At 45.0% G+C, this 144179-nt stretch overlaps 1 protein-coding gene across 1 annotated transcript; it reads right to left on the bottom strand.

The window, feature by feature from the left end:
- Positions 1-41253: 41253 nt before the first annotated feature.
- Positions 41254-129374, bottom strand: RCOR1 (REST corepressor 1). Its single transcript, XM_074908691.1, has 12 exons — positions 128979-129374; positions 128822-128881; positions 85075-85158; positions 65537-65589; positions 61349-61510; positions 58684-58802; positions 55076-55154; positions 50780-50974; positions 49723-49800; positions 49011-49068; positions 48231-48460; positions 41254-45676 (listed from the first exon to the last, which is right to left on the bottom strand). The coding sequence occupies exons 1-12, from the start codon at positions 129163-129165 to the stop codon at positions 45635-45637; spliced, it is 1347 nt and encodes a 448-aa protein (XP_074764792.1). The 5' UTR covers positions 129166-129374; the 3' UTR covers positions 41254-45634.
- Positions 129375-144179: the final 14805 nt, after the last annotated feature.

Raw genomic sequence — 144179 nt, 5'->3', positions numbered from 1 at the left:
TCCCACTATTTACGGTTACAACAGCAGGTTGCATGGCCCTGCAAAGAGAAGAACAGTCGTGTCAAGGGAAGGGATGGGTTAAAAAGGAGGAGGAAATGACAAGACAAGCTCAAAAGAAACCTGGAGCAGCAGAAAAACAAGGAAGCTGTAACGTGCAGGGAAAATGGAAAGGAGGAGGAAAGCCAGCCAGCTAAAGGCAGCGGAGCAGCTGTGGGGAGGTGAGGAAGGCAGAGTGGCTGAAGAATGTGGAAGTCACAGAGCACAATACCATTTATGCTTTATGCAGAGATAATAGTAGATTCGAGTATAATTAACTTAAAAGTCAATACTGCCCTTTACATGATAGGAGCATAGATCTGCAGAGAAACAGGCTTCATTATTTTTCCTGCTTACAGAATGACCTACTGTCAGGGAAAGCCACTCTTTGGCTGGCTCTTGTAAGGTACTGGAGGTGACAACAACTGTCCATTTTGTCAAAAAGGGAAAAGGTTATTTTAAATGGGCCAGAGCAGATGTTGTTTTCTTTTGTTCCTCCAGAGGAAAAAAAAGACAAGAGCATACAAATGGAGAGTGAGAGGGAAGAGCTGCAGAGGCAGAAAACACTGTGGCTGTTGTGGTGCTGACTCTTCCTCTCCATCTCATTGTGAAAGAAAGGGCACAACTCATGCTCTTATCATTTCCTCTGAGATGATTTGTGCCAGCGTATGGCTGTTCAGAGCACTGCTCAGCCCTTCTGAGCACCCTTGCAGTACTCTAACAAAAATGCAATCTTGGCTGCCTAATCCAGACTTTGAAACAGGGGCACAAGCAGACAGAGGAGAGAAGAGGAAACAGGGAGAGGGAAGAAAGAAAATAAGAAGCCCAACCAGGTGGAAATTAAGATTTCAGTCAGATCCTTTCCTTCAGTTTCCCTGACTACATAATTTTTCTGAGAGTAAGTGGAAGAAACCCATCTTAGTAACTTAGTGGTTTCTGGGATTCAAGAAGAGTCTGGGCAGGGAAACCCTGATGATTAACAGCTTCCCCAGAAAACTGTTCTGGTGCCCACTGCAGACCCCAAATGGGCAGAAACCCCACTGACTCATCAGTTTATCCTTTATTAATGACCTGGTTTACCACATGAATTTAACAGAACCCTGAGTCTGTGACAGTACGCTTTTGCTCCAATCAATTTCATGTATTTTTAATATTTTCATTACTTTTAGTTTTTAAAAAATCTTGTGTGAAGGACCGAGTTCAACTCTGTGTAACCCCAAATACCTTAAAGGTGCTGATTTCCACATTTTCACTCTGCTTTGTTAAACCAAAATCAATCCTGCTTTAATTTCATGTAGTGGACTGTCACAACTGCTGTGGTTCAGGAGTTCCTGCACATCCTGAGCTCCCATCCCTGCTGTAGGGGTGCCAGGGAGGGTGGGCACAGCACTGCCCGGAAGCTGCTCAGCTGTTACATTCTAATCCGCTGCAGTGTGCAAGCTCCCAGAAAGTGGTCACTTCTTGGAAGATAAGCTCTCATGAGCGGGACTGGGCTGCAGCAGAGCCCCCATGGCCAGTGCTGGGAGGGGAGCAGGCACCACTCACATCCTGCTTCCACGCTTTCACAGAGACTCAGGCAGGGAGCCCACAAAGTTATTGCTCTGGCTGGCACCATGGCCATCCCCAGCCACTGTTCTCCCCCACATGTGGAGGGATAAGCAGCGCCATGCTCAGTACATGAGCAAATGTCTACTCCTGAAATGCCAGGGAAGGGATTGCAAGACTCCTGAGAAAAAAGCAGGCTGCTACTCCCAGATGCCCTGGACAGAAAGCAAACAGGCAGACCCTCCCTCTGCCAGCACGGCAGCAGTGGCCCCCCTGCATCACGGGTCCCCTCTGTGTCCCACAGCACAGCAGTCGAGGCACTAACACAGGAGAGAAACCAGCCCTGTCTCTGCCAGCCCCTGGAGAGGGTCTGAGCCATGGGGTGCTCTCAAGGCTGTTGTGGCTGTGCTGGACCAGAGCCTTGGCCCAGCACAAGGTGGGACAGGAGACATGTTGCAAAACAAAGGAATCCCTTTGCCTTGATTTGCAAGAGGTCACAGCTACTGATATGTTGGAAGTGAGTTGGATCCTGTCCTCTGTGGGAGATGCACAGGCACAGGCACACAAACTTCAGGTATCCAGTGAATTTTCATTTCAAAACCCAAGGTTCTTCTTTGGGTTAGGTTTTAGCTGCAGAGGGATTTTCAAGATTGTGATTTTCCATTTACTCCTGTGCAGATCTGCCCCTTGCTGCCTGTGTGTTCTCTCTGCACAGTGGCTGTAACAGCACCCAAGAAAGCTTCCACCACCTGTGCCTGGTATGTTAGGTACGTTTGTGGCATTTTGTTCATTCTGTTGCAGTGTGACAGACTTAGGGACCCAGCTGCTAATTCCTCTCTCCCTGCGTTTGAATGGGGCCAGTCCCATCTGAGCCATGGCAGCAGAAATGCTGTAAAAGTACAAATGTAAGGAAAAATGAGTTGTTAAAATATTGACCCTGAAGTACAGAGTGAAGTAAAGAGTCTCCCGAGAAAGCCTCCTTTGCCGTGTTTTATTAAAAATAACTTGGAGACGCCAGAGAGTCCACTATATGCCCAGACCCCAGTGAAAAGATGTGATTTTTATTCTTCTCTTGCTGCTGCTCCCTTTACTTCCCCATGAAGGAAAGAGGATAAAAACACCTCCCCAGGTTGGCAGGAGGGTCCTGTTCAGACCTGGGCCCAGGCTCCAGGTGAAGGAGCTGACAGCTGAAGGTGTTCCTGGGTCTGGTAGGGGAGAAGGGACAGGAGCAAAGAAAGCCGGACAGGCTTTCCACATCACACAGAGACCCACCTGCACGAAGTCACATGAAGGTCTGACATCTTAAGCTCCAGGACGTTTTATACATCTTAACTTTATGTCAACAAAATTGAAACAGAGCTAAACTGATATTCACCCCCACTCCTTGTAAACTTTCATAACATGAATTGGTTTGGTCTTTGCTTTTGTTTTGGGACCACCACTTTTTTAATAATACAGGCATTGCTTCAAGAGAAACCTTGGGAGCTGAAGGCCTGTTAAAGCTAAGGAACACAGGTAGCCAAAGAGCACACTGGCCCAACAATGAAGCCAGTAGTCCTTGAGAAAAATAAAACATTACTGAACTAGAATCTAATCTTAATACGTTTTTTTAATGCAGTTTTTTTAAGGTATGGAGCCTAAGAATTAAACGAGTGTTATCTAGAGGCTAAAGTGTACTGGTCTCTCTAGATTCTCCCTAAGCCCCCAGAGATGACATGTGTGATACTGGGAGTTTATCTGCAAACACTCACAGAAGGACACCAATTTATTTTAGTCCTCAGGGTCATTTCTTGCCCTTTGTGGAAATACCCATTTTAAGTCTCTTTGCTGTCAACCCCTCAGGCAGCTCTTAGTCCCATTCCCAGCACTTGGAGGATCTCTATGAGGAGTGTGATGACAGAAAAAACGGATTGAGGTCATCTAATCCATTTGGTTATCTAGTCCATTCAGGAGGATCAGCTTTATTTTACAGATGTTAAAACCTCAGGACTCTCCCAGACTGCAAGACATTTAGTTGCTAAGCCAGTGTGAGAGGACTGTAAAGCTTTCCTGGAGGATGACTCCTGCAGAGAAAATCTGTACCCCAAAGAGAGCTGCTAGAGCCAGATGTAGAAAGAATAAGGAACAAAACCAGACACAGTGAAGCATCCTGTAATTTCCCTGCCATTGCAACACCTATTGGGAATACAGCACCCACGCAAGTTAAGGCAGCTTTCCAGAGTTGTGGCATCCATGCTGCATGTTACATGAACCCTCAGGATCTCAATTGTTAGCTTCTCACCTTGCACCTGCACACCAACAAATGGGGACAGCCAGCAGCACGGTGACTCCTCAAGACCCAGTGTGGGCAACAGGGCAATGTGCATGAAAGCCTCCAAGCCTGCTCAGAAATGCATCTGTCAGCCCAAAGAGAACAAAAATCATGCAACTTTTTGAGAACTTCAGCTATATTAGGACACTGACACAAAGGAGGATTCATCTGCAGCTTAACTTTAGAAGGGTACTTTGGAGAAATGATGTAATACTGTGCTGTATTCAGGATGTTTGGGATGTTAAAGTGAGGTTTGGTCCATTCCTTTATTAAATAAAGGGGTCATTAGCATGTTTTCAAACTACTCAAGCATCAACACCATCTAAGACCTCAAGTGGGAGGTTGGTCTTCCTTTCTCACACATCAGCCAGTCAAACCCAGCCCTTAGCTGCAGTTGTTGAGGTGGAGAGCATGGCAGCTATCTAGTTCTTGGTCATCAGATTAAAATAACAGATTTCAAGACAAAGCCCAGGCATGATTTTCGCCACTGCTTTTCAAAATGGACAGCTGCTTCTAGGTCAGTAAAAGCACTTCTTTTTCTCTACCCACATTTTTTTTTCCTAGGTTCTTACCAAATCTTTTTAGCCCTTATATGCAAGAGTTGCAAGAATGATTTTTATTTAGGTGACAGATAAAATGAACATCCCTGGGAGAACTGGGGAGCCCATGCTCCTACAAACTTTGGCACATGCGTTTCTATGAGCCAGTGTTGCCTGAGACTTTGCAGACAATGTCTGGAGAAGCGAGAGACATGCTGCAAAGGAGCAGATTTCACCCTGGACATGTAGCGTTTCCAAGAAAAGGACATTCTGTTCTCCGCCACCTCTAAAAACAAAACTAATTCTGTCATCTCCATGTTTGTTTTGCTACATCTGATATTTTTAAATTGTTTATTAAATACAGTGGCGATTTAACTGAGTGTTTGTAATAGCATGAGATCTGTGCCATCGGCTTGAGCCAAGAGCCAGAAGGCATGCAGAAAAACTTCCCCCATCATGCTGCCGTTGCCAGGCCTCCACGGCTTTCAGAAAATCCCTTTCCCATCACCCAGTACTAAACCTCCTTAAAGTGATTCCACCAGCAACAATAACTGGGATGAAACTGCTGTGATAAGCCATCTCAGACTGTGAACTCATGCACAGAGGACCTTTCTTTAATTTCACCATAATTGCCAAAAATCATTTTCCAAATCCTATCGTAACCACAATATAGAAAGGGTTCATGTAAAAATCTTCTCTCCTTGCTGCATCTACCAAAGTCACAGGATTTGTGCTGCTGCAGTACTATTGCACTGGAAACTATTATAAGGAAAGCTCATTAAATTTCATTGCAGAAGTGACCAAATGAAATGTATACAGCAAAACAATTCCAAGGAAAAATCTTAAAAGATCCCATTTCAGGAAAATGAAAATGCAGGGTTTTCCATCTGGAAACCAAAGGGATGACTGTGTTTATGTAGTTATAACGCTAAAACAAATACCAAAAAATACAGAAATAAGCTTTGTAATAATAACATAAAGTAATTTTAAATTAAGTGACTGCTTACACAAAATACACTAGACAAAACCAATGTTAAAATTACAATATTAAGACATGAATCCACAAAAGGGGAATGCTAAATTAAATCAACTCTTTGCTTAATGCAATTCTTATAAAAATGACACTTTTCCAGCAAGATACCTTATTCCAAGCGCATTCTTTCTGTGTACCAGGCCATAGAGTAAGAATGAATAAGTGATTATTTACACAGTTTAAGTAATGCTCCACATCTCACATTCACAGATAAATATGTGGGACTCAAGGCATCCAGCAATACAAACAAGCTACCAGGACTGCATTTCACTACATCTGTCTCTCTTCCCATCACCCTCCACAGTCCAAAGTTACTTTTGCAGGGGAATTGGGGACATTTACACCGCCCTATCCCATGATTCCCCCAAAACCAAAACCAAACAACAAGCAACAGAAATTGTGTCACCTTTCTTTCCACTGCTGCCTTTCCCCACAGTGAAGACAGGTGGCTGCCTTACTCTGGGGGGCAGCGGAGTTAGTTTCTCATCCTCCTCTCCCACAGCAGAGGTTCAGACCTGACCTGGAAAGCCACATGGACACTGCGAGGCTTGAGGCCACCCATGGGAGATGCACCTCGACAGCACCAGGGGAGACCCTGAAGAGAGAAACAAGTAAGAAGGGTGAAACAAGGACCCCAAGTGCCATGGTTTCACTGAAAGGGAGTTGAAGAGCTGTAATGGATGACATCTCGTCCCTGTTGAGGGTTGAGCACTGGCCTGAGCTACCAGCACTAGAAGTGCTAAGCCACCACTGTAAAGTTCTACCTGGCCCTTGATGGAGCAGTGCCTGGCCAGGAGGCGAGGGAGCCTGACCTGAGCCAGAAGGGGATCCTGACCCCCACGGACAAAGGAGCTGGTCTCCAGGAGACCTGGGCATCAAAGCAATGGCAGAGAGGAAAGGGAGCAAAATTGGGACAGAAGTGACAAATGCATGCACCAGGTGCCACAGGAAACAAAACAGGAGTCAGTGGGAGAAATGTGATAGAGGAAAAGATGAAGGAGGCAAAAATTGAAGAAAAGGGAAAATGAAGGATAGTACTTACTCCATCTGAGGAGGAGGCACTGGCCCCTGGAAGACTCCCACTTAGACAAAGCCCTCCTTCTGTTTCCGAATTCCCCATATAGAAATGTGAACAAAAAAAACTTCCCTTGCGCTCCTGACAAAATAAATTGGCACATGCCCTATAACAAAAGCTACTGAAGCAAAGTCAGCATTGGCACAAGAACAAATGGGTCTGAGCTGGCCACAAATGCGTTTAAGGTGACAGTGAGAAGCATGGCTCTGGGGCAGCAAAGGGCAGGAGCTTAATTCAGTATGAAACAGAGCTTGATGCATTCATTAAAGGGATTATATAGTGCGATCGCCTGTGAAGACAGACTGGTTTCAACAGTCCCAAAGACCCCCACCTCTGTTCCCAGACCCCACTGTGCTGTCTGCAGCTCACTGTTGACAACCTCGCATGCTTTCATGGACCCAGCAGCACCACACTTCAAGAATAAAAGACAAAGGTGCAAAACAAATTTGGAAGCTATTAATGTAGCACCATAAATATTCATACTCTTACACGGATAAGACCAACATTTTCACTTAGGAATATAGGGCCAATCAAGGGCTGTAAGAGCACATACAGATCCGTCCCAAAATAATGCTTTCTGTGTATTTCAGGAATGAGCCTTAACTATACTTAGGGTAAGGAATTTGTCTTCATGTGATGAGCCTGACTTCATCATCTACAAAGGGAGAGGTCATGAGCAAACAGACACTCCTCTCATCTGCAGGGTCCAAATCACCAGTATATTTCATATATTTAAAGTAGTGATCTGGGACCTGTTGCTGTAGTGTCTGGGTGCCTCGTAGTCTGCCTAAAAATAAACAAATATCATTTACTCAAGTGGGTGACTCATAATCATGTACGAGCCCCTTCCAGAGCGAGCGGGTTGGCTGGTTAATTAACTTGAAGTCTGACTAACAGATGATCTTAATACTATCCTCAAACTACTATCAATCCACTTTAATTAACGTGTGTAAAAAGGCCAAAGTGCACAAAGCTAGTAAACTAATCTCCCGTTCCCTCTTACATCATGTGCTAGAAAAAATTCCCCGTTCTCACACCAGAATTCATCCCTATTGACAAGAAACACTTGCAGAGCTCTTTCCATCTCACATTCAAAATATGGGCAGAGGGGCAGTTTTTTATCATAGCACCATCAAAAGCCCTTCACCAAACCACGAACTCAGCATAAAACTCAATCCACTCTTCAGGTACTTGTCACAATGCTCATGTAGCCTGATGTTGATATTTCTGATAACTTAATCTCGCCCTTCATCCTTTCCACACTCCTAAAAAATGCACAGTCTATTGAGATGATACTTCTGAATCTTGGCCTCATGGAAATACATTTTTTAAATAATGTGAATATTTCAAAATAAAAATATTTTTGAATGAGTGGAACTCTTTGGAATCTGATAAGTGGTTTATTTCCTTGAATTTATTTTTTTTGTTTTTAAAAACTCCTGTCTACATATAGGTATATACATACACACGAGAAAATATATATCTCTCTATATATAAATGCACACACATACATAGAGATATATGGGACCTTATGGAACTCTTCCTGCCAAGCCAGACTCAGCCCAGGGGGAGCTTTGCTGGCAAGCACAGGAACCTTTGCTGTCCTTTGACTCAGTAACCGTCCTCTCACTGCCAGCAACATTAGTTTAGTTATCATTCAGAAATGCAGAAAAAAAGTGTGGGCTTAATTTCCTTAAAAAACCACCATACCCAATTGTTACAAGAAAAATAAAGTTCACTTTTTTTTAAAAAAAAGGACAAATCTTGTGGCATCTCTATGAAGTGTTACAACTGGCCACCTTTAAAAGACACTTGAAGTTTAAACCTGTGTCATACTCCACATGCTGGTTGCTTTCCACTCCAAGCAGCTCCTCTGGGCTGGAGAGGGAAGGAAGGGGGAACCCGACAGACATTCCTCATCTATAACCAGCAGCTATAATTGCACTTTCCTTTAGCTGGCTCTAGCATTTTCCAGGCTAAACCCCACCATTCTCATGCAGGGAAAACTCTTTGGAAGTCAATACAGAAGTGCTGCTCTGAAGTCAGTGAGAATTGACTTTTTCAGCCTGTCTGCAGGTGCTGGCCACAGTCGCTTTTTGACATCCCTGCATTATACTGGCTTTGTGTGTACAAATGAGTGAAGTTGCTCCCTGGTGACTGACTTGAAGAGACTTATTACTACCGACCACTGCAGGAACTCTCTCTTTGCTCAGGAGATAAAAATGTGTGTTTTGGAGCCAAAGAACCAGGCAGTCAGAGTAAAACACACTGAAGCCGATGAGAAAACTCCTACCAGCTTCAGTGGGACCATGAATTCACCCCTCCTCCTGGTGGCTAACGGGTATGTGCAGTTGTGCCTCTTGGCTTTGTGACTTCTTTACAGCTCGCACCCCGAGTGTATGCTCTGCAGCCCTGCAGCACACACAGACAGCAACATCAGGTGTAAGATCGGAGCTCACATCACAAAGTGATCTCGTATCAACATCAGTCCCAACATTTTTCTGTACAGAAATATACACTGGCCAGTGCCGTCTAATGAATGAGAAAACATCTAGTCTCATAACTGCTCCTATGGGCTCCATGAAGCTGAACTGATATGACTCTTTAGGGCTAATGCACATGCACAATACTTCTCTTGGCACTGCTACTTGAGTTTTCTATCAGCATTCCAAAACGTGTGAAAACAAAAATAATTCATGTTTTCACCTTACTTTATTGACTATTTCAGAGCAACGTTCACCAGTGCCTACACAATTATCTAAGTGAGATAATACAGCAAACACCTTTCGAGCCACAGGACTGCATCGGTGGATGAGCTGTGAATATTACTTGTACCATGAAAAACACTGTTAAAGTAAGTAGGGCTTTGTTCTGTTATCCTTCAAAACTTATTTTTTGTAAGAGTTATGAAAGTATGTGAAAACAAACAGAAAAATGTGCTGGAGAGGCAAACACAGCGCTTACCACAAAAGCCAGCTCATAGAAAAAAAAATTCCCAACATTGTTTTGTCCAGGTTTTGTTCCAGGGAAAATACCCTGAGTAGTGCAAATATGCAGTTCTCTGACCTGACCGGAGTCTGAACAAATGCAAGAAAATCTTCATGTTGCGTGTTTTTTTTCCTTTTATTTTAAGATGCTTGTGAATTTTATGGGATATTTTCAGCCTGATGTTGGGAAAGCAGTAGAAAATACAGAAAATTTCATGTGCTACACCTGACCCTTTTCTTTCCACTGAATGCTTTTCTGGATATATAATTGCAGTTTCCTTTTGAGCTTCCTTCTTACTCTAGAAAAGAACCACCCAGAGCTACAAGGGAAACACAGTGGCTGATTTTACATGAAAGTAGCATCAAAACCGATTATACAGAGCATAACCTCAAATTTATCCAGTGAACGACTAGAAAAATAGAGACATTTTCATTATTTTGAGTAAAGCTAGTGTGATGCTGAAATTGGTATCCTTTCAGCATTAGCAAAGGCTCCCAGTTTGCGCTGAGGGTCAGAGTGTTCTTTATCTCTACATAATGGGGTTTTCTCATTTAATGAAGGCACCTCTGCCACTGAGATGGGATTTTATTCTACTTCTCTTAAGGAAAATAGGAGATGAAATAAAAAATTAGAAAACCCCTGGCACATAAACAAAGGATGACTTTAAAAGACATTCAAACTACAAGGTTTATTTTTGTCTAAAATACATAATTTGTGCCAATGTACTGTGTTCTGTGACATTACACTGCAGTAAAGTGAATTCTGCCATGAAAAAAAAGGAAAATAGTTTATATTGTAACTTCTACCTTGGGTCATGTGTATTTGGTTTTTGAATTGACTTTTTTAATTAAAGTTCCTATGTAAAAAAAACCTTTAGTTTTTTGGGGTTTTTTTCTTAATTTTAGCATCTGAACAGGAATTCATCCCTTGTGCTTGGGTAAAAAATATTAAAAATATGTAAAAAATTTTAAAAGTGTAAAAAATATGTAAAAAAATACCTTTAGTTTTGGGGGTTTTTTTACTTAATTTCAGCATCTAAACAGAAATTCATCGCCCATGCCTAGGCGACTGCCCATACCAGCATCCTCAGGGTGAGCCATTCCCTTCAGTCCCCTAAGACCATGGGGGAAGAGCTCCCCGCTTTTCCCTCAGCTTCTCTCTGTTGCCAGGAGCTCAGAGGTGGTGTTCCCATGTGAGTACCTCATCCATTGCCCATCTGCCAAGCATTTCCTAAAGGATCCAGAGGACACGGACTTGGTCCCTCTCTCCTTTATATCCTGAAGCAAGGAGAGAAACAAGTTTTATCTTCAGAGCCTGCAGAAATGCACTCAGATAAATATGATTATGCTCCACCCATGTAGCACACACATGCTCTGGACTGTTTCAGCTCATGGAGATCAGACTTTGCTCCAAGCAGAAGCACTTACCAAGTGCTACACATTGATGACTGAAGCAGATCAGAAATAGGATCTAAAGTCCATAGAGAACTCAGAGTCCAGAAAGTTTTTCATGATACCAGTAACGGAGGGGCTTGGAACATCCTGTGTCATCTGGCTACAAAAAAATTACTATCCTACATCACTGCTGATAGTTAATAGCATCATTGGTATCCCTGATGGCAGGCAGACGGATTTCAAAAATCCCTTCCCAGCTCCGGTCCCTGTGATTCAGTAACCAGCTGATCCTGCAACACTCGTGCCAGCCCTGTAAGCCTCAGAGGCACGTCTGCTCCATGCCAGAAGTACATGTGTCTGCATGAGACTCAGGTCGCGCTGCCCTGCCTCACTCTTGTATCACATCCCTGAAATACGTGCTGAGCACCATCAGCACCAGTGCAAACTGTGTCAGTGACAATGCTGGTTTGCAAGCAGCAGTATATAAACTCAGGCTTTAAGAACAATCCCCAAGTGTCTCGGTACCTTGGCATAAACCATGTTTCGCGCTCTCACACCCATCCTCCTTCTGAGATGCAAGAAGAAAAGTACAGTCTGTCATCACCCCCATCTACCAACCTGTCATAATCCAAATTTGACTTCATTAGGGTCCTTCCCCAGGCATATCCACGTTGTTGTTACCTTTCCACTCAACGGACTTACCCACTAAGCAAACCGGCAGAGGCTTGTCCAGGTCCAGGCAGGCATCTCTCTGAAACTCGTTGCGCTGGGTTTGGTATAGGCAGCCAAACCAACCCTGATGAGTGCCAGGGACATCTTGGTGTTTGTCCCCTGATTATTCATGCTGCAGGCCATCAGTGCTGGTCAGCATCTTTAGGCTACACAAGGGGCTCTCTTGAAAGACTTGTCCATAGGGGACATCTGAAGAGCAGCTGCTTCACTGTTCACCCCTCACCTCCCAACATGCTGTGCCATCATGAGGTCCAACACAGATGTCAGAGAGCCTGTCTTGCCCCTTAAACAAACCCCTGAGTCTCAGCATCATGAAGCCCTACTTGGGATCTTCATCCAGTAAAACAGACAACTGCAATCAATCAAAGAAACAAGTAATACTGTGCACAGCAAGTTTTGCTTTCTACAAGCATCATCTTAAAGGTGAGGCTGGATTCTCCCCAGATACCCATGGAAAGATGAGTTCCTGCCCCTTCGCTGTCCTAGAAGTGATAACAGGTCTGTGTATTCACAGAACTGAAGGAGATTGATACTTCTGAGGTCCCCAAAATTTTGTCTAGTTTGGTCAAATGAGTTCAAAATCAGAGGACAGAGTGATAATATGAGCACATGATCTCACTTTCATAGTAACCGCACAGCCCAAGTGACACCCCCCTTTCCTGCAGCTCCCCGTCCCTCTGCAGGAACTGAGTGCAGGGCAGCAGGACATGTGCTGCCTAGAACATCTTACTGTGGGAAGTTCTCAACTCCTGCATGCTGAACAAGAGCACAGCACAGGAAAATGTGTCACACACCTCAAATGGGACACCTCTAAGTGGGTGAGTAACCATTGCTATTTTTTCCTGCTGGCCCACCAATGCCAGGGGGACTGTTCACAACTGAGATAAGGACTGCCATTCACTGCTACACAAGCAGTAACTTCCAGCAAAGTCTGGGGTGGTCTGATAGAGACAATCAGGCTTCAAACCACCACCATGGGACCGCCTGGAGCTCCTCTGACAAAGCCCTTGGTCTCTGTGGCTTAGCCATTCTCATGAAGATAAAACTACTCCCTCTGCCCTGCTTGCACTTGTCTGGCTCTCGCAGTTACTACAGAGGTTCAAAAAGCATGAGGGGGGCACACCCCAAAAACCTGGGGTTTGTTTCTTCTTTTTTCTTCGTAGCAGAAATGCATATAAATTTGCAAGTGGTTGGTTTGTGTTTTTAAAGGGGTATCTTGTCCTTCCTGAGTACCCTCACCTTCCCCAGCTACAGGTCACATCTCCCAGCAAATACCCTTATGGAAATACAGCTTATTGCAACGTCCTTCAGCTGGAATATCTCAGACTGGCTCTTGAGAGAGAGCAAATAATGCCAGCAAAGCCCTTTTCAAGTGATATGACTGCATCAGCACTAGGACATTTGCCAGCACCTCTATTTTTTGGCAAGAGAAAGGTAAAAAGCCACTGCTCTGACCAACGTAGCAAAGCTGGCAAAACAGAAGCATGGACCATGGCATCTCTGATAGCATCTGTCTCCTCTGTCCCGCATCTCCAGCCCCACTTTCTCCCACCACCACTTACACACACAGTTTCGAACCTGCCCAGAAAGGGAAGGGAGGGGATGTACTGCTTTCTCCTCATGCAGATAAAACCAAAATGTCTCATGTAAACAAGTCCATGGGGACCCGTGGGACATGCGGACCGTATGCTGCAAGTCAATTCATTCACTCAGTCACTCATCACCTCATTGAGCCCTTAACCCGACAGCTTTTCCTCAGATTTCCTCGCTAACTACAAAGCTTTTGTTTCAAAGGAAAATGCTTTGAATGATCTTTGTGCAAAAAAAAAGATACCGTGTCGGCGATGAGAGCTGCAGTGCTGCCGTTTGGTCTGTGGGGCACTGCTGAAAGAAGCAAACAGCCAAAAGCGTGGCTGCAGCCTGTTCGCTTTAATGAGTTCTGAACTTCATGGGGGAGCTGGGACCCTTTCATCAACAGCGTTATTAAGCAAAGCTCATTTGCTCTCCCACCTTCCGCCTGTGGAAAAAGAAGTTCAGTACTGAACTCTGTACTAATGCAACTGCAAAATTACAGTATAAAAAAGAGCTCCGAAAGGGGAAGCTGGGGAGCTGTTTTAGCAGCAGCTGTAGTCCAGCCTTGCTGCAGTGACCCAGGTGGGTTTCCCTGGGCGAGGGCACGCTGACAGCGTTACTGCTTTGATCGCGGTGCTTTGGCACAGCAGAGAGCGCAGGGAGACTTGGCACAGCCTGGATGCAACTTCCAGTGCCTCTGCAGGCTCACACCTTGGCTTTCATTTTAGCCAACAGTGCATGGTGCAGTCTGACAGTGCCTGGACAGATGCTGTGCCGTAGCTACACATGCACGCAAGCAAACTGAGCAACAGATAGGAACAACAAAGTATACGCAGCCACATCTCTGCTGACATGCAGGTGAATCCTGATGACAGACTAATCCTTCTTGTTAACATACCTAAATTTCTTCCTATGGTTTAGTAAGTTGATACTATTTCGGCAAAATACCACATTCAACACATAAGTTGGCACACACAACAAATTGAAAAAGCTTTGAATAATGTTGATCCAACTCCTAGCTGAAAGCTTACAGTTTACAAACAACACAACATGTAACAACACCCTGTATTGATTTCATTAAATAATAGCATTGGGTTGGGGGGAAATTGCTCTGAATAGCAGCTTTTAGAAAAATCACTTTAGAGTCCGTAGTATCTCATAAAACCATAGCACTGGCAATCGAGACCAAGGGGAGAAAGAGCTGAATCAGAGGCCCCCAGGGATGCAGTGCCACTCTCTGCTGCAAGGGTGTGGGAATCCTGCAGCAAATTTTACTAATTCTCCTCCAGCCCTGCAGTACCAGCATGTGACTGCAATCCCCCGGCCCCCGGGCTGCCGCTGACAGCCCCGCTCTGCCCTGCGTCCCCTGGAACTGCCGCTAAAATCCTTCACAGCAAAACACAGCATCAATCCCTCCAAGCAGCGCCTGTGCTCTGGGCGGTCACATTGTGCCGCAGAGTAAGATGTTGCTGGGGCAGCCAGGAACATTTTGGGTAGGGGCGAGAGCTGCACTGGCGGGATTTTACCAGGATAACTAGGACCAGGCTATCTCCAGGCAAAGTGGTCTGGGTGCAGGCATCGGTCACCTGCAAAATTTAATTTCTGCCAGATAAATGCACCCAACCTTTCCTCTGCTTCCCTTACCCCAAACAAGCCCTAATAGGGAAAAGGCTGCTTGGGGCACATCCAAGGGGCTTTTTCCAACACGATTCTCTCAAGCACCTACTGCACCTCATCACACCTCCAGCCGGCACAGCTCTGCGGGGTGAAACCAGAGCCTGCCCTCCAGCAAGATGTGAAGGAAAAAACCTCAGATTTGTCAAATTAGCTCCTGCTCAGAGCAGCATGGACTGCATTAGGATCTGGTGGGGCAGGCATTTAACCTCACCATTAAGGTTCCATCAGGCGAGGACACTGCCCCTGCCAGGGTGGAGCCCAGTTAATTGGGCTTGTGACCTCTCGGTTCCCCAGCTCCTCTCATTCAGAGCAGGCTCGTAAAAGCGCAGACATTGACAGCCAGAAGCATGCTATTAGTAGTAATAGTAGTGGCGCTGTTATTATTAGCTAGCCTTTTATTTATTTTTTAGGAAGTTATACTCCTGGACGGCAGACCTGTCTGTAATGCTTTTCTAAGTGGGGGGGTGGGAAGGGCAGACTCCCCGGCACCAAACCCATCATTAATCTATTTTAAAAACAAGATCGTGTTTTCCAAATACCACTGCATGACTTCTCCTATTCTGCCAACATATTTTTATGGTGGTTTGGGATTTTTAGGGGTTTTTTTGGTGGTGGGGGAGGAGATTAGTTACTGATAAGCATACTAGCCTTCTTCGCAGCAAGCCAGGAGGAGCCTGTGCCCTCACCCAGGGTGTGCTGAGTGAGTAAAGCCCTTCTGCACCGGCTGTGGATCGGGTCTCCAGGAAGCCCTCTCCACTGTTGCTGGCTCTAATCCATTAATCCATTCCAGGCAGAGGATCTCCACATTTCAATACGCAGTGATACTGGAGGCAACAGCGTCACCAGCCACGAATGCAGGAGGTTTGCTCAGGCGCGTGCCCCAGGAGCAAGGTTAATCCCCCCAAAAAGCTGGCATGACTGCAGCCCAGTGAAATGCAGGGCCAGATTCTCCACTGATGCTCTGAAAAGCTGAGCTTTAAGTGCTTGTCCCCGCTGGAACAGCTGCCTCTCCCACAACGCAGCGCCCCCGACTGCCCCACAAGGCTGGCCCTGCAGCCAAGGCGAGCTGGACCTCGCAGGAATGGCTCTGCCCAGTGCTTGTGGTAGGTCCCTGTGGACCCCAGCTGTGTTTGCCAGGTGCAAAGGTCCTATCTCGGTCACTGCTGTGATTAAAAATGAGGTTCAGCTACAGGCTCCACGTCAGAGCTGGTCTGAATGGTTTACAGTGCTTGAGAGTGGATCAGTGCTCCGAATCCAAATGGATTTGCCCCACACCTCAGTAAAGACTAGCTCGGGATCAAAGGCTGGTTCAGTCTCTAACTGCTGTTATTTGAGGGAGACGTGCACTGTCCCGACAGGAAGAAATGAGCTGGCTGCTTGGCAGCCTTTGCAGCAGGGACAGGCGAAGACCAGCTGCCTTGCTGTGAAGACAGCGAGGAAAGAAAAACACTAGCATTTTAGCTCATAGCTTTGGACCCCATTTGGGGAATTTCCAGCATGCAAGATGCTGTTTGCTTTCTTCTGGGGTCCCTGAGGAGCTTTTGGGCAATTACAAATGCATGCAGTAGAGCACAAAACCTGGCTTCTCCCTGAGATAGACAAGGCAGCCTGGTCCTGCACCAGGCCTTTCAGCAGCCTTGAGGAGCCATGCTCGCCGTGAGCCTCTGCACCTCCCCTACCTCCAGCCCGGCCACCCAAGCGAGAAGCAACAGAGGTGAGAGCACAGACCTACAGCTCAGGAAACAGTTCGCTTCCAGCACCACCTTCACCTCCCAATGATCCTATACAAGATCCCTTGCTCTGTACCTCAGTTTGCCTCTCTGTAAAATGGGCTTGCAGCCACCCTTCTCGTAAGCTCTCTGTCAGGTATGAAGAAGCACTGCGAATGCTATCACACAGGTGATGGCCTGGGGAGAGGGCAGGGGGAAGGGGGCAAGTAGATGTGCCAGCCATGTAGCAGAAACAGCAGACAGGGTCTCAGCACCTCTTTTTTTTCCAGTTTAGAAAACAGGAATCCTGGGCAAAGGAAAATAAATTAATCAACTCAGGTGACACGCCAGGTAGCTAGGAAAGTCATACAGCTGGGGAAACTGAGGCAGGGTCAAGCTTCAGCTGGGAATCAATTCACTGACACTGAAAAGCCTCTTCAGCAAAAAGTCTTGAGACTGGGACACTTCTGGCAGTGAGAAGTCCATGTGTTACTTCAGAAAGTCCCAGCTGCTGCAAGGAAAGGAGTCTTCCCCCTAGGAGAGAGCCAGGCCACCTGAGGAGAAGGTGAGTGTGCTGCAAAACAAATCTCACAGAGAAGCTACTGGGTGCTTTGCTCATCTACAGTGTTGTGCTTATTCATCTTTGTGCAATGTCCCCTCTGATTGCACGCGGCTGCATGCAGTACTGGAGAAGTTAGGAGAAATTCAATTATATTGATTTACAGAAGAAAGAGACAATAACAAATGTAATGGGTAGTTGTTATTCCATATTTTATCGTGAGCCATTAAGACTTTGGTTTCTAATATCCTCTACCTTTAGCATGAGAATGAAATTAAAACAATCATTTTCAGGATGAGGTGCTTCTCCACACAAAGCCCTGAGCTGCCAGCTAACCCAGCATCGACACACATAAATCAAGACCTCATCAAAATCTGGGTGCATTTGGGTACTTGCTGGAAAACAATTGAAGAAGGTTCCTCTCAGAAAAGGTGCTTCTTGGTATAAAATATGCCAAGCGGGTGTCCCACTGATTGTGCAAACCAGTTGTAGACTGGATAAATAATATACAGTAGGAAACTGAATCCAAAGAGGTTTCTGTTTAATGTCCATGTTTTGAAGATCCACTTGTAATTACTAGGTAGTGACCACAGTCTACACCAGGGAAATAGAAAACTCTAAGTATTCAGCTAAAGCAAGCAGAGAATTGTAACGGTCTGTAGCATGTTCCAGGTACCAATGACCTAAACCTGACTGATTTGGGAGGAGACTTGAAAAAAGACAGATTTTTGAGAGGGGAAACAAAATCAATCATCCAGCCTTGAGGTTACCTGCTAAGAAACCCCTGGCATCTCCCACTGCTGGATACACATGTCACTAATGGCAGCTTAATGTGTTGCTGCTCTGCTGCTGGGTGCATTGCTCCACTTCCACAAGGAATAAAGCCCTGAGCCTCTCCTAACCAGGCTTTCCTCCTCTGGTTCATGCTCTCAGTACCATGATGGCCCAGGTGGAAAACAAAGTGTAATCGATTCTCCAAACCTCTTCCCTTCATCAAGTAAAATCTGAAACCACCTCATTTATAGGTATGTTGCTAGTGGAGGAGTTTCCCTCCCCAGTATTCAGATTCTGCTGGGCACACACAACCAGGCAGCCACTCGTTCTAACATAGGCTGAAAACGCCTGCTCTTTATTATGAGCAAGGGCTAAAAAGCTGCTGAGGCACATTCCAGCATTGTGTGATATTGCTCTGAATAGAAAAACAGTAGGATAAAACTCTGGCTTCTTGAGGCAGAGCATTTTTATGTTAATTGTGGTTTAGGAGCCCTGCTCAGTAATTGAATGAACGACCATTTGTTTGCAGCATCTTACGCTACCGCTGCATGCAGTTTATGGCAATTTAACAGAGTATTTATAGCCCAGGTTAATAATTTCAGTGCAGTTTTTCTTAGTCCCTTGCTATCATTTGACACCTTGAATGGCTCCTCCCCACCCACTGCCCAGACCGAGCAGCGATGTGTCACCAAAACGGCAGCAATGCCTCCTTCAGCGTGCTCCTGCCTCGGCCAAGTGATGGGAGAAACTTTTACCCAGCTAAAGCATGTCTCCCTGTTCCAGAAATCAGTCTCGGAGCCACAGATCTCTCTCCCCGACCGTATCAAAGCTGAAGGCTTCCCAAGCCCCCACCTCAGAGACACCAGGGCAGCCTGTGTCCCCCCTGCACAGAGGCTGGTGGGATGCCAGCACGTCTCCCACAGGGCGTGAGGAAGACTGCAAACCCACCCAGCCTTCCTCCAGTGAGCAGACTGGGGCGCTGCTTTGGCTTGCAGCTGTCTGGCACTTCTCCAGGCAATGCTTGCTTGCTTTTTAAAAGCAAGCCACCCACAGCCCTCTCCCCGGTGAGGTGTGACGCGTGGCAGCGTCTGCCGAGCCCCTGCAGAAGGTGGTCTCCCAGCCCTTGCTTTCTGCACAAAGCCTGGAGGCACCTCATGGCCCAAAACCCATGATGCACAGAAAGCAGCTACCTGAGCCCTGGACACGCACCCTCCCCAGAGCTTCGCCCCTGCAGGAGGCCTCCAAAGCGCTTGTGGTTTCTCCCAGGAAACTCCTTTCCCTGAGGTGGGAAGAGCCCAGGGAGCAGCTCCCTCCACCAGGCTTTTCCCTCTGCCCCAGAGCACAGGTTTTGCACTGGTTTAGATGAATTGATGGATGGATGTTTCAGTGCCTCCACCTCCTCAAGGATGTACACCTCCTGCCCGGCAGGTCACTGTGGGCCTGCTCTGCCCCAGCCTGAGCCCAGGGTTTGTTCCATGGGTCTCTCCAGCACTTTCAGACCACCTTTGGGGAGAGGGGGCCTGAGGTTTGGGTGGAGGCCAGGCAGGTGGGAGGGGGCTCCAGGGCGTCCCCGGGGGCAGGGCCAGGGGGAAGCGGCAGCTGCGCACCTTCCCTGGGGAGCAGAGAGCTGACACGAGGTTCAGTACCAGTTTCAAAGGCACACTGTTCTCAGAATTAACCCTCTGACCTCACAGTACGCCCTGGGTCAGCCTGTTACCACTTTTCCTTGGCATTTCAGCACCTCAGGTCATCCTCCTTTACAACAGGGTTACAACGCACTAGTTGTGTGTTCAAGCAGGAGGAGGGAGCAAGACGAGCAATGGGGCTGGATGATTTGCCCTATCAGGATGGCTGAGGCTGGCAGGGACCTCCGAAGACTTGTGTGTCCACCCCCTGCCCAGGGCAGGGTCAGCCAGAGCAGATTGTTCTGTCAGGCTGCGTGTATCTCCACGGGTGGAGATGCTGTATCCTCTCTAGATGACCTGTTCCTGGGTTCAGCCACTGGTAACATCCAGGAGGCTGGGATTTAATCCCAGTCAACATCTGCAAATGTCATCACAAAGCTTGGGCAGAGCCGGTCACCTTCACCTTACCCCAGGTCTCCTTTTCTGTATAAAACTGGTACCCTCTGCAGGGTTCCTGGTCCAGCTCTGCTCCATGATGCCTGCAGGAGCCTCCACCACCTCAGAGGTGTGATCACAGCAGCACAGGAGACTCGGTCTCCCAGCTAGACCTTTCCCCCCCCTCTGAGTCCACCATCCATGTATTTGATAATTTACAGATTCAAATATTCTACCTTTTGCCATTTAACCTTTGTCAGCAAAGTTAATTTGCAGAGGCAGATTGTGAGCTCTGTGGGACAGAAACCACATTTTTCTAGTGTGTTGTACATAGTAACAGTTTCTATGTAATATTCCAGAGAAATAAGAGTCTTTATAGGACGGGCTAAATATAACAGCTCTAATGAAGTTACCTCTGGTCTTAAGCATAACGTGCTGCCTTCCAGCCTGCAGGGCTTCAGTGCATGCATTGTTCCGCTTCATCAAAAATAAGGGAGTAGGATGGCTGTTTTTCTGTCCTCAGGCAACTTTACCTGCCTCCTTTTTTGGCTGAGGAGCTACTTCAATATATCCTTCACTTTCTAACTATCACATGGTGACCCCTAGGAAATGTCACGGCCCTCTCTGGCCACATCCTCCCACCCAGGTGATTTCCCAGTTCTGTCCCACTACTCCTTGGCCTCCTTGACCTCACATCTGCCATTGCAAGAGCCCTCTAGCCCTGCCTTTCTTGGCATCTCCATCCCTCGACAATTCCCAGCACTACTCAAATCTCTTCAGAAAACAGGTCTGCCACCTTTTGCTATGTTCATTTTTTATTTCCCATTACTATCTCTAAAACTGATGAGATAAAGCTTATATGAAAGAAATCAAAATCATCCCCCACCTTTAGGATAAACAAAACTGAGTATTGCCTGGTTAGATAGGGAAGATTTGAAACTTCCCTCTAAAAGCTCACAGCATAGTAGTTTCAAAACCAAGGACCTTTAACAACCTCAGCTAATTATGCTTATGAATGGCTGCTCAGGTCGATTCCTACTTGTGAGTTATATGGCATCACAGACAGTGCAGCAACACGGACACCCAGGTTAAAAACGTGCACTATCACTTCCAGGGTTTCAGGCAGGAATGCCAGACAAGGGATTCCTACCTGGCCTGAAGAATGAATGCCTGGGATCACTGCACACTAACATGTAAAATTATGAAATGGATTTATTGGGACCATCTGCTCTGAGAGCTGCAGCATGAGGGCAGGGGAAGCTGCCTGCAGTAGCTTGTTGTTTCTAGCTGCTTATCTGGAACCTGAGTCACAGTTGGCTGGTGGTCCAGAACTGAGAAGCGAAAGACACCAAAATGAAATGTAGTCAGCTTGAGCACTGCTTCAGCATTTCACTAACGGGCCACCTTGCTTAAAATCACTTAAAACTTCTGTTATACATGCAGAGGGAGAGAGCACTCCAGAAGTTACAGGTACTCTACAGATGCACAAAAATAAACAGTGGCTTAGCTAAAATTGTGTACAGATGCAGGGAGAGGGGGGAATCCAGTATCCTTATTATGCATTTCAGTCTCACAAATAATAAGAATCTGATTTTCCTTTCCTACCTACTATCTGCATTCTCTTCCACTGCAGCAATGTTTGGAGAACCCACATAAGCAGAGTACCTGATGATGTGCCACTGCATGTACACTCGTTCTCTGTACCCAAAGGATGTGCTGGATGAACAAGAGGTGAAGTTCCTTTAAAATACCCATTTTGCATTCCTTGTGAAGGCCAGATCCAGCCAATAGTACTCTGTACCGCATGCATTGCAATAAGCTGTAGATCATAATTTGGCAGAAGACTTACCCGCAGACTGCCAAGCTGTCCCGGAGTTAGTAACAAGAGACCTTGCTGCCTCCGGCTAACCCTGACGGGCTCAGGACCTGTGGACTACTGTGCACCACCCTCCCCCATGAAGCAAGCACCACTTGATCCAGGTCATGAAGTCACTCCCATTACCAACTGTGACTGATACATCTGGCTGCATCTCAAGTCACAGCTGAAAGCCTCCTGGCTGGGGCTGTTTTGTGCAGGCCCCATGGGCTCCCTTTGAAAACGGTGACCAGGCAGGGTGGAGGCTAATGCCACTGGTCCGCTGACTGGCTCCTGGCTAGTGTTCCAGATAGCAGTGGAGGGTTATTTGCCTCAGGGGATCTCAGTTTGGGATGTTCAAATTCCAAGTAATAGACCAATTTACTGAGCTAGACCCAAAGCTCTGTGCTTGCCGTGGCCCAAGATGCTCTTTCAAACACCACACTGTCACCAGGAGCCAGCCACCTGCCAGCCCCAAGGTCTCCAGGTTGGGGCTGCAGCTTGACTCCAAAAAACCCCAAACACCCATGTGATGTTCCCATTTTCTGTTCTACCACTCTGAAACGCTGTGCTTTCTCAAGCAGCTGACTGCACTCAGCAGCAAGGGAAGGCAGCTCGGCAGCCGTGTCCATCCTGGCATCCGTGGCACAAGCCCAGCTGGAGAGTGTGGCCACACAGCTCGGGGGAAGAGCTGCACCAGCGGGACCACAGGAGAGGCAGGAGAGAGGATCTTCCTTCTGCTTTGTTCTCTGTTCTGTCTTTTCTTCTTTTATCACTTCCATTCCTGCTTTACCTTTTTCTGCTGTTTTCTTCCTCCTCTCTCCTTGGTCAACAACCCTCTCTTGGTTCCCACCACAGCCAGGTAGGTCCAGCCTCTGACATCTGCAGTCCCTAACACTGAACTAAGCTGTGCTTTTTCTCAGTCCTCCACCAAGGCTAGTCCCTAACCTCTGCACTTCCATTTCCCCACCAGTGCATGAGCTGTCTGGGTGAGGTTGGGTTTGGAGACTGCAGGCAGATGGCCGCAGTGGCAGAGGGCTTTGGCTGGGTCACCGGAGCAGAGCACTGTGGGTGCCTGAGCTTCAATGCCAAATCCATGAGGCCCTTGTGGGTGCACATGAGCACTGTGTCCCTCTGTCCAACTGTATCTGGACCCGCAGCTCTCCCCTCCCAAGCTGGCGTCTCTACTCACATTGTCACCACACGCTCTGCCTCCAGTGCCTGGTCAAATCAAACGGCATTCACAGTGATTCTGTTGAAGGTACATGTATCCTTCATTCCTGGTGCTTCACCATGCAACAGTGAGCAGATACTCTTCAGATTCAGTTTATCACAAGAATTTCTTCCATTAAATCACCAGACACCCCGTGATCGGTGCTGCTAACGCAGTGCAAGACTCAGCATTAATCCAACATGCAGTTACCAACAAATTCAGATTTGTTGCTAACAAATGTGACAAAACACTTGGCCACTGATGCATCTGTGACCTTGTCTCCAGCATCGTAAGGAATTACTCTTTTCCCTTTACCTGCTGACTTCTCTTCCATTTTCCAGGAGGTGAAACAATTAATCATGGCAGGGGGGGAAAGTGCTGCGCCTCACTCCTGGAGAGGGGAATAAAGGAGCTGCAGGACATTTCTAGCTCAAGTAAAAAGCATCAGGCTAACAGTCTGGCACCAAGTCATTCTATAGAAAAATTAGCAATGATACCTACTGCAACATGAACTGGAGCTGGCTGGATATTTGTCAGGGTTTTGGCATGTGTGGGTTGGAGTTGGTTGGGGTTTTTTGCTTTTATATAAATTAATTTAGAAATGGAATGCAGAGGTGCCTCTTTTATAGCAGTTCAGCTCAGAAAATGTTGATTTGCATTTTTTGTGAGGGTTTAGGTAATAATGCTCCTCTTGCTTTCACTGTAACAGCCCAGTCTAGACCATGGACACACCAGTTTGCTTTTGCTTTGCTTGTTTGCGAGGAATATTTTTTTTTCTTTTTTTTTTTTTTGTTTTCCACCTTTGTATTTCAGACCTCCTTTTTTCCTCTCCAGGCATCCTTATTGACAGAGTAATAAATATTACAATATCTTTTTCCTGTGAATTAAGAGGACTGCAACTATCTGTTCAAATGCTCAGACTAATCCATTATTTCACTGCATATAATATAGGGAAGGGGAAGAAAAAGCATCATAACCCACGATGGGTGATCAGGCAGGGGAACAAGCATGTACACAAAATGCTCCATAGCAGCTCTGGAATTTCACTATTCCTGTTTCTGAAAGCTTAATTTGTCATTTCAGTATTTTGTATACCAGAGGATTCAACTGCAGGCTTGAATTATTGCGTTCCCATCAGGGCCGCTCACAGAAATTGTCTAGGAGGTAAACCCCTATACCAGCATTGCAAGTATATTGTTTTCAGGCCAGGCAAGAATGGGTTTGCAGAAGAAGGGGCGTTTCAAAACTACAGTGCACCCGTACATCTGGAAACACAGAATCAGGTCTGAGGATCTTGAGTCAAGAGCAAACTTCTGGTCTTCTCAAGCACCTGACTATCTCAGGGTGCCACAGGCTTATCTCCTTTCTCAGAGGCAGTGTTGCCTTAGTTAGCCCCATGCTGCAGTTCGGGACCAGACACAGGAAAGCCACTCTAGATTTGCAGGCAAGATTTATATGATTGGTGTATTATGGCTGCAAAGCTCAATGCCCTAGGCAAAAGCAAGGCGATGGGACTTACTAAAAATCACTGCTTTTCCTCAAAAAAAGTAATCTCTTGCCTTTATCACAGTAAAGTTACCCACTAATACATGGAGCTCTGAGAGCACAGGCATCAAGTGAATAAAACAGACAGTGGTAAAGGAGAAACGCGATATGAAATTAAATAATGGATTATAACACTTGTCTCTTGCCGGCAACAATTTGGAAAATAAGAGACAGGAAGGTGCATTAGCACCAGAAATACCATCAAAAAAAGCTCGTGCAAGATTTTATTTTTATGAAGACATGCTCAATAGGAAGACAAGCAAAGCATGGCTCTAGAACAAATATAATTTTTCACAGTCAAAAAGATTAGTCTTGCTCAGTAGTCTACAGCTAAGTGGGAAGAGCTGGTTATTAGGAGACACTAGAAAGAAAACATTGCAGTCTTATAAAACAAAATTGGAGGGGTATTGCTTTCATATAAGGACGGAAGCTTCTGAGGTCTGAGATGGGATATTTACATCAAACACACAGCCTAGTGAAATGCCTAGTTTAAGGTTAGATTGTAAGGGCTATCAGAGACACAAAGCTGGAAAAGAGCCTGCTAAAAGGGCTCGGTAAGGATTCACTGTTTTTGTAGATCACAACTACAAATCCTGGCCAGAAAACCATAGTGGACTGAGCTGGCAAATCCCAGCCCCATGGACCAGGGATGTAGAACCAGAATTGCAAGACCCGAGAAAAGATTTGCAAAGCTCAGTGTATTTGCACAAAGGGTTTTCCATCCAGTGTGGAAGTATGCATGGGCTTCTGCAACTCTGCTGTGTTTACAAGGAGCCACAGAAACATACCTTGAAAGAAATCCCAAAGGTCTATCCCTGTAGGGAGCAGATGGCCTTAGTACAAAGGAGGAGGGGAATTGCTCATGGGGATTTCTCAAGAAGCCAAGGCACCAAGCAAGTGAAACTTCAGCATGAGCATGAAGGTCTTTTATAAATTGAACACTTCTGTGAGTGGGTAGATGGAGTTTCAATAAAAGGGTGGGAAAGAAAATATAATCATGCTTATTGCTGAACTAGGCTATCACAGTAGGAAAATAATTTTTATCATAGATAGAAGTAAACTAGGTGTCTCAGAGGCAAACAAAATATTGAAAAGTTTGTTTCAAGTAACAAGTTCCTATGCCAGGGCTGAAAACATCTGAAACTTCAGCATTTGGGTTCATCTCCCCCAACTTCCAGGATGTCCAGTATGGAAACCTGCATCTTCACAGCCCACCCAAAGTCCCTCATGGGTTAAGGAAGGGGAACGGGCACCTCTGAGATGCAATGCATCTCAGCTAGTTTAGAGATCTAGCTTAGAGGGAGATGAGTTGTATCCTAGAAGTAGGTATTTTTCTCCATCAGCTAAAAAGGGAGACTTTACCACACAGCTATCTACACATGAGCTGGCTGGTCACCATGACCTGAAACCCGGGTGGGATTCATTTTACCTTACTGAAAGAAAATTCATATCACAGGACAAGAGCTTGCAGAGGAGAAGACGAAAAAAAAAAAAAAAAGCATAACTAGAGGGAAAATAAAACAAAATAGAAGCCCAGTTCCCAGTAGCAGGTGAAGGCAATGCATAAAGTGATACCTCTAAAGTAAAATGAAAAAGAGATAGAATTAAAAAAACAAAAACAAAAACCTAAAATAATGTTTTTGAACATATTGAAGGAAGCCAAAATCGGAGGCCAAGGCTGGCACAGGCCTGCTTATGCTGGGAAAATATATATTGATTTTGGATAATTGTTCTTAGAATCCAAAAATAGCATTATTAAAGATTACAAACCAGTAACCATGTGGTATCCTGTGTAAAAGTCTATCTGCCAGTCATAGCATGACAACTATGGAAACAACAGATAACAAACCACAGCTTGAGTGTTACAAGTTTAAGTGTTTCACAAGGGAAAAAAAAATATTGGAAGAAACTCCTCTGAGCCCAAAGCGATTTGGCTCAGTCTGGGATCTCCAGCTTATTTACCTCGTGGGAAGCAATGCCTGCAGTCCCAGCCCAGAATCAAATGTATAATGAGATTTTATTCTGGGCGCAGGGGGCCAATTCCACCCTCCTTGTGTCTCCAAAGGGATTACTGGAGGGAACCAGACCTATCAATGAAACAGGAAGCCCTTCATCAGGTTCATTTGGAAAAAGGGGAGATGGCAGGATGGCAGCTCAGGTTCTCGAGGCTGCAGAGCAAGGCCAGCTGGGCTCATTGAGCCAGGGAGGGGACACTTGGGTGCACAGGAGCAAGAAGGCCAGTGCTGAGCACAACCGGGTCTCACTGAATTTCTTTTTCAATGCTATGCAAGTCAGTCCTTCCTTCCTTCCTTCCTTCCTTCCTTCCTTCCTTCCTTCCTTCCTTCCTTCCTTCCTTCCAACCAACCAACCAACCAACCAACCGCGGTGCTGCACCGCAGTGTCCCAGAGCAACCCAGTCAAAACAGTTTTGGGAACAGTAAGAGTGCAACCAGACAAGCAGACAATGCCTTTCTGCAGCTGGCAGGAACATTTTTTAATTTATGTCTCACACTAAGATGCACCCAAGTCATTATCCCAGTGGGGCAGCCGCCCCCTCCTACACATACTGCCTGTGTGAAGAAGCTGTTCCCAACCCCTGGACGTCTCCAGCCAGCGCTCTGGCCGTCCCTCCATGACTGAGCTACCTGGGGGAGCGGGCTGGTCCCGCGCACTGCCAAGGGGCTGAGCAGTCGCTGCCGGAGCTGCAGTTCCCTCTGGGTCTCCGGTGGCTCCTCTGTGTCCAGAGCACTGCAACCTCCGGGGTCTGCTGCAAGTTTGATGTTCATATTCAGAACTTGGAAATTTTAGCCCTTGGCAGAAGCACAAGAAAAGTTGGAGGAGGGAGAGGTGGATGGTGGAGAATTTGATGCTGTTCAGAGCGCAGTGAAAATCAGAGAAAGAAAAAATAATCCTGCAGAGGTAGAAAAGCTGATTTACAGCCGAGCTCATTTTTAGAGTGGCAGCCACCAACATCTGCTAATGGCAGTAAAAGTCCTCCCACTTTGGCTACATATCAGCTCCCGTATAAACTCATCCAAAGACTGACAGGCATTCTGGGTTGGCTCTTTCAGCAAGTTTTATTGCTTCAGCACTTGCGAAGGGAACAAATCTGTGTCCCTGGTGGCTAAAAGCCTCGCATAACCTGCAGCCTCACCTCTCACCGGGATTTAAAATCCCCTGCATTGCCCTTCCCACACTGACCTGCTGATGTTGCCCCAGGCTGCCGCCCCCCAGCCCAGCACCCACGTCCGCAGCATCCCCACAGAGCCCCTGCTTCCCTGCAGAGAACACCGCGGCAGCCAGCCCACCTTTTCAGCGACCAGGGGCTCCGTTCGGAGGAAGGCTCCAGCTAACCAAGCCCAGGGCAGGCATCACCCAGAGCTCACAGCACAGGGCAGGCCACCCAGGGTGCTTCCAGAAGCGCAGGGGAATAGCTACAACTTCTGCTAAAACTCCTCTGCAAAGTACTGAAGATGCTAATGGCTTTTCATTTTCCATGAATTTGCAAAAGCAGTATCCTGCAAAGCTGCAGATGATTGTTCATGCTTCCTCACCTAGTCTAACATTTATTATATTTTTCAAACAGACATTAGTATTAATTTAATCGTGATTTTTTTTTTTTCCTGAAGCAGGCTATAATTAAATGTCCTTTTCCCATGACATTTGCTAGGATATAGTGAGGCCAGGGCATTTTTAAAGACTTATTCAATATAACTAGCATTTTAATTAGTGTAAGTGCATGAAGTAAACATTTTAAAAAAACAGCCCAGTCACTTGAACTCATACACATGGGACAGTTTGATTTTTAATTGACTGCAATTTTTCTTTTTTCAAAGGAGAGGAAGTCTGACTGAGTGGTGGAAGTCCTAGCAAAGTATGCATGTTAAAGCATGCTGAATTTCTTTTAATTTTCTCCTCAAAGCTGTAATATATTTTTCTTTCCACAGCTGAAGCTTCATGTTGACACTTCATCTCCATGCTGCTGCCCTTACTTGGGGAGATTTTCATATAGGAAATTTCCTACTGAGCAACACTGTTTCACTGAACAAAGCTGCTTTTCTTTTGGTCCATCATATCAACATGCCTCAGCATGGATTGACAAAGGCATATGTAATATTTTCAATGGCTTACCCTTCCTGTTTAAAAGCAATCACAGAGGCATATGGTATTCTCATTCCTATTTTTCAGGGAATATTTAAAAAAAAAAAAAAAAAAGAGCAGCCTCCTTTGGGGTTTCACAGATCCCAGCTGCCTACTGAGGAGGTCACTAAAGCAAGAGTGCAGCATCTCACACAACAGACCCCTGACCTTCCTCAGGGTGCTGGGCAGAAAGAGGCAGTACTATGCAGCAGCAACAGTCATTGAGCCTTTAATAAGTTGTCTCAAACTACCATAGGAGACATTAAGGAAAGGGACATCTAATTACAGTTCTCTCTTGGAGGAAAAAAAAAGCAAGAATCATTTTAATCCATTTCCCACAGGTGTGGAAAAGGAAGAGCATCTTCCCCATGCCAGTTAAGTCTCCTTTCTGTACCACTGGTGATAAAGTGGAGGAGTGGTGGGAGAGGACACCAGCCCACGGACTGACAGCAGCTCCTGGAGAAGCAAAGTGGAAGGCTCAACTTTTCAACTCAATATTAAGACACTTGTTGTACAGCACTCGGAGAGGTTGTCCTGCTTTGAGAGAGCTCCCTGTATTCCAGCAAGCACCAGCTGGTTGCCCAGCTCCAGGGGTGGTGTGTCTGGAAGAGGGCTCCAACACTTCTGGGCTTGTTTCAGGAGCCACAGGAAGAAACAATGCACTGAAGGTGAAGAGACAGGCTTGGGAAAAAGGCAAAAGCGAGCTTTCCCTGCAGAAAGCAGCAGTATAGAGGCTTGCATGGTAAGAGGGGCACGTCCCTAAAGGGACAGCTCAAAACCACATGCAGGAGGCTCCTGACATGGCAGCAGCAGTGAGGAATGCAACACGCAGATACCTCACCCTCGATTAACCCAACCAGGCTGCAGTAAATTGAGCAGGTCTTTGGCCCTAATTACTCCCAAGACCTAGAGAAACATGGGGACAGTGCTTAAGAAGAAACCCAGTATTTGCACCACTATTTCTCTTCCCAATAATACTGTTGCAACACCAAAATGCAGTATGATTACACAAGCCAAGAGTATTTCTAAAAATGAAGGAAATACCAGTAAATGCCTACATATGAAATACAGCATTTATCTAACACTACCAATTGAACTAAACGCTGCACTGCTCGCTCTGCTGTTCCCAGAATAAGCACGATGCATCTCCAATTGATTTACCCTTATTACTCATTTTGTACCGGGGTTTGCAAATTCCTCTCCCAGCACAGAACACAATTTTTCTCCATTGCTGACGGACAGCAGCAGGCTGACTCCGATAAATTCCACTTGGTCAGAATTGAGTATCTCCATAATAATTTCTCCTAATCGACTGGCTGAAATATTGCCGGCACTGCATTAGCAGGAGGCAATTTCAGTAGCTGCATTTATCCTTCCTTTAGCCTCTTCCACAGATCCCAGAGCTTTCCCATTATTTCAGATGCTGAAGATGCTTTCCTCAACTTAGGTGTAAAGCAACCCTCTCCAGGAGGAGAGGAGATTTGAATGCCACCACCTCTGGGTGGAAAGTCACCTTTAGGAAGGCTCAACCCAGAACTATCATCCTCTTCTGAGGGGAAGTGAGCATCCCACTGCCCTTTTCCCACTTCAACCGATGGCGTTTGGCTTGAGCTGGAACCCAGCAGACCCCATAGTCAGAGTAAGATTTATGAGCAATTTAGCAACGTGTTTATTTTTGTGTAGTCAGTTGCTACACAGTGATGTGTCCTTAATGTGACTCTAGGCTCTCTTTTGGGGCTGACATTTCCTGCCCAACAAGTCTACCCAAGGGTTCTTATTAATTAATCCCCAGCCACACTCAATATTTGCTGATGGGACCCCTGACCGGGGGGAGCCACACTCACTTTTCCTGAGCACAGAGAACCCCATCTCCCCCTTTTATTTGATGGAACTTGTAACAAGTGGGTATCAGAGATAAACAGGGGAGGAGGAGGAAGACTACAACTTACACACCAAGGCTGACCTGCCCAGCATGCTAATGAGGCTCCTTGGTGTGCTGCCGCACTGCCAGCAGCAAACCATTTCCCCATCTGTCCCTACAGCAGCAGAGAGGCGGCAGGGAAGAGCACTCCGGGGAATGCAAACCCGTTAGCCGTGCCTCTTAGTTAAAAGCAGCATCTCGAAAGCTCCTCACTGCCGGAGGAAGGCGGCACACCCGGCCGTTGGGCCCATCGGTATCCTCAGGAAGGGACACAGGGACTGGAGCCTCCCTCGTGGCCTTCCCAGAGGAGACTAAACCCAGCTCCCTGCCCTACGGATCTGTTTTGCCTCGAGATCCTGGTGCCCCCCCAGACCTCCACAGGAAACCTCTTTTTTTTTTTTCTCAGTGGCTTCTTTTAACACCTGGGGCCTGGACTTTGCCAATTAGAGGGAACTGCAGACATTGCAGGATTGCTCTCATTTTGTATTTCATTTTTTCAGTTAGATTAATTCAGGGATCAGAAAATGAATGAGCTTAGCTCGAGTCCCACAAGCCTGCTTTTCCTCCAGGCAGCTAAACACACTGCTCTGCTTGCTAGACAAACATTTAATCACTTTCTGCACTCAGCATCCTCCGCCACGCTGGGAGATGGGCTCTTGCCAGGTTCCTCAAACAGGCAAAGCAACCACACGCGTAGGTTTATTTCCCAAGCAAGTTGTGGCCAATGCACAAGGACAGACACAAAGAGAGGAAATTGCCTTTCGTCAAAGAGAAACCTTGTAAATAGATTCAGGTTAAACAGGTTCCCTGACTTGCAGAGCATCTTCAATGCAACTATAAAACAGGAACCTATCAGATAACATACACATCAGACAATTTATGCCAGGAAATGTAGGGGAAGGGAGATTCACCTCCACATGTTACCAGTGCTAAATACTGTGGGTTTGAGTAGAGGGCATTTTAAGTCTGTAAAGTCTGCCTTTTCATGAGAATGGCAGAAAGATCATACTACTCGGTTTATCCAAAATAAGATTAAGATGTAGCTGCCTTCTCACCTGCAAGTACCAGGTTGTGAAGAAGTGTCTGATAATAGTCTTTAAGCTTGCAGAAGGAGATGCAATGAGATACCGCAAAAAGGAAAAAAAAAAAAAAAAAAAAAAAAGATGCTGGGCAAATCAAGGCAGCAAAGGTAACTTACAATTGAAGCAACTTGCTTAGGGACCTTGTGAATTCATCGTTGCTTGAAGTCAAACCTGGGCATCTTTCCAAAAGCTACGTTATAGCTCAAGAATAAATTACAGGTGTGACAGAGCTGATGTTCTGGAAGCACAGAGATATGATAAAGGCCGTGGCAACAGTCACATCAAGCAGAAGTCATTATGAATAAATTGGTATTCCTTACCGGATGGGAACTGCTGAAGTGTGTGGGAGAGGAAAGGGATAATTAGGGCAAGCTCCCACAATTGCCTGCATAGATGGCTTGTCCTCTTAAGACATCACCTCCCAAAGAAAACAGTATCCGCTTGGTTCAGGAGGCTGGATGAGGCCCTTGAGCTAAAACTGACAGTGCTGGACTTGGAGAAACAATCTTCACTCCAGTACCAAATCCTGAACATGTGCTCTGCACACACCATGGGCTCCCACTGCTGTCCTGCTAACCTGAGCAGATGTGGACTTGCTTTGTGGGAGCCTCTGAGCTGCTACTGCCCCCGGCAGAGCTAGGGGGGTTGAGCTGACATGCAACATGTGGAAATTACCATGGTACATCACAAGGCAGCTGTGGGTTTAAAACCCATCCCTGGAGAGAGGCACTAGAAGACTTAGAGAAGTCCCTGAGGAGCCACAGAAGAGCTGCAAGTACAGCCAGCCTGGGGGTCTGAATGGGGTCTTGGTACTGACATGTTTCAGGGCTATTAAAGTCTGAGTAGTGGGATAATCCACACAAAACCTGGCTGTGGGCCTTTCTGGCCTTCAAAACCTGCAAGAATTCATCCCACTTGATGATTTATCACTAGATGTGTGGGTCCTTCATGCATCCCAGCACAGTTTGTGCCTCCCCCTCAAACTGTACTCATCTAGACTTCACAGAGAAAACCCCCCAATAAATCATCTGTGATTCATAATTTATTCAAGCAGTTCCCAATCTAGGTATTGCTGGGGTTGACAACTGACAAGATTAATGGCTTTCCGGAGCCACTGCGAACACCTTCCCCATCCTCTCCTCCTGAGAGCTTTACCAACTCTGGCAAAGTACAGGCTGGAGGTGCCACCTGGCACTCCTGCACTGAACACAGGCTGTCAGGAAACTGTGTAGAAAGACAAACTCAAACTTTCACAGCAATAATGAACACGACGACACATCTGTCACTCAGCTCTGCTAATGATTAATTCCCTTTGCCACCTCATTTTCAGGACTTCGTCAAGAGCTAATTTCTAGTCCTACCACACAGCCTGGTCTGAAGCACCCACCTGTCCATCCCTCCCTGGCCAGAAGCTATCTCCTGCAAAAATAAATCCTGTCGGCTCAGGTCTCCTAGCTGCTCCCTGTCCCCGCAGCATAGCCTACCCTCAGTGCCTCCTTTCCACCCTGCAAGGAGTTGCACCACTTCCCTCCAGCCCCTCACCATTCCTGCCATCACCCTTCTACGTCCTTGTCTTCACCACTGGGCAAGGGGTGAAGTTTTTAACAGTAGATTTCAGTATCTTTGAATGGCCAGAATAATCCAGGCTTAGGCCAAGCTTCCCACAGAAAAGATCTTATTATAAAGTGGGTAGGAAGGAGGGAAGAAGAAATGCGAGGACACATCTATGCCCCTTCTTCCTGTAGGGTCCACAGTTTCTTCCCCAGGTTCTGCTGTAGGCAGTATTTAAGACAGCAGCACACACACGTTGCCCAGCTTCCAGACACAAACACGTGGCTTCCAAAGGCTTCTGCAAGCATTAATCAAACACTTCAGGACACACAGTTTTCACATGCTAATTTACTTAAATGACATGTTACTTTGTCTTCACAACAGAGACACCTAAACAGCTGAACAGAAATCACAAACTGAATCTCATAGGAATAATTAGTATACAAAAAATAAACCAAGCCAAGCTAGAGTCACCCAGGCAAGTGGCCCTTGGGTCTGCCTACGAAACAACTTATTTAGAATCAGAATAGTCACACACTGAAAAAATTTGGACAGTGTTCTCCAAAGCTCCAGCTATTCTAGGAAAACAACCTGCTATAAAAGGCTGTCATGAAAAATGAATCTTGTGATGTGCAGCCAGACCCAACATGAAAAACAGGACACACTGTTCATCCGCTACTCAGGAATGGTCTCAGAAGTGGGACCATGGCAGAGGTCCAAGCCCCAACTCCCCCACAGACTGTGACAGTGCTTCCACTACTCCCAGTGTAGGTTCAAGGCACCTTTTGTTGATCTCTAGGCACCCACACTAGTCTGTAGCTGGAGCACAGCTCAGCAATCTTGTTGATGCATATATAATACTAGACAACATCTACCACAAATCTCTTGTACAACGCCTTATTTGAGTGCTGACTAAAATGACATTCTGGGGCCTCCGGTAGCCACATATTGCAAGGATTAGGAAATGCCTTCTTCCTTAGGTACATAATTGCTCCACTACAACTGTTCAACATTAACTAAGGGTTTTAACTCCCAAACACTCACAGGTCAACAACTCAAGCCCTAACTGGGCATTATTCTAGGACTTACTTATCCATAGGAAGGACACATCCTAACACTTCCCATCTGCAGACATCAATGCTTTCACACTGACATTTCTACTCTCTATTCCTGAGCTCACAATTGAGTTAACATCAACTTAGTTTTGGCAGAAATTAGCAGAAAATAGTTTTGCTCCTCCTCCACGAGCATGTTAATGACTCTCAGCAGTGCTGTGAGCCCCCCCAAGTGACCAGCAGCTGTCTGAAGCCTTTAGTAGGTTCTGAATTTTTAAACAAAGATGTATTCTCCTGAGTATTTACAGGGCATTAAGTAAACATTAAACTTTTTAGTAAAATGAAACATTGAAAACCATCTCAATTACCCGGCTTTCATTTATACAGCACTGTGACCTCTCTGTCCCAGGAGGTTGTAGAAGCAAAACTGAGTTACTAAATTAAAAAATGTACCTTTACAAGAAAAACAGTGATGACTCCACTGCCTTTTGGCAATCTTCAAATGCAAGAACAGCAACAAAAATTATACAAACCCTCTTCGCTTCATTTTACAGTTTACTTCTTCTTTTCATACCAGAGCAAAAGCAAAACATTGCAGAAGAACAGAAAACTGGACCACATCCAAGTTTGAAGGCACTGCCCTCTTGTTAACACATATTACTTGTTAAACCCTTGAGATTAACCAGTTTGATCCAGGAAATGATCATGTCCAGTGGACAAAGAAGCAAAGAGTTTCCTGAATGCAATAGAACTCCCTCCTCTAAGTCCTCAAAACAGGTTCACCAACCAACAAGGAAGCAATTCAGAGGTGCTAGATGCTCTCTCAAGTCGATAGAGCATTGCTGAAACCTTGCTGCTTCTCACAGCGTGCTGACGTGTTCCTTCATTAGCAAGGCACATCTTTGCTTGTCAAGTTTCTGCTTGGCCCCAGACACTAATGAGAGGCTGACAAATAATCATTTAAAGCTGCATTTGCTATAAAGTTATAAAGTTATTTACTACCCACCTGGTGCAACTTTTACTGCAGACTATGTAAAAGCACCCAACAAGGCTTGGATTAGGCTCCCTACTATCTATTTAATGCCTGAAGCGGGTGCATCCCTGTGTGTGGGACTTGCAGTTTAAAGCATTAATACAAAAATATCTTGGGAAATTCAGTAGAAGTTAGGGAGTAATTTTTTAAAAATATGTATGTATGTATATAAAAATTAAGTTTTCTCCTGTTATTGTAACAGATTTTCTCTTCACCTCGAGACAAGTTGGCAGAAGAGGACTTAGTGTATTTCACACCATGGAGGCTCTAGACAGCGCATATTTGAGGGCACTGAAGATGCAAGTCAGTTCATATTTATTAAGGATCTTTTTTCTTGACACTAGATTCTGAACCACAAATATGGAGCCCAGTGCTCACTGCTAACAATGCATGAAAATAAAACCAGGAGGAAGAGAAGTTATCCATCTGTGCCTTGGGCTAAAGGCATTGTTTGTAACAAACTCTTGACTAGTTTATCTTCCTTGTGTGCATAGCAGAATTCTCTTAAATTATTTTTCTACTGCTAAATCCCACTGTGGTTCTGGGTCACTCATTGAAAGTCAAAAGCAAGAGGCTGCTTGTGATGGGAGCACAGACATGGGGTATTGTTTCCTTCCCAAGTACAGCACAGTGCTGAACCCAGGGCCTCCCGTGATTAGTTGCAGAAACTGGAATCTTTATACAAATACTTTTAAAGGAGAATTTGATTAAGCTTGAAAGTTATCTTCTCAGAATATTTGTACCAGTGAGACTTGATTGTGCAAGGAGGAGAGAACCAGCCATGCAGCAAAAGGGAATTAGCTTAAAGGAGAACATCCAATTAATTGCTTTTGGGCTTGGTTTTGGTTTTTTAAATAGTTGGTTTTAATTTATTTTTTTAAGGGAGAACATTAACAGCACCACAGACCAATCAGAGATGCAAAGCTACTTTTGACATCAGAAGAGCTGTCCCAAAAGTTGCACTGGAAAGGCTAATAATAATATTTAGAAGATGTAAAAGAATAACATTTTCAGCATTAGTGAATCATGACACTTCTCACCTGAGCTGCCTCTTCAAGAGACATGGGACACAGGGCCCAAAAGAATGAAAGCTGGGTTCAGTGAGGTCCACCCCCTAAAGTACTTAGAAGGTACCAAGCCACCGGGGAGCTAGTTCTGTTATCAGAGGCGTATTTCACTATCAGTGAAAATTTAGGACCTTCAGGAGGATTGATTAGAAGTTTGTGAAGTTTCCAACTCTGTCCCAGATTTTCTGCTATATCTTGTGACAGGAAGCAGATTTAATCCTCCTTCATAAGGAGAGAGCACAGGACAGGAGTAGAGACCCTTCCTACAGAAAATCAGGATAAGCAATTCAGTTATCAGTGATGGAGACAAGCCTACAGGACATGCCATGCTGCGGTCTGGGGAAACTCAACAAGCAGTAACTACTGAAATGAAAATAAACGGAACCCTTCAAGCCAGTCTTTCCTATCAGGAACCCAATTCATTTTACATGAGGAAAAAGAAAACATAAGCCAACACAAAATCCCCAATCCAACACAGCAGGAATCTCTGGGAATCTGTTGGTGCTCTTGTGAATGTCCTTCCCAAGCCTCCCCGCACCAGCGCCGAAGTCCTGTGTCTGGCACTGGGAGAACAAGGAGCTACTGCATCCCAGTGCAAGTGGCCTGGCTGCTGGGGGCTGCAGTCCAAAGCAGGCAAGGCAGCTGAAGTGACCCACAGCTGCTTCAAATCAGCCTCTATACCCAAAACAGCACATGCAAAATCCAGAGCAGTGTGCCACAACACAGCTTTTACTTGGCCAAGGACATCTCTTAGTCTCTCCCTATCCCAAAGCCATTTATCCCACCCCACAGGCAGGACACAGAGAATAGCCATGGACCTTGGCCACTTCAGGGAGCCCTTCATTCCCAGCTCTCACACACACAGCTGTCAGCCAGCAGCTTCATTCTGGTGCAAGCTCAGACTCGAAACCCACAGCCAGCACACTCTTACATGCTCACAGCACCTCTCCATCTTTCACACCAGAGAGCTGCTTGGCCTCTGCAATGCACTGGCCAGCTGCAGGCAGCCAAGTGCCCAGAACAGGGGAGGACTACAGAAACAATCAGAGGTAGGTATGTCTCCTCTAGAGCACCCTTCCACCAGAAGCTGTGGCCCTACCAACAGTACAAATCCCTGTGATTCAACACTACTCCTCTTCTGGAGGAAGAAAACCAGCTGGCAGCAAGGGTGGACCCAACTGGTAAACCCGAGCTTGCCCAATACCCTTCTGTACCAAGTGTGGGGCTGGAAAGAATCTTCTGCCATATGGAGTTCAGCTCAGTAACCATGGCACCTCCTTCACGTACTTTCAGAGCTTAGGAAAATAATGGAAAGATTTGTCCTCAAACCTGGAAGAATCACCTCACTAAGATTATGGGCAGACTAAAATCCAGCCTAGTTTTTCTCCCACCAACACTGCCTTTATCTTACCTGTGAGCCCTGGAGTGTCATTTACAGAGAACAGTCACAACCCCCAGCCCTTCTTCCACCTGCCCGAGCAAGCCAAGCTCACTGGGTGCCTTCCTTTCATTTCCACCTGTCTTCAGGAGATAAACCAGGATTGTACACAATAGTCCAGAGGAGCTTTCCTAAGCGTTGGTATGATGGCATCGACATTTCTTCATCTAGCTGGAAGTACAGTGCCCAGCGCTGCAGGAGGGGGTCTAAATCCTTACCCACTCCTGGGGTTAAGCCCAGGCAGCCATGGCACTAGCATGGTTAATGCCCAGCTTCCACATCTGAGACAGAGCCCTAGGCTCTGCCTATAATCTGTAATAAGGAAAGAAATAAGCACTTTCAGGATGTAATACATTAGATCAGTTTTCAACATCTAATTTAGGATTAAATTAATTATATGCTAGAAAAGCTTATTTCTCTCTAAAGGATTCTGGACAGCGAGCTCAGGCAGTGATACCCATAACCACTGATGAATCCTGCACCTTGTGATTGACTAGTCAGGCACAAGTCTTTCTCTGAGAAACCCATTGCATCCATTCTTCTATTTTATTAATTTGCCTAATTCTCCTTTCCATCATGACATTCTACACCTTGAATGCACAAGGCAGTATCAAGAAGTCTGCAGCTGCCTAGATCTCCTATTCATCTTTTTCTTTTAGAAATCAGTTCAGTTTTGTCAGTCACATAGTATCATCTTACATTTTAAAAGCTTATTCAGATCTTGCTAAGCCATAGTTTCATATGCTAGGTGTCAGACAAATGATATCTGTTCCCCCAAAGTGTGCAGATGAGGAAAAGCTCCTCCCAGCTCCCATGGGCAGATTTTATTTCCATCATCCCACACCTTCTGTTCCAAACCACCTTAGTGAAAACTAATTGTCCATCCAGAATCAGAAAACACCTTGACTTCTCCTCCCTCACCATCACCTCCAGCTGGAAACAAACAGAAGTCAGCATGACATGTGTCAGTCCTCCTCTCACTCCCGTTTCCTGATGTAAACTCCTTGGCTGATCGCTGTTTTTCCCCATCTTACAAGTCCCTTTGCTGCCCTTTTTAGGTTAGGCCTGCAGCCTTCATCCATGCAAACTGCTTCCCTTTCAGCAGGGGAAACTTTCAGGTGATTTCTCAGGCTTTGATCAAAGTTCAGACCTCCTGTACGCTACTGTCCTCAACATTTCCCTTCCCGACGACTTCAGACACTAGTTCCTTAATATGTTACAGTAATTCTCTCCCTAGCTCTTCTGCAGCAAAACCAAACAATTTCTCTACTACTATCAGCAGGCCCTTTGCTGAGTTTTGGGGAGTGTTTTTTGTTTGGCCTGGTTGTGGGTTGTTTGTTCTTACATACACACATGCACATTTTATTTACTGTTTACTAAAAGCAAGACCAGAAATAACATTTGCTCTTCTTAGTGGGTGGATAAACCAGAGCCCGGTTTAGAGGGGAATGAGGTAACAGGTTTGATACCCAGTTCTCTCTCAAACATCACACTGTCTCTTTTAGACTAGAAGTTGGTTTATGCAATAAAATCCATGCTTATACTGTTATTTCATAAAACTGATACTTGGGGATTACATTAAGATCTCAGCACACAAACAGCACCAACACTGAACTTGTCCCTTTCAGCCTGAACTCCAGCTCCTATCCTAAGGGCGAAGTGCTCAGAGCTGCTGTGTTGTTCATACTCCACAGCTTGCAGAGGTGGGAAAGGCCTGGAAGACACATACGTGTTCTGGAAAATTTCCCCACATACACACACTCTCACTCTTAGTTAAGGTTCAAAGCTTAATTAAGGTCAGACCTTAAAAGTCTAAACCATAGTATTTGCTGGAATGCTGATGCCTTAAGACTTCAATGCTCGAAGTTATCAGATACTAACCTGTTTACATAGGAAAGAGCCTATCGGGAATACTAAATACAGCCTTTTAACTCCATTCAGCATTAATTCAACACTGCAATCCCATTTACAAATACATACACCATTACTAGGCAGATATGTAGCACCTGTGTTTTTAAAAACCAGTAGCATTACCACTACTTTACCTTTGCGTCTAGACTCCTCAGGAGATTCTTCAGGTATGTGTTTGGGCAGAGAAAGTCCCCATTTTCTCACCTGCTTATGTTCTCTGAGTAAAAGGAGGGGAAGTTCCTTCTTTTTTATTTCTCTTTGTTTTACTTTGGGGTTGTAGGGGCACATGGGCAGGAAGGGCTGGTTTGTATTGAAGGTTAAGAGAGTCAAACTCTGCTAAAAGAGTAGATCACTACCTTACAATGCTAGTACCATATTCTCTACCACCAGGAAAATTACAAAGATGCTTTCTAGTAAGGCAACACCCTCAACTCCTAACAGTGCTTCCAAAACCCCAAGCCTGTCTCCCTCCCACCCTCTCAGCTTTACAATATAGAAAGGCACGACTAAATCCTGCCCTCCATACACTATAGCATTGGAAATCACCACAGTATCCTGCTGTCTTGCTGCGTTAGTTCTGCATTTAACACATGGGAGCAAAGCAGAAAACTTTGTCACTTGTCCTGTGCCACCACCACCCACCCGGAGTCACAGAGCATTGCTGGCACCCTGCCCATTGAATGTAAGGACACCGCACAAAGAAGCTTCCCACAAACTGCCCTGTAATGTCTTGTCTGTGCTTCTGCATTTAGCTGCGCTCAGCGTGTGACAACAGAAAATATTACCTTCCTGCAAATCCTCAACTGAGGTTCAACCTCAGTGCAAAATTTCTTGCCATTTTGAGCATCTGGGATAGCAACATCTGCTAAGCTTCAAGGGTAAGAGTTGCCTTTTCCTGTAAGTTTTTAATGCATTCCCTTCACTGCAGGACAAAGATGACAATCTTAGTAAGTTGTACAGCCAAGTGCTAGTTCTTTGGAGGCAGCAGCTTAATCTCCAGGTCCTCATTACAATAGCAATGACACAGTCAGCTAGTCTCCATCCATTCCCTACGAGTGAGACTCTACCCCCTCAAGACCAGCCGGCACCCCAAGTCCCACCGCGTGCCCCACACAAGAGCTGTTACCCGAAGGCAACACCATGCCCGTGGGGCCACAGAGCACGTGGCTGCGTGGCCCAGGGAAGGAATATGCTGCACCATCAAAAAAGGAGCAGATGTCTCTGCAGGGCCGCTGGCATGAACTGCACCAGGCAGCTCCCGCCAGGAGCGGTGTCCTAAAGGCTGCTCCAGTGTCCCAAGAGCACAGGGCTCTGCCTGCTGGCTCCAGCCTACACGTGGACAACGCAACACAGAAAGGGGCAAACTCCGTCCGGTTCTCTGGACCAAAATTTGAAAGGGAGGGGATCAATTACACTTCAGAACCACATTTTACAGCAATTAACACTTTACTACATATTTTATTACATCAATGGCTTGAAAAAATTTTATTTGATGTCAGCAAACATTGGAAATAATAGAAAAATGAATTATGTAGAATTTCACAAAGGAATTTACCCCACTATAACTCCTCATACAGTAAAATAATTCAAAACCAAATGTTACTTTTCAGTGGCTAAGCAATTTTATAATGCTATGAACATTCATCACAGTAAGTGTGCTGAATAATAGAAAACAGGCAAAAAAGACATTTAAAATATTACTTACAACAGCATTATGACAACATACTTTCTTTAAAATCCCAACAAGTATTTTATCACTTCAAAAGCTATACAGCATTTCCATTATATTTGCAAACTTAACCTTATACATCTTTTAAAATCTTGAAAAAACTTCTTTTAAGCAATCTATAAGCAGTTAACAAAATTGATAAAATCTACATAATGGAATACTATACACTCCAGTATAAATTTTATTTTAGGAGAATATGAATGTAAACACTCATTATTATACAACATGCATAGACTATACTGACCTTCCATTTTCTGAACTGTAACTTTCACTGCAATTGTGCTTTACTATCAACAGGAAAAGCTGCATTAATCCAGGGAGTGGCAGAAAGTATTCGCTTTAGGGGCATTGCACAAGATCACTAGATTTTGACTTGCTGGAGACAAGCTGGAGCTAATAAAAATAAGTTTTCTTCTTCTTGTAAAGAGTAAATATCAGGCCACTCATCACTAGATGGGCTATGCATAACTTTATACAGATCTGAAGAAACGCATTTTCAGAAACATTTCCTACAATATTTTTGCGCTTCCATTGACTTGGGAGGTTTATGTCTGCAAATCCAGTGATCGAGTTAGTGTAATGCACTGTTTGGCTCATATTTGGTGTGCAAGAATACCAACAGAATGTTAGCGATTTAGAGAATAAAAACTGAACTTTAAAGTGACAATGAGCATATTTTAATACATAACGTTTCAGATGTATTTGTACAGGAAAGAAAAATGTTTGTCAGGACATTGCTTTAAGAGAGTAAGAGTTTCACTCTTATATTAACTATTAAAAAAGTGTTCTAGTGGATATTTATGGGGTCTTCCTGGTTGCGAACTTGTAAAAATATATTAAGAATTCATTATCCCCATTGGTATTAAATATATCAAGAAACCATTGTGGTCGTACTACCAGTTATGGCTACTATGGTCTTAAGCATCTGATTGTACATTGTTGCTATATTGTTAAGCACAACTGAGGCATGGTGTTTTTTTTTTCCCTTGGTTAAAAGATTATATTACAAAAATTGATCACTGTTTCAAACCAGTTAAACACGAATATTCAAGTAACAAGGTTGTTTTATTGGATAAGCGAAAAAAGAAGTTACCTAGCACTTTACACAACTACATAAAAATTAAATAGAACAAATGAAATTTGTTTATGCATATGCAATACACTTTTATATCTTTCAGATTCCTAAAACTAAAACTTAAACTATCATTTTCTTTAACGATACCATATTTTGCACAATAACTTATACTTAGGAGAAATAATTTCCCATTTTCCACAAAATATATATAATTATGACATTCACATTGATAGTTTAAGAAACAAAATTTAAGTGAATATTCTATCTTATGCAGTTATCTTTGTGGACCCTTCTAATCAGAACGCAACCAGTTAATGTATCTAATGCTTGACCCATTTAAAAAGAAAAAGAGGGTCTTCACCTAAACCATTTAAACTTTCAAAAGCTAAAATGTTTATCGCATTTAAAAATATAGTTAAAGAGAATGTAAAAAAACTAAACGTTTAAGATACAGTGCTATTATATTGTATGTATCAACTACAATAAGATAGCAGTCAACTGAAAAGTAATTAAACAACTTTTTTCTTCCTAATATCATGAGTTATACATGTTTTCCCCCTACCCCTTGGGGATGAAGCCAAAACACAACTTTTCTGATCATAAGATGGACAGATTTGAGGGCAAAATCCGATGAAAAGTCCTCACAGGTAACTTCCCTCGCCAGCAGAAACCTCTCTTGATGAGTTTCACCAGACTGGATGCAAACTCACAGAACCCTCACACTGGCGAGGACCCATCTCCGTGCATTGGTACCGTGCAGAAGGTTTAATACTAGAGTATTTCTAATAAGTGGCATTGCTTTACACCAGAACTGTCAGGTGAATTCACAGTGCTATTTGCCCGGTCTTTAATCCTAATTCACACTGGCTAACAACTAGTGTCCTTCCCCACAAGAAACTCCCAACTCCAACTGTCACAGGACTGAAGAAATATCCACAGGGCCAAAGCTGCCAGTTCACATCAACAGCCGTAGAGATGTTGCCACAAGCTTGGGATTACAGTTTCCCCATACAGAGGATCCCTTCCATCCTACCATCACCTCAAAGGATCAGTCTGGGGCTACCAGAACGAAACTACTCAGAAACAGCCGCAAAGTGGCTGAAACAGGCCCTTTTTGAGTTCCTAAGAAATGCCTATCTGCTCCTTCGCCTATTTGTTGTTGCTTGATTTCTGATGTTGAATTACTTTCCCCACACAAGGCCTAAGGAGACCACCTCAGCAGTACATGGGGCTACGTCCCCTGCCTTTCTTGGGTTGTGTCTACCCTGCAGGCGGTTCAGTCACAGCTGGCTATTAGCCAGCTGGCATTAGCCTACCCCACTTAGATATAAAAAACAGAGCAGTTACAGCACACAACATGGCACAGCCCAGCAGCTCAAAAATCAGCACCAAGTTCAGGGCTAGACTCCAACCTGCAGCACCTCGGCTGCAGGCCAGGATGTGGACTAGCTCATTTCAGGTTGTGTTAAAAGGCTGGTGCCACACATTGCTCTGTGCCATCTTGGCTTAAACCCTATGTAGAGGAAGGGAGGCAAAGAAGGTCTTTTTTTCCACCCGCAAAGACACATGGTGGTTTCTTCCAACATCACTACATTAACCATTTTTAAATGCTTTGTGACTAGTGTTATTTTGCAGCTTTCCACTGGACAAGACGTAATACTGCTGCTTCCAGCTTCTCTGAACACTGTCTGCTCAGCAGCCAGCAGCTAACTACCTTGTTCAAGGTGCTAAGTCCTCATACAGGACTTTCAAGAACAGCTCCAGTTCAAGTCAGCCAGATAGGCCACAGCACAGGTTATCTGAGCAGAGGGCTGGGGATTTGAAAGCTGCGTGCACCAAGTATTTGGAAAAGCACCTCTTAGATTTCAAATTGCATATTTTGGTTGAGAACATGAAAGCGATGTGTGCTTCAGAAGGGTTAAAATGGCCAATGAAATTAACCCAGTTCTTCTCCATTAAACTTCCAAGAGACCAAAAAGTACTTGAAGGTTGAATTTTGTGCTCCAACCCTTATCCAGACTTCCAGTGGGAGAAGTAGTTTGATGTCTTTGGCAAACAGCGCTCTGAAGAGGAATGAGACACTGGGACAGAGAGTGACCTATGGTAGCCAAATATAAAAAGGCACATATTCCAAAAGGAGAGGCACCAGAGAAAGTTGTTTTGACTTAATCCCACAGAGGATCAGGAAAAAGAAAGTTGTGTAGCACTCATTTAACAAGTTACAATGCAAATGCTGAATGCCAGGGGTTAAATAGCGTATCAAACAGTTTCAGGTTATTTATTCCCTTTTGCACTAAATAAAAGCCATTAAAATATACAGGAGTAAAATGCTCAATTAGGGAGCTTTCTATGAAGCAAGAACACACAAATACAGTGGAAAGAATTGCACAAACCAGAAGTTTAATGAGTTACATCTACAGCCTTGGACTGATGAAACCTTAGAAATAACATTTCCTATCACTTTGCATTACTTAAGATTGCTTGTTAATGTGCCCTGTCATTTCAGAACAAACCTGACACCGTTGGTATGTGCACAGGCCTCTCCTTTATAGAAAGCTCACTAATAATAGTGTCATCGTAAGAATACACAGGAAGCGGAGACCACAAGGCCATGCAGCAATACATACTTATACCCTACGGACCAAATATTATAAGAACTAATGTGTAGAGTCACTGTGGGGCTGCTAAGGAGATCCTTGTTTTGCAGGTTGGTCAAAATTAGTCCAATTGTCAAGAGACAGATGTTACTGGTTCTAGAAATCCCCGTGCTTAAGCAGGACGTTGATGAAATGGAAAGCTGAGCTACCTGGGTGCTTTTGATAGAAAGTGGAGGCAGTATGGAGGAATGAGGGGAGATTAAGGCAGATGTAGCACAGGACTGGAAGCGTTTGCCTTTTTTTGGTAATAGCTGCTTGTCCACAGATATGATGCAGATGGCTGTCTGAGGTTTGCTAATACCTGATATCCTGGATAACACAGTAGTCAACACAAATTGTTCTAGGCTACAGCACCTTCTCACGAAGCAGATGCATATCTGACATCAAGAACAGAAGTAGCCTGGAGGGAAGGGGGAGGGAGGAGAAAAAGGAGACGTTTAGTTTAAAAATGAATACACATAGGCTTTCTTGCATCTCCAAACTTCACCCCAGATCTGTGGTACTGAAAGCGACAAGACTGACAACTTTCGCACAGGGGAGGAATCACAGCAGCTTCCTCTATTCTGAACCACACCGGGATTTGTTGGGAATGTAAACATAGAAGAATTAAAACTGGAGTTGAGGCTGCTTTATAATCAGCAGTCTCACCTCCCTCCCTCAAAAAGAAAAAAACAACAACAACAAAAAAAAGGAACTGCAGTCACTCGCTATGAAAACACACTGAAGGGGAAAGCCCAGAGCAGTCAGAGGGCTGACAAAGCTTTTCCTAGGCTGGCCGCCAGGTAGTCAAGGCATGCCGGGGGGAAAGCACCCAAGGGACTGCAGTGTTCAGCCAAAGTCTTCTCCTGGCTACTGCTGACTGAGTCCACCTGACTTGACCAGCTGCCTGTGCAAGTACTCTCAAGAGCAGGCACCAGCTGCGTAATACTGCGCAGCTCGGGAGGGACCAGGAACCCCTCTCCTAGCCCGTACGTATCACTTATGTGATAATCCCAATGACATTTCGCTTTGCCCCCAGAACTGCTCAGACAGGCACCCAGTCAGCACTGTGCTTGTGTTACCTCTGAAGCCAGCCTGAGAGGCAATGTCTGATGTGCTCAGAGAGGATGGTGGCCATTAGATGTCCACTGTGCAACACCCCCATGTCTCTTCCTCATGCATTTTTATAAAAAGCTGCAAGCTTGGTAGTTAAAATCCCCTCCATGCTGCCAGCACCTTCCTCCTCCCAGCCATGACACATCAGTTCCTACTGTCCAGAAGAGGCTTTATGAAGACCCACAAGCCACATGGTGCTAGTGTAAGGCATACATGGTGTGTCATGGCTGGCAGCTCACTGTCACCCTGCCTGGGTCAGCCTGGTGCAGGCAGGCTCTGCCCTCATCCCTTACTGTACTGCAGGGCACAGTGAATTGCCCAACTGGCAATAGCTGCCTTTTCTCTAGGCTTTGTAACTAGTCCCACTGGTCTATTATTTTGGTCCCTCTTCCACCATTCAGCACTTGCTCATCTCCAGCCCGGGCACTTTCCATCACTAGTTTGGGGATCACAACTGCTGCTCCACCAGACGTTTCACCAAACCATACTGTTACGCCTCCACTCTCCTTCCTCCTGTGCTGATTTGTCTGGGATCCTCATTGCTCCAGTATCCACACACTTGGCCACATCAGCACACTCCAGTTCCTGCTGCAACCCAACACTCTTTTCTTTCTATCTTGAGTGAGACTCTCTTTTGACTGTAACTTCAGAAGCAAGGGTGCATTTAAAGCCCGGAATAATCTCAGAGCATTCAGAGAAAAGCTCTGCACTGCTAACAGATACTGCTCTACTGGTCACAGGAAAAGACAGTGACAAGCCACCTGTCTTTCAAATGGGTGGCTATATACTAGTATCATTGCTTTTTTGTTCCACCTCTCAATTCTGGAAAATAGGACAATTTCACTCACACCCTTCTGAGAAGGCAAGTGTTTTGAGTTTGGTTTTGTTCATCTGTCATACCTTCGGACCTAGTCCCCATATATAAGCATCTTTGATTAACACATTATTAGGATTTGTGAAGCAATTAAGTTATACTCTCTGAATGTCTGAATGGCAACATACAAGTGAGCCAACCATAATCAGGGCAACAAAAATATACAGTACACTGAGATATCTTCAGTCCATGTGAGACCAAAATTTGCCTTATGCTATTGACTGTGCTTGCATTTAGAAGATTGGGCTTTTGTGCCAAGCCGTCTTATAAAATTAGGTCAAAGGGAGCCCTAGATCAGACATTTTTAACATGCAAACCTCTAGTGAGGTTTTCTTCTGCAAGATTGTGTTAATATTACATATTTGCACCTTTCATATTTAAACATTCTACAGTCTTAGATAACTTTAAACACACATTGTCTTTGGAGAAGTGTTATCTCCATGAAGCTCCATCAAGGAGAGGCTGTTTCTAGAATTTCTGTCTTCACAGAAACTGCTGTAAAATCAAGGAAACTTTGTCTCTAGGTAATTCCAGAGTGAACAGTTTCACACATTCGCCTTGTTTATAGCTGTCTTCCCCCGAGTGAAACCACTCCATCGTCAAAAATGAAAGAGTGAGCTTTGCCTCAGAAGACTGTATGGTCCCACAAAGCCAAACCTAGAACAGCTTGGAGAACTGAGTGCAGGGAAAACATCCAAGTGAGATACAGATGTTTCGGCAGCAAGAGGCATTAAAATGTCCATCTGCTGATGAGATACAGATACTGTCAGAGGGCTGCAAATTAACTGTTCTCTTTCCACTCTCATGTATGTCTGGAATTACCAGTTCCCAAAACCAGTACTGGAATCTGTATATCCAGAGGAAGTGAAATAAGCTCAGAGTGAAGATTGTCAAGAATGGCTTTTGCAGAAAGTATACATATATACACATTTCTCTGAAACAAGCTCAGATTGGGAATTTTATGTGACTTTTAAATTGGATTTACCTCATCTTCCTCTTCGGACATTTTAGTGGAATTGTCAGGGGATTTTACAGGCTTCTGGCTATTGGTTCCGTTTGTCTCCTCTTTGCCATGCTCTGCCTCCCACTCCTGTAGAACTTCATCTATGTTGAAACGACGTCGATAATTTACAAAAAAGTTTTTCACTTGCACCACAGATTTGTTTCCAATCACATCAGAGATCGCCTGAAAGTCTCGGCCGTATTTCCTAATTGCTAAAAGCAACAAAAAGAAAACCAAAAGCAATCTGTTATTTCCACAAAGACCACAAATCAGGCTGAAGTCACAGCATAAGGAGCTGAAGCTGAACTTCTGTCAAGGTTTCAAGCCTTCCTCAGATTAATTCAGGGCGGGGTTGGGGGGGGTGAGGAGTCTAAATTGGACACAAGACACAGTTAGGACTAGCCCTGGAGAACTGAGGTGTAATAAAGATGGGTAATGCCAAATCTAGAAGACCTGGGTAAATCTGCCTGTACCACTTGAGACATTATGCAGGCAGAGAGCATAGCAGTGCCCTCAGTAGAGTTTCACTTTCTGAAAGCTTGGACAAGCAGAGATTATTTGCAAACATTCATATGGTGCAATTTATACTGCCTGGGGAGGGGAAGGGGCAGTATTGTTTCCTTGTTCAATTCCATCCTTTGTGCATTAACACACAGCAATGTAAAAATCCTCCACCAGCCACTGAAGGGAAACACAGCTCTGAAATGCAGCAGAATTTTGATTATCACCAACTGAAGTACAAATAGACTTGTAATGCCATACCTTGCACAGCAAGAAGCTGCTCATCCGTGGTCCAACGTGCATTAAATTTCTGAACGACCTAGACACCCCCAAAAAATTAGGTAACTCAAGTTACTTAAGCAACAACTTTTACTTGTATCTGAGCTCATAAAAACTTCACAAAAAACACAACAAGAAATTAACTGCTAGTCAAACTGTCTCTGGCATCCATCCAGTTAACTGTGACATACACTATGCCTGTAAGTCATGGTAATACAAAAAGACAGAGAATGGTCTGAGCAGATAACCAAGAGCCACACTCTTCCAAAGCACCTACTTGTTTTTATCACAGACACCCTCTGTAATCTTGGTCAAATTATTTCCAGCACGAGGTGCCAGAGCTGGAAAGAAAACAGCAAAAGCACCAAGTGCCAAGAGAAAGATGGGCCATCCTCTCTTACATTTCTCAGTATTTAGAGCAAAGCAACTACCTCTCTCACAAGGGCATATGGGTACAACACTGACATGGTATATCTGGGATACCTGTACTTCTGTTAGAAACCACTTTCACATGTTAAACACTGCTGCTCTTCTCATTTCCCACTTCCATTACACAACAGCAGCAAGTATGGTATGGATTCACACTCACAACTAATAGAACATTGGTCCCAGTTTACTGGCAACACCAACAGCCCTGGTACATAAACACACATTAGCACTGAGCTCCATGATAAAGGTCAGAAAATGATCCTACCTCTGGAAGTCTGTATTGTTCTATATCACCTTCAAGTTTTTCTTTGAGCGCACTGTTTGTCTGTTTGATATTCTGAATCTGAAAAGAAAAGTTTCATCCCTTTAATAAGGATTAAGAAAATTTCTTTGCCTTCTTCCAGCAGCCCCAGCAGGAGCCCCACAAGTTCAGCATTCCACTTTTCCTCACAACCTCCCTTTTCCAAAAAGAAAGTTTGTTATATTAGAATAAAGGAACGCAGGAGCAGCTGGCACACCAGGGGATCCCATTTAATTTATCTATCCTATCTGCAAGTTATTTGGAGTAAGAACTGCCCCAACTTTCAGGGCTGTGTAAAGCCTAGCATAAGAAGAAAGGCCCTGTTCACAGCAAGTAATGAATCAAAGACTGCTAGAGAGCTCCACTTCTCCCAGAGTGCCAAGAAAAAGGCTTTAGGCCAAAATACCAATTCTATTAAGTTTAAAGAGCTTGAGCCAGATCTCTGCTTTAAAAACAGTGAACACATTCAGATCTAGGAAATAAACTCATGTAGTAAACCTGTCTTTACTAACAGATATTTGAAAAACATTTGTTTAGAAGTCAGATCCATGAGGGAAGCAAAAGATAAGTCGGAAAGCTTGTATGATGCCTGTCTAAGAACAAAACAAATGTATCTGCCTGTTCCAAAAGTATCATAGGAAAAGCCAAAGGAATCTGACTGCTGCAAATGGAAATCGATACTGCTGAAACCAATGTCATCTGAGGGAAGTTCATAGTTAAAACATAAGAAACTCTGAACTGCAAGAAACACGAAGCACCAATAAACAGTCCTTCAAGTCAGTGCTATGGACTTTTCCTGCTTCAATTTAGGTATAAAGTAGGCTCACCCACAGAACTAAAACATAAGAGATGTAAAATACAGAGCTTCATTAGTCCATAGCACAAGCGTAGCAGCTTGTCAATTAAGCAACATAATGATATGCATCATCACTGTCAAGCTACAAATTCCTGTGAACTTTGCAGACTGTGACAGGCACTACCACCAAAAATAGCAGTTATTCTTCAACTATTCCATTCATACCTGTCGTTTGATTGAGACTAATTCCATGTCCAGTTGTCTGAGTACAGTGGTAGCAGCTGTTGCATTGGCAGAAACAGCCTCCACATCTTCTTGGGAGAGGAACATTCCTTTAGGAGGTTTCCTCTTTGCTCTGTTCTTGGCCTGCGTACTGTGCTTCTCCTTCTTCACCTGAGGAACAGTTTCAGCAGGTGGCACCTGGCAAACAGCAGTCATTTTAGAAAACTAGATTATCTTTAGATGTCCCTTCCAACCCAAATCAATCTGCAATTCTATGACTTTAGCCATCCTTGAAGGTTGGAGAATGGCATGTCATACATACACTGTCACATAAATCTCTCTTCTAGGCAGCTTTCAGTGTTTACAGAGATACTGGTTGTCTTCTCAGCCCATTCTCATTTTGGAAGACAAAAGCCCAATTTTCCAGCAGTTAAATATTCGTTATTTTCAAACACTCCAAAACACTTCTTTTTTTTTTTTCCATCACCAGACCTGAACATGCCAACTTAACTGAGCACAGAAGGAAACAAAGTGGAGTTTGGAGACAGCATAACACCACAACTAGAAGAGTTTACACAGACTTGTTTTTCTACATGTCAGACAGGAGAAGGAATAAACCAAATTTATTTAAAGACTAAAGATAAAGGAGTGAGGTGACTACAAAGTAATTCTTAGATCATTATGCAGTTTCTTGGAAGCCGTTTTCTTGCACGGCACTGATATATCAACTTTTCCATTAAACTGATGCAGTTTTGCCCACAAATAAAATTTAAATCTCTTTTAGAAAAGGTAATCTTTCACATACAATTGTTTTTATGCCTTCTGTCTAAAGCAAAGAATTAGGCACATCCCTCTAACAGGTAGATTAGCTAGCTAGGACACTATACTATAGATCCTTCAAGAGCACATCTGATTCTCTAATACCAAATCCATTTCTTCCAGAAGTTATTTTCAACAAGCAACTCATACCCAAGATTTATTACCCAGTGGCTGGAGCCTGGCCAAGAACACAGAACAGAGGGATGGCAGGGAGAGGAAAAGCAGAGAAGGGAGGCCACACATCTGAAATCCTCTACTTGATCACTGCCAGCTTTAAACACATTGGCTTCACTTAGCACTATTGTTTCCCTCCTAATTTGCAGCTACATGTAGTTTCTACACAGTCTGTGGCATTTGCTCATTAATGAGCATTAAAATGCTTGCATTCAAACCCACATAAGGCTGAGCACAAAGCCTGACTTAAGCATAAGGTTCTGCCTCCTGCAGACTGGAGGACCCTACCCTCTTCATGGGCTCAGTGGCCAGAGCCACATTAGAACAATAATGCAGACAATTCCCTGTTCTCAACTTTTTTCTTCCCTCCTTTAATGCAAAGGACTCCATGAGAGACAAAGCCTAAGGCAAGCCCAGAAGCAAGTGATAACTACTGCTGTTGCAGGATGGATACCCTGTTTCTTCCTGCAGAAGGGAGTAGGGAGAAGAAGAAACCAGACTGGTTTAGCTATGAACAAGCGAGGTAAGCTCTGCATTCCAGAAGCAAGCACATGGATAACTGAGCCAGGTAAATTATTCAACATGGATAGATATTTCAGATTCATTTATATTTCATCTACATACAGAATGTCACAGGATCATGCAGTAATACGTCACAACAGGTTCAGGCTGTAGGCTGACCAACACACAATGCCTGCAGTGCGGATTTCCCAGAAGCCTCAACATTAAGGAAAATGAAAGCAATTTCAAATTACTGTTTTACACAGTTGAAAGAATATGAAGCTCTCCTGTGTTGTGGACAAGAAGCCAGAGCTCCAGCAGAATGGCTTTTGATAGCTCCAAATGCTTCTAGGCCCCAGTGATATTGTGCAGGGTCTGGCAATTTGAACGTCTAACCTATCTTGAAAACTCTTGCTTTCCTGGCCACACACAGAGGGAATTAAAATGCAGGGATTTAGTAGTGTTTCTCTTCATTTAGATGCTGCCACTGCTATCCAGTGCACTTCAGTCTTACAAACCTATTAATGCAAACAAGGTTCCCTTCATCAGATTTCAGAGTGTAAAAAGAAAAGATCAAGCTATTTCAAGTCATATAAAAGCAGAGGATAAATTAGGAAGGATTTTCCAGGAACAGGGAAGAAGCTCTAGTTCATGACCTCAGTATTATGGAGTCACCATCTGAGGAAACCTGAACAGTTGCACTAACACTGAAAGTACTAAAAAAAAAAAAAAAAAGGGAAGATTCCCCCTCCAATGATCCCCAAAAGAGGAAACAGATGAGAGATTTCAGATATGCTGAGAAGTCCCAGTATTACTCCGCAAGTCATACAGTAACTGACATGTCTCAGAGCTGGAAAAACCACCTCTGTGGGGTTGGGACAGGGAGGTTCTTTACGGTAAGAGCCCTGGGCTAGTGGCACATCACTATGTAGTGACATATCACTACAAGAAACATAACTATGAAGAAAGAACATATGCCCTTCCTCCTGGATACCTGCTCTCTCTCAAGGCATTTTCAAACAACCCAGGCTCAGGTACTGCAAAATCAAACCAAATTAACTCTGACTAGACTATGGGGGTTGTCAGCTTCATTTTACCACCAGTACAATCCTTGTCCAGAAGAGCCTCCACAAGGCTGCCAGCCATTGCATACACAGTCAGACTGCACATGCTCCACAAGTTTTGGTGATCTCTTTCAGATCAGTTAGTACGCTGTGGCCTGTATTAGTGACAGGGAGGGCAGACAACCTCCTCCCATACATGACTTTCTACAAAAATGTCTTGCTCTGGTTTGGCCTTCCAATAGAGGCAGCCAACCTGGCGAAGAACTACCTTCCTTTCTTCTGCAGCAAGGTCAGAGCACAACCAGCATGGTAGAGAAGGAAACAGTAATAAAGGAGATTGAAGGAAGTTCTCTTACAGATGCAAGCTTTCAAAGAGCTTACAGAGAAATCTAAACTTTCAAGATTATTAAAATAATGGGAAATGAGATTATGATAGTAATTATTTACAAGACACACTGGAGAGCTGCAGTATGCAGCTGCAACTTAGCTCAGTAAGAATCCTTACAGTTTGGGTCTTACTGAGGCTTCCAAGAACTCAGCTTCTTGCAAGGGTGAACATAAGTGGCTTCACATCCACTCTGTTCCTAGGAAGTCATCAGGGATGCTTTCCTTTGGTGGAAGTAACAGCTAAGCTTTTCTGGAAAGTCTAGAGAGCACCCTGGCACGGGTGAAGAACAGACTAGAATGCTGTAATTTTTCAGTTATTTCCATTCAAAATAATTTATTAGAGGAATTAATCTCACTGACAGCGACTGACAAAGCAGCTGCTCTAGGCTTTTGTTTTTGCCTGTGTGCAATCCTGGTTTTGAATAATTCTAGTGTTTTTTCCTACATATATATTTTATCAAAAAAAAACCCCACCCAAATTGAAAGAGAATGACTATGGGATAAAAATCAGGCTACGAGAAAATAGGAAAAGGGAGCTACTTCAAGGAGAAAAGGCCTTAGGGTATATGTCTTCCTGCAGCACACACATACAACCCACGCTGCTGCTGAACGTCAAGGCTTTTTTATTTAATAACAGATAACCAGCAGGTTATACACAAGAAAATAAGGTATACACTTTCCTGTTAAGCATCACAGACTAGGCTTTCAAAATTGTTTTGTCTGTGTGGCTCTATTGCCATCTAAAACTGTATGGTCACTTGAAATTAAGTGTTTGAAGTGATGTGCAAGTATTATGTTTTAATAAGACAAAATATTTTGTACATAACAACAGCTTAAGGACCCTCTGCCAGACAAAATGAACTGTCCACATAAAAGCTTTCTCCTATACTGTTCACCACTGTAGTTGCAATCCTGGTGCCACATCAAGATTTTACCTTAGAATCTAGGTAAACATGCTCTTGCTAGTCTACCTAGAACAGACTAGAAGACTTATTTCCCCTCCACCAAGCTATGTCAGTAGGGACGGAAGTGCTTCTACTCCAAGCAGTTAGGTTGATTTAAACCATCATTGAAGGTGGTTCAAGCTAACACAGCCAACCTTGAATCAGAGATTAGAAACATTCACATAGTATATTATCATGGGATGGTAAAGTCTTAAATTTTCTAGCTCCATCCATTAACTTATTTGTCTATACTTGTCTTGATTTAAGAATAATTCTGAAGACAATTCTTCTTTTCTTGTATGACAACTATACAAAGCACAAATAAAGAAAATTAGATACTGTCAGCTTCTACACGAAGTAGCTAGTAAGTAAATGCTTTCATTTATACAGCAGTAAGAAAAGAATTATACCTCCTTTTTACTCTCCTTGTTTTGTTCAACTTCAATATCAATAGGGTTATTTCCATTTGCTTCCTCCATTTCATCCTCACTGGAAGACAAAAGCAAACAGTGCTGTATTAGTTTCTGAGGCTCTTTTTCTATAAATAGTACGTTAAAAGAAATGCATGAATGCAACAGCAAAACCAACTGCTTTCCTTAGTTTTATTCCCAGGGTGATTTTTTAGGGGATTGGGGTGGGCTTTTTTGTACTGGGGTTTTTGTTTATTTGTCTTTAAGTCAAGAAATTCTTCACTGTAAAGATGCTAGGGACCATGAAAGAAAGACTTCTCAATAGTATACTTAGGCAAAATAAGTCTGCTCAGCTGAAGGCAAGATACATGAAATAGATTACACAAGTTATCTTTTAAAGAATGTAAGACATTGAGCATTCTAACTTTAGGCAAACCGAGACAGAAACAAAGACTTAGAATTACAGCAAGTAACTAAAGCATGGATTTCATACAACGCCTTAACATTTAGCAAAATAGACTCCCTCAAGAACAAGCATTAAAAAAAATGCTTGAGGTGTCATCCCCCCCCAGTGACGGCCTCACTTTTTTCTCTCCTCTGGAAAAGAGGTTATCAGTTACAGAATAATAATTGGCATGAAATTGGGGCCGTATTGAAAGTGACCCTGGCACACCTGGCCAGTTTGGCTTCATTGAAATTTTAATCAGACATTAAATCAAATATATTTTCACCATTTAGAATTTTTGTACTGTACACAACTAAAGTGAATTGGACCATTTGGGATGATGCCCAGAAATTAAAGAAATAGGCTGACCTAATCAAAGAGTGGTTTTTTTGTTTGGTTCGTTTTTTTCTTGTTTTTTATTTTAAATCAAAAAGATAAACCTATTTTCGTCATGTCAAACTATATCCTGGGATGAGGAACTTCAGCTGGCGCAGGTATGTCACAGAGCCAGTGCACAGCAGGGCTGTGCAGAGAAACCCCAGCAGAAGCTGCACGATGCTGCTGGGACACTGGAGCTACCCAGGGCGCGTTCACACAGGAGCAGAGACAGAAAGCACGGTCAGTGCCAGCGAGCGTGGCTGCAGTACTGCCACTTGCTGATGGCTGTCTCCCTGCTGCAGCGGCATCCTGTGCAGACACAGTTTAAGGAGGAACACTGCTGTGCAGCTTGAGCTGGCATCCATCTCCACAAGAGCAGCCACCTGTACAAGCCAGTCCTACTCTCCCAAGCTGCCTCGTTCACAAGCTGATTCACAAGGTGTTTAGTTTGTATAATCACAATTCCAGGAAATAAACTCATAAGCACCCCTTCCAGAGCTGCATACACTAAACCCCTTGCATATAACTAAGAACAGCTACTGAAAACCTGGTCTCAAATGCACTGGGAGCTATTTTAGTGACAATCTGAGGGGTCAGGGATTTTCCCTGCCTAGCCACAAAGAGATATAGTAGTATTCAAGTGAAATACCTCAGGCTGTCTCTTCTCTTAACTCCATCTCTAAAAGAACTTCCCTGTGTTCTCACCTAGGTTCAAATTTCAGCCTTTCTGCAAAGGCCAAGCCCCCACAGGCTTTGCTGTGCTCATAGTTTGCTCTTCTATTCCAGCAAGTTCCTGAGACATGAGCTAGATCAAAACCCACCCGCTCAATTCTGCGGTTTTAGACATTGATCACTTAAGAACATTTTTGAAGTTTTGCCAACACCCAATGGCACAGTACAACCTCAAAATCCAGCACCCCAAACTCACCAGCTTTGCTTCCGTGCCCCGCATGGCTGCACTGACAAATCCTTTGGGGGTGTAGGGATTTGATTATTTTACATAATGGAGGGGAAGAAGGAAATTCAAACACCAAGCTGATGGCCTGGTCCTTAGCTTGCTGCAGATGTAAACCAAATTACACATTTCCAGCCCAGCTGCCTTCCTCAAAGGTTATAAAATTTACAGCACACGGCAGCCCTTACAGTTCTTTCCCAATCACCAGATGGTCTGAGGTGCTGCTTTTCCCAGCAAACAGGCACAGGTACGAGAGAAGTGTATTTCCAAATTGCAGTAATCTCATTTATGACCACAGAACAAAAATAGGTAGTATTGAAAGATCCTAAACTACATAGTATGAGACAAACACATACTCCTTACAAGAGATTTCCCCCATCGCCTCATAAATTAATAAAAAAAAAAAATTTAAGAGCAGGATGGGGAAAAGAAAAACCAAGACAGTCTTTGCAGGGAAGGGAAAAGAACAGAATGGAAAAAGAGACTCAGGTCAAAGAAAGCCAACCAAATACTGGACAAGTTGGCTGGTAGTATTCTCCCTGGCCATGCCTGTTAATTAATCATTGTTGATCTAGTGGAGAGATGGGAGAGGTTGAGTGATTGGTGCAGTACAGCTCAACCCTGGAAACACATTTCTTCTCCCTTCCCAAACAAGGCTCGCTCATACGCACTAGAGCCAGCAAACAGCAGCCTGGGAAGTGCTAGAGCAGCAACTCCTTGGAGGAAAAAGGTTTTGCAGAATTTTGCCCAATTACATTAGGAGTCTTCCAAAGCCAGGCGCCCCTCTGGTTTGGTGTGCAAAGACATCAACCGCATTTTAGAGTGGGTTGAGAAGGCATCTGCATCAAGCAGATGGGAGTTCAAGAGTGGGCTTTTTTCCCCACACACACACCTGAGGCCGCTGCATTCTGAGACCCTGTCAGCTCCAGAACCAGGCAAAGTCACCAAGTGGCAGTTCTATACAGATACTTCTAGTAACACACACAAGGCCACTGGCTGACCTACTGTCAAGGGCTTGCATAGGTATCCAGGAGGGTCATCTTGCAGACAGTCACACAAGTAGGAGTCAAGCTCATCTGCTGAAGCTCACTGCTAGCGACCTCCTAAACACCACCACCCTCACTCAAATCCTAATGCACCCAGCACTTCTTGGGACACCTCTGCCAGAGAACTCATCCTAAGCTCCCCTGTGTTACTCAAAAAGAGAGTCACTCAAAAACACAGCCCTAACTTCATCTTTCTCCAGGAACAGAACGTTGCCCGATAGCCTTATATTGTTAACAGTTTTCAAAGTGAAAGTCAGGGGAAGGGTCTGTGCGTCCATATGCACAGGCTGAGGGGTGCTGCACCGGAGTTCCCCATCAGGTGAATGTTCTCACTCTACTGAGCACCACATGGAGGAAATACAGGCAGATTTCTAGCTCTTTCATTGCTTCCTTTTACTGTCCTGCTTATCAGCTTTTCTGGCTCTGCTGACAACAGTGCCAATCAGCTTGTAAACAGTTTCAATTTCATTTTCTCCACCCTCAAGCAGTATCAGAGAAAAAGCTTTCTACAGTGATGTGACAGTGACCACTGCACTAGAGGGCAATCAGGAATTGCACAGTGTTGAAAAGGGGAACACACCTAATGGCTGACAGATGCCTTTTGGCTTTAAGCAAAGCAAGACATGCACAGCAGGGAAGAGGAGTGGGGAAAGAAGGTGTGGTACCAGGAAACATTTTTTGGAAAATCCTACGTCTAGTTTCTTACAAGCTAACAGGAATCTCTGAGATAGTCTAAAGAAAATCAATCTATGTCAATACACAGCCTTTCTGCTTGCAAACCTACCTTTCCTCACGTTCCCTTTTTTGTTTACGAGCATGACGGTCCATCACACTAGTTTTAGTCCTTGTCTTCTTCCAGGAGTAGTAAAATTTCACCAGGCTGGCTATTGATTTGTCAGGAAGCTGTAAATTAAACATGTATCCTTTTATATGTTTATATGTAAAGTATCCCCAGGAGTTCACATACAATTGGTCTGGTTTTGTCAAGGAACAGCTGATCTCTCTACGTTGGATTCTCTCAGAACTCAAGCAAGGTACTTCCGCAGCCTTTCCAAAAATGATATATGGGAGAGTGTTTCAGGTTAGTGCCTACTATTTAGGACATTAAAATCACTGAAGGGCATCTCAGCAAGCCCCTACTCACCAGCCAGGTAGCTGGTTCCCTTCAGAATAGAGGAACATAGCAAAAGAAAATCCAAACTGGGGCCTTGAAACTGAGATAACAGTTTTAAAAGCCAACACAGACATGTGTAAGCAACCACAGGAAATGCTGAATTGCAGGCTACAACCCAAGCATATCTTTGATGTTTGGTTAAAAAGGCTTATTCACACCATTCACATGATGAAATCTATTCAACGGTCTCAACAAAAGAGGTTTTCAGAAGGTGAAACATTACTGTATGGTGAACTGAGGATATAGGAAAACACAAGTCTCAGAATTTGTTTTTTTGACCTCTTATACCAACGTCATTGCTCTGTAGCTATGAATGAAAAATTGGCCTCCAAAAAGCGTAAAACTACGTTACAACTAATTCTCTACTTCTGAGGTACTCTGCATGTTCTTACACAGGTCTTCCACAAGGTAAAAGTCCAGTCTTTCTTGCTGAATAAAACATTTTTTAAATGTGTCTGATTCAGCTTGGAGGGCAGGATGGGTGGGGAGGAAAACAAAACTGTGAGCAAGAGCCAGATTTTTCTTACTCAGATACTGCAGTTTAAGTCTTCACTTAAGATAAGCCTGGTTCTCAGACTCCAGGTTGGCTTTAGGTCCTAATAATGGATCACACCAGAACTACCACCCTGGCCCACAGCTACAGGCATAAATCCATCTGCACTGGCAAAGCACAGGTACTGTGTCGATGCTGTGTTGCCAATAGCCATGCAGCAGGCTGGTACACCGGAATTAAGGAGTTCCACAGAACAAACTCAGGGACAAAGCTGCTCATGACAAACATCCACTTGGCTACAAACACATCCTAAGAGTGCCAAAGATCAGAACCAGCTCCGGTAAATAACATAACTCACTTTTCATTCTCTGGCTTTGATGATTTTTCCCCTCAGTTCCAAGATGCACTGGTGCTAACAGGGCAGCATATACAAACTAACAACAAACATACTCCCAAGCCATTGATTCCTGTCCCCTGATAAACACAAAGCTTCATGCCATTTAATTCCTTTCATGCAGGATGGCTTTTCTGGGAGCAACAGCAAAAAAATATCATTACCTAGGGAACAGTGCATTAGTCTGGCATCCCTGTACTGGAATGCACTTCACTCAGGGACAGAATCATGCTTTTGCATACAAACCAAACTGAGAATTTCTTGCTTTGGCATTTAGCCAAGCAACAGGACTGGCTTTATGTCATCTTTTTTTCCCCCAGGACACTTCTCTCCCCTTTTTCTTCCCCTATGTAAGAACAGAGGAATAAAGAAGACAACAGCTTCACCCATCAGGAGAGTCTACAACTCCCCAGACTGTCCACAGTATGCGCAAACCCTATCATCTGAGCCAAGAAAGTGGGAGACCCTAGGACTCAGAGAGCATTTGGAAACAAATGCCAGTAAGGGAACATTCAAGCCTCTTCCTGCTTGGGAGGCAAGTTGCCTTTCACTTTTCATCAGGATCAGCAACGCAGACCTTCACTTTAAAAAGACTGAACAGACTGCAGCACCCTAGGCTCACTTCAAAGGGTCACAACCAATGTAACCGGGTCCTGCTGGAACACTCGAGAGGCACTTTACAGAAGGAGAGCAAAGAACAAAGTCTGGTTTCCACCCAGCTGATGAACCACTTGAAGAAACTCTCAAGATACAATTAATAAAAAAATTTTAGATTCCATCCTCTCCCTCTTTAGAAAGAGAATTGCACACACCCCAGCAGTTCCCTTTCAGGCAGAAACCTACCCTCAAAGTTTTCAATCACAGTTAAAAAAAACCGTCACTGGCAACCAAAAGCAAAGGGCTGAATGCTTGCGATGATGTATAAACCTCCACCACAGTCCCACTGACAGTCCCAAATCACATTAAGCACAGACTTCATGGTCAAATAAAATGAATTCCTAAAAAGCAGGCTGTAAGAAAGGAAATCAGCTTTGCACAGAGATGATCTTTACTCTGTGTGGGGGTGGACACATGTGTACAGACCATGCCTGAACTCCAGCTGAGACAAACACTACCACAGCACACAGGGGACTGAAAACTGTAATTTCCAACCAAAAAAAATCGCATAGTCAAAGTTTATCCTGAACTAATAAAGCACTTCAGGAAAACACTTGACAGAGACTCTGGAAACAATGTTGTTTCTTTCTATTCATGGTAATATTCTTCCTCTAACATCCCCTTTGGCCTGTTCTCTCCCAAGAACATTAGACAAGAGTTCAGCACAATCAGCACTGAAGACGATGGTCCAACTGCCTGTTTGGCTTTTCCATTCCTGTGATACCACTTACCATCTGCTGGATCCTGTGAAAGGTTTTCCCATGGAAACTGAAGGCCTGTTCAAACAAGACCTTGTCTTCCACTGTCCACTCATCTGGGAATGGAGTAAAGTTTGGCAGATCTGCTAAAGACTTCTCAATGTTGTGCTTGTGCCAAAATAGCATTCCAAGGGCCTAGAAATAACAAGGACACCAAGGGCTCAATTGTAATCACAAGAAACATTACTATATGTATGCAAAAGGAGAGCAACAGCGTTTTTCTCAGCCAACACATTATACAATTTTAATTCTCAGCTACATCAGACACTTTTCTGTGCACATGAAACCTGGTATCTGACCCCCACCCTGCTAGGCTGTGAAGACCAAGTTTATCCAAACCACACAGGTAGTAATGTAATAAGAGAGTAGCAATGGAAAGGGGGGAGAAGAAAATTGAAGAAAACACTTCAACTTTACTGACCATGGTATTCACCAAAGCTAAGCAAAGACTTGGGAAGACTAGCTAAAAACCAGGCTGGACTAAAGGAAGCTTCCTTCCAGTGCCAAACTCCCCCTCATTCCCTGTGTACAATTAGGACGGTTTCATTGACTGGGGTTTAAGGTTGTTTAGGGAGCTCTTTTTAAGGGGGAGGGGGGAAGAACTGGAAAAAGGAAAGGCAGAGAACATGCACAACCTTGAACATTGCCAAGATATCTCTGGCCTAAAGGAGGAACAAATCTCACTCATTTCGGGGGCTGCTCATTTGCTCAAGACACATCCCGTTTCTCTGTTGCAGTCTCTGACTCTCAGTTCAAAGACAAAGTGCATGCGCTGCACTTCACCACCTGTAAACCGTCCTCCCCCCGCCATCTCTGAGATGCTCACTCACAGCCATCCCTCTCCCAGGGGTGTGCTGCCTCATGTGTTATGACACATCACTACATCTGGCATACCAGCGACCACCACAAGTCATTTTGGGAAGGTCTGATGCTGCAGAGCTAGAAACCAGCCTTTCACAATAGCTGTAAAGTGAAAACAATCCCTAACATGCTGAGTAAAACATCAGAGTAACCTGTTTGTCATATGCAAACTCAGCTCAGGTTTCACACCCACAGTTACCCTCATCTAGTAGTTTCGCCCTGGCTGCTCAGAGCTACAAAATCCCTCCAAATTTGGGGTTTCCCCATTATGCTTTGCTATGCAAAAAGCAGTTCCCTTATGGGATCTGGCTCGCCTGAGATTTCGCAGATAGCATGCATATAAATATTAGTTTTATTCAAGATCTTTGTCCTAACCCTACTGGCCTCTCAGTGCTGCCCAGGCACCCTCTCCTCCCTTTTGCCACATGCAGAACAAGTAGTCGTTTTGGTTGCAGCACAGTCACTGAAGATGTCATGGGAGCCACACAGCTACTATCTCCATCCACTCTGGCAAGCATGGGGTCAAAGAAACTATTCTGCAGTCAAAGGACCTAGTTTTCTTTCCCCTGCCATCCCTTTCAGCTTCAGATATGAGCTGTACCAAATATCTCTGCTGAGAAAGCACAGGAAAAACAAGGAGGGAGACATTTTGGTAGGGCAGGGTAGTGTTAAATACCACTAAGGTGCTGGTGCAGGTTGAAGGGACAGCTGCTTACACAGAGCAGAAGGTAAACAAAAAGGTTTCCTTACAGGCTTAACAGGAGCACAATATTCCTTCTCCACCCCATGGTGCCCTCGGAGAGCTCTGTGCTCATACACAGGTGAGTACACTGCTTTTCCAGCCTCCTTTGTCCCAGAGTGTCAGACAGAGGCTGACAGGAGAGCACAGCTCTTGGCCAGACTTGCTGTTAGGTTCCCAGAAGCCTCTGACTGCTACCGCTCCACACAACCACCCACCACAGTTTGACAACACTAGCCAAAGTGGGCATGCCCTGCCCGAGCTTGCTTGCCTGCTGGAGCCTGCCCTTTGCCTGCCCTTGAGCTGGCGATGCTGCAGGGACTGCCAGCAGCACAGCCCCAAGCCTCCAGCCACCATCCCACAGCAGCAGCACCAACAATGAGGCACTCAGCCGCCGGCGAGGGGAGAGCAGGGCCTGAGGTATGAGAGCCACACGTGGTGCAGATACAGCCAGCTGGATGGAAAAGCTGCTGGGCAGAGGAGAGCCACCCTGCCAGACAGCTCACCACTCCCTCCAACAAGCTGGCACGTCTTAATCTGCAAAGGTACATTTTGGGCAGGGGACACAGATGGAAGAACTGGAATCTCTGTGCAGTGACTGTCAGACAAGCCACCCGTACAGGGGTCCAAAGAGACCGGCTGTCAGGGGGGATGCACATGTGGGAAAGGGCTGCCTTGGCCAGCAAAGCCCAGAGACAGTGACCAAATGCTAAAGTGAGGTCTAACTGGCTTTCAGGGAGCTCGCATCAGCTTGTTCACAGTTACCCAGCCAACAGCAACTCTAATGATACCTGCTGAAGAAAGAGTGTCCCTTGGTGACACAACAAATCATCCGGATTTGAAAGCCTTGACACTTGTCCCTATAATACAAAAGGAGTACATGCCTTCCAGAGCAATATAAGATAGATCTTCTCCAGTTACTTCCTGAAAGTGCCTAGCTTAGCTGTCTAGGAAATCCCAAGAGACCTGGGAAACATGTTTAACTCCAGAGAATTATGTGAGAGTGCTATAGAAGGAATGAAAAAGTTTTTAGGAGAGACTTTTTTTACAAGTTACTCAGCCACTTTACATCCTGGTGTGGTGAGTCCCTCTTCTACTTCTGTACACAGAGGAGGGGAGAAAAAAATGGGAAAAAGCTTTTGAGGAATGAATGGGTAGTCTGTATTTCCAGCATTAAAATGAATGCAAATCTGTTAGCCAAATCCTGTGTTTTCCAAAACACAATAATTCAGTGGAGTTTTTTTAAATCACAAGCTTCATTTTGACCAGTCTTCCAGATCAGTCTATACTTTCCAAACAACACTTCTCCACTAGAATAATGAAACCCATTTTTATTACCCTGAGACCATCTCTTTTGGCAAATATTACCCACAATATCAATACTAGGATATACCCATCTCAAATGAAGTGAGCTACCACCCTTATTTTCATTTAAGGTCACAGCCTTTGGTGCTTTCATCTTTATTGCTGTTCTCTGCTCTTAGAAACTATAGCTATCAAATCTGATCATTCCCAATTTTGCTGGAAATTTTGCTGGTTACCTCACCTTCAACACTCCTGTTCCACAAGAAGTCTTTTTGAGCACAAGTATCAACCACTGAAAGTCTGACTCAAAGATGACAGCAGAGTCATTTAAATAGAAACACTTGCCCACCCAAATCATTGGTTTCTATGGTCATGACCTTTGCCTGAACAATTTCATAAACTTTCAAGTTTTCATAGAATCCCTTTGTAGAGCAGTAAGTAATTTGCCAATACAGTAAGTCATGAGATTCCCCACCTTCCCTTTCCTTCCGGGCAAGTATTAGTGCATAAGGAAACTCCACAGAATTCAGAAAAGCTTCCAAAGCACAGGTCTACTCATCTCCCCAAATGAGTGTTGAAATCGATGTTGGTTAATACAGAGAAGATTAGTACACAGTCCTAGACCACGTGGAGTAAAGGACAGGTCCAGTTCTCAGACAGGATTTCCATACCTAGGCTAAAGGCACTGGCTACCCTCAGGGACAGTTGGTGAAGGCATCCACACCTACTGCAAAGGCATTCAAGGTGCCAATCTATGAAATGCAAAATGATGTGCAGCACAGTTTTGAGGTAAGTAACTGTGGATATTGGTTTGCCTCAGAAAAGCATATAATGGTTCAATAGCTCCTTAATAACTGCCAATACATCCATGAAGTACAGGTGGAGCAGTCAACTGGAAACTGCAATGCAATCAGGCAGCTGTCCAAAGACAAGCCAATCTCTTTAACATTGTTTAGGGGTTTCGAAAGTGTTCAAGCAGTAGTCACTGTAAAAAGCATAATACTCATGGCCAAACTCTGCTAGAAATTACAATGGGTTTGTTTCTTCTTTTGACTCTTGGTGTAAAACTAGGGATGAACTCCATATCCCCAAAAGCACAGGTTACCATTAGGAGCAGCCAGTTTTGGGACAGGTAGGAGAGGCGAAAACACAGACAGTAAAAAAGGGAAGAGGGAGTTCTAGGTAGCTACTTTAAGTCATGTTTTAATACCTGCTGAAAAATATTTTAAAAAATAAAGTATTTGAAGAGTTGTTACCTGCTCCATATTGTATCCATGCTTCTCTTTAGCAATGGCAATATATTCATCCACTGAAAAACAAAAGAGAAAGCATAAAGAGCATTTCATATAACGATCTGATCTCCTCTTCCCTTCCCCTCTCCAGTCTAAAACCCAGACCTGCAGCTCTGACTTCAGTCATGGTCATTGCATCCTCCAATGAGAACTCAAATAGCTGCTCTTTCCAACAATTCAGGAAAGAAAGGAAACAAAAGAAAAACAACAGACACCAGACAAACTGCTACATATTTTCCTTAAAAAGACTAAATGATGCATGATATCCAGTCTAGTACTTCTGAAACATGGCATATAGTATTTCAGAACTTGTTCAACAAAGCTATAGACACGACTGTCGCAGCTTTTTTTTCCAATCCCCCCAAGCAGTTGTCTTCTTAAAAACAAAAATCCCCAGACACAACCATACCTTCCAATACTGCCAGACTCCTCGTGTTGCACAACCACTGCAGACATCTTGGCAAATTTTTCAGCCCTTATGCCTCAGCAATTTTCAGCTTGGACCAAACCCCACCTATACATATTATCAGGCCCCTAGGAGCTTTTAACCTTTACAATGTGAAGATGCCCTGAGGAGTTATATTTTCTATAAATGGGACTAAAATGTCTCTTTCAGTATGAGTGACTGAGCTTACATTATATGCAACAGCACCCATGTGAGAGGGCTGGATTGAAGTCACTACCAGTGGTGGTGTTCTGAAATCTGTGCCCTTGTGCTTGGTCATTATTAAATGCACTGTAATGATAACAACACCCTTGAAAAAAAATAAAAGCTAAAAGGTGAAACTCCTCCTTCACCTAATGGAGTGGAAGATGCTGGAAGCATTGGTTGTCTGTAGGATCCCAATGTGCAAGTACCCTGAAAGACTCAGAACTGGTACACACACAGCCAGAATTCTCTTTCTTCTACAAATTTTGGACTTCAAGGCAACTCACTTAACAAGGAACTCAAAAATCATTCCCCATTCCTTTTGTGCAGATACCCAGGGAAGAATGCAAGCAAATTCCTGTGCTGAGCACCTGACTCATGGAGAAAACATGCAGCACCTCTGGAAGGAAATGGTTGTGTGTGCATTGAAGCCACATTTCCCACTGTTTGGGCCTCACATTTAACTTAAGCTCTCAAATGTGCTTCTCCCATATTTTCTACAAGAACTCTTGCATGAAGTCTCTGGTGACTAATGGCATGGCATTTCTTAAAGCCTTTTCTTCAAGCCAGGACACTCCTCAATTCTTCCTTCAGCTGAGCAAACTAAGGAACAAACTCAAAAAGTATTGGGAAAACAGAGAGAATTGATCAGAAAATACTCAGCAGGAGAGCACCAGCCTCTTATTTTCAGCCTGTCATCAATACAAAGAAATTAAATCTAGATACTTAAAGCAGACATCTCATCTTACTAGGCCAAATGACATGCTATATCAGTGCTGGCCCTTCATTTGGAAAGGAGATGCATTAGTTAATTTTCTCAAAAAGGTGTTGCAAAAAAAGGGCTTTGTTAAATGCCATGGAAAAGTCCATGAGAATATTAGTACAGCCACATGTTGTTCCAGAAGAGCATGCAGTAAATACAGTCACAGTTCCACATTAGCAAGGACACTCCATGAGGTTCTTGCTCTTCCAAGCTCCCACCTGCATACAATGGGGGCTCCCAAGGGCCTGATGAACCTGTTTGTTGGACCACATTCTGGACACATTCAGTAAAAGTTTTATTAGCCCTAGTAGTCACAACCATTCATTTACACCCCTGCAGCACAAACGCATCTACCTATCCAAGTCAACAAATTGTTCCTAAGGAGATCAGTAACAAGTGGCATTCCTCAGGGGTCGGTATCGAGACCAGTGCTCTTTAACATCTCTGTTGGCAACACAGACAGTGGGATCAAGTGCACCCTCAGCAAGTTTGACAACACCACCAAGCTGTGTGGTGCAGTCGACATGCTGGAGGGAAGGGATGTGCCATCCAGAGGGGCCGGACAGGCTGGAGAGGTGGCCTGTGCAAACCTCATGAAGTTCACCAGGCCAAGTGCAAGATCCTGCACATGTGTCGGTGCAATCCCAAGCACAAATACAGGCTGGGCAGAGAATGGACTGAGAGCAGCCCTCAGGAGAAAGACCTGGGGGCACGAGTGGATAGAAAACTTACTATGAGCTAGCAATGCGCACTCATAGCCCAAGAAGCCACGTATCCTGGGCTACATCAAGAGAAGTATGGCCAGCAGGTCGAGGGAGATGATTTTCCCCCTCTACTCCACCCTCATGAGACCCCACCTGGAGTACTGTGTCCAGCTCTGGGGCCCCCAACATAAGGACATAGACCTGTCGGAATGAGTCCCAGAGGAGGCCAGGAAGATGATCGGGGGCTGAAGCACCTCCCTTACTTATGAGGACAGGCTGAGAGAATTGGCGTTGCTCAGCTGGGAGAAGAGAAGGCTCTGGGGAGACCTTGTAGTGGCCTTCCAGTACCTAAAGGGGGCTACAGGAAAGATGGGGAGGGACTCTATCAGTGAGTGTAGTGATAGGATGAGGGGTAACTGTTTTAAACTGCATGAGGGTAGATTTGGATTAGATATAAAGGGAAAAATTCTTTACTGTGAGGGTGGTGAGGCACTGGCACTGGTTGCCCAGAAAAGTTGTGGCTGCCCCTGCCCTGGCAGTGTTCAAGGTCAGATTGGACGGGGCTTTGAGCAACCGGGGCTAGTGGAAGGTGTCCCTGCCCATGGCAGGGGGGGGTGGAACTAGATGACCCCTTCCAACCCAAACCATTCTATGACCATGCTGAACATGGATAAAAACCATCCCTTCTTGCATGCAATATTTTTTTTTTTTTTTTTTTTTTTTTTTTTTTACACAAGGCAAACATAATAATATAGTTGCACAGACAGTGGAGGTAATGGCACAGTGACAGAAACTTAGGCTGAAATCGCTGCATTGCCTAACAGAACATCCTGAGAGTTACCAAAGGGTAGGAACCTCTGAAATCAGCTTTGCCAAGGGGGGAAAAAAAAAAAAAAAAAAAAAATCAACTTGCAGAACCACACCTCAAGGGGATAAGTGGAGAACATGATCAAGGAGGACCACATGGGGGAAATGGGGACAGAGAAGGGAACTGCCTTCTCCCTACACACCATCACTTCCCTCCACACACCAAACAGGGCAGGGAACATCAGTAGGATGCAGGAGAAAGGAGACTTCACATGCTTCCAGAGTTTATAGCTACACCAAAAACTGCCAGGAAACCCCAAGTCCAGCATTTTCCTGTACTTCAGCTAAATGCTCACGGCTTCCTTAGGACAGGTATTGCACATGCAGTGTTATATATTTTATCGAAGGGGAGGTAAAGAAAGGGGGAGGGAAAGGAGTTGAATTCTCTGAAGTCCAAAGATGAATTAAGCTCTTGAATGCTAAGTACTCCTGCATTAACTAGCTTGCTTTCACTGTGGAAAGATCTATAGTTCCTGATTTGACTTCAGCATCTTATCCTTTAATACATACAGAGAAGAGATGAGGTCGTTCTCCTTTCCAGCAAATTACCTTTCTTATGCCAGATGCTATAAGCAATGAAAACATACTTACTCCCCCTTGTTTCCCACCCCCCTCAAAAAATCATTACAGCATTTTCTCTCCTGAGCAAGAACATTAGCAAGGTCCCCACATATCAATATCAACAGGATTTCTCTCGAATCAAGTCAATACACCACAGAGCCAAACAGCAGACTGTGAGCGATCAGACACCATGAAAGGAGGCTGGATGCTTTTCTTGTCAGTGGGGTCTGCAACACCTCAATGTTACACGTCATTGTTACAGTGGAGGAAAAGAAAAACAAAAGAAAGGCAATAAGGCTTTTTTCCAACCATGAGCACATAGCAATGCTCCTTCTATACACTAAACAAGTGTTTGTGGATGAAGGAAGAACAACAAGTAGTACACCATCATACTCTACTCCTGGCTTGTTCCCTGCCTGCCTACTAACAATCTAGCCCATTTTGCTTGTAATTTCTTGGTTAATTGTGGGCTCACTCGCTTTGATGCTTGCACCATCTGAGAGGTATGACAGTCCCTTGAGCAATCCTTCTGATTGCTCTTTCTTTAGCATCCCCCTCCATATGAATTGAGCAAGAAAGAGCATGGCACCAGCTGAGTCACAGGATCCCTTTAGTCTCCCATACCAGTAGAGCCTGGAATTGCTACAAGCTTAATGCTCCACATGCCACACCAGATAAATAAGTGCTCTCTTCCATCTCTGCCTTCCCCACACACCTCTAGCAAGCCCAGGGCAGTGGACACGTGAAATTCTGCTCCACTGCATTTCGGTGACGTTCAGTCACGCTCAGCATGTAACCCAGCAGTCTGTTTAGACATCAGAGTTCGGAGCCAGAGGAGCCTGGGGCAGAGCCCTGCTTAAACCAGAAGAGATAGTTTGCAAGCACGGCTCTTAGCCACTTTGCAGAAGAGAATAAACAAGTGCAAAGCAATCCCATCGCACTTCCCCCAGCATCAACTATACCACCATGTACTCTTTGTACCAGCATAACTTTTTCTTGGACAAGAGCATCCTCCCCTCCCATCCAACTCATTTCTACATGCCAGAAAGACATTTCAGCACAGACCAGGCCAAAAAGACAATGATACTTGCATAGACACAGTTGTGTGACATGGGAGATGCACTGCTCCTGTGAAGGCTCTTGTTGCTACTAGAAACCAGATGGGGGGAGGGAAAGAAAAGAGAATCATGAACTGGTATTTCTTTACTTTTTTGGCTATATTTCTTCTCCTGCATGCATTTTTAGCTGTGTGGAGGTGAGCAGGGCCGCCCCCCCCCCCGTCTGTCCCACACCCAAAATGGAGTCAGCACATGCCCAAAGTGTACTCCCTCCCTACAGGGAGTCATGCTCAGGAAGGCAGAAGCAGCACAAAGGAGGGGACACAAAGGGAACAGGGTCCCACATACACATTGTCACCAAAGAGCACAGAGTGTTCAGATGCTAAAAACCGCCTCTCCCTAATACAAGAAGCAATGTCTACAATGAAATGACCAAAGGACCCCGTGTGTAGCACTAACAGTCAAAGAGATAAGGGAAATGGAAAGGAGTGGGAAAGGAAACAGAGAAAGATGCTTCCCATCCGCCATCTAAAGAGAAGAGTTTAACCAAAATGGTGCCATCAACTGCCTGAATTTTGCGGTCTTACCTCCAGCAATCTCTCTCATACACCCTCTTCTTCTGCTTAACTATCTTCCAGAAAGAATTCCTCAATAGAGGCAAAAGAAAGAGAACCCTCTTGGCTGACAAAGGGAAAGAGAGACAAGAGAAAACAACTGCATTGCTGATTTTCAGCTCTGCATCCTAGAACAGTGAATAGAGAGATGTAAAACGGGAGCATTAATTTCAGAAGGGTAGAAGAACTCTGAAAAGAAAAATGCCTGAAAGCAATGACTCCCCTCATCATTATTTGATCAGATTAAATGATCTCTTCAAGTGAGTCTTTCAGTAGAATTTCTCCCCCCTACCCAAATTGCTTCTTGGTGACCCCACAGGCATTGCATTACGTTCAGTGGACTCAGTGACCCCAAGGAGGGTTTGCAGCAGAAGTGAGTGTGCTAAAGCCTATAGCAAGCAACAGGAATGCAGAGGTAGAGCTGTTGCTGCAACCTCAGTTCACCCCTATTACTGGGGTACTGCAGGAGCTCTGAACACTTTGCATATTACGTGATGCAATACCCTGAGAGAATGGGGTGAAACGAGGACAAAAGCAGCAGCCTTCACAGCCTCAGTAATGTGCTTCACAGGGTTTGATCAATGCTGGAACCTGCGAAGAATTCTGGATGTTGCTGTACATCTCCCCCTCCCCTCCATCTCCCTTGATAACATGAAAAAAAAAGTCAAGACCCAGAACAACTCAATGTTGTATAAAGAAAATAAGGAGCATGGACTAGACACATACATGTGAAATTCTTCCAAATTTCAAAACACAATTATGATGGTACACAAACAACTAAGCACAGTTTTTGCCTTGGCTATAAAAATGAGCAGCTGCATTGCTGTCCCGCCACCCTTGCAGCATCAGTGGAACAATCCTGCCACCTCGTGGTCCCAGCACAAGGAGAGGAAACTGCAAAAAGCAGTTTGGACAAGTATCTCACTAAAGCCAGCTGCAACAGGAGGCAGGGGGGAGCAGAGATCAAAGCAATGGGGCTTGACCACTTTTTCTGGGCAGAATCACTTAAAAGGAAATAAGACCCGCCTCTTTAAAAGGGTCTTCTGCCTTGAAAAAGCTATTTCCTCTTCATGGCAAGACATGATGTATGTCACAGGCAAGAGTGGAGCAGAGAACCAGAGCACAGCCATGTGTTGTGCCTGGTTCTGCACCCATCTGGGCAGGCACAGAGCCTCATTTAACACTGCTTCTAGGAACAGAGCGCACTAGTTACAGACAGAAAGGTTACTTTAAAAATCACTTCATGCCACTGAAGGCACAACAGGATTTAGGCCTTAACTCCACTGCATCTTCAGCAGGTGAGGGGTAAGTCTGGATGCAACTGCAAGGCAAAGGAAAATCAACCTTATCCTGGGGAAGTTTACTTGAACAGGGACAAGAGAAAACACTGCAGTGGGGCAGGGTACCTTGAGTCACAGGACTCCACCGTGTATCCTCAACCTCTCGCCCACTTACCTCCCTGTAACTCTGATTTTACTTGTATTACATCTCTTGCCCCCATATCAAGGCCCATAGGGTTCCATTGCATTAGAAGTCTCCTTTGACAGCAGGGCCAGGTTAAGCACCCCTAGCCTCCAGCCACCTCTTTCCACCCAAGAGCATAAATATTTGCCTGGGCCCCAAGGGAACCAGACTGGTAAACTGTTCCACCTGAAAAACAACCCACCCTCTCCTTCTGCATTAGCTCTCTCATCCAAGCAACAGTGAAGTTGTACAAGCACTGAGTGGTGTCTAGAAGTATAGAGATGCTCTCACCTACCAGGAGGAGCAGTCCCAGACCCTCCTATTGCCAGCCCTAGCTACACAGGCTATCGCCTTCTCTTGCACTAGCTCTGGAGCCACTCACTGCACTGAACAGCTGACCACCACCAAAGGAGCATGTTATTCATAAACCAAACAGTTTTACACTTTTTATATGGTTGTATATCATACAGAAATTGCTTTGGTGGGAGGTTACACAAGCCTGAGAAGAGACAAGCCCTCTTAGTTCCAGCAACAGATGAGACTAGCTCAGCCAAATGCGCAGCTCATTCCTTGCCCCAGCACAGCACAGTGGCAGGGATGAGCAGGCAGGCAGGGACAGGCATGGCTACGTAAACTAGCACTGGTGAGAAAAGAGTTGCTCACAGAACCACACCCGGAGCCTGGAAATGGCAGCCTCAGAGAGCATAAAACAAGGAATAAAATGGAGTGCCCCATCGCTGGGACATTTGTCCCTTTAAAAGCTCTGACATACCAAAAGCTTCCTTTCTCACACAATGGCAACCAGTCACCACCCAAGCAGTGCATACTAATAAGTCAGAAAAGAAATACCATATTTCCCCCCCACTTTTTTTTTTTTTTTTAATGCTGCTCTTTGCATGGCCTGCATCTAAGGGCAAGTCCAAAGTTGAAGCTCCAGTGATGCTTAAAGACCTGACTCATCTGCCTTTAGATTTTGCTATACCAGCAAGAAGGCTGTACTGCAGACACAGGTGTACTGACAAATCCAACATAGTTTTTGTAGCTTGACAAAGCTATTTTAAACTGTTTACCAGAAAAGGCCTTTTGCTAGTAGACATGTTACTTCTAAAGCTTTTACCAACATATGTTTATTCCTAAAGTTGAACCCTCAGCTGACTATCACATGAATAAAAGTCTCAACACACTGTGCATATGTGTGGGCCGTGTATTAATGAGGACCACCACAATCAAAACCAGCTGGCTGATGCTCTCTTGCTCTCTGATGCTGCTGCTGTTTTCCCTCAGGAAGGTCATGTGGATGCCCCCTGTAAGGACATCCATAGAGAACCCTCTGGAAAGAAAGACTGCTTCTTATAACTGGAGGAATGGCACAGGCTTCAGGATCTACAGGCCCTGCGTACTACAACCCCAGATGTCTCTGTACATACCACAGAAGAGAAGAGGACAAGGGAGATCTGACAGGGCAGCAGTAAAGAGGAAAAACTACCTCTGGGACCTAGCACAGCATAGGCAGAGCCACATCAGATCACCCTGGGACCTAAACTGTGACCATACAGGATGTGAGCATGGCTATCATTCAGCAGTGCAAACCTGATCCTAAATCAGACCTAAGCACTAGACTGTATTAAATGTAACTAGCCAGAGCACTTGATACTGGGTTTGGAGCCCATGTAAGAACATAAAATCAGTGCACATTAGCTTCTGGCAGAGAGGGAATAGTCATTCCCACATATGACCCTCCAAGACACAGACAGGAAGGTACAGACAGGATAAACACACAGAACACGCATCCTAACAAAGCGAGTTTATAGCAGAACAGCTCTTTGCATTATTCAGCACAGTGTTCTCAATTCAGTCTGAGAAGCCCTAAAGCCAGATTTATTCTGCTGTCAAATCATGGCTTGAGTTAACTCTACCGAGAGGTTATAGCCTTGGATTATATACTTCAACTACAGGCAGCAACATGCCCAAGCAATGCAAGTTGCAACATTATCAATACAGTTGTGACGAGGGGTAGAATATTTTAAAAAATATTTGATCAGATGGTTCAATGCAGGAGATGGTAACTTAGATTGGAAGAAACCTCCCTCACACAGATTTTCTTATGGAAACTATTATTTTTTGTACTCCTTGAAAATGCCTGATCTAGTGTATCCTTTTCAAAAGCCAGATTTACCACTTCAGAAAAATAAGTTTGACACACACGGATGACAGACAGTATGGGAGACCACAGATGCAGACTAGTAGCAATCTGATACAAGGCCTTGGTACTCCACACAGGAATGTTCTCAGCTCTTCAACCATGTCACACTACATATGCTGAAATTCTTGGTCTGCAAACCAATCAGCACAGACCTTGGTCAAACAACCTGCTTTCAACCAGCTTCAGAAGCTATCAAGGAATATCCAGACTCAAAGCCCTCTGAAGAGGGTAAAACCTTTCACAAGGTCCACTTTCCACCCTCCAGAAGATTTTGAAAACTCCTGTTTAAACCAGAACTGTTATATTCCCCATTGTGGTGGTAATGCAAACTAATAAATGTACAGTATCAGAGCCAGGCTTCCTAAACAGCATGGGTAACCACTTCCCCACAACACGGGGTCTTTGTGCAGTGTGAGGGCACACACACATGAGTATGCTGGAGCAGAAGAGCCATCAGGTTAAATTACAGCTCATTATTAATGTTACTGATAATAAAGCCTGTGACAAGAGAGTAGACGCCATGCTGACCCCCTTTATAATGGGTACAAAAGCAAAAGAAACCACCAATTTGTCCCCTAGCTACCTCCTTGAAGGATGTCACTTGGGCAGAAAGGAAGCATCAGGCAAGCCAGCAGGCAGTGAAAGGAAGGAGACAAGTCAGTCACACAGAGGAGCTGCCCCCAGCAGATGTGCCGAGAGCCAGGAGCTGCTCACTGAGGGAAGAGAACCTCCAGCTGTAATTACCCATATCCAGCTCCTCAGCAGGTGGAACAGGAGAACCCCACGAACCTGAATGGTGAGTGGTCAGGTCACAAAAGCACCACATACTATTTCAGTTATTTTTCTGCAGCCAACCCCCTCACTTCCAAACCCAGCTATATGAGTGACATAATAGCCTCAGCAACCCAGTCAGCCTCTGCATTCATGAACAAGTTGCATGAAACTTGCTTCCAGCAAAATTAGATGAAGAATGATAGAGACTATGTGAAGGCAGCTTGATGTTGGAGGAACTAATCCTTCAGTTGTATTTTCTGAAGCATTATATTGGAGAGTTTTTATTCCCTGTACATCTACAGTTAAAAAACCTATTTTCAGATGTTTGGGGCTGGCCCCTTCTAAGAAAGCAAGAGCCTTCCCACAACATCATTCATTGCACTACTGCACCTGGGTGCTAAGAATGAAAAAAACCCTAGGTCTCAAATTTCCTTTGAAAGACTCCATTTTCCTCACTTTCACATCAGCAGGATGTGAGCAAGTTAGCGGGAAGCACAACGAAGACAAACACTTCCAATGCACAGAGAGCTGCACAACCTGGAGAACAGCATATCTTGAGAGCTGTCATGGCTCTGCCCCCCTGCTGTCTGCCTCATCCCGCTCCCAAAAGTTCCTATTCCTGCTTCCTGCAGGAAGTTTGGCTTCTTGATAAGCAGCTGCTTAATAACTTAATGCAGGCCATGAACTAAACCAACAAACAAGCGCCTACTACAGGTTAAGGTGCAGTAGTTCAGGATGAGAACCAGGGCAAAAAAAAGAGGTTTAGATGAAGAACCTTTTCTCTACTGAAGATCAGGAGCTAACTATGGACAAACTCGTACAGATTGCCCTACTGTACTCAGGCCAGCCTTTGGGAGACACTAGCCACATTCATTCTTGCACTTGTTTACTTCCTACAGGTCTGAAACCAAAAAAGTACAAAGGAATTATTTTGATCCCTCCAAGAAGTCCATGCAAAAAAGATAGCAAGCTTACACAGCCAGATCTTGGACAACATAATATTTATAGTAGCTTCTAAATCAAAGTATTAGCATTATGTTGACAGATAAAGGTATTTGAAAATACATAAAAAATAAGTCAGTTTAGGGAAAAAAAAAAACTTTCAGATTCACACAGCACTTGATGAAACTTGGATTATATACAGGCCTTCAGCCTTCAAGACAGATCCCAAGAGACTGAGCAGAAAAGCCTATGATAAACCAATGTCACTAACTAGATCTTGGAGTATCATTGGTAGGTGGTCACAGCTTTTAGCCAGAATTTACAAGCTCAATCCTTACTGAGAAGTTATGATGTATTGCTACTACCCTACCATTATATGCATCTGCATGAGAAGCAGATGATCAGGAAAATAACACGAAGAGCAAAAATAAGAGTACAGGAAAAATAACTAGTGGGAGTGGTTCCTAATTAGAGAAAATAATGCCACAGCAAACTGTGGTGAGGGAAGTTCTGGCACATGTCCCTGAGAAAGCCTGTCTGCTCTGCCTCCTGCACGAACACCTCTGTAAAGGTCACACTCAGCAGCATATGAACTCATCACAGCAAGCTGTTATAGCCATGACCTCCTCAAGCATTCCCCAGTGAAGGGCATCCCACAAGAACTCCTCCCTGCCTGCACAGAGCTCCTATCACATCCCTATAAACATGTACTTGCTGGTGCATTTGCTGACTAACCTTCTTCTAAGGAAAAAAAAAAAAAAAAAAATGAAAAAATAGTTACCCTCCAGTTTCCTGATCCTTCTTACTTTTACCCTCACAGCTACAGTAAGGGACAAGAGGTCAGGAAAAAAGACCTAGTTCTCTGAAACGCTCCAAGCCTGCCCTTCCCACCAAGACCAGCAAGACTGGAGTGCACTCAGCCCATCGAAGGGCTGGGTCCGAGCAGCACAAAGTAGCTGCAGCTTGCTAGTTCTCGTCATACTGGTCCTACAACTCAGCGCCTATCAGGCTGGCTAAGACTGCTCCCAAATGTATTTCAGATGAAGGCTCCCTGCCAGGGTAACTCTCAACACAGCTATCATCACTCCATTACATCCACATCATCTTGTCTCTAAACTTTTCTTCGGGAAAAAGCTTCTTCCTAGCGCCAGCACTAGTAGTTCAATCTGCACAGGAGTGTCAGCAGGCATTTTCAAACTGGGTCACCTCAACAGGTTCGGAGAAGGCCTGTTTCACACTGCAGTAAAAAGGAGGAACAAACAGGTGGCAGGAGAGAACAAGGTACATGAAGAAACTGGTGACTGCTCCCCCACTCCCAGCACAGCAGCAAAAATTCCTCCAGGATAACACAGCTACCTTAGATAAGACATCCTCTTCCTGGATACTCTCCAACACATTCTTTCCTTCAGGTTTTTTTTAAAAAAAAAAAAAAATAAAAAAACTAATCCACAACCCACTGCACCTTTGGTGAAATCCATCCCAAACACACACCCTATTTCTTTCAAACCAAATTGCCTTCCTGGCTCCAATACAAACCACTGCTGTGCAAGGGTTAAAATCTCATCTTAATTTAAATATGCATTCAGGATCCAGAAATATCAACCTGCAGCAACAATGATGAAAGGGCTGCTATGAGATTTCCACACAGCATTGCAACAGCAGCTAGCACAGCAGATGACAAACAAAGGGGAAACTGCAGCTAAGTTTGAGGCAACTCAGCCATTTCTGGGATACACCCATAGCCTTTGAAGCCTGGTATCTTCTTTTTGCTGTTCACAATACTGCTAGTATAAGCATCAGAAGGTGCCTCAGCTAAAATTAAAAACTGCATCCCTTCATCTTTTGAGCATTTTCTGAAGTGCATCAACTGCAGTTGCTGGGAGAAGTGGTCATGACTATATTATTTCTACAGCTAAACTCAAGCAGAATCTCAAATTAAACACCAATTCTCTCACTTTTGAATTCAGAGTTGTATTCTTCAGCTACTGTATTTGCATCCAGGCTTCACAGCTGCCAGGTTCACTGCATAATATGAACTTTGGATTAGGGATAAACATAAACCCAATTCTGCTTTTCCATTAATCTTTTTTGCTGTCACTGGGACAGACAACAAACTGGTATTTCTAGGGAAGGAGTGCATACAAACAGCAAGATCATAAGCCGGTTGGGGTTTTTTTGCTATCTTCACTTCAGTGACAAAGAGGTAAGCACCTAGCTTCAGGCAACAATTATAAACCCTGAGGTCCACCCCTCAGAGATGTGGAAGTTTTTGCTCTACCTGACAGCTATTAAGGCCAACACTTTTCCTACTACTAAAAACACCCACTTCAACAAAATAAGCCTCGGACACAAACAGGCAGAAAAACCCCAAACAAGAAAAGCACAATACATCATACACACTCCTTTCAAGACCTCCCACAGCACTTAGCCAGCCACAAAATTAAAAAAAAAAAAGTATGAGCTCAGCTGAGAGTTCAATAATACTTTTTTCTCTCTGGTGGCAAAGCCCAAGCAGCTCCCACTCTCCCATCCCTGACCAAGGTGGCTGCACTCTCACTGAGCACCAATGCAACCTTTCATGGGGTTGTGTTATAAACCAGGTCACAGAAACAATAGGGGTTGGAGAGAAGAGGGGATCAAAAATAAAACCACAATTCCAACTGTTTCAAGGATCCTGTTTATAGCATGATGGAGAAGAGGGACTTAAAAAGCAGCTTTGCTGATGCTGAATACAAACCAGACTACATCCTCTCCCTCACTGCGGCTGCCTCTCGCATACCTCTGAAGTATTAATCCCATCCATTTTAAATGCATCCTGTTAAATAGGGGCTTCGTGTTCTACAAGGGAGATTTTAAGACAACACTTTCCCCAGTCTACTCTCATTCGTGGTTTTCCACTCACATTTATTTATTGCTAGGGAACCCTACACCCCAAGGAATATGAGGACTGATGATGATAGTTGATGGAGTTGTACATCCACAGAATTCACAGGCCAAAATAAGCAAGCTGAGAGGGAAAGAATATGTCCAAGCAGAAGCTCTTCTCAAAACAGCTATGGCTCAGCTATACACTGAAAACAGAGACTTGCCACACAAAGCATGATGAGGCACACTTAGCAACTCGAGAAGACAAAAATTTTCCTGTCCTCTACTCTGGTAGTCATTTTAAGTTAGAAAATTCAGACAAAGATCATTTTCAAGCTTGTTTAACATCCCCTTTAAAACAGAAACTGAAGAATATTCATAGCATGTTCTATGAAAAGATTACCCCTTGAACTACAGCTGGGAGACAGACTCTGGCCACTTAAACCTGCAAACTGCACTCAAAAATTTTGGTATTCACCTCACCTTCACCACAGAGGACAGCTACCAAAACTCACTCTCACCTAAAGAAGGCTGTTGACACACTAATGACCAGGACACACTTACAGACTTGGTTGGGACATAGGCTTTTGACATACTGAATGCCAACTCATAGCTTCTTAGGGTGGAGCACTGCTGCTCCACTCTCCCAAACCGTTACACAGCCTGTGGCACAGTTAACTAAACCTTGCCCATCCAGACACCACAGGGTTAATATCCTTAGTAACCATAGCAACCAGCACTTCTTCCTCCATCAGAGCATCAGCTGGCACAATACTGCCTTTCCAGCATCGGGTTTTGCAGCACATTTAGAGACCCCTCCCTTTCACTTTCCCCCCAGCCACAGGGTTTGGCCAAGCATATCACAAGGATGTTGGAGCATTTGCTGCTTCACCTAATTCTGGCCTTCCTCTGTCCCCATGTCCCTGGGCACTTCTACCTCCCCACAGGGGGAAGGAGGCTGTCTAAATTCTCTCCAAGTGCACCAAGGCTGGCATAAAGTAAAGCACAGAGCCAGCTGTACCCTTGCAGGAAGAGATGCCATGGGATAACAGAGGGAGGGACTGGTGCGTGTCCAAAGTTGGCATGCTGATCAGTCATCAGGTCAAACCAAAGCAGCACTGCAAGACCAGGGGACCCAGCTGCCATCCACAACCTGCTGTCCCAGGGGTATGAGGGACAGCACCTGCCTCTTCAGTGACACCCCATAAACTGCAAATCCACTGGAGACACCCACCAAGACATCAGTGATAAACCAAAACTCCCATCTAGCAGACATATTCTGTCAGGAAGAGAACAGAAAAATTACTTTCGAAACAAAGCTTATCACTAGCAAAATAATACATCTTTCTCCTCTTGTAGTTCACCTTTGAACTGCAGATGCATAAAAGCAATCATCACATCCTATCCTCTTGCCTGGTCTCCATCCCTTGCTCCTGGGCAGCTGCAGCATGCCAGCAGTTGCTCATTTCTAAACCAACCCAATGTCATCTTTATGGTTCCACCCATTGGCGTACTTGGCACAGAGAGACACTGCTGTTTTATTAATAGCTTCATGCTGGCCCAGCTCAATCCTGTGCAGCACAGGATTGTAACAGCATCGTTACAATGCATTTTTCACTACTTCCCCTGCTCCTTCTCCACGTGCCACTCAGAGAGCAGATGCCTGTCTTCCACTTAGCTGTTCCTGCTCATCTATGTTCTCTTACTCAAGACCTCTCTATTCCTTCTACCTTGCCATCTCCTTCCCCACCCTCTGTGACAGAGTCCCAGCACAGCCAGAACAGTTGCCCTCCATGGCACCAAGTCCTCAGAGAGCCTCTCAGGAGTCTCATTTTGAGACCAAGCTCTTTGTAAGACATGTGACACCAGCCACAGCACAGAGGGTATTTGGAGCAGAGATGGAAGGGGAGCACAGTTATTTTAAGTCCAAATGTTCAGTTACTGCACAATGACAATTCTTTCTTTCTTCTCCAAAAGAGACAGGAAAACTTCTAGCTTTGGGCTAAATTTGTGAACTACTCACTAATGGTAGCAACTACTATGCAAGTGACCCCTCAAAGGCAGAAGTCTGGCAGTAGATGTGGAACATGCTGGCAACATTCAACTTTGATATGAATATGGGCAAGGCAGTAAATTGCTTGTACCCAGGACTGATGGTTAATGTGGCACAGGATTAAAAAAAATGATCAATGTGCCAACACATAGTTTTGCTTGTTTTAATCTTCTCTATCATATCCATCATTTCATCGTGTCCAGGCAAGAGGTTTCTCCAACATGACTAAAACATTGCTCCAGCATATAGGGTGCATGGGACCCAAACAAGCTTTAACAAATTGTATGAGCCTGGAGCATCAGGTATGCAGATATCCACCAGGTACCGGCTGACACGCTGGTCTTTCCAGGATTAACTTCAGCAGTTTACAGAGGACCCTCCCACAACGTCCACCAGCTTGGCCAGCCCTCTGCCAAACCCATCCATGTGCGTTACTCTGAGCATTGTCACAGATCTGCTGAGTGTTTTGTAGCACAGATTCACTGTTAACAGAGGTGGCTTTCAAGAGTTTCACTGACTGCACAGAACTGTCCTGCCCACAAGAGTTACCAGTTCCCTCCAAGGTGATGGTTAACATGTGCTGCACTAACTTCCATCTTCATGTCGAGCCCCAGCCACAGGAACAGACTTAAAGAGTTCACCACAAGAACAGGCACAGGATGGATTAAACACTTTGGAGTATGCTAGACACAGGTACTAACATGCTCCTGATTGGAAGGATTTGTTCACCCACACTTCAACCTGAACAGCAATATTAAGAATGGATGTGCTAGCTCGGATTCACAGTCCTTGAAGCCCAAGGGGCTATACCAACCTCCTGAAGAACACAGCTCCTTCCACTTGCAATTTCACACTGCCAATGATTCCCTCCACCAAGGATAACACACACATCACAAAAATCCATGGTTTAAAAAGACATCAAGAAATAAGAGAATCCATCACTTCTCTGGATAACATCCAATAGTCAATCACAAAGAAACCCTCACACACTCAGACATTTCACTTCTGTCCATGTGGACTTATTTTGCAGTCATCTATTTGTATTGTGCATGCCTCTTACTATGTCAAAGTTTCCTTTTGAGAAAATAATTTACAATAGTCCCCTTACAGTCTCTTTTCAGTAAGCTAAACAGATGGAGTTTGCTTCGTCTTCAGTTTCCAAAACGTTTCAGTAGCTCCCATCTTCATCCTTTTCTCAGTTTTTCCAACACTAAAAACACTATTCTGAGGCTCGTTTTCCTGACTGCTTCTGCATGCAGAGGCAACAAAGCGTTCCAGTCACTACCTCGTTTTTTACACCTACATCATCCACTGGGTCAGGCAGGACACTGGAAAGCTTTGACAAATTACCTGCTCACTGTATCCCCAAAATTGTTCTCCAAGCCACTTCTTTGCAAACAGCCTTGATGCAGAAAGCCAGATCTTCCAGTACTGAGATTTGTAACCTGCAGCTGGGTCATTAAAGCCCACTGTAATGGCATCAGTCCAAGTTAGGAAAAGATCCAAAGCACTCTACAAGACTATCAGTAGCATTCATTTTATTTACCATCCTGTCAGTCTATGGCTCATCCTTAGTTTCTCTCCACAGCAATTCCATATCAGTTCCTATATCACTGATGGAAATGTTGATCATCAATCATGATGATCATCAACCCACAGACCCCATTTAATTAGGATTCACTATCAACAACGCCAAGACTTGTCAGTGAACTCAGAAGTAGCTGAAGAGACCTCCTTGTCCCCTGATGTTCTTGTGTCATAAACCATAAAACAGATTAGGGAACTCTGCTTGTAATACATTTACTAAGTGCTCTACAGCCTTTGCAGAGCACTGGTATTTTGGAGGAGGTTCCCGTCTTTTGAAAGGAAGGGGGATTGAATCAGACTCTCATGCAATCAATGCTTAACAGCTGGCTGAATACATTAGAGCTATTAAGTTATTTCTACCAATCAATCCGTCTCTAGTCTCAAAAAGAACAAAAGCAGCTACCTTCAGCAGGATTTGTTTTTCCCAGTCCATTTTTAAGCAATGCCAGGTAGAGACAGGAGTAACTGATACTTTTTGGCAGCGTCAGCTCAAAATGACACAAGACAAAGCAATAACCAAGCAGCCCACTCAAACTGTTCTCTTTCTCTGCACAGCTGCCCTCTCCCCATCTGCTGGAGTTTTCCTGCCACCCTAAGGTCCCCTCAAGCCATCTCTCCCAATGCTCCTTTGGTATCTTTATTACTGCTAGATAATGAATTTCACAACTCCATCCCTCTACATCAATCAGACAGCTGGGAGATAGTTTGTGTGTCATGTATAGGACAAGAGCATCATACAGTGTTTGAGGGAGAGAAGTATGAATTTTTTTTTTTCCTGTATCTTTTCTGGAAAGTGAAATCACCGATAAGCCTACACTCTTAATAAAATTTTGAGGTTTTTTAGAAATTTCTTCTTGCCCTCTTATATTCACGGTGTTTTCCCAAATTTTTTTGTTGTACCAGCAACAGTCAACTGCCACCTAGCTTTAGTCAGTGTCATACCACATTTTTAATGACCTCTTAAGATTCATGACATCATCTTAGCAGATATTATACTCTTTTTATGCTCTATAATGTCCTTACATATTTTTTGTGCCTATTGCCACAGAATACTCATAGATTATTTTACTCAATTCCACCTATCTTTACTTTTTCCTCCACCATTCTTCTCTTCCCTCTCCAAGAAACCTGTTTCCTATCAGGCAGAAGTAAAATGTTCCAAAGCTGAGCAGAGATTCAAAAGACTCTCAACCTTGAGACAGCTACAGGTAGTCACAGACAACCCATGAACAGTCGTTCCTTTTGGTGGAGACAACAGTTTCTTGCTCTTACAGCTTTTTAGAGGTTTCTAGCTGTAGATAACTGTCAAATATATCCCTCTCCTCATCAGTCTTAGTTCAGCATCCAATAGCCAGCAGGGAACAGACAAGACACCACTGGTAGGAAAGAAGTCAGACACGACCCTTGCAAAGCTCTTTTTATCTGTAGATCATAGTACCATCATCCTTCTGTAATTTAAGGGGCAACTTGCTCAGTGGAACAAATGCCCCAGGGCAGAGCCCAACCCTTTCATGACAGAGCCAGTTAGTGCACAATCTCTGCTGCATTAATTTGCAAATGCTACTACAACCTCACAAGTGTCTTGTGATCCATCTTAGCCCTTGGGTCTAGGGGAAAACCAGGTATCAACTTCATAGTGCTACCACAAACAACTGCAGAGGAACAGGAATGTAATATTCTTATTCTTGGTCCCAGAATCAGAAAGGAGGAAAAAAAAAGGTACAGTCAGAAATAGCTCCTTTCAGCTCCCTCCCCCAAAAGCACTTAGGTTTAGCTACTGCATTCAAACAGCAGCCCTTTAATCAAGGAGTCCTACTTATTCATGAGGAGAACTGTAGCTAGACAAACCTTTCAAACACTAGTTCTGCCATCTGGCAGCCGCACTAAGACTTGTTCCCAGACACACACAGAGTGCTGGTAATTGCCCTCACGTGGAATTCCAAGGCACTGCAATTGTTCTGGCATTTAAACCTCCATGGGCTCCAGATGTGTATTTTATTTGTGTCTTTGTGGGAAAAAGGTACTACTGATTACCATATATTTCCCCTCCCCAAATACTTTTCTTTTTGTTCTCCCCAGTTATTTGTCATTTTCTACAGCAGCAAAAAAGCAGATTGTGTAGGACCATGGATAAGTATCTTAAAGAATTCATACTGAGGCAGAAAGTGTGTCACATTTCTCCTGCTTTCCCTGACTCTGTGGATTTGATGCTCTGAGCAGCTGCCCAGTGGGGAACGAAGCTCTTCTAGGGGACTGCTTCGTAAACTTTTCTTTTTTCAAATTAATTTCAAATCATAATGGAAAGGTCAGAGACAATCTCTCCACTGAAAGTGGCAACTTTGCATTCTTGAAGTGATACATGTAAGGGGAAGGGGGAATAAAAGATTTGGAGACTTACATTTTGCTTCAGACAGATTCTGGTTAGGTGACCAGACCAGCATGCCGAGATTCTCTCTCTCCTGACTTCGCCTTGCGAGTTTGGCTTAAAAAAAAAAAAAAAAACAGATACAAACCAAGTTACAGAGAAAATAATTTCAGATGCAAAATGGATACAAAAATGACTTATCACACATCTGCAGCTTTTTAATCAAGCTACAAAACCCATCCAGAGTTAAAACTCCATCTTCCCATTCAGACCTGAGGCTTTTCCTTGTTTTTTCAACCATCACCCCCTATATAACATGACAGATACCGCACACTCCCTCTTTCATGCAGTACACTAAGAAGCATACGTTAGATCTAAATTAAAAGTTAATTAATGTTTTTCTCTTCCAGCATACTTGATTATTTTTCTTCCAGCCATCATTAAATGAAAAAGGGAGGAGCTGGGCTCAGGCAGCAGGCTCCAAGCCATTGACATCATGAGACTATACTGTGCAGCTAGATTAAGACTCCAGGGTAGACACATGCATGAACCTCCCAGATTTCACTTCTGAGCGCCTCCTCTGCCCCAGCAGCCCTTCTATGGCTCCATCCCCCATACAGACAGGAATGCCCACCCAGGTGACACTGAGTCTCCCAGGTCAGAATCACGTCCTCTACTCAACCACTGCAGAGAAATCCTTGTGCATTCATAGTCACGCTGTGTACATGCACCCACACTCAGAAAGCAAGACCATTTTTAACCAACTTAACACCTGGCTGGCATGAGAGCTCTGAACTCTCAAGCGAAGAACCACAGCTGCACAGTTTGAAAGAGCAACCCCAAGCTAAGGTACATTTCAACAGTGAGTTCTTGAGAATCTGTTCTTCAGTCACAAGCAATCAACAGAGGAGGAGAAGGAAGACAAGAAGAGAAAGAAACTTGCTCTGAGTCAGCAGACACAGAGCCAAGCTCAACTACCCGCCCTGCCGAGAGAAACCTGCAGGTCTTGTTATGAACAAGTACCCACAGTACTACTTCCACTACAAAACGTCACAGAACACCGAAGTTTTATGCAACATTTCAACACAACGCTATTTTCTCTACGCTGTGCAATTATACATATAACCACCACTTCATGATCCATTAAACAGGTCAGAAAACATCTAGTAACGCAAAATTACATTACAATGCTATGAACACGCATGGTTTGACTACTGTTTCTAACCTGAAGTCTGCTCGACTAAGAACAGTCAGGGTTTAACAACACAAAAAAATTTTAACATTAAATTTAAAGCACAAATAGCACATATTAAAAATAACCAGTTGCCAGCAACATATTTACATTGAATTAATTTTTTTCCACAACACACACCACGATTATCTTTCACACAGCTTGTGATGGTAGTTTTTTTAAAATAAGGATAGCAACTGCACATACAAGATATTTTGTGCACTATGCACATTCATTACTTTCTACACTAGGCAGACAAACAGGAATGAGAAGAGACAACAACAGCCTCTGGTGGTGAGAGATGGGGTGGAGACCAGGTATATACACAGAACACAAAGGGTGTCTGAATTTAAAATTACAGCTTCACACACAAAAAAAAAGTCTGGAGACATCGGGGATTAAATTTTCCTTTCTCCCTCATTTCAACTCTAGGTCTGGAATGCAAAGAAAGGGGCAAGCCTAGGCCTCCCCTCTATCAAATTTTGCTCCTCATTCTCTCTGTCCAGGATGGTCTGTCCTACTAAAGTCTAGCATAGGGTTCAAAACACAAAAAGAAAAAAAATTCCTCATTTTACATTACACTGAAAAACAGAGTCTCAAACCATAAAAATACTCAAAGACAGAAATCATCAGTCAGGTCTCCAGGAAGTTAAACACTTTCCACACAAATCCCAACACACCTCAAGTAAAGCCACAGCGGTTCAGGAGCCTGATGTCCAAATTCTGCCAGCAAAGCTTAACACTAGGCAAACTGTCAGCCTGGCTTTACCACTGTCTCACTCCTTGAGTGAGGTGGTTTTGAGCTGGCAAAACCCACCTAACTGAGGAAAAAGGAGTTTTCTCCCAGTTTAGCAGGCTGAGCCTCCTCTCTAACACATCAGGTGAGGTGCACATCCCAGTCCAGTTGTCCCTTTCAGAAGCAGAGCACTGCTAGCTCAGCTCACCCACAGTAATGTGGGTGATGCTTCACGTCCCATAGTTAAAACCCCAAGTTACACTTTGGAGCATTGTGGAGGGAGCACCATGGCCTTCCTGACTGAACTGCAGTGAGCCCTGGGAGGTGATGACCACTGCAGGGAGGTACTTCGGAACCTTATGGCACCCAAATGGGGCTGGCAAAATGTGTTCCTCATCATCCATCACAGCTCCCCCCATAGACACCCAAGACCTCCCTTTGCAAAGGGAGTGCCTTGGGTTAGGAGCTACCTCCTTCCAGTCCCACATCCCCTCCCTATGAGCCAGGGTAAACCACTCCCTGGGCCTCACACCCTTAACAAGAACCCCCTGCAGATGCCAGGCTTTATGCAACCCTCAGAATGCCTTTCTGTCCAGTTCCCACAGCCCAAATTCTTCTGCTCTGCCTGCAGCCTCTCAGTACCAACAACCAGTCAAGTTGCACTGCAGTTGTAAATGGGTGTGAAGCAGCACCTCTAATATTACCACATCTCTCCTACTCTGCCATTCCACCCAAGCCCACATCTGTCCCCCCTCTGCCCTGGCTCCTCAACAGAGGTAGAGGCCAGTGCAAGGCATGCAACAGGGTTAAGTTAAAACTCATGCTTCTCTGCAAAGCACAGAAGCACCTAAAGGCCACCGCACATAGAGGGGTGGGAGAGTGTGTTCCTCAAACATCCACAAAGGCCCAGACTACCTCTCCAATATTAGAGGTGACTTAGCCTGCCACCCAGCTCCTTCACCATCCAGCACCACACCCTCCTCATCATCCATTCTCAAGCCCACAGCCCCCAATGTTTACCATTCCCTGAACACAAGGCAGACACGACAGGCATTCTTCCGAGTCCAGTGCTGACTCCATCATAAATACATACAGCACAAGTACTCTTGCTACGTGATGTAGCAAGGAAGAGCTTAAGAGCTTGCTCAGAATTTGAAAACACGTTGGAATGGTTATTTCAGAGCAACAGCCATGAGAGGAGAAGGGAGGGCTTAGAGCAGAGCGTTTGTTACATCCCTTTCCTGCATCTTTCCAAGCACAGCTGTAAGGTTCACCAACACATGGGTATTCCTTCCCCTGTCCCCTGCTTTTGGACAAAGGGTACTAGGGTGAATTCAAACACTCTACACTTCAGTGACAAAGTCAAAAAGATACTCAGTTTATTATACAGTTCATATAAAAATAGCCACATAAGGGGGACAGGGTTACTCTTTTAGGGGAACAGATCAATTTAGGATCAATGGGGCTTGCTTGTTTAAGCAACTGCAGTTAAACCAGTGCAACCTGTGTTTAGAGAAGCTGTATATTGGCAGACAAGATCATCTGGCATTTCAGTTAATCCTGCACTCTCATCCAGGCTACCCTGCATGTATTTGTGGAGTCTGCCACAGCCATTAGCTCCCTATCACATCTGTTGTGGGAGCAAACACTCTGTAATCACTTTCCCACTGCTGGCTTTCCTATTTGTCCCATGTCTCCGAGGAATCATGGATGCTTCCTCCATCCTCAAGAGGAAGACTACCTATACTACAAGCAGCACCCTTGAAATTTTGTTCCACTGTCAGAATTCACAGGGGATGCAAGCTCCCACTGCCTTTACCCAAGCAGAGATGCCCCCACTAGGCATAGTATCATGTTGCTTTGTCACAGCAGTTGGTTGCCATCCCTCACTCTTCCCTCATCCCCAGAAAATACATACCCCTACCTCACGGACTATACACTGAAACACAGAAGGGAATCAATCCAGGTTAAAACTCACTTTGTGAGGAAAATGTTATTTTTAAAGTTTGTCTCATTTACAGATGTGGTTTACTGCACAACCCAAACAGTTCAACTCTGCAAGGGAGGAGATGAAGCAGGGCAGAATACTCACATATCAAAATTTTTCTTAAAGAAGTTGGGGTGGCTTCCCCCCCCCCAAGCTGTGAGGAAACATCTCAACACCAGCATGCTACTGACCACACGGTGTGTAGGAATATATTGATTTGTACAGCAAAGACACAAAACTGCCATTGGAGTTCCCATCACTTCTGCCCATAGGCTGGGGCTCTTCAGTCCCCAGCGGCTCCCTGGGCCACCCATGCTAAGGCACAGGCCTGGCACACGCAAGAGTAGCACAATGCAAGATGTGAAACCCCAGCCCACAGCAGCTATAGCTTTTCCACAACTTTTAGAAAGCTGTTGCAAGACTGCCCCTTCCTCTCAGAAAACAAGACAAAGTATCCTGAGTCTTTAAACCATGTCTCTTCTCTGCTGTGAGGGTTACTACGTGGGACAGTCTCACTCCCAAGCATCTGTCTGTTCAATTTTCACTTGCATACAGAAAGATGTCAGTCCTGCTCTCCCACTACCACCCACAAAGTTTAAAGCCTCAGGGGTAAATCCACCTTAGACCCCATACCTGAGTGATCCCAGCTCACACAGGAGGAGAACAAAGAGTAAAGTGAGAGCAAAGTAAGAACAAGGAGAAATTTTTTTTTGTCAATACAAAAAAACCCAACACAAACACCAAATCAAAATTCTTAAAACCCACTCCCTCCTGGAGCCATACTCCTCTGTTGCATCCACTTTTGAGTCAGAGAGCAGAGAGTCAACCCTGACAGGACACTCTGCAGAAACAGAGGAGAAAGGTGGAACTTGCAAGTTACTTGCAAGGAACTTTAATAAAGGACACAAAACCCTAAATACCTTTGTGAGTCCTCTGATGTGTCTATTACCTTAAACCCTGGGTCTAGAGCCCCTCCCTACACCAAGAAATACACATGTATCTCCTCACATCTGAGGGGTTCTTCTGCAGATACTGTTAACTTCAAGTTTTCTCTTAGTCAAACCAAAGTTGTACCAAGTGCTGTAATCAGGACTATAACAAATAAGCTTAGTGTTGAACGTGCTGCAGAGTTTGTCTCACGCATACATTTGTGTTGACACGAAACCACAGATTTTTGTTCAAGCTCTCTCCAGAAGGAGAGAGCCAAGACACACACACATGCCCTGCAGGCTCCTCAGCCACCAGCACTCAGTAGAGTTGCTGCAAATGGACAACAATGTGGGGCTGAAAGCAAGAAGTGTTCTTCTCTCCCCACCTCTACCAGGGTGCTCGGAAGTCAGGACACCTGACAAGGAAAGGGAAACGGGCACGTCTCCAAACAGAAACTACCAAAGGCCACTGTACAGCACACAAGTCCTCCCTACAAGTCAGATGGTACCTTCCCCAATTTCAAGTTAGCCATGGAGCAGTGGCATCAGTACGGAAGGAAGGCTGTGCCTGGCAGTAATACTGCTCCCTTCATCCCACCTGAATCTCCTTCTGGCAAGATGAGCTAAGAGCCTCTGAAGAGCTGTGTCAAAAGGCCAAGGGGTGAAGCTTGCACTTCACAGCTTGAATCCGTCCAACACCTCACTACTTCTGAAAGGAGGTCCTCCTGCTCAGCCAGCATTTCTCTGCTCTCCTGACACATGCTCCCTGCTTCTCCCCCCATCCTGTGTTGACTCTGGCATTTATCCCTCCAAGACAAGCACATTTGCAAAAAGTAACCTGGCAAAATAGAAAGCAAACAGCATTTTCCCCAGTTATTAAATCATCTGGCTGCAAGATGAGAAACAGCTGCACGGGTACACAAGGAGCAGCAGGCCCATGTGGATAGGGGCCTCTCTGCCTTCACCCCACAGAGCTTCACCCCAACACAAGGGTTCAGCAGCACCACTGCAGAAGAGAGGGAAGGAGGCACTTTCCCCTTCCACCACCACTAACACCTACTTGACAAAGCAAAGCAGGGGATCTACCTTGAACTTAAAAAAAAAAAGTAATCCAACAAAAAAATGTTAGCTTTAACTCACACCGAATCTTCATTTTCTACTGCATATCCCAAGAGACAAGGGGAATCAAGAAGCAGGAACAGGCAGGATACCTCCCTCAATCACAGCACTAGATTAGGCTGTCTCAAGGACTGCTGGTGGAATGACAGCATACATGAAGAGCAAGCAGGAAGGCAGAGCCCACCAGCAAGTGGGAGCCCAGCACTGTGCACCTCCAGCCTGACATATCCCATTTTATTTTTCTTCTCCAAGTCTGAGAAGAAACATGCCAGAATAAACTCAGTGGGAGCCAAGGCCTCTCAAAGAGCCACCAATCACTCTGTCATCTATTATTTTGCTTCTGTGCAAGGTAGCGGTGCCAGCTCCCACTTGAGTTCCTGCACTTGAGGGAGCTGCTCCACAGCTCTCCACAAGGATGCTGCATGTTCCAGCCACAGCTGAGAGCCATTCAACAGCGCTTTACGCTTTGCTTTTGGCACCCATACTGACCCCTCAGAGAGACGATCCTCGCCGCCAGTAGATGCCAAGGCACACTTTGCTCCCAGCTCCATCCTGCCCAAGCAGGGATGAAGTTCTGCCAGGGGGCCTCCAGCATTTTTCCTCCTCCATAACCCTTCCAATAGTTTCTGATGTGCATTTTTGCTGTTGCTGTTTGCACAAGGCATTTCAGAGCTACTGAAGCCCTCAATTTCAAAGCGAGACACACTAACACATGACTATGAGAGCACTGCAACACACACCATGAAGAGTGGGAACCTGCTGTTTAAGTCAGTTCCTCTCTGTTATTTAGAAACTGCAAAAGGTGAATCAGAAAAGCATGTCCACTGTCAGGTGCTTGATACAGATACACGCTTCTGTACTTTCTCTGGAAAGCAAACATGTGCAAATCAAAGTTTAAAAAGCACTTGCCACAGAAGTCCAGGGAATTCTTCAGGCACTTATCTTTTACAAGGCAACCAGTAAGAAAAGATTTCCATATCTAAACAATGTACTTCAGTAACTTCATGAAGTTTACACAACAAGTGAAATCCGCAAGGTTCAGGATAGCACTGCATTACTAACATCACTCACTGATCCCCCCCCATAACTGGTACCAACTCATTTTTAAATGCAGGTTTAAAAATAAAGACTAAGAAACACCTATTCCTTTTAATATGTAACACTCAGCATTATATATTAAAAATGCATTGTATAATACCCAAAGGTGAATAGACATTTTTATTGTTTGAGAAAGAGCTGGAGCTGACATATAACAACTTAGCTGCTGAACACTGCTTAAAGCAGTTTTGGACCAAGTCTAAATGTATTTACTTCTAATGAAGTGAGATTAAACAAGTGCTTCCATTCCCAACCCTGCATTTTCTTTATATTTATTGCATAGGCAAAACATCCTGTTTACAGTACCCATGATGACTGTTAAACAAAATAAGACAAGGGAGGCACTAGCTCCCATAGTTTAAAAAACTCACTCTCACTGGTTTGTTGATATTACTCAGGCTCACAGCGCAACTGTTAATGCACAGCTGTGGTACAACAACAAAAATACCTATGTGGCACATGAGAATTCAAACAAAATTGAGAGTCAGAAGAAAAGCTTCTTCCACCTTCCTTCCCCACTGCTAGCACTGGTGTCCCAAGCAGCAACTCAAAGACATTTGAAGAACTTTGCTGCCCATCTCCGCTTCCTCTGGCATGTGACTTCTCCCTGACTCAGCAGACAATACTTGTGATCCCCTTTCATCTGTGTTTTCTGAGGGACTGCCTAGATACAGTAGCTGGTACCTCACAGAAATGCCATTTTTGTAAACACTATAGCAGTATTAAATGCAGTGGAACATTTTAGACTGAAATAATGCAAGTTGATTAATGTTTTTAAATTAAAAATACATAAATTAAGCAGCAGTTAGCTCTTCCTATACATGACTACACCCGACTGGCACTACAATCTATATGCAAATAAAGTTCTGAGGGCATTTTTGTACCTGCCCAGGGAAACAAAGGCAACTATTTGGGTTTCTATACAAAGCAATAGCACTGGAAACACAGGCTGAAGGGCCTTATTGCCTCAGAATAACTGTAGGTGCTGTGCTACAGAAACCCACAGTATCACACATTAAAACAGTGTGAAAAATATTGCTTTAAAAATTACCCAGTTAAAGATTAATCATCCAGCAATGATTACAAAGGTCACTTTGCAGTGATAAAAATTATTACCATTAGAAGAACTGGAAGAGAAAATGAGAAAAAGCATGACTAGCAATACACTTTTCTTTGAAGTAATCAAGTTCAACCCATACAGTTTGAACTTCCCATCTTTGTATATTTTGTTGTAAACTTCTTAAGAACACATCTGATCCCAGATGTCTTCCCAGTTTAAGAGCTAGCAGTAAAGCAAAAGCTGTGGCCTACATTTTGCTGAGGCCAAACCGAACAATAAAGCCAGAACAGATGTTAAGGCCTTGCCTTGATTTTTTTTTTTCCCTGCATAATAGGAGTCCACTCATTCTTTCCTGCAAGCAGGTGGCACCAATGTGCAGCCATAGATGAGGTCTGAATAACTATACGAGCAAACAGCCTTCAACATACACTCTAAATGTATAAAATTATTTTTTTCTACATGCATGCAATCCCAATCTGAGCTCTGCATACACAAGTCCTGCAACCCATACAGGAGCAGGAAATCCATTAAAATATCAGAAGCATAAATATAACTCCACACACACTCAGTAGGCTTTTGTCTAGACATGGCTAGGTTTTGCACTGAAAAGTGAAAGGGCTGGAGTTTGTATAGAGAGATAAGTATAAAGTTAAGATGAGAAAATGCACATTTGATTAAGATTTTACCACCGATCTCTCACAAGCCTTTTGAAGAATGTAAAAATTTGCACCATCCCCTTTTATGTTTTTAAAGGAGGACTATTAACAACACTACAGTGATTCTGAATGCACAACCAAAAAGCAGACAACCATAACAAAGTAAAAGCCTCCAGCGCCCGTGTCAGGCTGGACCCACAAGGCTCACCTGCCCTCCCAAGCACACTTCTGCCCCCTCAGCATCACAGAGAGCACCCCTGGCTTCCCCAGGCTGCAGTTCAGAGCCACAGCAGCTCCAAAGAGCCATTAGGAGGACTGGGATGGGACAGAACCCATGCTGCCCCACCAGTCAGTACCACAAAAGCAAGCACCAACCACCCGATGGCTACCAACCCCCAACCCATGGCTGCCGCACTGGGCCCCACATCCCGCCACCAACCTTGAGAATCCCTGCACACTCACAACCCTACAAAACAACATCCATTCAGAACCTCCACGGAGCCACACAGTGAACCATTTTAAAGTTTGTTAAAAATAGGTAAATGCATGCACACAATTAGTTCCAAGAGCCAAGCTACAACCTGAGCCAAGCTACAGTGAGCCAACTACTGTTGGTTTCTGTTCAATCTCCCTGAACGCTGCCCCAACAAGAAAAGATTTCCTTCCCTCCCTTCCTCCACATTATTTCCCTTCCACTTTCATTTAGGTGACCAAGAAGTCACACAGGCATGCCTACACGTATGCAAGTAAGATCCACATATAGAATTTAATATAGAGAAAACGAACAGCAATAATATAGCACAGTTCCCTCAAGTGCCAGGTCTCGTGCTGCCAACAAATATCGAGGCACTGCCAAATCTATTTGAAGCCCAACAGTCTACTGATGAGGAAGCAAAGATAAGGCAAACACATCATCTTCTTTCCATCACAGATCTTGATTCTGCTGCCTCCCCTGATCCTTAACAGTCAGCAACTCCTACACGCGCAGGTCCACACTCATATGGTCTCCCATCTCTTTACTAAGCCAGCCCTCAGCTCTTCCCACCCACTGAATGGGGTCCTCTGTTGTGTTCCCTTACCCCCAGCAAGAGCAGCTGTCTGGATCCAGTCCTGTCCATTATTCAAAGGCAGCACTTAGGAATAACAAGACCAGGACCAGCAGAGAGACTTCCTAAGCCTGGCATTGTATCTGCATCATTGGATTTAATGACCCTTCATGGGAGGAGTCAAAAAAAAAAAAAAAAAAAAAAAAAAAAAAAAAAAGAAAGTCCATCAAATCATCTAATCCTTTTTGAACCCATTTGTAATTTTGGCATCTACAACATCCTGTGGCAGAATGCTTCAATTTAATTATATGTTTGTTGTCTGAAGGAGAACAAAGAAAGCCCATGCACACACTCCCTTCTCAGCTCTGAAGCTGCTACCCAGTCATTTCATTTGGTGGCCCCATTTCCTGCCTTATAAGAAGCAGAGAATAACTGCACCCTGTTCACCTCCTCCGTGTCTCTTTCTGTTTTACAGACCCCTCTACCACGCTCCTCTATTATCTGTTTTCCAAGCTAGACAGTCTGGGCTTTTCTGCTTCTCCCTTGTACAGAGATGGGAAACAAGAACAATTCCTGTACTTTATCTAGTTTCTTACAGCTCTGAAAAGCATATACGCATGGGGGAGGGATAGAAATGGGGCACAACCAGAACTGTACGCAGTGTTCGAGAAGAGGGTACACCACAGGATTTATAAAACATGCCATAATGAGGTTCTGTTTTGTTCTCGGATGCTTTCATAACAGCTTTTAACAATACACTTGCCTTATCACCATTACCATTGAGTTGAAAAAAACCACTATGAGTCCCAAGATCTTTATCTGGAAAGGTAACAGCTAATTTAGAGACCACTGCTGTACACATACAGTTAAGGGCTGTTTTACCCTACCCCCTACCCCCCCCCCCCAGATATCACTTAGTGCATAACAACAAGTGTCACCTGTCATTTTCAGCCATGCTATCACAAGATTGAACAGGTTGCCCATTTCCCCCTTCAGCAGATACCCACACTCCCCTTACCACCCCCTTCTCCTACTCACATAGACTTCTACACACTAACAAAAGGACAATCCAGCTGTTAGTAGTAAAAATTAAAAGTGAAAAACAAAAATAATAAGATAATGTAATTTGAAATAGAGAATACATAAGTGATGCTTTATTCAGAGAGTGAGAAGTGCACAGTGGCTCCTCTCCAACCCCCAGCTCCAGGACACCTCTGGCTTCCCAAGGCTTCTTTCCCCAGGAGACATGACACAAGGGGCAAGAAGCCAACAGAGGGTTTCTCAGACCTTGTGGCTCCCCCCATTCCCCTTTCCCATCAAGGAAGCAATACTGTTTAGTAGGCCACTGACCTAAACACTTCCCCCTCCCCATCTCCAGCCACCCTTTCCCACTCCCCAGCACCCTCTGGGAAATGAGCGGAGGGACCAGAAACAGAGGTAAAGGTTCTTTTGCCTCTGCTCAGAAGCAACACTCCCACCCCCCCATCTTTAGAAAGTACTGAACCTCCTTATTCAGAGGGGACCCTGTTTCCCCTGTAAAGCTTTAAACTCAGCCTTCATAGGCCTGCACAAGCACTAAAACCTCAAACAAGCAGCATTTTACTCATCTTTCCCACACACTAAGGACCAGCTGGCCTGTTTCTATTGCCCAATGCAAGTAAAAAAAAAAGGCAGTCTCAAGTCTTCACAAAGCAAAGATTACTTTTCAATATTTTTAGCAATACCTCTTCCCTTCCCACCCATCCAAAGTTCACATGACAGCATCCTTTTGAGATAGCTTACACTGATCAGTGGAAGTTACAAGTACCTAGAAAGCAAAGTGATGCAAAATTTGGATTCTTGTTTAACCAAGTAATTGGTTTATTTTTTCCATTATACTTCAAAAACCCTTGCCAAGAGATAGTCAGGAACATATCTAACTAGAACCTGGTCTCCAAAGAGTATGGGATGCAGGCACTTCTCTTCCTCCGCCTTTTCCCCCTACATCTCAGGAGTTCAGAAAAAAGAAAAAAGGAAAATCACAGTCAGCTATGCTTAATGGCTTATGAACTAAGGCTGCTTGAAGGCAAGTGTGTTACTGCTTCGCAAGACAGTAGTGCGAAGGGCATGCCAACAGGACACACTGATGTCTCCATCCAGACAAGAGTCCACTCAAAAGGTCAAACGAGAAAAAAATTCTGTGTTATTATACTCTAGCAGTACCAAATCATTTTACACAGCAGAATGAATCAATCAGCAACAGCTAAGCACAGTCAGCTCTCAAACAGTAAAGATTTCTCACATTATTATTCTTTAAAACCTGAGTCAAACACCAACACTTTTCAAAGCCATAAGGAGACAAGCCCATCACATACAGTGGCAGACATATCCCCCAAACCCAGCTGGGTGCTGAGGAGAGGCTGGTGCCCTCCAAGAGCAGTAAAATCAGGCCCTGACAGCATGCCTAGGAGAGGCCTTACCTCTATGCTGAAGTCACCTAAACTAACCCAGCCATTTCTACCTGAACCTAGTTTTGTAGAGGTTTCACGAGTGGCCCGGCTGGCAAAGCCACAGGGACAGCAACCTCTGAAAAAGGGGGCACAGCTTCCTCTCCTGACACAGCCATCTCCAGCAGCAGACACCTGTCCTCAGGCCAACGTGAGCATAGGAGAAGCTTATATATCAAATCCCACCCAGCACTGAGTCATGCACTGATGTGGTGTGCAACTGCAATCAACAGGCTGCGAGCATGCCCAGTTTAACCCACACAAATCCGACTTTTAAACGTCTGCAACAGTTGCATATCCTCCTCTCACCCCCATCCATGACAGTCTTCCAGGTCCTTATCCTCACAGCACCCCTACCAGCAGATGAGAGCTTTTCTCAACACACACACACACACACACACACAGAGTGCCAGGCTTGCAGGAGTTGAGCCAGGTTTTCCCGGCCCCATGTTAGAGCCCCAACTGCAGGTCATCCTTCCTCATCATCTTGCTCTCAGAAATGCTGAAATAAAATAGGGGCCCATAAATAACACGTTTGTAATATTTCAAATCAGATCTTGAAAATTCAGTCTGCTTTCAGCTCTCCTTGGAGATGACTGCTGTATTCATTAACTCACAAGCTCCCCAAGGCACAGACAGTCCCTCTCTTTCTGTCTGCATGGGGCCTGGCTCAACAGGGTGCTGTAAGGATAATATTCATACTCAAAATCAAAGTCAGATTTAACATGCCCTTGAAATGCAGGCAGATCCTGGATCACATTTTTCCCTGACAGATTTCACAAGTCAGTTTGTTTTTTCCCCATTTTTGCCAAACTCGGAGGCACAGTAACAACTATATTTAAGATCTGGCTAACAATCATGGCAAATCTTAAATTTTTAACATTCAACTTTTAGTAAAAGACTATCCAAGACAAGTTATCTGGTTCCTCTCCTTCTCCTGCCTTCAAAAGTGTCTCAGAACTAGTTTGTCTTGCATCTACATTAATAATTTGAGAGTATGATAAGTACAAGAGTGGCTAAACAATTCATCTTTGCTCCACATTGAACACTGCCTCGCACTCATCTGCACTGCTGTTCTGCCCATACTCCCACTTTATGCCGAATGTAACTGATCCTAAAAGGTGCCGAGTAACAGCAAATTGGAGAGAGAGGCTCTCGGCAACAAGCAGCAAGCACACTTGCAGTCCAGAGGAACAAAACAGGGGCACAGCCCTGCGAAGATGTTGGATTTTCCTGAGCTGCCTCCGCTGTGGGATTACGAGCACTCCTTCTGCAGTGCCAGCATTTGCATACCACAGCATATTTACAAAGAAATCAATCGGGACACAAGCACAAAGGTGAACACGGAGAAGAGGCCCGTAGTGCTTGGGGCACCCGGCAGAAAAGCACATGGCTTTCTGCTCTTCTTAGATGCTTCAGGGAAAAAGCAAATCGGTTACGACCTATCCACATCTAAAGCACGATCCCCTTCCCCACCCTATTTAACAAAGAGGACAGAAGTTTGCAGGCGCAAAGCCTTAGCAGCTCTCTAAAACGCAACCACCACGTGGCAAGCGTTAGGAGCAGAGCTCACACAAAGAGCCGAGAGACAGGAGGAGACCGAGAGGAGAGGGCTGGGAAAGCCTCGGCAGCCGGGAGACCGAGGAAGAGGAGACCGAGCCTTATTCTCCAGCCATCGCCAACAAGGAAACAAGCACAAAGGGGACGGTGAGGCTAAGCAGGTAAGGAGAAGCCAGCTGAATGCCAGCCTGGCAATGTAGATAAACAGAGGAGCCAAGACCCCGCTGGAAAGAGAACCGTGTGGTTGGGTAAGAGAGCTGAGCCGAGGGAGGAACCCAGCTTGGCGCTGCCCCGGGAGGGGAAGGAGGAGACGCTTCCCGGCAGAGCGGAGGAAGGCAGTTTGCACAGCACTTACCTGCCCTGTAGCACGTCCCTCGCACTGCACAACGCTGCAGCACGGTCCTCCTCACACACACAGCTACAAAATTAACTTAATTTTACTGTGTTCAGGGCCATTAGTCTTTCCAATCTGAGGACCGAGACCCTGTTCAGCACATAAATGCCTCCTCACTGAGGCTGAAAATTCTTCTTTTCTCCAATTTAAAAAGAAGGGGAAAAAAATACCTTTTAGACATAATTCATGCTCAGGGCAAAACATCCCCTCTCTCCCTTCCTTCCAAAAACCATCATCATAATGAAAGCAGCCAGAGCCCCTGCCTGTGTTATGAGCCCAGAGGTCTCGTTTTCCCTTCCCACAAATTATATAATGGCAAAAAAATGCAGTGGCCAGCCCCCAGCAGCTGTTTGATAGGAATACAGCTGTACCTCCTCGCACATCAATTATGCTGCCCCATGCTGCACTGGGCAAATTCAAAACGTGGCTGCCAAGCTCATTTTCTTTACCCAGTGACCACTGGACAACTCCATAAAAGCAACCAGCAGCCCTCCGCAGGGCACTGTATTGAGCTCCAGCCACGTAATGACACATTAAGCAATCGTCCCTGTCCTCCTACATCCAGTGCTACCACCCTGGCCACTCTGGAGCACTGTATTCACCTATCACCTTCGGAGCATCAGTGACCCAATACAGGCTGGTGTTCTGCCACCAGGTTACTTCAAGACCAAATCTCAGCTCCCCAGGTTGTGGAAAAGTGCATAATGGGGATAACATACATCCATACAGAAGTGAAGGGGGGACGGGGGGGGGGGGGGAGCAGCAACAAGAACAAGGCAGCAAGGGAAACAAAACACATGGCAGAGCGCCTCAGGGGAGGGACAATATTTAGAAGAGCAGTTATTAGAGACTGAGAAGCTAAAACTATACAAACATTGCCAGGGCTTCAAAGGGGAACAAAAAAGTCTGTGCAGAGCATCTCAGAGAACACAACAGCCTTACAGGTGCATATGTGGGCTGGAGTAGAAAAAAGCTGAGACACACTGGCACCAGAGGGGAAAGCAGACTGTCAAAGAAAACTACAAGGCACAGCAGGCCAGGGAATCTACACCGTTTACCCATAGCAAAGGACTCTACCAAGCATTTGGAGACACTTGCATCTTTCTCAGCAGAACAGCTGCATGTCCTCTTCATTTTTATCCTGACCTGCATTTTCCCAGCACAATTTATTGCATTTACTGAAACATTACTATTTTCCCTGACTTCTGGATTTTCATAGGCTGGTATTTCAATAAAAGTTTGCTTCCTTAAAGGACAGACTCCAAGACAGGTACCACGAAACAGGGACTAACCATCATTCTTAGTGCAACTGAGCTCTGATCTGCAACTGGGGCTGTAGGTACTGTTGCAACATTGATTTCACCCTGCACATTTGGAAGTCTTGAGTCTTCTGCTCTGTGCCACCACTCAAATTGCTATGAGTCCAGTTATATATACATTGAAGGGAAAAAATGAGTGTCAAAATAATTCAGAGTAAGTTGACTCCACAGTCTGCTCTCTTCTCCTCCTCCCCCAGGAAATCCTTCAGCCTCACCTCCCCCTCCTTGCATGCACACAGTCCCTCAGCAAAAGCTTTGCACACATTAAACCAATACTTAGCACAGCCAGGGACACTGCTGGGAGCCTCATCTCCCTTTAGGGCATGCTCCAATGGGTCCAACTTTCTAATGATAAAACTATTTGTAGTCAGATATTCCTGATGCTGGCAGTGATTCTTGGTATAATTCCGCTCATTAACACCTAGCCTGAATGTACAGGCAAAGGAGGAGGAGTTCACAGCTGTAAAGTACCAAAAATCAAATCAAAGCAACACAAATTCAAGAGTAAGCCAGCTTCATCAAGACTGAAGCTCTTTTCCTATGGCAGTTTTCTGTAGCATGCATTTACTGTGCAGAGCAACAAGAACATCTTCTTCTACTTGTTCCTAAGATCCCACCCAAGCAATGCCCACAGAAGGCACCGGCTGTCTGAACTGGGCCCACAGGCAAGCAAGACTCCAAGCCTGCTCTTGTCAGCACGTCCCATGTCTCCACTTGCAGAGCCCTGTGTGAGGGCATCCACTGTGACATGCTCACCCCCCCACACCTCCACAGACAGCTCTCCACTATCCTGCAACAGCTGTGGGAGCTCCCTGCAGGAGCAGTCACAAGAATGTGCCACTGCACAAGATACAGCAGCAGCAGGAAAATGAGACTCCCTGAAGGCCCACACAAACCCCTATCTTTAAAAACTGTCGTTCAGCAGGAATATGGCCCATGCTTTCTCAACAGCCAGATGATAGATCTTTGCACCCAAGCATTTTTGCTGGTATATCCAGCATAAGCTACAAACACCTGCTCTTCTGCTCCAGCAAGGGCTGAACACCAGCAATGCTTTCAAGACCTTGGCACACGGCAGGGAGACACAAACATCCCTGATAAGCCCCAGAAAATCCAGGATGCTCTTTTCCTCAGGGTCATTATTATCAGGTACCAGCATTGCATCCAGGCTGGTAAGCCACATGCTAGATCAACTCACATGGCCTCCAGCAACACAGTCCTAACAACATTGGTCTTAGACCCATAGCCATCTTTTGCACGGTACTTCAGACTGCCAAGTTGCTGACTGCATGGCCTTACTTGTTTTTGTGCCCCACTGAGAAAGGAAGAAGGAAACTGCTAACAAAACTCCTTCAAAGACAACTTTCTCATAACAATGTTCCAGATCCATTCCCAGCTGTTCGAGGCTTGCAGAACAAGAACTGAATCTGGTGCTGTCCTGAAACAGAGGCATCAACTTACATGCAGCAGAATTCAGATGCCTGTTGCTGCTGAGTTCTGTCTAAACTTGCAGAGTCCCCTCCAAAAACCTCTATTTTCCCCCTCTCACAGAACCCAGCAGTTCAGACACAAGTACAAACAGGTTCAAGACATTATCAGTCCAAGAACAGTTCAACAATAAGTCCCACAGCTCTGACATGTCCCCCCACAACCTCAGCACCTCCTTATGCAACTGCCCAGTTAGTATGTAGAAGAGTCATATGAGACGCACAGATGCTGAGAGAGCAGGTTTTAAGTTATTCCTGCACAACAAAAAGTAATAAGTAATGTCTAATAAGATCCCTGGGCTCTTTCTGTTTGAGAATCCTTGCACCCTTGACTATAGCAATACACCAAGAAAACAGCACTCCCTCTATGCAATTTGTTTAAATATGTGTACTATCTCCAGTAGAGAACTCTGCAGCAATTTCTAGGAAAGATGACACCAGAGCACCACAGTTTCCACATCTCTGGCTTACTGCCCTTGGATAGTTCTTTTTGTGCAGTCGGTAATGCTTGAAAACTTGTTTCCATCTGACAAGGGCTGGTGATGCAACCTCCCTCCCCCACATCCTAACTGAGAGCAAAGCCCTTCTGAAGCTCCCACCCCAGTGGTCTACAGGAACAGAATACCTACACCTTTTTCTTCCAAGCCCCCTTTTGCCAGGAGGTCACTACTGGAAAGCTGAAGCTTTCACTGTGAGCTTCTAGGTTGCTTCTCTATTCCTAAAGCTGAAGGTCACATGCCAGCAGGCTCAGCTAGTGCCCTGCAGTAACTTCATGTAAGGCAAGGGCAGAATGCCTTTGCTCTACTGCACCACCTGCAAGAATTTCCCCCGTAGAAACAGGGGAGAGACAAGAAAGACAGGGAACATACCAGGCTATGGTCTGAAGAAACAAAATGTAGGCATTTGCCTCTTACAGCCACCTCCTGGCAGAAGGATACTGCAGAGTAGATGCCCCTGCCCCAAGCAGTATTCATACTCACTAGGTGGTCAGCTGTTCTCTTGTCAAGTTTAGGGCAGCTCATGTCCAACTTTACCCTGTAATGCTGGCACCTTCCTGAACAGAGGTTTCAATTCAAACATACAGGCCAAGGACACACTAGCAACACTGCTAGGAATGCAGATTTTTCTGCTTTCAAAAGCCCTTCCTCTGCTGTTTCTACAAAACCATCAATTTTGGCCACTAGAAATCATGACAAGGGGAAAAAAATATATCTTTTTTTATAGAAACAGCAATTACCATCCCTGGGTTTGCCATTTAGCTATATTAACAATCTCTTCCCTGGCTGCTTTGGCTCTTCTATAGAAAACTCACTTGAAACCATCACACAACCCTACCACTTCTTCCATTGTTCAAAAGACATGGAGAGTTTCCCTTGTTCCTCCTGTTTGTTCTGGTCATTTCAAGGCCATCTACAATAGTATCCTTCTCAGCACTGCCACGAAAAGTAACACTTGTGAATTAGAAGGGGAACTTCTCCAGCCACCTAAATCCTTGGTAGAACAAGGCACACATGCAGAGGACAGAAGAAAAGGCATATGCCATGCCCCATGTTCTCACAGGTTAGACCCTTCCCTGTATTGTTACATCCCAATGTAAAGATGATCAGTCTTGTTCACCTCATGAATCAGTCACTTGGAGGTGTAACATTTCCTTAAGTTTTGAAACACGCAAAGTGAAAACTCCTTCCCTTTTCTTTCTGCCTGCCTTTTCCCAGAAGTTTTCAAAGAAGTCAGCTGTAAAAACTTGGAACTTCATTTGCTCATCTAGGAATGAGAAACACGTCATGCCTGAGTTGCCCATAAATTTCCATCAGGTATGCTTTCAAATAAAGCCCTTTAATACAAAGTACATTTATCAACATTCAGAAGCGAGACTGGAACATCACAGCACACTACGGTAAGAAGTGTATTTGTTGCCAGTCGGTGTATCTCTAAAATGAGACAAAGGAAGCAGGAAGAGTGTCAGAAATAGAAAGTATCAATATTGTTAACTCAAACAGAAGGTTATATATGCTGGGGGCTCTGAAATGCTATGTAAATAAAGACCTAGTGTCTTAAAGCAAACGTAAAGAAACAGGTACAACATCCCAGTCTACGTAAGTGTCTTTCATTGTGACATGGAAACAGCAAGGACAAAAAGTAAATCTGACCCCACGTTATCACTAATTAAAAAAAAAAAATCAGTATATATGAATTTAAGTGAAGCAACATATTTGAATTCATTAGTGACAGAAAACATTCTGAGTAGCTTAAGTGCAGCAGCCATCTCCATTTAAAAAGCTTTACACTTTTAACCCTAAATATATCTCAAGAATATCCCTTCTGATTTTTCTGCTCTGGACTTGGGGAGGGTAAAGTGGATTCTGAGAGCTAATGACTTACTCTTTTTCCCTATTGAGTTCTCACATCGAGTACATTGCATCCATGACCTTTCCATAGAGATTAAGTGTTGTTTCATGTACTGAATCTTGCCCTAGAGAACTATCTGGCCTTCATGAAACACAAGGCTATCATCCATGAACTAGTCCCAGGTATCAATTACTTCTGATTATTAGGATTTGTGTTAGTCTGACCTTCTGACTTTGAGCCCAGAGTTCACAAGACACCCATAAACCCACTTTATTCATTTATTAAAAGAAACAAAAAACCCAAAGGAATTATTTTCTTCTCACAGATCTAAAAGATCTGTTCCTTGGAATGGGACTCCCTGCATTTCATTACTGATTCATGAACACCTTACCCTGCTAAGTTGCTTTGCAGCCAGAAGCTCCATGTTTTCTCCTCCCAAGCACTGTTACAACAAAATCTTAGATCTGCTAGAATGCTCATGCACTGTGCAGTTCTGAAGAAAAAGCTGTATGAAAATGGATTTATTTCCAGCTACCACAGAAAGTGACTGAACATGGAACAGGGATGCTATGTGGGAAACTATGTTTTGTTCCCTGGAGCAGAAGGAAGTCATTTTACCTCAGTGCCTTGATTTCCCTCCTGCCTTCAACTTATGGTAATACTCAACACTTTGCAGACATACATGCAGAGGGCGAGAAAGTCTAAAGGCTGTTATCAGGACAGTCTTCCAGGCCCCATGGCAGAAAGAACTGCTGCACACATGCGAGCCAGGCAGAGACAGACCTTGGGGGAATTTTTGTCACAGTGCACTTCAAAGTGAGAAGACCAGAGAAAGTCAATTCAAGTGACCTCCCGGAGGTATCGGTGGCCACAGGAGGCTTCCATCCATCACATCCGAAGAATGAAGCCCCACCCAGTATTAACAGCTTACCACCACAGGCAGATCACCATGCCTGCTGAAGAACTTCCACAGCAGATTGAACTACAGAAATGCCCCCTCTGAAAGGGGGGGGGATGTCGAGTGGTGTCAGTTGAGTTCTGCAGGAGAGCTACTGTTTTTGTAACTTTTCCAAGGGACCCCAACAGCACTTGCACATCCAGTTCCCCTGCTAACAGGAGCATACATGAGTGTCAGGCCAGTTACCTCAGCAAATGTCTTGGTACCTGTGTCCCTTTTGCTTGAGACAAAAGGCCCTTCGGGGGACCTAGACAGAGAGCTCCATACAATGGTTCCCAGCCTGAGGGGTCAAAGCAAGAGCAGAAACCATTCACTGCAGCAGGACAACAGGAAGGTGTCCTTGGGCTTACAGCTTCAGAGTGGTGTCTAGTAGGATATGAGATGCCTTGCCTACCTAGGGAAGTCTGGAGCTTCCCAAATATCATTTAAGGTTTCACAAAACCCCCTTCTAAAGGGGAGACCCCATTGGGAAGGAGAAGAAAGGAAGAGCAAAGCAAGCTATTCACAGCTAACTAGAGTTGCTCTGTAAGGATTATACAGCCTTAACCACAGCAAATTAAGTTCACACCCTAGCTCAGCTCATACAGGAAAAGCTTTTTAGTATAGACAAAGAGTAAGTCAGAACCCTACATCTCTGCAGATCCGTAGCCAGAGTTATGCTACACAACTTAAGCTTTACTTAAACTACTAAAAGAACATAGCAGGAGAATAATACCCATACACCTGAGCTATCAAAAAGAGTTCCTGAAGTTCTTATACTCAGAAATCCCACTGCAGAGTACAGTTAGCCCACCTATAGCTGCCACCCCAAGCAGAGACAGTCATGACATAACCCAAATCTCTGTAGATACGGAAAATGAGAGCAAGTTAAATCAAGCAGTTACTTTCGGTGAAAAAGAAGTCATACCACACTATGTCCACTCTTGCAGCAGGAGTCTGCTCTGTGTTTATAATGGTATAATAGAGTCAATTCAGCAGCAGAACTTCACCAGGAAACTGAAATCCTCTGTGTCCATCTGGTGTACTACTCCTCAGAGGCTGCCGAACTAAGCCTTCTTTTCCTACAGTCAGGTTAAGACAGACAGCAACCTTCAGGCTGAGTCCAAGGATGCTCTGACATTCCACAGTGTCTTCACAAACGGTACCTTTGTAGGGAACATTGCCAAACTGCAACAGAAAGGCAAGGCAGGACCAACCCCGCTCTCCCTCAAATCTCACATTTCTCCATAATGGAACTTGGTAAGTTATGTGCTGAGAGAAAATCTAGCCCTAGCTCAGGTCAACTGATGCCAGTAAAATGGAATTTTAACTCTGGCTGGTAAAATGTTGGATGGAAAAAAAAATTAGACTGAACCACCCAGTTATTTACAGCACTGCAGACTTCCTGTTTTGATGCAAGTCAGCAAGATCTGGAAAATCCAGGAACAAAAAACAGTAGTTAAGAAGGATAAGTTAGTTACAGAGAAGCTAATGATCTATCTGAGACTTCAGAACAGAGGAAACTGCATGTATGCCTATCCTTTTCTAGTAGTATTTCAAAGACTAATGCACAGGCAAATAAAGGAATAAATTAGGTGAACTAGAAAGAAAAGCAAGCTACTAACCATAAGAAAGAAGACTATCTATGCCTTTGCAGATTCAGATACAAGTCTTCTCTCCTGCCTCCCCAGTCCATCCTTTCTCCTGTGCCACATCAGTTTATTCTAACCAGGCATTGCAATGATGGCACAGAGTGCAGAGCCTTTAGGAGGCAGGTGGGAAGAAGTGATTCTGAGAAGTTCAGAACAGCAAGGGTACTTACCTCTGCACTAGGTGAACTGCCTGAAAAAGATCACTGGACACAGCTATTAAAAAGAAAAGCTAAACAAATGAGGACAAGACATTCAGGTTTTAGAAATGTCATTGGTCTGATCATAAAACCTCCTAGAAAACTGAAAGAGATTTTAACATACCAAGTCTCTTGCCAATTTACAATTTTGGGGAATCACAGGTGATAAGACAATACTGCGGATTAGAACCAGCTACATAAAAATGAAAGGGAGAGGAAAACCACCCCACAATTCTTTCACATCATAAATCGGTAAAGAAAGGAGAAATGGCAATACAAGACTCAGTCTACAGCCCTCCAATCCAAGGGGACTTGTTCCAATGACCTAGCTGGGCTCTGGTTCATGGCGTTTATACTCTGAAGTTCATGGATTCACTCCATCGCGTTTATGTACAAAACCATCCCCAGAGCGTTCCCTCTATGTATCCTGCTATATAGGCAGAGCTGTGCTTTGTACAGCTATACTGACCCACCTCCCAGCAAGTTCTGCTGGTAGAAGGGTGGGGTTTGCTGGCCACACAGCACCTACATTAGGTATTTCTGGCTGCCAGCCGCTGGCCCACACCTCTATCTCAAAGATGAGTTAACAGCGTATCCCACCATTGCAAGCCTGCACATAGCCAGTAATTCCAAGTTCATTTTTAAAACCGTAACTGATAAAGCCATGAGGAAAAAGGTCTGAAAATGAGCAAGAGACACCCTGCAAGCCTTCGATCAGAGCCAGTCACAGTATACTTAAGAATGATGGGCCTGAAGGACTTTTCTCAAAACACCAGCCACACTGCTCTCTGCTCCCCTACAGACAGCTCTACAGCAGCACACCTCTTTCTTCCAAGCCCCTGGACCAATTACTGAGAAAGATCATTTGTGTGAAAGCATAAAACTTCACAGAGCTGAGAAGACACAAGCAGCAGGCAGCCTGGTTCCCAGCAACTGCTTCTGAACCCAAGGGCTGCATCTGGGCTCCCCTGCACATACTGCACCAAGCAGGGACCAAGCCAGCACAATGCATTTCAGGCTTACTGCTTAGCCCACTGGAGTGTTCACTCTGAACACTGAAAGCAAGTTTCCAGGAATAAGTAGCAGGGATTTTTGTCACTAGATGGATGGATGATTTATACTAGTGTGGCAGACACCCTGCAAAAAGTCTTATGATAGCCAAGGTACAGCCTACAGATCAATCTGAGACACAAAATACCCTGCATAACTAGTAATACCTTTTAAAGAAATACATTTTCAAGACACCTGGGTGCACACTATCAAGCAGGTTGCTGAGCTAGTGTTTGCTTCATTCTTTTCTCCACAAGCCATTCCCACAACATGCTGATTAAGACAATGGCTGTTTGGCTGCAAGATCCTGAAGCAGCTCTTCTAGCTACTCTGACCTCTTATCCTCTTCTCGCTTCACCTGCATATTCACCTGTCATAACACATGTCAAACTACACCCAGACATACTTGGTCATAGCTTTGGACCAGCTTCTGCTTGTCCATGTCATGACAGCATCTATTCACAATACAGCAGGTCACCAGCAGGCCTTGAACACTGAGGGGGACCTCTTTAAATTATGCTTCCACATCAGACTAACAAGAGCCTAGTCCCCTCGAGATGCCCTAAGGCTCCGTTATAACTGAGGCTACCCAACAGACAGTGGTTTTCACAGACCACAGCAGACATGGTTAGGACCTGCTTTTAATCTCTCCCTTCTGAGCACAGACTGAACAGAAGTTCTGTTAAGACTTCCATCAACCAGCATTCACATGGTATATAGACACACCTTGCACAGAGTGGGCTGGAACAAACCAAGGACTTCTGATGGATGCAGCAGGCACTCAGCACGCTCTGGCTACCCTGTACATGGCCAAGTGACAAATGCTGTGGTGTCTCCATAGGCCAGCTGCGCGGTCATTGCTTAGCAGGGGATAATGCTGGAGTTGTCATTTAATAAAGATTTGGAATTCGTTTCCCATTTTACACCATTATGGGGAAAATTAGCTTAGCTCAGAGGCATGAGACAACGGTGTGACTGATGCAGAGGGTGTTTATTTAGGCAGGCAGCTAGAGAAGAGTCTGGGAGAACTGAACATAGTTCTATTAGCACTGCCTGGCACTCACTTCTACAACTTTTGCAATAGTTGAGGCTTTTGAGTGCTGGCCATTCTGGGCTTCAGGCACTTGTGTGAATCCAGCATACCAGAGCACACCGCCTCAAAAGTTTCCCTACCTTCTCTGATATCTTGTATTCCCCTCCCAGATTTTCAGGGGATGGGTCTGCAGATTCTCAGACACCCTCTGGTGAAATAATCACACAAAAAAGAAATTAAAGAGAAACTGCCACGAAAAACCCTCCAAACCCTTTGTTTAAGGGGGAAGAGGGTTTCCCCTGAGCAGTGAAATCCCCCTGCTCTAGGACTGTGGCTGCTCTACGGTGACAGGCTTCACCCACAGAAGTAATATTCCAGAAACAGGGACACCACCAAAGCAGTCAGAACAGAGGATTCCCCAACTCCAGTGGTCCCTGGGAACAGTTTTTCTTGCATGAATAAGCAAGCAAGAAAGCATCATGAACTAGAAGTTAAGGTAACCCAGAGAAATATGCCTTAGATGAGCAACACCAGACAGACCAGGAAACCTTCTAGTCCCTCATCACTCCATTATAGGCAGAGGGAAGGAATTAAACTTTCGAGACACATTAATGCTGCTCAGAAGGCACAGTGCAGGTCTGGCACAACAGAGCCTAAGCCCAACACACATTTATTTGCTATATATTTCTCTTCCTTCCAAGCAGCCTGAAAGGGAAATGCGTAAATTTAGCTTCTGCCTCCCCTGCTAGAGACATCTCTCCCTCCCCCTCCAGTGCACAAATGCAGACTCCTCCCTGAGATGGCCAGGCAAGCCGAGCACTGGCTGCACCTGCTTTACTTTGCAGTAAAGCTAGAGCAAGCACACTGTCTCCACAAGGAATTCACAGTGGAATAGTTAATGCACCTTACTTACCCTGCAGCCAGAAACACTTTTGACTTTTGGAAGACAGTTACAAAGGAAAATTTCTTCCTGTTTTACCTTCAGAACATGAATTAGTCTGCTGTGGTCAGACCAGACTTCAGATGCATCAATTCTATTAATAAGATAGACCAAATACTCATTGCTCCTCCCCCAATCTTGTCACCAAATCATACCAGAGGGCTTCCAGCCCTGCCTCGTAAAGCACTAGCTCTACTCGGGCTGCTGGTTTCTTCTCTAGTATCTCTAGATACACTTGTCCACTCCACACTCATTCCCTTACTGAACAACACAGGTAGCTTTAACATAAAACAGAGAGGGCTGAGTTTTAGCTTTCTGCCAAGGTCACACTGGAAGTCAAGCTATGAGTATCTGTTGCATTTAGGGTAAGAAGAAATTTGGTAAGAGTTAAATCCCCTTGCATTCTAGCTGGTCCTCTGAGATTAGAGGGGTTAGGGGCAGCTGGACTTATCCCTTAACAGGTATGCCAATTGGGGCTGTAACTATAGGTCTGACCTGGACACACAAACAGCCCCTATGCTGTAGGTCTGGCTGCGTTCAAAAGAAGCCAACAGACTCATGAATAGTGCAGACTGGTGGCTGTCACTATAGGTCTGACCCAGCTCAAACAGCCCATACACTAAGTCTGGTTGCATTCAAGAGAAGCAGTCAGATTCATGAATAGTACAATTTATTTTCATGCAACATCTACAGATTCTTTAAGATTGCCTACCATAAGTGCACAAACTGCAAGTTGGCTCTATAGCACTACACAAAAGAAAAATGATTGCAATCACACACGCTAAGTTCACAGGTATACACTCGGTGTAGCCGAGGAAATCTTACCAAAAGGCATCCCTTCTGGGGGAAGGGGGCGAGAGAACAAACCCATCAATCTGTCCCTCCAATTTCGTGTTGGACTATCATCCCTCCAAGTTAGGGAAAAATTTGAGATAGTATTTATCTTAGTTTCTATGTGTGAGTGGGTGGGACTGTAGTCAAACCATTATCTTCTGAGTAACAACACAGTACATTCTTTGGTGCCAGGGTACAGCTGTTTTTTGTGGGAGAAAAGGGAGGATGAGAAACAAGGGCCACGCGATGTGAGGGGTGCAGCTGGGCTTGGTGAGAAAAAAAGGGAGGATGAGGAGCAAGGCCAACAGGCTATTGCAAAGAACAGGAGATAAATCTGTCCTTGAAATGAAAGAATGGGACCATGCAGCCTACGTCCCGCTTCGCATTCCTCCTTGGCGCCACAACAAACACAAATCACTGGACCTCCATCCCATCCTGTGCTTGCTCTGGGCACCCTGTGTCAAGGAAATGTGTGTTTTACAGATTTCTTACTGGTTTGCTTCTCATGTTTCCAACACCTAACAGTATCCTATGGTGAAACACCTGTCACAGTCTCTGCCAAGTGGAAATGATTCTCACATGTCAAGATTTTAGGTGACTTTGCTTAGTGAAACCAAGTTCTTTTTAGAGTCTTCTCCCCACTACCACCTCTTACCTTCAGATGTCTTTGCTGCAGGGTAAAGTTACCTAAATCAAGCTTACCTTCCCTCACTAGAAGTAGTCTTGCCTGTTTCCCCATTTGAAAAATCAACCGCAGGATGCTTTTTCCGAACAAGGTTTTAAGCCACTGAGCCAAAAGGGGGAAGGAAGCAGGAGCAATATCACAATATTATCTGCATACCAAGCGGGTTCACCTCCCAGCTGGTTTCTCATTCATTCAAGTACAGCCTCCACTGTGCAAAGAGAGGTGACCCAGCTGGAGGCTAACAATAAGAAACACAAGAACTTGATGAAGGCTTAGCTATGGAGAACACACATGCAGACCACAGGTGTCAATTACTCATCTTAGTACCTGGATTAACTGTGCACTGGAAGTCCTGCCCTAAACAAGAACAGTGGCCACTTTCCCTGTGGCCCACAAATGTCCCAGGCTCCTCTATGTAAGTATCAAAAGCCTACAAGTGCTACAGGCAACAGCGCTCATTTTGCTCAGTCCCAGCAGAAACTTGTACTCTTACAGTCCAAATTACTGAAAGAGAGAAACAAGTTATTTTTCTTCCCCTGCCACTGCCCACCTTCCACATCTAAACTCTGGAAGAAGCCTATCAGCCACCTTCACAGGCCAGCTCCAGCAGTCAGATATGCCCCAGAGCGCCCTTCAGAGACTAGTGTCAAATCTCAGCATCCTACGTGCTCTCTTCCTCATCGCTGCCAATTAGTCAGACATCTACACAGAAGGGCCATTTTTGGTGCACTGACAGCTTCCCCCATCCAATTCATTCCAGGGTCTGTCCACAATCATTACTTCATTCCTTCACTCACTTCACTAACACTCTAGTTGTGCTTGGCCGCAACCAAAGACTATTTATTTATGGCTATTTGGAGGCAGTATTCCCACCTCCCTCAATGCTAGTCCATACTCCTGCTCCACTCAATTGTAGTTGCATGGAGATAGTTCACTACGATGCAAGTATTTATAGCCACTTAAACACCTGCTTTGACAAGGAGACCTTTGTCACCCTACAGCTGTATGACACAGACACATATGTGAAACAACAGGGTGGAACTGTACTGCGATCCAAGTATGACAGGGATCTCTTGCCTGTCTAACAGCACCAGCACTAAGTGCCTGCTCTTACTGAATAAGAGTCTTGGGCACGCATGGCCACATTCAGTGTCAGAGTAACCACCTGCTGCAGCAGGGACACCCCGATAGCAGAGGAGGGTCCTGCCCCGAATGTACAGCACAGGAACAGCACATGAGTGACTGTAATATTGCTTTTCAGAGGGGGGAGGTTGAGCTGTTGCATGGCACAAGGAACGAGAATTGGTATGACCCAGGAGATCTGAGTTTGGCAAGACCTGTCCCAGCCTCAGAGAGGTCTAGAAATGCAGACAGTAACAGAATTTCCACCTCTGAAAGAGATACAGTGCTTTGTGCAGCTCAGGGATGAAACAAGGAGCCTGAAAAGGGAGGTTAGAGGCAGAAAGCCGTAAGGGCCCCTTAACCCAAACAAATATTTAGCAAAGAACTTACATGGAGAAAAACACAGAGTTGGAGGAATGAGACCTGTACCATAAAACTCCAGCCTGAACAGAAGTAACAAGACTTGAGAAGATCCACTCAGAGGTGAATTCAGACTCTAGACCCTGCAAAGCACATCTTGCAATTTTTACTCGGCTGAACACTGTGCCAAGAGCCAGCCTGTACGGTGACTTAGTGTTTGGCTCCTCCTCCATCTGGCTTGGGCACACTCCCCAGAGCCAGCAGTTCAGTTGGCTCACTTGCCTTTCCAGCAGCCTGCTACAGTCCAGCAGAAGGTAATCACACACGAGGTCCCCGTGCCCCAGTGGCAGTACAAAAGGATGTTGCCTGGCTTCAAAGGACAGTCAGGACAACCAACAGGAGAGTAAAATGTACTGACAGGATGGTTCCAACGCTCTCTCACAATCCCCCCTACACCTTTATCGCACGTTATGGCAAGTCAGTCATTAGCTCCACAGTGACCAAGCTTCACCAAGCCCAGCACAGTGGGGCCAAGTAAACAGTGTGCTGATGGTCACAGGAAATCACAAGTGACAGAACAACAACAGCAGTCCTCAACTTCTGAGCAAACTGCTTTTGGGTAAGGTAGAAGAAAAGTCACAGCAAAGAAGAGTTTCAGCTGAATAGCCTGAGCAGCTGCAGGGCTGGTAGAGGGCAGATGAACAGAGAAAGCCACAGCTCTCCTTCCCTGGAAGGAGAGAAAGGGAGGACAGGCCTGCTCTGGCTCTCCCATCACTAGGCAAGCTGCATATTTGCCCAGGTTGCCAGAGCAGTACCCAGCCATGTATGTAAGCCCCTAACACAGACAAGAACAGCTGCTGTAGGCAGAAGCAGTAGCTCAGCCCAATGTGGATGTGTCAGGCCTTCAGATACTAGCCAAATGCTGCTGTAAGATCCTGTCACAAACGTAGCTCCCCTTTCATCACCACCCCACCAGCCTGGCTGTACCCCAATCTCAGGAATTCAATTCAAGACCATCTTCTCCAAAGCACTGGAAGGTTAAGTTTGCACTTACCTGAACTGGTAATTATATGTTTAATCTATCAAATGATAAAACAGAAAGAATAGCCAAATATCTTCAGAGAGGACACTAACAGCATGGAGGGTTTTTTAATTAAGATTTTCCCCAATGCCACTTCGCAACCCTTCTTGGTTGGTCCTCTTCCTATTCCCCCCTCCCACCTAAGGCAGTTAGCTTCCAACTCTGCTGACCTCACAAGTCCTTCTCACATCATTCTTGTATCTTCACTGATTTCTCTCTCCTTACAGTTGCCCTCCAAGACTACAGTCTTGCCAAAATGCAGAAGATAAAAGTCAGCTTGTCCTTTTAACATATGGCACACAAGAGTTTTGTTTCATCTTAAACTCAAAGCAACAAAATTTACCAGTCAGCTGTCATAGTATTACAGAAGTTGAAATTTTAGGCTCATTTAAAAATAGTGTATTTAAAATTCTATATAAATTCAGTAACACTGGAAGCTACTTTAGGAAAAAAAAAAAAAAGGCAACAGGAAGAAACAAGTTTCGTACAACCTGGAAGCAATTCTGCCATTTGTTTTAAACTATCTAGTAATGTAACACAGTCTTTGAGTTAACATTTCATTTTAAACCACTTTAAAAAAAATAAATATATGATTGGTCTGTGATTGTCCTGCTCCCATAGACATTTTCATTGGAAAAAGTAAAGTTGGAATACTATGTTCTCTAGTCAGTGCTCACTGATTCCATAAAACAAAGGGCAAAAACCCCAAGGGCATCAAAAGATGTTTCTAATTACTTTTACACTATTGATGAGAAGCAGATACTTACTCCCAAACGATACTTACTTCCTACTGCATAATTCCCATGTGCCAGGTACCATACAACTCACCAGGACATTCTGGAGCACCTCCCTTACAAAACAGGGTAAGAGAGTTGGGGTTGCTCAGTCTAGAGAAGAGAAGGCTCCAGGGAGACCTTATAGAAGCCTTCTAGTACCTAAAGTGGACCTGGAAGAAAGCTGGAGAGGGACTCTTTATCAGGGAGTGTAGCAATAGGACAAGGAGTAGCAGTTTTAGGTTAGATATGAGGAAGAAATGCTTTACTGTGAGTGGTGAGACACTGCAAAAGGTTGCCCAGAGAGGTTGTGTCTGCCCCCTCCCTGGCAGTGTTCCAGGCCAGGTTGGACGGGGCTTTGAGCAACCTGGGCTAATGGAAGGTGTCCCTGCCCATGGCAGGGGGGTTGGGACTAGATGATCTTTAAGGTCCTTTTCAACCCAAACCTTTCTGATTCTCTTCCAAACATGCTTTAAACAAGCTTTTGTATTTTAACCATGCTCTCTACCAAGCCTGTACAATAGTTATTAACCAGAAAGAAAATGACACATAATAGAACAGTTCTGTTGAAATGTGTTACAACTGTCATTCCTAAAATTTCCAGGTACTTTTTGAAAACATCTCCCCTCTCCATTCCTATCAGATGCACAGATATTGATGAGATACACCACTGCTAAGGAAACTTCACAGGTAAGCCTTATCCAGGTCTTGACTATAACTTCACTTAGTCAGGAAAGGGAATTTTAGTTAGAATGATTATGCTCAGAAAGATATGGATAGATGGATTTCTTTTGAAGGCAGTATCCCATATCAAATCCATTTCCACCTAGAGAACAGCTACTTAGAACATTTTGTTCAAACTGAAAAATTTCCAGCCCTTTGATTACAAAGGCAACCTGCCAAGTGAGAGTATAAAATTAGCACATTAGTGCAGTGGTGTCTTCCTTAGTCTGAAGACAGCTTCAACTGCGTGCCATAGTTTTACGGGGGAAAACTGAACTAAGACTAACTAGATTCATTCTTTCCTACTCCAGAGACTCAGAATCACTTGAACAGCAGTGAAATACAGATATCAAGCCAAATTATGTCTACTGATGAAAGAGCAAGAACCAAGTAGCAATAAGAGTGTGAAGTCAACCCTAGCACTCAAGGAGAACCCTGCTGCAACAGCCAAACACCACAGTAAGCGAGCATCACCCAACCATTTTATCCCTTCCTGCTGCAGGGCATATTGCAGCACAGGTGTTTCCCACTGCAGCTTGCAAGCACCAAGTCAATTTTTCAAAACCTGGTTGTAACTGCTGCTCACTTTAGAAATGTAAGTTATTTTTAAAATGCATCATCAAAAAAAAAAAAAGGTTAAATATAACTCTTTTCCTTTTATTCTCATGTTTGATAAACATTTCAACAGGCATTCATCCAACTTAAGCAAGCTCTGGGTGTGCACCTGCTCCAAGCTTTGTCCCAGCTCTGGCAGAATGAATTGAATCTGCTGCCTTTATTTATACAGGCACTATACAGTCACTGGAAAGGTTTCTCCTACCCATCTCTTCCAGAGACCCTACCGCATCTCCTCCCACCCTCTCCCTCAGCAGACATTGAAATAATTTTGCAAGCAACACTACTGCACCCAGTAGTTTCCTTCTCTTGAGCTGAAACAAAAGGACACACTACTGCTCAGGAGGTATTGCTCTGGGCAACACAGCAGCCACCACAGAGCAGGCGATAACCAGATAGGGCAGCATTCCACTGAACTGAGCTGGAGACTGTTGGTTTCAAGAGGAGACTGGTGTCTGCTCCCAGAGCCTATTCACAAGAGCACAGGTAAGAGGACATGAAAACAGCCCCCTTCCTAGCAAGTTTGAGCCATAAGGACTGCTTCCAAGCCTAATTCCCCCAACACCTCATTTATTTGTTTTTATGACCCCTAAAAATATTATTAGGGTTTTTAAGAAGTTCTGTCTTTATGTCTCCCTCATTCTCCAAAATAACTTCAGCAAGATAGGTACAATAAGAGACATCAATTTGCCTAATGTAACTACTCTCACACACATCTTGAACAGCTTAAACACTTACAAAGGTCCTCTCCATATACATCCATGCTTTCAAACCAGAAGCAGCCAGTCTTGAATTGTCAGGAAAAACGACCACTGCCCATCTCTGCTCCTGGACCAGTACAATGTTTTGTACTAGCTGCACAAGATAAAACTGCAACACTTCCCAGCTCCACCACCTTTGCTTCTGCTTCAGTAGAAGAAGTAATTTTTCACCCATATCCACAAATATACATAGATGCTTGCCAATTTTCAGACTGTTGGCTGGATTTGTGCCTGCCCTGTTTGCACCACAAGGACGGCATCTGACCTGCATGTGGAGGACAGCTTTGCTGTTTTACCTGAAATTGCCCAAGAAACTTAAAAGAAGTTGATCCCATGCACTCACACTTCCAGGCAAATAGGGGAGGGGGGAACCATCTTATGAACCAAATGAAGAGGACTAAAAACCCACTCAAAATACAGAAGGAGCTAGAGCACAATGCAGCAGTTTCCCAGAGAGCAGACCCGTTTGTCAGAGCCAGTACACACAGGAGGAAACAATTTGCCAAGCAACTCAGATCTTGGGCTGAAAGCCAGAGGACAGCTCTGAAAAATCTTCCCTCTGCCACCAAGTTCCCACCAGCAAGCCTCTCACAAGTTATTCAATACTTGTACAAAGCCTAACAGGAGAAGAGAGGCCATGAGAACTTCAGATGAGATCCAGCTGTACTTTCCCAGCTCCCCTCAGCACCACCCAACAGTGAGCTCAAGGCTGAGACCACAGCAAAATCTCTTCGAAGCACTTGCCCATCCTCACTGCATCACAACTCACTGCTTGCAGATTTGAGTCAGACAGCAACCCCGAGGTCTCCTTTATTCACAAAACAGGAGAGGGGACCTGCCCTCCCTCTTCTCCAAACTCGCAGGATGAGCTTCAGAGCTACTCAGGGCAACTCACCCCCAGTGCCCAGCAGGCAGGGGCCAGCTGGAGGCTCCAGCCAAGCGCTCAGCCTGTGCCCAGGGCAGCCCCTGCCGCAGGAGTGAGCAGCTCTCACCTTTCTCACACACCGCACAGCAGCAACAGTTCAGGAGAAGAGTGACACTGCTGGCTGAAGAGACAGATGCTCTACCAGGCTAAAGTGGGGGGGAAGCATTTGCTCCTACAAGAGCAAGCAGCGCCTTGAGGCTTATACAGGAGAAGCTGAGGCAAAAATTCTTCAGCAATGCAAAAAAGCCTTGAGAAAGAAGCCTGAAAAAGCGAAAACATCACTGCTATTTAAATGTTTCAAAAGAAGGCAGACACCATATCCAGAGAGGCATGCAAGTTGTAAAATAGGTTAAGGAGCAGAGTTCTGCTTACATTTTCTCCTCTTTTAGAGCAACACCATAACAAACTAAAAATCACAACCACCTTCTTCCAGCCTGAGAGGGAATTTGGGAGAACCACTACAGTGTAGCTCAGGCACAGAGAAGATATCTCTCCTGAAGGGGCAAAGTACAGGGAAAGAGGGCTCAGGAGCTAACAGAAAAGCACAGAAATCCGAGCAGGGCTGCGTTAGTAAGAGCGGGGACAGATAGGATCTAGAAGCTGTACACAAAATTAAAATGGGAGAACCACAAATAGCAACTTCGGAAACGAAAAAAAGGGCTGAGGCATATTGAAGGAAAGCAATCTTTTTCTTACAAGAGTTGACTACTAAAACATTTGCGGCAAGCCATGCAAGTAGTTTTTCCCCCCAGAAGTATGTAATTTCTGGAAGGACAAGCAAGGACAACTGCAGTTTGTCAGAGTGGTCAAGGGGGAAAGGGATAGCAGTGAGCCAAGGTGCAAAGAAAAAGTGACTTCAAAGCAGTTGCTGTGGGAGGTTAAATTAGGTAAGACTGTACTATACTAAGAAAGAAAAAGAGCAGGTGGTAATTGGGAGCATCTCTATAAATGGCCTTATTCCAACAGGAATGACAGCTACTGCACAGCAAATGTTTATAAAATAAAAAAGATCCATTGAAACCAGTGGCCAGAGCATAACCAATTACTGCTGTGACACAGGAAGCCAACAGCTGCAGAGACAAAGGCATGCTGGAGCTCAGCCTTCAAGAAGCACACGGGGCCCATCGCTCCCTTAAAGTTTGGGTCTCCAGTTCCCCTCGGGCCCTTAGAATTTGCCATACATCCTTTGCAGGCACTGATGACAAAAATAACATGAGGGAACAGGCTGCCCTTATTTCTTGAACAAGAAGTGCCAAAACACAAGCTTAGGACAAAGCAAGTTATCAACAAGAGATTGCCCAAGTAAAAAGATCTACACCAGCTCATCCAGCACATACCAGCATCTGTGCTAACAGTCTGCAAAAGCAGCGTAAGTTTTGAAGGTGTTTACCTTGCCTTAGTCATAATTTTAAGTTTTTACAGCCAGAGTTTAGAAGTGATCTTGTGATATTTTAAGCCCGTGACCTTTGTTTAGAGTGTATGTCACTTTTAGCAGTATCTATTTTAATGCAGGCTACAACTTTTAGACTATATGAGCAGCACAACAGTTCTGCATTGGATGGCACATTGCTTTACTTCACAGCACGTTGTTTTTAAGAAAAGGTTGTGTTAAAACCTACCTGCTGAAACTCCCACTCACCCAGCCACCACATACTCATTATTCAGATGTATGGGAGGGGTTTCCCCAAGGTTGGCTGGTGTCAGGGGATCCTGTGGGGCTGGTTTCATTCTGCCAGCCTAAAGACAAACACCCATAATTTGGGGCAAACGGAGTTATCTTCCCCCACGAAAGAGGTAGAACATCAGAAAGGGGAGGGAAGGGTTGTTGATAAGACTACTTAATCTAGACATTGAGCTAGGTCTGCCTAGCAACAAGTTGGAGTTTTAAACTTGTATCATCCTACTTGTGTTCCCATGGCTACTGTCATGAACAGTGTGGTGGCAGCTGCACAAGTCAGCAGAAGGGTCCCAGGAGGGACATCTTCAAGATTCCCAGACAGAAAACAATACCGAGAAAGTACAAATGCTACACCAGGTGTGCCTGCCTGCCTTTACAGCCCTTTACTGCCCCCAAAAGCACTCAGAGCAGCCCCCTCCTAGGGATGGAGAGATGTCAGCCAGGGGATAGATGTGCACACTAGTATCTATCATTTACACTCTTTAGCACACAAAAAAAGCTTAGATTACAGATGTGGCACTTCCAGCTTTTCACACAGCTGTTAGCAACCTCAACACAGAACACAACTCCAGCCAACAGCACTTGCTACGTGGGGCTGCTAGCTCCCAACACAGGGTGGGGAGGAGATGAAAAATCCTCCCTCTATCCCCATTGATACGTGGCCAAGACTCAAACCGATGTTACTGATGAGAACAGAGGGATGAGTTTAGACCCCCAAAGAAGGTGGGGAGTCATAAGGAAAAGAAAAAAACCTCTACATTTCAATGCAAGCTGCAAGTAAAGAGTTGCTTCAAAAGCAGTGTTGTTATGTAAACCAGACTTTCCCAGTCCTGAGGCTTCAGTTCTTCAAGAGGTGAGGTGATTTCCTACTCAGGAAGAGGTTTTTTCTTAGCCTTTATCCATCCCCAATCCCCCTGTGGAACTAGAATCTCCCTGTGCCCTCTCCAGGGACCAGTTAAGAGGGGAGAGCAGGCATCATATCCCTGCTGCATTCAAGTCTTGTTTATACATATTCCTTAAGGATTTCTGAACCCAGAAGCCACAGCTATGATTACACATTTGTTACATTGTGCTTTCATACTGTGGTTATAAAATCTCGAAGGACACCAATTCAAGGTCATGCACACCAGTAATTATTTTCAATACCCAACTTTCAAATCAAAGTCTCTATATGAACTAAACACCAACCCAGTAAGATATCTAGTCATCTAAAAGTACATGCACATGCTATCATACAGGTTATCACAGATACCTATGGACAGCAGAACTGTGACAGACAGCCACGTGGTTAAGACTCCTCTAATTAGATAACTAGGCTACAAAAACAAGCTGTTGCCCCTCTCAGATTATTATTTGTGAAATCCATCCTGGTGAAGAGCACAGAGATAAGGGTCAGGAAGATGAAATAACTTTTAAGGACAAAAACTCACAGCCTTATTCTCCTGCCCCAATAGGGCAGTGGAGGTTGTTTTCTGGAGATATACCTAGTTACACACACACAGAGTACACACGAGACCTGGCTGATGTCACCCAGAGGTACCTGTATGATAGAAGGACAGAGCTGAAGGGGGAAGCATAGACTAGAATTTCCTCCCGAGAGGGGATTTTTGCAATTTTATCACACTGCTGCAGCCTCCTCCCCCCAGAGAGGCAACATTTACCAATACTTCCTTTATGAAGTTCAAAAAGCAAGCTGCTGCATAGAGCTGAATTTTTGAAGATACTTGGAAAGGTAGGTTAAACTTGTTTCATCTTAAAACTTTACATGAGAAGCAAAGCAAATTTATTGAATTTGACCTACAATACTTAAAGGCAGTCCCATCACAATCTATTGCATTTGAAAACAAACAGCAACACAAAAGCAGCACAATTCTAGAGTATGCTGAAGAAACTTCCACTGCCTTCACTAAGGCTCAGCACATCCTCTTGCACTTTCGAAAAGCACAAAGAAGTCAAAACTTTCATATGGAACTATAAATTAAAAGATTGTAAAGTTTAAAGAAAGAGACACATAATCTAACATTCCTTGCAAAAGCATTTTTTAAGAGCAAGTTCAGTTTACAAATCAACTTGGTATTTTCAGGAACTGAATTTCAAACTGTTCTTTCAAGTTTAAACACTTAAGAATGTAGAATCACTCATCTTGTTATACCGTCACGTCAAAGCCTCAAAAGACAAGGTCACCCAGTACAGAAAGAGGTACAAACTCCTAGGAAGGGAGCACACTCTTTCAACTACACCAAAGTTTTCTTTCTAATTTGACCTCTACACTCAATCATCCACTAGCCACCATGTCTCAATCTTACCTTACATTTGGAATAGGTAAGGAAAGCCTTGGCCATGACCAGAAATTGTTATATCTGAGGGAAGAGGGGACTAGCACTAACCGTAAGTTTCTGAGGAGCCAGTTACTTCAGATTTACCTGCCTGGCACATATTAAAATATTTGTATATTAAAGTTACAACACAGTTAAAAAAAATACATACGTATGTCCAACAAAGCATTGTCACTTATACTACTCTGAAGGTATGTGACAGGACTAGAGCCCACTATAAGCCGCATTATACAGCGTGCCTTGATCACAGAGGCAAAGATTTCCGAGCTAATTATAATGACTAATCACAGGGAGCTCTAAGCCTTCACTTGGCCAAGTCACAGACCTAACTAGGGCTGAAAACAAGAGTTTTAAGAGCAACTCATTAAGCAGCAGGAACCAGCTATGAAGAACAAAGCAGTCACTCTACCTAGTATTAATTCCAGTCCAGCCATTAATACATTTGTCAGTATATGAGACAGCTATTACCTCCACATACAAACACTGCATGTGCCAGGCAGGGAAGGAAGCCACAGACTTTGGCTGCACCAAGATTTGTTTGTTTACTACAGCATTAAGGTTTAAGAAGGATGTTCTCAGTACTATTTGAATAAGGAGAAAGCTCCAAAGCATGCCTTGGAATAAGGTGGAGCACGAGCTCTGCTCACCACCAGCAGCCTCTGCACCCCTTCACAGGATGAGTGAGCAGAACGGGTAGCTACTAAAAGGTAACTACTGAGCCATGCAGGCTTAAAAATGGTCTCCCTCGGGCAAGCAGCCCAGAGGTAACAAAGGTATGGCACCAAATCAACAGCTGTACTCCTGCTGAGGTGTCAGAGATACAGATAATAAAGTCTCCAACTTGAGCACTACTCTTCTTTTTCTTCAGGGTGGATTTAATAAACAGAGGATAAGCTAAAGTGTCAGCCATCTACAAATCAGCTTCCTTCTCCTAGTGTAGGAGTAGTGGGACTGCACTCCCTGCTGCCGCGGTGACTGGACCAGCAGTACATGTACTGGTGACAGAGACTCGGACTCCCACACAGCAGCAGAGTTGCCAGCACAGTAAGGAGGCAGCAGGAGTCGTCTCCCCTTGCCCAGGGCTGCTGGGGGCTAGACTGACCTTGAGAACTCCCTCTGACTGTACCCAAATGCCTGCAGGGTTGAGGCAGCCAAAAAGCCAAGGTTTCGGCAATAGCTTTTGGTAGAATGCCTGTTGAGGACCATCTCACATTCTCTGTGGTACAGCACATGCAGAGAGGCTATGACTATCGGACGAAGGAGGGTAAGACAAATATAGTCCACAAGGGAAGTAAGGGGCTGAGCAGACTATAACTAGGAGGAAAAGCTCCTCTTCTCCCACCCGAAAGTTTAAGAGAAAACCTACAGTACCTAAATTTTCCACCACTGTGGAAACACAGTCTTGTTGGGGACGATGCATGTCTCCTCAGACAACAGTGAAAGGACCGAGGTGCATCTGGTTTATCAAGATACTAGGCAGCCTCTGTCAGCCCAAACACACTGGGCATTAGTACATTACGGTTTGGTATTTCTGATTAGATCAAACATCCTTATAATTCTCCCATCTTTTTGGAAAAGACTGTTGCAGTAAGGGAGTTCCTGCCTTTTGCATTTAAGGGTAAGTCATTTGAGGAGATGAGATAGCTTTCCAGGATACCAGTATTTCCAGTTTCAGGAGCTTGGTTTTGACTTTTCCACTTGCTTAGATGGAGATCCCAAAGTCTCACCTGAAGAGCATACTTTGTCCCCACCCCCCTTCTGAGGAGTCCCTTCATATAAACACCATTTTCTCTTACAGTCATTGGGTCCTCAGGCTATTTGCAAGCTATTAAAACTGTTAGGATCAGGACTATTTGCAAACAAAGCAACAGAACAAGCTGGCTGGGAGTTGGATTTGCCAAGTGCAAGTAATAAGGGGGCATTTAATAACCTCTTGTTAAAGGGTTACAGTCCCTATTATGGAGGCCGATAGGTGCTTCTGCCAAGCACCCTGTGAAGTAGCTGAAGATACAACCTAATGAAATCTAGCCTTTACAACTAGCAGAGACATAGAGCTATTCTAGGTGAATCAGCCACCCAGGGGCTGTCCCATTATTATACTTTAATCTTTGATCCTAAATAGACAGAGGCTGGGTGCATTTTAACAGCCAGAGCTGGATGGATGGATGCACCAGCTTCCTCCCCTAGGACACTGCCATGCCACCACTTCCCTATCAGGCATTCCAGATCGGAGACAGCGGAGACTCGTTTTGGGGTTTTTTTCCCCAACTCCTCATTTCTGGTAACACTAAAACAACACAGTCTTAGTCACGAAGGAAGGTCAGAGAATATCAAAGTGTTTGTGCAGGAGCACACAGAGCACAGCTAAGAGTGTAGACCAGAGGACAAGCTCCTCAAGCGTTACTGACGTTGTAGCAGCAAGCATCTTCCAAGTAGGCTTTTCTGCACCTGGAGGTGAAAGCACTACAGCGTATTTCCTACCACCATTTTTACTTTAACTGTTACAGTACAACAACAAAAAACTGGGAAGAGAGCAGTGCTGCAAACAAGGGATTGATCCCAACTTTGGATCTCAACAAGACACTACTGAATCAAACCGGCTTTTGCTCATCTGTTTCCACTGGAGACAGTCCCAGAAACTGCTTTCTAAAGATGACCAACACAACCGATGTCCAAAGGTACAAGATGTGGTTTGTATTTTTGCTGCCATCACAACAAATGAGGGAATCTAATCTTGTGCTACAAAGTAGAAAGAAAAGCTCGTCTGTCTTCAGAACATGTCAAAATACAGGACTATTCTCTTCGGGGAGTTATTTAACACTCCTCAAAATTAAGGAAGCTTTAATCTTTACTTAAATTCACTGGCTGTGTTAAAGTGCTCACTAATCTTTTCTTCCTCCTCTTTTCAATGTTCCAATAGCATAAATTAATAAGCAACAAGTAAAACGGTCAAATACAGAATCAGTGCTTCCCCATATGAAAGATTTTTACTTAGCTTTAGGATATGCAATGTTTCCTTCCACTGAGTTTTTCCATTAACAGGACATGTGGGTTTCATTTGTATGGATTAAAAGAACCATAATAGTTTTCCCTCTTCAAAACCTTCAATGCCTCAGACTGAGAACTTGCATGAAATGCTGACCTACCAATACCACCCTTTGTTTAATGCTCAGAATTTTCATCTGACAAATATTTGACTCTGAGCTCTAATAAGAGAAGAAACAGGAGAGACAATAGAAATTTTTCACATTGCGTGTAATCAAGGCCAAACAGTGAAACACAGCTGAATCGCAAGTTTTACTGATTCTAGTGAGGTCTAGCACGGGTTTTTCAGCCCCCAAAATTGTGCCTGTTCTCCCTAGTTGAATTGGCTTGTTTAATTAATACATTGCCTCTGTACAACTATACTTATTATATGAACAATAAGGGGTGTACTATATCAATAACAGTAGAGGTGTAAATTTTTGAGAATAAAAGAAGTGGGATCAATGCAGTGAGAAAGTTACTCCCAAAGTAAGGGGAGACTGGGATACGTCAGAAAGATAGCAACGTTAACTTTGGCAAAGAAACTATGGGCTCTGCCAGCACATGGAATAGGCCTTGCCACCATAAGGAGATTTACTAAAGGAGCTGCGAGCAAGGACCACCTCCTACAGAGGATTCCAGTCACGAGCATTTTTATAGTCAAACAATCACATCAGGCCCTTCCTTGGCCACTGTCCCAACAAGTTTTAGCCATAAGGAGTGTTAAAAACTTGTACCATGATATTTTAATCCAGAATGAGAACCTGTTATTTTCTGGTTCTAAGGATGAAGCAAATCCAAAGAAACAGAACCCTTAACCACTTTCCTTATACTCTGTTCAACCAAGGGAGACACGCACTCTCTATCCTCCTCCATGCTAACTGAAAGGTGCTGAGGTCCTTTCCTTCCCTAAAGAATCATTGAGAAGACACTTGTTTCACTTTCAGGCCACACCATATGGTACTTTTCACTCTTCTCTGGCTATTTAATTCATTAAACCCAAACCAACATCCCACCACTGCCTTGCTCTACCTCTCTTTCCTCCCATAGTCTCACAGAGAAACATATTTCAGAAAAGCTTTCCTGATTTTATTGCTCTTTGCTACAGCTCACATGTGGCTGAGAAGTGAAACAAAATTAAATACTTTCTCTGCCCCTACGCATGGGGACAGAGGAACACCCACGTAAGAATGGTGATGTAAGAATCAGCAGTTACAAATATACCTCAGCCAAACCCGAGGTATAACTGAACATTAAGTTAAAAAAAAAAAAATACACACAAGGCCTAGTCTGTGCCATTTTCCCCTCAGACACAGCTAGAGAAGCATGAGCCCTCCACATTTTAGCAGCCAGCTAATCTGAAGGTGAAAGCCTCTGCAACTCAACACCAAACAACCTTCAAGCTTTAGGATCCTGTGGTCACCCGGTCCCTAAAATTTCTAGTGAGAAACAGACACAGCATCTGTGTGCTCTGATAACACTACCCCATCAATGTAACTTCTAAATTACCAATGAGACTGGACAATTTAACAGTTTCAGTCAAAAGGTCTTAGTGCAGTGTTAGGTTTATTCAGGGTTTTCTTTCTTAAACAGGGAAACAAAAGAGTCATAGCCAATAAACACAATGTGGCTATTTAGCCTTTAGGACCAAGAAGAGATCACAAAATTCAGGAAACAACATTGCATTGGAAAATTATTCCTGGGTAATTACACAGGCCAGGAAACCCAACTCTTCAATACACAAGCAGACAAAAGTTCACCTCAAACTTGCTACCTAACCAGTATACTTTTAAGAAAAAAAAAAAGTAGTAAAAATAGAGACACCAGTATAGGAGGATCCAGTGCCCATTCAGTTCATCAGAAGACTGATCATTTACTTTGGGTCAGTCTACTCAGAACTTGCTCTAGTACAGTGTGTACTCAAACAAGAACTCCTAGTGATGCTGTGTTAGGGCATATATTACTCCAAAAAAAGATTTGTTTCTCCACATCACACACTTCCCCCTCCCTTCCACTCCACACAGCACAGAAAGCAATATCCTTTGTATAGGTCACTGTACATCTATAAGTTAAAACCAGAACAATGTATTACTGAGCACTTAACAGTGAGGAAGGGGCACATAGTATTTTTTCCCCCTCCACCTATTATGTTAGAGAAATGAATTGCACAAAAGAGTAATTCACAGGGGTGACCGAAAAGCCTAAGTATTGTTGCGATACCTGGCTAATAGCCAGTGTGATGCACGTTGTGTGTTACAGAGATGTTGCGTTTGACCTACAGACTGAAAAACAGTGTCAACTGCTGCCTAACTAACAGCTCCCCCTCTCTCCTTCCCCCCCCACTTTTTCTCCTCCTCCTCCTCCCACGCTCCCCCGCCCCCCCCCCCCCCCCCTTCCTCCTCCTGGTCAAGCAAGAAATGGAGTTCCCATGTGCCAAGACCTTGTATCTTATTTTGTCAAGAAAATGAAGGGGGGAAGGAGCGAGTAAAAAGGATTCTGTAAATAAATACAAGTAATATTGAACTTAAGAAAAAAATTCTCTCCGTCCTCCCCCCCCCATCCCCTCCCCCCCCCCCCGAGATCTTAACAGTCAAGAACAAAATATATTTAATAATAAAAAAGGCATCCAACATATTAGCACACAGTCTGAGGTCGATCCACAAGAAACCTTTTCCCACGCAATAACTCTCAGGATTATTCGATAAGGAGACACCGTGGCTTTCCACACCATTCTTTTTGTTTTAAGGCAAGTGGTGCGGAGGATTCAATTAAGTTTGGGCTGGGCAAAGGGACAACTCCAAACGCTAGAATCTCCAGACAGAAGGAGGGTTTTCGCTAGCTTCAACCTCCACTTACAAAGGAACAATGCAAAAAAAAAAAAAAAAAAAAAATTGCTTAGATTTCAAACTAAGGAGGTCAACAGCCTGTCTGCTATACACGGAGATACATCAGTACTAACGTGCTTCCAGCACCTGCCTTTCAGCACAGCCCCAATTCCTTTGTTTGCTCAAAATTTGCTTCCATACCACTTTAAATTAGCTTACAAAGAACCGCAGCAGAATAGCTGGAATGTGAAACAATTTTTTTTGGAGGGGGGAGGCGAGCAGCTTCTTAGGAAGAGAGAAAATTAAAATACAGACCCAAGTCGTTTCTAAATACCTCCGAAAAATTTATATTTACAACTTGATGTCTTCTAGTTTCACCCCTACCACAGGAGCCCATAGACACACGAGTCCAAGAGGTGATAAAAAAAAAGAAAAAAAAACCACCCAACTGCCATCTCCTGCCTCCTCTAGCCCTGCCAGCTTCCCTGTTCCTCCCTGCCTGCAAAGCGCCCTCTGGAAAGCATCGAGACTTCTTTTATCAACCGTGTGTGTTGGGGGGGAAGGGGGGGGGGGGGTCCTTGTTCTTGCTCGGGGTGTTTGGGACTGGAATTAGGGGGAATTATTTTTGGAAACCTCCTGATGAGCGGAGCCCGGAGGGGGTAACCCCCCCCCCCTCCCCGAGCTCAGCTTATCAAGGGGGGTCTAAAGCAATGGGGGGTGGGGAGGGGGGGGGGAAAAGTCGCCCCCCCTAAAAAAAAAAATAAAGACTTACCGGGGTCGAAATCGGGGACCACCGCCTGGTACTGCGGCCCGACCCTCATACCGCCGCCAGCTGAGGGAGGCAGAGGGAGAAGCGTTACCCGCGTGGGCCCGCCCGGCCCCTACCCCCCCCTCCGGTTACCACACACCGCCACCCCCCCGCTTCTCACCGTGCTCCTCATCGCTGGAGGACCCCGAGCTACCCTCCTCCCAGGAGTTGCCGCTGCTGTTGCCGTTGGGGGCGGCGGATAAACTTTTGCTACCGCCGTTGTTGTTATTATTCGCGCCGGCGGCGTTGTGGTTCCTGCCCCGCCGTTTCCCCGAGACCTCCGGGCCCTTTTCGATCATGGCTGGCATTTAGGGGAGGAAGGGGAGGGGGGGGTGTGGAGAAGAAGGGAAGGGAGGGGGAATTAGAGTTTAAAAACTGCGGGGGGGGGCTGGGGGAGGCGCCGAGGGAGGCGGGAGCCGGGGCGGGCCGGGCCGGTGCGCGACAGCGGCGCTGCTACATCCCCCACCACGATCGCCCTGAACTTTGAGGCTCATCCCAGCCCTGCGCTGGGACTTCGTTCAACCTGCACTGCTGCCTGCAACCAGCACCGCCTTCACCCTCTCCTACCCCTTTACATTGGCTAAACCTACATTTTGGGAGGCGAGACCGCCTGCCCATTGGACGGCGCCTCCTGTCCATTGTGGCTGCCTGGCGCTTCCGTTTGCTCGGTTAGGTGGAGGCGTATCGCTGGGCCGTACGTGTGAGGGCTCCGCGATCTCTCCGCCCAGCTATCCCTCTCCTCCGAGGGCTGCGCCGGAGCGGAGCGGGGCGGGGGGACAGACGGGTTCGCACGCCCCCGCCGGAGCGGCGCTCCCCGGCCCGGTCCGGCTCCTCGGGGGGGGGCGGCAGCGGCGTCCGCCGCTCCGCTGTGAACTCAGCCCGGAGAGGATGGTGGCGAGGGACTACTTCGCCTCTTTCCCCCCCCGCGGCGGATGGTTACCGCGTGGTTTGAATGGTTGCTATAGAAAGCCCCCGTTGCCATGGGCCGGGGCCGGGGGCCGGTTGGCGCGAGGGTTCCGGACCGGACCAATGGCGGCCCCGCCGCGGGGGGGCGCTGCCACTCAGCGGGGCGGGGCGGGGCAGGGCAAGAACCATCCGAGGGGCCGGGGGGGGCGGCGCCCGGGGGCGCCCGGGGCGGGGGGGGGGAGCGGCCCGGCCCGGCCGGCAGCGAGCGGCGCTCGGGGTGCGGGACGGCGTCGGGGGCCGGGCAGGTTCCCCCTTGCCGGGAGCGGCGCCCGGAGCGGGGGGGGGCGGCCCGCCGGGGAGCGGGCACCAACCACGGGGATGGGCCCCCCCCGGCCGCGGCCCAAGGCAGGATCAGGCCCCGTCCGGAGGGCGCTGCCGGCGGCCCCCCCCGGGCAGAGCCGCCCGCCGGGGGGTCGGGCACAGCCAGGGAGCCGCCGCAGCCCTGGCCCGGGCGATGGTCGCCCCGAAGTCCCCTCACGTAACTCCTGAGCCCGCTCGTTGCCCCCGAGGGGCTCTGCCGCCGAGTCAGGATCGGCTGCTGGGGCCCGGCGGGAGCCGCGGACCCCACGCCCCAAATTTCCACCGCTCGGTCCTCGCCGGCGCGGCGCCTGGCTCCCCGGGAGACCGGGGCGGCGCGGGGGGGGTCGGGCCGTGGAGGAGCCCCTGGAGCCTGAGGAGGCCTGGCCGGGCGCGGCAGCTCTCCCCGCATGGCCGCCGCCGGAGGATCGGGCTCTCGGAGCCGCGGGCAGCACCGGCCCCGCGCCTTCGTGTCTCCCCCCAGGCTCCTCCAGCCCGGGGCGCGCAGGCTGCCCCGCCGCCGGCCACGGCAGCGCTGCCCGAAACCGGGAAGGAGCCTGGGCCGGGGGCGAGGGGAGGAAACAAAAGGGGAAGCGCGACCACTTTTCCTTTCCTTGTCGCACGAGGCTCCCGCACGCTTCGGGGCAGGAATTGCCGGGGGGGGGGGCGGGCAGGACGAGGAGGAGGGCTCCAGCCCCGTCCTGACAAAAATGGGCAACGAGAAGTCATAATACAATGTGTTCGCTCTTATTTGCGACTTGGACTGTACAGCAGGGTGAGGGAAAACAATACCGGATCATGGAAAGCAGCTTGCGGGGTGTGTCTTCTATTTTCATTCAAATTAACTTCTGTAGCAAGTTTTTTTTTATTGGCCTGTGCAATTAAAAGTGCAATTTGACTAGCAGCGGTTATCTCACATCAGACAAACTGTCCCCAGCCACTCCCCTCCTGCCTCTGCCATTTTAATCCAAGAGAATTTGCACAGGGGGAGGGGGAAAGAGCTGCTGAGGGAGAGCTACGGTCTCTAGCACTGGGCTCACTGTTTCCCTTCTATGCTGTGTTTAAGATTATCAAAATTATTTCACTTCTAGGTAGTAGTTTGGAAAGGGTCCTCGATTTTCATTCACTATTTGCTCCATTAAAATTAGGAAAATGAATACCTTTTTGAAATGCGTGGTAGTTTCTGCCAGCATACTGACCTCTTTGCAATATTTACTTTCCCCTCTATACCCGGTATACGTGTCATCTGCATATACTGGCAGATGCATTATCAGTTTCCTACATGTACACATGCATGTACCTGCGAATATTTGGTCACCACAGATATTTATTTACAACACAAAAAGTAAGTTTATTTACACTCCATAAAAATAACTTTCTAGCTCAGAAGACTAAATTTTATGATGACAAGTCTTTAAAAATATCAGTTCTAAATCAGGAGAATAATAAGCAATGCTCTTAAATCCCAGCACTGACAGCCACCAATATTTCCCAGTGTAAAGTATATTAGTTCTTTAGCACAGAATAGGTTTTCATGATAGACAGGAAAGCAAACATGGCAGAGTGTTCATTATCCTCTGCCGTGCTCGTGTTTCTACTCCAGAAATGCAAAGACAGGAAGGAAACACCTGATTTCTCATTTAAAAATGAGTTGGAGAGAAAATCAAAAGTTTCTCTATCTGCTTTGCAGGTCCCAGCCCTGAGAAAATAAAAAAAAGCTCACCCAAGAATTAGGCTGAAGCACACCTGAGGGTTCAACTTGAACCTGAGACCACAGATGTGCTTACACCAAGACACATGTGTTCAGCTTTGCAAATTGGGGCCTAATTTTGGTCTTCCTTCACTTCCTCTCCCTCCCTCCCTCCTTCCTCCCTCCTTCCTCCTCCTCCCTTCAGAGCCGTTACCCACTTAGGCCCCAGGTTAAAATCTAAGTCAATCATCTGAAATATTTATAACACAATTTTACTCCTTTAAACTGTTGAAAAGACATTTACCACCGGCACTTCCCAACTGCTTGTCTGCCCTAAAGCTGTGGCCGCGGCCTTGCCCCTCCGGGAGCGGGGTTCTGCAGCACCGTCCTGGGGGAGCAGCGCATCCCCTGCGGCCCCACCTCTGCTTGCCAGCACCCTGACGGGTGCTGCCCGTGCCAAAGCCACCCCCTGGGACAGCAGGACACACTCGGCCACTCCTGCCCGCTCACCAGGCCGCTCCTTATCCCAGCAGAAGGTGAGGAGATGCCCAGGAGGAGGAGCGGATGGGTGCCTGCCTTCTCCCTTGGGTGCCAAGGGGCCCGCGTGTGTGCGCTGCGCACGTCTGTCTGTCCCCAGAGCAGTAAGCCCTGGGGATGTCACCATCACAGCCAGTTTGCACCTGTCACAGCTGTTGTCTCAGGCCAACACCACCCTCTTCAACCCCCTGGCAGGGCAGCTTTTCTTTTTCAAACCTCTCTGCAGAAAATCATGAGCCCTGAACTATAACATCTCTGATGCTGATGGAGCTCTTTCTTTCTAACTGTTGAGAAAAATTTTCACATTTGTTTTTGCTTCCTTAACAGTGGCACTGGGTTTCTTTCTCCGTAGGCTAAAAGGCTGAAGTTGTGAGAGTGCCCCAATAGAGTGCTACAGATTTTGGTGGTATTCTTGAATGAAACTTTGAAAAATTCTTTTCTGGCCATAAAGCAAGCTCTTCACAGAGTGTAGGCGAGTGTGTACACAGAGACTGTACACAATTCAGAATTATATTTTATTTTGCAGCAGCAAAAGTGAGTGCACTTTTTGCAACCTCTGACTACTGCAAATGCCAAAAGAGCAACAAATTCTACTCCTCTGGCTCATGCCACTTGCTCTGGAGAAACCCAATGTTAAAACTTCATTATTTTTAAGTTCTGCAAGGTGGGACAGATGAGAAGGAAACCCCATGAGCCCTAAGTGAGACTCTGGTGGGTACGGGGTCTTATTTACCTGGATCAATACTTCATTTAGACACATTAGGTGGTGATCCTACACCCCTATGTGCTGCTGAAGCTCATCAAGCCATGTATAGGATCAGGAGCTTCATACACAGTCTGCAGCAGACTGAGTCACATAAAGCAAGGATAGCATTTTTCCTAGCCCCTGAGCTTGACTGCAACTTTTGGACATTGCTGTAATGTAATGGTTAACCTCTTCAGTTGTTTAGATCTCAGAGCAAAAGGGGGAGAAAAAACAGTCTTTTCCTTATAAAGGTGGTGTCACTGTTGTGTGTTTGCTGTAGCCTAACAGGTTGGACCAGGCAGGGCTATCTTTTTAAATAATTTCTTAAAATTTGGGTATCTTTGTCAAGGAAAAATCACCTCTCCTTGCCAACTTTTAAATGAAAACTTTTTATTGTCATTAACCCTGTCAGTCCCACAAGTGAAATACAGATGAAGTAGAAATGCAGCCGGGATGCCCAACTGAGCAACCTTCATTCCACGGATGAAAAGCAAAGCGTCTTCTGATTCTTTCTTGGTCTCCTTCCCACCCAGGTGAGTGTTTTATGCCTTTCACCAGGACAGCAATACTTACCGTGCATCCCTGGGGCTGCCAGTTCTTGCAACAAAGGGTTACAAGAGCTAAAACCCCTCCCATTTGCCCGAGTTGTAAAAAGCAGCACTCACCTCCTGCATATTCTATTTTCCTTGAAAACGGACACACTAAAAATGCTTACCCCAGTGAGAATGTGCCTGTGTGTTTACACGAGTGTATATATATATATGTATGTAAGTATATACACAGACATATATTTGGTTACTAGTAGTAGAAGGGACAATTAATCATGCTCTAGACTGATTGTTTTTAATACTGAAAGGCTATTAATCAGGAAAATGTTACCCTTTGAACAAGATGTTTATACAGTCAACACCATGGGTTGTTTTTTTTCCCCTGGTGCTAAGCTGCCTGCTAAAGCAGAGCGGAAATCAGGTTTATAATCTCTTACATTAGAACTTTGTGCTCCAAGTTCGACAACAATTTTGGCTGGAATTTGGAAGGAATGTACCGTAGCTGATGCCTGACTCTCTTTGGTTTCAAGGGGTGTTCAAACCCCAAATCTCTAGAAGCATTTCAGTGCCTAAAGATATAAACAGACATCATATACAAACTTCAAAACCACCTTCTTCTGCTGAAAAAATCCCAAAGGGCATCTAATTTCATTTTTAATGTAACTAAAAGACCTTCAAAATCTGTCCCTAAATCTCCTGCACTCCTTTGGAAATTTGTCCTTGGAGCTTTTCAGCCTGAAAGCTGCTTTTAGAGAAGGAATAATATGGCAAATTTTAATCCAAACTTTTATTTCCCACTGGAGAGAATGGCTCATATCCTGTAGTGAGTGGGAGGCCAGCGGAAAAAATACGGGGGAGAACTGTGTTGGGGGTGCGAGGGTGCAGAGAGGCAGCTGGGGTTGGATCAGCAGAGGGGGAAGCAGGAGGAGGTGCTGGCAGCTGTGGGGTGAACACGGTGGGACCAGGGGAGCTGCAGCAGCAGGGGAAACCCGTCCTGGCCTGAAGTGGGGCTCCTGGCTGGCCCAGAGGGGAGACACTAAGCGCTGGCTCTGGGAGAGGGGCGAGGATGGGATTGAAATCCTGCACAGGCAGGGAGAGCAGTGGGACAAACACACGACATCTTGGTGCAGGTAGAGTTGCAGAGAACACCCCATCTATCCCAGTGAAGTGTCAACACAGGCCCCAGTAGGTTTGTTTCAGAGTCCATGCTAGGAGCTATTTCACAGCTCCTGAAGCTGAGGGGAACAGGAGTCACCCATCCGTACAGCTACTGTGAGCATCCCCTTAGCAGGGATTCTGCTCCTGGGGCATATGGCCTTCCCCGCCTCCCCGTATTGCTTCCACAGAACTCCCCTCTCTCCTTTTCCCCCTGGGAGCTTCTCTCAGCTAATTAAGTTGAAGGCTGTTGAGGAGCACTGTTCCCCCTCAGCTCCCCCAGCCAGGCAGGCAGCACCCAGAGCAGACAGCCCCTCTTTGCCCCCCACCCTGCACCTCTGAGCAGCCCTGAGGAAGAGCTCTGGAGGAAAAAGTAGGAAGGGACAGCAGTGAGAAGGGATGAGACAGGAGCTAGGCTCTGACATTATTAATCCCCTGTAGCCTGTGCCTTCTCACAGAAACCGAGCCTTGTATGAGGTGGGACAGGCACCTTTGCCTTCCTGAGGAGGAGGCACATAGCAAAATCAGAGTAGAAAGCCTCAGATAGCTGCTGAGTTTGCTCCACTCAGCTCTGTGTTTAAGTAGAAAATCTTCGTATCAGAAGAGAAATGCAAGGTGCAAAGAGATTCATCACTCCTTAAAAAAAAACAAACGGAGAAAAAAGATTTCCTTTTTGGGAACCACTTCATCATAGCAACAATTCCAGCTAGCACAGACCTTACCTGGGAAAATACCATTCTGTTTTTATAAACTTCTTTCATTTCACTTCTCTCCATCATCACCGTCTCGGCAGTGGGTCAGCCAGCGCTCAATGCTAAAGTCTGTGAGGGGAGACAGAGTTGCAGGGGACAGCTGCCATCATTTTCAGGGTGACCGGGAATCCAGTAACTTAAATTTTCTCACAGGAGATTTCGAACAAGAAATGTACACAATCCCTTCGAGGAGCTCTTTGTCACAAGACCTAATGGGACAAAGACTGGATGCTATACATTAAGAGATCTAAGGGTTTAACAGTAGATACTAATTTTAAGAGCTTTGCAAGGAATACAGTCCCTTGCAATTCAGCATTTAAATCAATCTCTTTTTTTGTTTTGTTTTTGAGTGAAGGAAGAAGCTTTCCCCAGGAGCAGCTACTTGTGCAGTGCTGTTGCATTACCTCTGAAGGATGCTGCTAGGAGCAGGGCAAACAGACTAAAAGAAGCAACCAGCCAGATCCAGCAGGACAACTCATTCATGTGAGACCCTCCATGGTGGCAGCTTTTCAGTGGCCCATGTCACTGCAGTCCACTGGTGGGAATAGAAAAGGCAGCTCAGAGAGAGGTGTCCCACCTTTGCAACCTGGCAGGCAGCCCCCTGCCTGCACCTTCCCACGGAGGCATGCTGGTGCCCGGGGCTCTGACAGAAACCCTGCAGCAAAGTCCTTTGCCAGGCGGTCTCCTGCCTCCCTGGGGATCCTCTTCACTTGCCTTTCTGCTATTACGGTAATCCCAGCAACAGGGAAGAGAGGTCCAGCTGAGAGGCAGCTGCTTGGTCCTGAAATCCTACCAAAAAATCCCCAGTTTGACTTTCTGCCAACACAGCCACCTTTACTCCACCATTCAGCCCAATCTCTTCCCAGGACATAGGATGATCTTAGGGAAATTCAGCCAGGGGTATCCTACAGGGCCTCTGACCACTGGCATTTCCCCAGGAAAGGGAACCCTTAGAAATTCCCCTGAAATTGCCCTCAAAGCCTGTAGTCATAGGTTCAAGGAAAGTTTTGTAAGAGAATAAAAATGTAGAGGTTGGTATGTCCATACACACATGTGGGAGTGGAAAAAATTGTTTTATACACACCCTTCTGATGTATGTGGGGATCACACCTGAAATCCCTGGAAATTCCCTTTGTTGTAAAACCAGTACAAGAAGGCTCAGGCCCAGTGTTTCCATGAAGACACCCCTAGGGCATAGGACAACTCATTAGGACTCTAGTGCCAACCTTTGATTTTACACTTGCTCTTCCATTGGTTCCAATATGATCTGGAAATCTCAAATGCTAGCAATCTCAGGGGGAGGAGAGAGAAATCAAAATAAGTTCCTCACTGCCATAAAGAAAACATGCAACACATGAAAACCTGGAAAACAAAATGTAAAAAATCAACAAAACCTCAATCTGGCGTCAAGTGAGGGATTAATCACCAACTAAAAGAAACAATTTTAGAAAATGCCATGACCTAGTACCTCTTAAAATCACAATTTTAAAAAGAGCTACATTCATATCTGCCCCAGGCTTTTCCCTTATTAAAAAACAAAAGCACCAAATACAGATGCATTTTCCCTACCCTCTCTACCAGCGCTGAGCACAGGGGATGGATGATGTTTCTCAGCTGACAGCTTGTTGGTATTCTCTCACAGCCATTGCACCACTGGGATTCATCTGAGGACACCAGCAACCTTGCACCAAAGTCTTCACTCATCAGACAAAATCTTGTCTTCCTCTTCCCAGTTACATCAGTGTAAATCTAGAGTTTACACTGATCTGAACTTGCTCAAAAGCTCTGGAGGCTCTGGATTAATATCAAGCACAGGCATCTGCCTCCTGCTGTTTCTGTGCCTGTGATATCAATAGTGATTTTGAAAATTATTATTTCCATACAGGCTATAATGACTTAGAGGAATAGTTACAGCCTGTTGTGCAAATGTGAACAATAGTCGCTTTTTTAAAACATGGATTTTTCATATGACAGGAACTAATGGCCCTTTCAGAGCAGTTATGGTCTATCTTGTCAATTTGGTTTCTATTCATGCATGCTAAGTGAATTTTTATAGCCGAACTAGGAGTCCTTAAAAATGGGCCTTATACTGGAAATGCAGATGTGACTTACTGTGAGTTGTGCTAGAGCATCCCTGCCCCTGGGGAGCCAGAGCCAGTAAATCAGAATTCCCTTTCTCCGTGCACATAACATGACTTGAAGGCACTCTTTCATCTGCACTGAGAGGCAGGAAGGAGAGTCAGAATTAGCCCCTCATTACAATAATGTTTCTCACACTTTCTCCAGCTACTCTCTGCAGGAATTAGTAGAGGGGCCCAGGCTGCCAGAAATGCTGAACACCTACATCTCCAGTTAAAAGAAATCAGAGAGCAGGGTGCCCAGCAGCTCTGAAAATCAGACCCACAGAGCTTTAAACAAAGGCTTTTATACTACTTAAAAAAAAAAAAAAAAAAAAAAAAGAGAGAGAGAGAGAAACTCACCTTAACTTTACTCTTTACTGTGAAAGCTTTGTTGTGAAAGAAAATTTTGTATTTTCCAGACTATCTGATTTCTCTGTCGGCTTCCCCACTATAAAATGTACTTCATACATACTCACATCAATACATTTACCTGCCTGCTTCACAGCTGGAAAGAAAATGAAGCCATCTCAATCATCTTCACATTCAGCAATAGAGAAAACTGACTTTTTTCCCCACTCAATGCCAATTAAAATGTGAAATGTGGATAATCTGATCTTCACTAAATATTCCAATCACCTCCATTGTCCAGAGTGGATACACCTCCATACTCAGTGGCAACCTGAACCTTTTCTAAGATTGGAAAAAGCAAGAGAATGGAGGCTACACAATATTATTATGTATTTATTTAAAATGTTGTAGCCTTGCCTCCCTTCATCTCTTGGCTCCTTACCCAAAAGCTGTGTAATGAGCAACATCACAGGACCTGACCATCAGCAGGCACAACAGCTCCACTAAAATGAATGCATTTATACTCATTTACAGCAGCTGAGGATCTGCCACAGCACATCCAGGGAATACCTACCTCTCCAGAAAAAAGATACACCTCTGACAATGTCTTCCCAAGGTATTTCTCACAGATCTCATGTTGTAGTGGAATAGGAGCCATCCCCACCCCAGCTTCTCCTTCTGTCTCCATTGCCACACCAAGTGCCTGACCACCTTGTCCTCCTCATAGAGTCTCTTGTCTGAAAAGGCATGGAGCCAAACCTGGCACGAACTGATCAGACATGTACAAAGGAAAATCTTGAGAGCATCTGTGAACAGAGTTTAAGAGAAAGGAACAAAATAATACCACATATGTTAACAGATTGAAATGGTAGCTATGGTGACCACAGACAGACAAAGAACAAACCATTTTGACTGAAATCAGCCAATTCTTTCTGACAACAAACTGCAAGTATAAAGCAAACTTTTAAAAATTCCTAATGAAATCATTATAACAAATCCATTCATCTCTGTTTGGCTTGTTTGCTTTTTAAATTTTGGTCTCAGCTACTACACTAAACTTATTAATCATTGATGTAGTCACATACTTTCCACTGGCTGAAAATGGGGATTTTCTCACAGTAAAAAAAAAAAAAAATTTCATTGTTTGCATTAAAAAAAAAAAAAAAGGAATAGTTATTGTAAAATGACAGGCATTCATAATTCAGAGCATTTTCTTGTGCATGAGAGAGCGTCTGGGTTTTGTAGAATAAAGGCTTGTTTATAAAAGTTGGATTACTTTCCCTATCCTGATATGCAGTATAGCTATGAAAAATTACTGTCCTGTTTATTGTGTATTACAGTGTCAAATGTCTCAGAGTCTCTTTCCTCCAGTGTGCCAGCCATTTTTTTCAGCCCTAAGGAGGAGCTGACACTCAGCGCTCTCCCATCGAGGGCTGACCGGTTGTGCGTAGGGGAATTGAGCTGAGGACAATGCAGGAGAGTCCAGAGCTGAGCTATTGAGGGACAGAAAAGCTGCCTACTGAGAACCAGCGCTGGAAATACAAGGAGGTGGGGAGGATTACTCCAGTGCCAGCACAGCATAAGGCTGCTCAAAGTGATGTGCAGCTGCTTGCTTGCTTGCAAACTCCCACCCCAAAAGGCTTGAAGGGGCTGGAGGGGGCTCCGTAGTGAATGTCACGGTGGAGACTCCAGCATATTGTCTGCTGTGGACCATCCCAGGCACACCTCAACCGAGACCCTGTTGCCTGCGGCCACTCGGATTTAGCCTGGGGGCTGCTTCGGTGCAATCAAAATGAATGATGCTGCCCCTGTACTCCCTCCCTGCACCCAGCCACACTTGCTGGGTATAGTCTCAGAGCACAACACAAAATCTTACTTCTAACCTGTAGAAAAGCTGCTGTCATTTCCCTGACTGAGTGCTTAATATTTAACTTGGTGTGTTCAGTACCTTCTGCAGACTGTAAAACTCATAACAATATAGATTTGCAATGTAGCCATGCTTTTGATGCTCCGGGAGCAGTATCTTCAAATTTCTGTAGTGCACAGACTCTCATAACTCTACTCTTGCATTTTCCTCAGCTGAAGTTCATCGTTCTTTAAAGAAAAAGCAAAAGCAAACTAGCACAGAAGTGCCCACCATTCAACGGCCACTTTATCTGTCTGCTGACTGAGGCTCTGGCTCAGCCTTCTGTAAACTGAATCGAGTTCCTGGCTATGCCATCGTTGCCTGTGTGACAAGGGGCACTTCACCGGCTGGCTCTAATTTTCCATTCCCCATATGCTAGAACAGGACCAGCTTTAAGGCCTTTCACTTCTGCCTAGCGCAACCCTTCCCTGTATTCTCCACCCATTTGCTTTGCTTTCGATCTTGCCAGTGCAGAGGGCAGATCCTTTGGGACTCTTCCTTACTCCGTGTAGGTACCTCAAGAGTAGAGCTGAGAGGGTGAGCACGTGTGCTCCCTGTCTTTTGTAAAGGGAAGGCCAGAGGAATAAGCATTCAGTCCCACACAGCTTCACCTGTTCAAGCTGTTTGCTTTCGCTGTGGCTCAAGTGCAGCAGGAGCACGTGGAGAGGGGGGGGGGGGGGAAGAGGGGAAAAAAAATAGCACTTTTTCTTTCGGTATTGCCTGGAAACAGTAAAGAAATGGTTACTTTGATTTTATGTGCAGCAAACCCTCACTAGATGGCTCTTTACAGCAAGTAAATATATTCCCCACAGAAAGAACACTGATGTGGCATAATCTGTGCGAGAGCGGAGATAGCATGATGCTAACTGGGCTTTATCGCTGGCTGAGCGTTTTGCATGGAAAAGCAGTATATAACACGGCTGTGGGTGGGTGAGCAAGTGAGCATTTACATGAATTACGAAAGACACGGCTCTGCAAGTACTGAACTGTGAGTCAGATGGGCACGGGTGTCTCAGACACATCAAAAATGCCACTTGCCCTTTCTGTAGGTTTTTTAATTAATCTGTGTCACATTCAACTTTCTAATTCAGACAGCAGAACCAGGCTGCGGTTGGGGGGTATCAGCAGCGGAGATCCTGGGGGGAAACAGCTGATCCCAGCAGCTGAAGCAATAGATGGTGTAAAGGCTGAAACCCCAAATGTCATGCAATCACTCCTAAAAGAATGAATTGACACTCACTTCTGAAATGCCCCACCTTACCATCACAAGAGCACGATATTTATAATGAGTGTATTGGCAGGATGTTCTGGGCAGAAGAACAAAAAGAAATGAGCTGTCATCTGCAGTTAACCTCTCATTCATACATCACTGTGTGCACTTGGTGGTTCAAGGTTATGCAAGTTGACTGTGCCCTCATTAACGAGCAGCGTTAATTGGTGTCTCTCCCGTGCTGAGATAAACATGTGTATTATGTGTTAAAAGTACTGCAGGCTGTGAAGGAGCTGTACAATATACAAATGTATATAGGGTCTGAGTAGGGAACTACAGGAAGAGTCTGTGTTGCCAAATGCTAAGTCTGGTTCAAATTCACCAGTGATTTCAATCTGGGCAACCCACATCCCTGCAATATGGCCCAGCACTGACTCGAGGGCCGGGTGACTCTTGCTGGCAGAGCTCTGCTGCTGCCCCTCCATCTCCCCACGCCAGCTCTTGCCACACCCCTGATTGCGCTGCCTACAGCCCATATTTCAAGGTGGATCAGCAGTGATTTCAGTTACCCTTAAACCACTGGGCTGTAAGCTCTGGCCATCAGCAGCTCGCAGGTGATTTAACTGTCCTTGCAGCAGGGCAAGTGGATGCATCAGAGTGGTTAGACACTGGGACAGGTTGCCCAGAGAATCTGGGGCTGCCCCCTCCCTGGCAGTGTTCAAGGCCAGGTTGGACGGGGCTTTGAGCGACCGGGGCTAGTGGAAGGTGTCCCTGCCCATGGCAGGGGGGTTGGAACTAGATTCTGTGTTACCATGTTTCTGTGTTGTCCACCCTCACATAAACTGCCCCTTCTAGGATTGAGTGGCAGGGGAGCTAGGTCAGCTCCTGGTCTCCCTGTCAGCTGCCCTAATGGCTTTATCCAGCCTCTTCCTTCTTGCTTTCCCTCTGGCCACATGCTGGCATGGTGCTAACTCAGAACGAGTTCAAGTACACTGATCTACCAGCCTCAGCTCCCCTGGTGAGTGACGGAAAACAAGGTCTGAAACAGTGGCAGACTTGCACATTGTGAAAAGACCTTTTATTTTTTTCCCAACTGCTGCTGAAAATCAGCACAGATAAAATACCCTGAGCCAGGTCATAATCAACACACAACATTGATGCAAATATACGGATTAGAGAATTATTAGAGAATTACATTAAATAACTTACTGGAAAAATTTCATTATAAATGCTCAAAAGAAGAGAGTCACGTGTCTCATAAATGAGCACAAATCATACCAGACCAATGCAAGAATTTACTAATAAAGTAATATTTGATCACCTAATTAATGGAGCTGTTATCTCCCCTAACAACCTGGGGCTTAGCGATTTTCAGCTGTTAAACATTTTCTCTCATGGTTTAAAAAAAAGCACCACCCAACAGACTTTTCTTACTAGTGTTCCCTTGAAATGCAGTTGTTTACTTCAAGCCTTGAAGGCCAGATTAAGAGGGGAGATTGTTACCTTTAAATCATACACAAAAATTTTACTGTTGTTTCTTCTGCCACTACAAGCTATTTAATAAATGTCAAAGCTTACCAATTGCAGAAGTTAAAGGGTCAGACCAGTGAATCCAGAAATAATACTGAAATTTTCTGTCTTTTCATGAAATGTACTTGCAGCAGACAGTGTTAAAGTGCTTCCAACTTTCATAGCAACCAGGAGGAGCAGCTCATGAGTCAACCCAAAGAGGAAACATGTCATCACCCAGTGAGTCTTCAACATATGCAAAACCATCAATGTGTCTACAGCATCCAGGGAGGAATTTTTATAATATTGGCTGTAGTCAGCAGTTTATTGCCATAGTCCTGGGCGTGGGCAGATATCTCAGTGACTGATACTGTGATTGCCCCTAACACCACCGAGCGTTTCACACCATGGCTCTCATGCTCCTCCTTTTCAAAACAGGAAAGAGACGAGACGGGGTTTTTTTGATAGCTGCTGGGAAGACCTGACTAAGTCCTCATGGCTGTACCTTGAGTTCCTCTCTGTCCTCCATATCGTGCTTGCTGCACCACAGAAAGGGTAGGGCTTTTATCTCAGCTTTCTGGAGTTCCATCCCTTCTGCAACTGAATGAAAACAGAAAGAAAAAAATAATCAGTTTCATATGTTTTCTTGCCTGTGTAAATTATGCATCACATCATTATAGGAAAAAGGAAGATGCAGATTTGGAAATCAGTTGTGGGTTCCTCCATTTTTCTTACAATCATGTGAGTGTTGCAGCTGTATACACAGGGGACTTTTCATTTTTTCATGCAGCTTTACACCAAAATAAAGGCCTCAGTTGTTCTAGTTGGTGATTAGGCTCAATGTTATGCCTCTGGGAATGGTAAGCATGGGCACTCAGAAGAACAGAAAACTTAATGAGTTCTTTATTTCAAGAAGGGAAAAATTTTCAAAATGTTTTCTAGAGCTCACAAGAAGGATTTAAAGGCTCTTCCCTCTTCAGGAAGACACAGCTCTTCCAGGTGGAAAAATTATAACCCATGTCTGGTGAGCAGCAGCCACTCACAGAAGGTTTCCTTGCTCTCGGAGCCCACAGTTGAGCTGCAGTGCACACATTATCTCACAGGCTAAAATGAAGTTGTCTACCCTTTTGCTAGATCTTTTTACTAATATGGCTCATACTGGAATGCCTCCCTGCAGGACTCAGTACGCACAGTGAAATTACTCAGAAAACAATCTTTAGTTGCACGACAAGCTCCAGAAAGACAAGGAATGTGGCCAGTGAATTTGCATACACTCACCTTGGAGTAGAGCTTGCAAGTGGCCTGTGAGCCACACTTAGGAGGCCCCTATTTTGGATAAGCTCCTGTAGCCAGGGCTGCCCCAAGAACATTGGAGTTCAAATGGAAACTGCTGTACCACGAGCCAAAGGGCCAAGGACCCTGCCCAACGGGAGCAAATGGAAAATATTGTTCTCTGGAAATATCATTGGGTATTGTGGGATTTGGTTTCTTTTTTCAGATTTTAATATTTTATGTAATGAAATAAATAAAAACTAAACC

Source organism: Athene noctua, chromosome 6 (genome assembly GCF_965140245.1).
Source record: "Athene noctua chromosome 6, bAthNoc1.hap1.1, whole genome shotgun sequence".
Classification (NCBI taxonomy): Eukaryota; Metazoa; Chordata; class Aves; order Strigiformes; family Strigidae; genus Athene; species Athene noctua.
The sequence above is the reverse complement of the archived record's forward strand: the minus strand, read 5'-3'. Positions and strand labels throughout refer to the sequence as shown.

Bases quoted from the DNA above. Each gene is read 5' to 3' on its own strand.
- RCOR1 (XM_074908691.1), bottom strand. From the start codon at position 129,165: ATGCCAGCCATGATCGAAAAGGGCCCGGAGGTCTCGGGGAAACGGCGG. The intron at 55,155-58,683 runs GTAGGTTTGCAA...TTTGTCTTCCAG, and splicing joins AAAAGGGAACGTGAGGAAAG to TGAGGATGAAATGGAGGAAG. The intron at 49,801-50,779 runs GTATGAATGGAA...TTTTCTTTTCAG, and splicing joins TAGTCTCAATCAAACGACAG to ATTCAGAATATCAAACAGAC.